The sequence below is a fragment of the Cherax quadricarinatus genome, chromosome 9 (assembly GCF_038502225.1).
Source record: "Cherax quadricarinatus isolate ZL_2023a chromosome 9, ASM3850222v1, whole genome shotgun sequence".
NCBI classification, from domain to species: domain Eukaryota; kingdom Metazoa; phylum Arthropoda; class Malacostraca; order Decapoda; family Parastacidae; genus Cherax; species Cherax quadricarinatus.
Window position 1 is genome coordinate 63,606,858 of NC_091300.1, and position 144,179 is coordinate 63,751,036.

Genomic DNA, 144,179 nt, shown 5'->3' on the forward strand with positions numbered 1-144,179 from the left:
CTCGGAGCGGATATCTGAGGACTTAGGCTTCTGTGGACCTCGGGGACATGTGGGTCTCTGTAGAGGAGGGACGTGGAAAACCAGGGTGTGTAACCCGGTGAGCGTGTGTCATGTGGCACGGACAGAAGTATGAGTCAGGGTATTGTAACCGGTGAGCATTGTATGTCAGGCGACACAGATAGAAGTGCTGTGGAAAGCCAGGGTGTGTGTTGTACCCTGTGAGCGTTGTGTGTCAGGTGACACGGACACAGAAGTATAGTTCAGGGTGTGGTAACCCGGTGAGTGTCAGGTGACACGACACACAAGTAAAGGGTCATGTAAATTGGAGTGTTGAAGTGTCAGATGCCGTGAAGAAAAGGAAATACAAACGGAATGTTATAACAAGGGGATAATGCAGTGTTGTGTGACATGGTAGAGAAGGAGTGTCATGTGACAGAGACAAGGGTGTCAGGTGACAAGGCCGAGGAGCAGCGTCAGTACACAGAGACAAGGGTGTCTTGTGACACAGAAGTAGGCATCATGACACTGGGATTGGTAGTGCCATAAGACATGAAGGTGGCAGTGACATGCGGCACTGAGGCATTAGGGTTATGATGATGTTACTTTTTACTTATTTGATATTTTGACTGTATATAAAATGTACCTGTATCAAAGATAAAGATTCCTTATGTTTTTATACAGAATATATTTATAGTAAAGAGTATAGACTGTAGTGTTATTTATAATCCTGAACTCCCATATTACAACACTATTAACAGGCTGAAGTAAACATACACTCTACTTGTGTAAAGGTTGAGGTATTTGTTTAAATTAGTGTTTTGTAATAAACCCTGAGACCAAGTTTGGGAGCAAGGGTCTTGACCCTCCAAGAGTTAAAGCTACCAAAGGTGATTGTTAAAATTATTATTACCATCAACATACTTTGTTCACTGAGTTTAATCATTTCTTATGGCTGGACAGGCACCTAAAGTCAGTACCTGACCAACCAGGTTGTGGTTCATACATCAGCTTGTGTGTGGCCAGCAGTAACAGCCTGGTTGATCAGACCCTGATCCACCATGAGGCCTGGTCTCGGACCAGGCCGCGGGGGTGTTGACCCCCAAAACCCTCTCCAGGTAAACTCTAGGTAAGCCCTTAGATGCCATCATAAACGAGAGGGAGAGGGACTCCAAGAATGTACTTCCATTCTTTCCTCCTCTTCTTCCAAGTGCTGCTGCACTTCCAGCTCTATCTTGTACTATGGGGTGTGCAGTAAGGTACAAATTTTTAGACCAAATTTGTAGTCTTGATTGCTTGACACTGAGATGCTGCACTGCCATTTCCACAACCAAAGTTCTCATACAGCGTATTATACCAACTGGTCAGAAAGACCTGGTCGTAAGTCTGAGCAGTCATTAAACGGGTAGGTCATTAAGTAAGGAGTGCCTGTAACTGATATTATTAGATGAGCTGGAGAAAGTAACATTGTGAAGAAAAATATAAATGAGTGGTTTGAAGAAAGTGATGGTTGATTCTGGTTGCTAGATGTTGAGTAGTGCAGACATTGCAGATGCAGCTAATGGTACCCCCATAGATGAATAGGATAGTGATAACCATGAAGATGCTGTGAGGGTTGACAACAATGCATTAAGTACAAGGTGCAGCTGATGCTTTTGTCACATACACTGATGTCTCAGATGAAAGAAAAGAGAAAGTTTATTATCAAAACTTCTGCACTCTCAGGGAATTTATTATATGGGAGCAGCATCAACATATACCACAAGTGAAGGTGAATTCAGCTTTAACCTTGTTCTTTGTTCTGTATCTGTCAGACCAGAAAAGCTGAGCCATCTACATCTGCTTAACTGAAATATCAATATAAATTGAAATTTCAGTACCGCCTCATCCCCCATTAGTCCATTTTATGGAGTTACTTGTAAAGGTTTAGCACTTCTTTTTGATATAATAATGTTATTTGTAAACCCTCGATATAACCTACCCCAATATAACTGACTTTTAAAATCATGGACAAAATTCACTGGAATAATTGTGCTTTTAACTTATTTTTTATGTTTATTGCAGTACATCTATAAATTTTGTATTAAGTACTATAATAAGTATACAGTAGAAGACTTCATTGCATTTTATTGTTATTTTTTAATGTTATTCTGATATAATGGACACGCCTGTTAGTCCCTTATGTCGAGTGTTTTAAGTACATGGATTGCATTGTGTAATGCAACCATGAGATTGAAATACAGCAGGGGCCCAAACTTACAATGTTAAAATGATCCAAGTTACAGTCCGAAAGACACAATAGTCTGAGAAAATAATTATTTTACAAGTGTCAATCTGTAGTTACGAACATGCATGAAACGACCATTATTTTTTTTTTTTTACCATCCTTTAGATGATAATAGTGTCATAGTTAAAAACTGTAGCTCATTCATAAGCTCTGGCCCTTCTTACTGAGCATTGTAAGATCAAGGAAGTTGTCTTCCAGAATATAATGAAAGTCTTCCAGATAAACTGTACGAAGAATTATTGCTCACTCTTGTATTTACTCATTCTTTGATATTCTCATTGTATACTAAACCTTCATTAGTACCCTGTTATTATGTAAGTCAAAACTTATTGATGTGTATCTCAATGTTAGTAGTGTGTACACCAGCTTGTACACTCACTAATGTACATTAAGAGTACCCTATAATGTTCCTAATAATCTAATAGAATTAAGTACTAATGGCTTTTGTACAAGAGGTGTTCATCAACTTTCTGATATTTTCTGTTTACATTTTTCTCTGGTAATGAATAACAAGAAGTTGCAAGTTTATAGATAAGAAGAGGGAGTTTCTGGAGGTGTATTGCGTGAGGGGAACAACAGTTGTTGCTATGACAACACAGCTTGAATGAGGGAACAAGTGTCACCATGGCAACACTCACAGCTTAAATGAGGGAGCAACAGTTGTCAACGAGGCTGCATGAGTGGTGATGGAGGTTTAGATGCAAGTAATTGGGGCTACCTTCCTCTTCCTTGAATCAAACCTAATTAAATAATTCTTCAAGCACTTAATGACCCTTATGGTTTTAACGCTTCCCAATAATAATACCATTAACCAGCTTACAACAGACATTTGTCTGCCATCCAAAGACCTTCAACTTTCTGTCTTGGTCAACTGCACAACTTGCAACTTTCTCAGATAACCATCTGTCACATTTCATATACAAGTGTTTTCGAACACTGGCACTTTCTGAACACCACTGATGCCGTATGACCTTAGTGTTTTAGCACTTACTTTTGATTATATTGATAACACCAATGACACTTTTTTGAACACCACAGGCACTTTCTGAGCACCACTGACACTTTCCAAAAACCACTGGCACTTTCTGAACATGCTTTTCTGACCACTGGCACTTTCTAAACACCAACTGGCATTTTATGAACACCACTTTCACTCTTTTGAACACTTTCACTTTTTTGAACACCTCTTGAATGTTACCAAAACTATCCAGTTTTTTTTTTATTATATAAGTTATTTTAAGTGTTGAAATACACGAAGTCTTTGTCACATATTACTAATTTATTTTAATTTTAATCTTAAATCTGCCCAGACTGCATTGTATAACAAAGGGCTTTATCATGTATGATATAAAATTATGTAATGTAAAGCTATATGATGCTATGTAAAATTAACTGTTTCAGTGTGATGGCAAATTAATAAAATTTTTCTTTATCAAATAATGAAGTAAAAATGTGTTTTACTTTAAACTTTATATTCACTCTCAAAGGTAAAATTTTTATATACAATGTTATTGGACAACATAGCTCTCTCTCAAGGGAGGTTCCTCGATGCTGATGAGGGGCTCTTGATCCAAGGAATTTAACCAATCCTCCATTTTTTTTTTTAACCTAATTGCTTCCGATTCCTCCATGTGCCTTGTAACCTTAAGAGGTTTAGCGCTCCTCCCATAAATGTCACTGACAACAGAAAATTTGAAACTCGTGTGTTCAGTGGCTAAGTTCCTGATCTTATTCTCAGTTATTAGGCTATACACAATGCTTATTGCACTGAAAACAAAGACATGTGCAACAGTTGGGCTTCTTGTTGACTGAAATGTTTCACCCACATAGTAGGCTTCTTCAGTCAAATGCAAAGGCAGTAAGTGTAGTAGCAAAGTAAAGATATAGTCAGTCCACCAACCTTGGAGGAATGGTTTTTGAAGTGGTCAGTCCCTCATCTTGGGGAAGTGCATGTGCCTTAATCTTCAACTTACGGGTATTATATACCTATTGTATTGTTTTTGACTTTCCGTAAAGAGAATGTCAATGAAGGGTTACTTCATTTCAGCATACCTACTGTTCTCGATCTTATTTGCCTTTGTGTGGACTAACTCCTTGCTTTCCAGGTATTTTTTTTTTCTCAAACTTTCAGTGTTGCTATGGGCTGTCCTCAGTTCCTTGTTCTTGCTAACATTTATATGGAATACTTAGAAACTGTTCTACTGCCTACTGTTGGTGTGTGCTCTTCCCTCTGGTTCTGCTTTGTAGATATCTTTGCTCTTTGGCCCCGTAACTCCAGTAGGGGAATTGGACCTGCCTTGCATAGGCCTGTTGGTGTTCCTTCTTTCTTATGTTCTTATGTAAAAAGAAAAGCCTGCAGTCATGTGATGGACATATACATCAAGGAAAGGAAGCAAAGAGATATAGGTCCTCTTTGGCATTTCTTCCAAATGAGGCCTGTTTCATCACAATTGAACACTTGTTGGGGGACGAATCCTTCAGTCTCTGTACTCCTTGAATTCTTGCACAAATTTTTCAGCCCCATGTTTATCTGAACTTGCTGCCTTACAACACTGTATGCCACTACACTTCTTGAATTTTTTGAACCAACCTTTGCTGGCCTTCAATTCATTAACACCAGCACTCATTCGAGGCATTTGCTTTACGAGATCAGCATGCAACTGCCATGCCTTTTCGCAAATTATCGACTGCACAACGCTATCTCCTGCTAATTGTTTCTCGTTGATCCACACCAACAGTTTCTCAACATCATCTAGTGTTTGTGATATCTGTTTTGTTATCACTTTTACCCCTTTCGCAACATCAGCTTCCTTGATTTCGTTTTTCTTCTCTGCGATGAAACTGATGGTTGATGCAGGCTTGCCGTACATCCTCGCGATGTCGATCACACTTTAGCCACATTCATATTTTTCAATGGTTTCTTTAATTCTATCATGTGTCTCACCTTTTTTTACCAAAGGACTGGCACTAGCAGCTTTGTTTGGTCTCATGGTAGCTTATTTAGCAGTCACACAGAATAAACAAGTGCAAAAAATGATGCATTATTATGAATAATTGGTATCAGCTCGCAGGGCAATGTTCACTCAACCATAAACAAAGCGATACTGCCTCAGGATGCATGTGTGGGAGGTTGTGTGAGCGGCACACTCACACCTGTACCATACCACCGATGAGAACGGAGGAACACAACAGAAACTGAGCCAATGTTTTAACAGAAAAAAAATCCGCCATGACTGAAATGAGCAAAAACAGAGCCCAACAAAAAGGGAGGTTCCACTGTACAGTGGAAAGCAACTTTTCCCATTAAGAATAACGTAAATAGAATTAATCCATTCCAGACCCAAATGATAATGTACAGCCTCTCCCATCTTAACGACTGAGTTGTGCCTAAGACCACATCAGTAAACGAATTCATCACTAAGTGAAGAGCATACCATAATGGTAGTGGGTTTGTGTCTACCATCTTTGATGCTGTTTTAATGTCACCTTTGTACCATTTATAACATTTCTGGTATATTTTTAAATGTTTATACAGAAGTGTACTGTACAGTGGAACCTTTGGTATGCGACCTTAATTCATTCCAGAAGGCTGTTCGAGTGCCGCTCCATTGGAGTATCGAACAAGTTCTTCCCAACCAGTTTTCTGTTTGGTTGGCTGTTATCGCTAATCTTCGTAGGCCCTATGGTGACTTATACACCTACCATCCAACTTACAACCTGCTCGACTTATGACCACTCGACTTACGACCGTGTTTTTTATGCCAAATTTCTGGGAAATAAACAACTATTTGTGTTGTACACAGTGTTTATCCTAAACCTTACAGTATAAAATACAGTACTAACAACATAAAAAGTAAAGTAAAACATGAAATACGAAAATAAAACAATAAAATAAAGTCATTACAAAAATGTTTTGTTGCTATTCAGTAGTAAAGTTCGACTTACGACCATTTCGACTTACGACCGGTTTCTCGGAACCGAACTCTGTTGTAAGTCAGTTGGTAGGTGTACAATGATACAAAAACACCAAAAAAATGTGGAGAAACACGAAATAGTTTACAGCGAAGCTCAGGCAGGTTGTATTTGTTTGGTCGAGTGCTGAGCTTTGTTCGAATAGGGAGCTGGTCGTATACCGAGGTATATTGTAATAAACAAAATAGAAGAAATCAGCTCTAGTATACATTATTTAGGTATGTATACTGGTCAGAGCCCATCGTAAGCAAGTAGTCGGTAAATGAGGAGAGGCTGTATTAATAATGCACTAACTACTACATCAAACAATGTATAAAATTATACAGCACATGGAAACTGTAAAAATGATTGCTAAATGAAAAACAGATACTGCACAGTATATGAAAATTTAACTGCCCCTTACCTGTCAGAAGAGAGCTAATGTTCCTCTTCTTTGTTTTTTTCACCGTTAACATCTTGTTCTGGCTCACTGGTTGTCTCACTAGAAACCTGTTCAGTCTAAACCGAGACATTACACTGTCATTGTACATATTAGAGACGGGCGGCCATTGCTTTGTCTGGATGATATTTTTCCATAAGCACATGACCTGAGCTGCTTTGTCCCGTTCCATACACATGACAACTTGTCCAACAACCAGATCATTTTTTTCATGAACACCTCATTTGAAAACAGATTTATTCAACAAGTAATGCAATTAACAACCGAAGTCCGACTGTATTATTATTATAATCAAGGGGGAAGCGCTAAACCCGTAGGATTATACAGCGCCCAGGGGAGGGGGGATGTGGAAGGCATTCAGGCTTAATTCAGGGAACTGGAGCACAGATCCAATTCCCTAAATCAAGAGCCCCTCACCAACATCAAGGAACCTTCCTTGAGGAGGGTCTGACTGTAGATGCCTTTCTTTCTCTTCACACTGTCAAATGCTTCAAACTTCAAAACACTCATGACTTAACCTTTTCTTTATTTCCTCCTCTACTTACCTTTTTCCTATATTTTCTTTGCCTTTCCTTTCTTCTGCCTAAGTGTGTTCCATCCTATGAGGTTTTTTTTTCCTGTGTTTTTGATCCCACCCTTGAGGGCCATTAGCTCTCCTGCAGTGTTCCTCTTCTTTTTTCTCTTGTTCTTAGACTACCTCCACTACTACTACTACGCACTATTTCCTTGCCGCACTCCACTCTGTTGTGTCACTACCACTATGCCACTATTGCACTAGTTACTACTACAATTACTACCACTATGCCTTATTATAACCTCTGCCACTATTGCACTAGTTACTACTACATTTACTACCACTATGCCTTATTATAACCTCTGCCACTATTGCACTAGTTACTACTACAATTACTACCACTACTACTACCACCACCTCTTGTTCTCCCAGCCCTGACCCCATCTTGTGTATATAATGGCTCGCTTCCCTCCATACTTCTGTGTCACTAGTTAATGATGCAAGTCGGACCGAAATTTCGTTATGTGCCAGTTATTTGTGTATTGTTTCAGATAAAGCAGCATATTTTGTGTACCCCTCACGGGAGGTTCCTTGATGCTGGTGAGGAGCTCTTGATCTAGGGAATTGGATCTGTGCTTCAGTTCCCTGAATTGAGCCTGAATACCTTCTATTCCCCCCACATGTGCTATATAATCTTACAGGTTTAGTGCTCCCCCATAATATTTGTGCATTTTTTAAATAAAAATGGTATTAATGTTACTTCAGCCCCATATCACCCGTCTTACAATGATTTGGCCGAGAGGACACTGAGAACTTTGCAAGAACGGTTACAGAGGTTTCTAGATAGAATAAAAAGCTGTTTATTCCTCTACAGGCAAGACTCCAGCTGAAATAATGTTTAAAGGGAAGTTTAGAGTTATCATGGCATCAATCAGACTTGAATCTCTGGAAGATAATTTGTTTAGTACAATGAGGACCTTAGAGAGAGGCACCTCTCCACTGCCTCCACCAAAAATGAAAATAGTGATAATGAAACTTGTTAATAAATACAATCTTTATTTCAGTAACAACATCTGATATAACAACAGTTAGATAAGTTGCTAATACTAACTTACCTTGTGTTACCCCATGCCCTCACAAAGAGGCTTCTGGGCACCAAGGAAGCCAGGAAAGCAATAACAAATGTTCTCCAAGGAGGTTGTCTCCATGCTGCTGGAGAACTGCTTATCCAAGACACTGGTACTATCCTCCCCTTCCTCAGATCAAGCTTGACTGTCTCCCATTTTCCAGGCGCTGTAAATAACTCCTATGAATCTAGCACTTCCTTGTGAATACGTATAATAACAAATATGACAAAAACCATCAGACTGAGTGAATCATGAACACTAGGAGGAGGCAACTTCAAAGGAAAATCAACAGACTACTCAGAGGACTTGATAGTGTGGACAGAGACTGTTCGAGAGGTGGGAAACAAGCATACAAGGGAACGGATAGAAGTTCGAGACGAGTCATAAGGTTGTCAGGAATTGTTTCTTTACCCTTAAGGGTGGTCGAGGAGCGGGATGATAGTAGTGAAGGTAGGCTCCATACATAGTTCTAAGAATAGGTATGGCTGGGTCCATGAGGCTAAGAGTAAATCTAGAAAGTAAAGAGGCAGGGTCAGGAGCTGCGACAACCACTGGTAGGACAGTACACACCAGGCAAGACAGGCACAAAAGTCACAATTTCATTTTAACATAACTATTATTAGTAAAACCAGATTGATGAAATGCTCTTGATCCAGGGAATTTGAGCTATTCTCCTCTTCGATCATATCCGATTGAGTCTTATTTCCCCAAGGGATGTATGATCCGTTCATGTTTATTGCTTCCTCGTGAAAAGCAATAAGCCCTTATTTATCTCTATGCCCTGTAACTTCCGTGGTTTATACCCTGAGACATCCATGGTTTATACCCTGCGACTTCCGTGGTTTATACCCTGCGACTTCCGTGGTTTATACCCTGCGACTTCCGTGGTTTATACCCTGCGACTTCCGTGGTTTATACCCTGCGACTTCCGTGGTTTATACCCTGCGACTTCCGTGGTTTCTTGGATGAAGTATACCCAGAGTGCGTAGAAGTTCCAAATGAATGTTTACATTCAAAGTATCGAGTTTCATGGAAGCAGTGTCGACATTTTCAAGAAATTCGGAAGCAGAAAGGAAGTGGGAAGCATCATGAGACCTGAGCAACAAACACTTAGATCTTGCAGTTCCAGAGGAAAGCCAAGACATGGAGAGATTGACAAAACTGGATGCCTACTAGGAAGGGCCTTACTCCAGCAAAAGAGAACCATTCTCCCTTTCTTGAAATCAAACCACATTGTAATAACGCAGCCGAGTCCTTGAAGAATTGTATAATGCCCGACAACTCAAGATTCGACGAGTATGTCGTATTTCACAAGTAGTGGAGAACCCACGGGTTGAGAGGAGCTAGTAAACCACATCACAAGTATAGAATATGTGGGTTGAGAGGAGCTAGTAAATCACATAACAAGTGGAAGATAACTTGTGGATTGAGAGGAGCAAGTAAACCACAAGTATAGAATATGTGGGTTGAGAGGAGCAAGTAAATCATGTCACAAGTGGAAGATAACATGTGGATTGAGAGGAGTAAGTGAGCTTCAGTGATGGACACATCCATGTTGTGGTCTATATACAGCCGCTCCTGGGGACAGCTCTGGGCCAGTTGCAGATCTTTTTGGCCATGTCCCACACAGTACCAGGATTGCACGATAACTCTATAGGCTCTCCACGTACACACCAGTAGTACTGTCAAGACAAAAAAAAAAGTGTTATGGTGCCAAGTGCTGTAGAGTACCCATACACACAAAAATAGTTTAAAACATTTTTAAAATTAATCCGGCTTTACTGTATGTTTTTGTATTGTAAACAGATGTTATTCTTCTGGTAATTACTTAATTAGAAAACATTAAGCCCATCATACATTGCAAATCAGATTTCTTAAAACTTCAAACATTATTGCTACATTTTACCATCTTCACAAAATGAAACTGATGCTACATAAAGTTTAATAAAGTCTGATATAGTGAAATGGGGTTCTTATCCTTATTAATACGTATTAACAAACTATATACAAAAAGTCGAGCTAATGCTCAGTAGAGTCCTTAGTTTACCTGGAGAGGGTTTCGAGAGCCAACGTCCCAGCGGCCCGGTCCGAGACCGGGTCTCGTGGTGGATGAGGGCCTGATCAATCAGACTTTCTGCCGACTGCATGTAAACTGATGTACGAACCACAGCCCGGTTGGTCAGGTACTGACTTTAGGTGCCTGTCCATCGCCTTCTTGAAGACAGTCAGGAGTCTATTGGTAATCCCTCTTATATATGCTGGGAGGCAGGTAAACATTCTTGGGCCCCTGGCACTTATTGTGTTGTCTCTTATAGTGACAGTGGCACCCCTACTTCTCATTGGGGGGATGTTGCATCTCCTGCCGAGTCTTGCTTTCATAGGGGGTGATTTTCGTGTGCAAATTTGGCACTAATCCCTCTAGGAATTTCCAAGTGTATATAATCACTTATCTCTCCCTCTCTTCAGCTCTAAATTTACATCTGCCAACCCAGACACAACATATGATGTTCTCATTTATGTTTTTCATGTCAAGGCCTGACTGAGACCCCGGGGCCCCTGGGCCTGGCTGGCAAAGCTCTCACTTCACATGCTGAGGGTCCAGGTTCGATTCCCGGCGGGGTGAAAACATTGATGCGTTTCCTTACACCTGCTGTTCTGTTCATCTAGCAAGTAGGTACCTGGGTGTTAGTTAACTTGTGTGGGTGGCATCCTGGGGGACAAGATTGAGGACCACAATGGAAATAAGACTGACAGTCCCTCGATGACGCACTGACTTTCTTGGGTTATCCTGGGTGGTTTAACTCTCCGGAGTTAAAGTTCAGGACAAAGTCTTATCTTTTAAGGCTTATGTATTATTGTGTGGTTGACAGCACGGCGGGTTCGAATTTCCGTGACATTGTTACATTCACGGGACTGCGAAATATCCATGCGTAAGAAATAGCTAACGTCAAACTAAAGTTAAAGGAATCTTACAAGAGCCAAGATATGTGGGAAGAACTAAAACCTATAAATGAAACTGATGAAGCTCAAAATATTTCTTTTCTTATGCCAAACCAAAGTCGAGAGCAACATCCAGTATTGGGGTCCTACTTAAACAAGATGGGTCCTACACAGATGACAGCAAGGAAATCAGTGAGCTACTCAAGTCCCGGTATGACTCGGTTTTTTAGTGAGCCGCTAACCAGAGCCGTTGACCTAAATGAATTTAATATGAGCACAGAATTTGGTAGACTAGAACCTATCTGGTTCTAGTCTACCAAAGTCTACCTAGTCGCCTTTTCGGAGTCGCCATGCGACTCCGAAAAGGCGATAAATAGCATGCCCATGCCCAGACTCGTGGAACTCTGTGTTCATCAAAAACTGCAAAAACCCCTATTATGTGCTTTTAACATCCTATGAAGAGGGAGCATGGACACAGGGGTCGTCCCACAGCTGCTATAAACAAAAGACAATAAAGCAATAGCAATGAACTACAGACCAATACTGCTAACGTCCCATGTCAAAAATGTTTGAAAGGGTTCTAAGAAGCAAGATTGCCACCCGTCTAGATACTCATTAGTTACACAGTCCATGGCAACACGGGTTTACAGCAGGTCGCTCCTATCTGTCCCAACTACTGGACCACTATGGCAAGGTCCTTGATGCTCTAGAAGACAAACAAAACACAGATGTAGAATACACAGACTTTGCAAAAGCCTTTGACAAGTGTGACCATGGTGTAATAGTGCACAAAATGCGTGATAATGGAACAACTGGAAAAGTTGGTAAATTGATCTATATTTTAAATAGAACACATAGTAGTAGTAAACCGAGGCGGCTATGGTGAAAAGCTTTGTTTCACAAGGGACAGGACTCTCTCCCATCCTGTTCTTCATCCTCATATTACAGAGATATAAGCCACAGCACCGTGTCTTCCTTTGCTGATGACACCCGAATTTGCATGACAGTGTCCTCCATTGAAGACACCAAGACTCCAGGCGGACATCAACCAAATCTTTAAATGGGCTGCAGAAAACAATGTGAAGCTCAATGATGAGAATTTTCAATTACTCCGATATGGAAAACGTGTGGAAATAAAACTATTGGATTACAAAACAAATTCCAACCATGCAATAGAGCGAAAAACTAATGTAAAACACCTGTGAGTGATAATATCAGAGGATCTCACCTTCAAGGACCATAACATTGTATCAATCGCATCTGCCAGAAAAATGACAGGATGGATAATAAGAACCTTCAAAACTAGGGATGCCAAGCCCATGATGACACTCTTCAGGTCGCTTGTTCTATCTAGGCTGGAATATTGATGCACACTAACAGCACCTTTCAAGGCAGGTGAAATTGCTGACCTAGAAAATGTACAGACAACCTTCATGGCGCATGTAACTGTAATTACACACCTAAATTACTGGGAACACTTGAAGTTCCTCAACCTGTACTCCCTAGAACACAGGCGGGAGAGATGAATGATTATATAACTTTAGAAAATCCTAGAAGGATTAGTACCAAACTAGCACACAAAAATTATTCCTTATGAAAGCAAAAAGACTCGGCAGACGATGCAACATCCCCCCAATGTAAAGCAGGTGTGCCATTAGCACGATAAGAGAACACAGTGTCAGGGGCCCAAGACTTCAACTGCCTTCCAGCATACATAAGGGGGGATTGCCAGTAGACCCCTGGTTGTCTTCAAGAAGGTGCTGGATAGGCACCTAAAGTCAGTACCTGGCCAGCCGGGCTGTGGTTTGAACATTGGGTTGCGTGCAGCAAACAGTTACAGCCTGGTTGATCAGGCCCTGATCCACCGTGAAGCCTGGTCACAGACCAGTGTGATGTAGTCCACTATGCTTGGGAGGTCGCTAAGGGAGTCCTAATTTAACCAATTAAATGGTCACACCTTGCCTTGGCAAATAGCTGTCAGACGCACCTTTCAGCTTAAATCCGAGGTCTTTTGTTCTTGACGGCATCAGATCAAGAGACTTCAGCCGAAAGGTGTATCTGGCAGCTATTTGCCAAGGCAAGATGTGACCATTTAATTGGTTAAATTAGGACTCCCTTAGCGACCTCCTAACCATAGTGTACTACATGACACTGGGCCATGAGGACATTGACCCCCGAAGCCCTCTCCAGGTATACTCCAGTAATTATAGGCAATGATTTTGTGATATAAATATATGTTTGAGCATATATCACAAGCAAATTTTGCCCAGGAGACAAACCTAGTTAATATTAGACATATGTGAACAAACTGGATACTAAACTTTAGTGACTTGACCTACTGTCCGAATGTAGTAAATCAAGTAATACTTTAAATTCATTGTATCCAGGGTTGTAAACCCACAGGTGAATATTACAATGTAATACTGTGTAGAGTGATATACTAAGTAGCACACAATGGTGCTTAACCTAACTTGATGAGAGGTACGCACATCGTCCATAGTAAAACACGATAAGCCTCACCTTATTACAATATTTGTGAGGGAGGTACTCTTGCAGTGCACAGTTGCGGAGCGGAGAGGTACCCGGAGGCTGGGCATCCAGTGGTACATCTGCAGGAGGCTGGGGCACTGGAGGGTCTGTTGGAGGTTGTGGTGGAGCGATCTCGATGGGCTGGGGAGGTGTCCACGACGGCGCAGTTGTCGTTGTGGTCGTCGTCGTTGTGGTCGTCGTCGTTGTGGTCGGTGTGGTGGATGAAGGATCCCAGGGTGCCCACCAGGTGACCTTGGGTGTGGTGGTGGTCGGGGCAGGTGTGGGCACTACGTAGTCCTTCATGTGTTGGTGGAGCACAGTGATGAGTGGGTTCACAGAGCCACATATGCCATGAAAATCGTCCATGTCGATAGCCCAGGTCATGGCGCCTCCGTAGCCGTTAGAGATGATAAACTCCATTTTGATCCTGAGGCTGTCTTCATCCTCGTAGCCCACCCACTGGTCATCTGTTGACACCAGGAGAAAATTATCGACCTGTCAAGTTGCTACTAGGGTTATCATAAACAATCTCCAATACAACATTGCAGAGTCACTTGTTTGCACAGAACTGCTTAATGCCTCAAATGATGTAGTGGAAGTTTTAGCAGTAAAGGTCGAGAACCAAAACCTAGTCATTGTGGTAGTCTACAAGCCTCCGGATGCAACATCCCAGCAATTCCAGGAACAGCTGTTGGACCATTGTCTGGAAAATCTTCCAGCTCCTGCACCCAACATCTTGCTCCTGGGGGATTTCAACTTAAGGCACCTAAAATGGAGGAATATAGCAAATAATATTGTTGCAGTAATAACACCAGGAGGCAGCTCTGATGAAAACTCACACTCACACGAGCTTTTAAATCTCTGCACAAAATTCAATTTAAACCAGCAAATAATAGAGCCTACTAGACTGGAGAATACACTAGACCTCATCTTCACTAACAATGATGATCTGATAAGAAATGTCACCATATCAAAAACAATATACTCGGATCACAACATAATTGAGGTTCAGACATGTATGCGTGGAGCCCCAGACCGACATAATGAGATTAGTCACGAGGGAGCATTCACCAAATTCAACTTCAATAACAAAAACAAAGTGGGACCAAGTAAACCAAGTCCTAACCGATATAAGCTGGGAAGATATACTAAGCAACACAGACCCCAACTTATGCCTAGAACAGATTAACTCGGTGGCACTCGATGTATGCACAAGGCTTATTCCTCTAAGAAAAAGGAGGAGTAGATGTAAAATAGAAAGAGACATGCGCTCCCTTTACAGGCGACGGAAAAGAATAACAGAGCGGCTAAAAGAGGTCAATATATCTGAAATGCGTAGGGAGACACTGGTCAGAGAAATAGCAAGCATCGAACTTAAGCTAAAAGAATCCTTTAGGAGTCAGGAATCGCGGGAAGAACTGAAAGCCATAAATGAAATCTAAAGAAACCCAAAGTATTTCTTCTATGCCAAATCAAAATCGAGAACAACGTCCAGTATTGGGCCCCTACTTAAACAAGATGGGTCCTACACAGATGACAGCAAGGAAATGAGTGAGCTACTCAAGTCCCAATATGACTCGGGTTTTAGCAAGCCGCTAACCAGACTGAGAGTCGAAGATCAAAATGAATTTTTTATGAGAGAGCCACAAAATTTGATTAACACAAGCCTATCCGATGTTATCCTGACGCCAAATGACTTCGAACAGGCGATAAATGACATGCCCATGCACTCTGCCCCAGGGCCAGACTCATGGAACTCTGTGTTCATCAAGAACTGCAAGAAGCCCCTATCACGAGCCTTTTCCATCCTATGGAGAGGGAGCATGGACACGGGGGTCGTCCCACAGTTACTAAAAACAACAGACATAGCCCCACTCCACAAAGGGGGCAGTAAAGCAACAGCAAAGAACTACAGACCAATAGCACTAACATCCCATATCAAAAATCTTTACCTGGAGTTTACCTGGAGAGAGTTCCGGGGGTCAACGCCCCCGCGGCCCGGTCTGTGACCAGGCCTCCTGGTGGATCAGAGCCTGATCAACAAGGCTGTTGCTGCTGGCTGCACGCAAACCAACGTACGAGCCACAGCCCGGCTGATCAGGAACTGACTTTAGGTGCTTGTCCAGTGCTAGCTTGAAGAATGCCAGGGGTCTGTTGGTAATCCCCCTTATGTGTGCTGGGAGGCAGTTGAACAGTCTCGGGCCCCTGCCACTTATTGTATGGTCTCTTAACGTGCTAGTGACAGAGCTTTTCACCGTAGCTGCCTCGGACTTTACTCTGTTGACGGCTACTCTCTGTGTTCTGTTAGTGAGGAAATTATAGATCCATCGACCGACTTTTCCTGTTATTCCTTTAGCACGCATTTTGTGCGCTACTACGCCATGGTCACACTTGTCGAAGGCTTTTGCAAAGTCTGTATATATTACATCTGCATTCTTTTTGTCTTCTAGTGCATTTAGGACCTTGTCGTAGTGATCCAATAGTTGAGACAGACAGAAGCGACCTGTTCTAAACCCATGTAGCCCTGGGTTGTGTAACTGATGGGTTTCTAGAGGGGTGGTGATCTTGCTTCTTAGGACCCTTTCAAAGATTTTTATGATATGGGATGTTAGTGCTATTGGTCTGAAAGGGTCCTAAGAAGCAAGATCACCACCCATCTAGAAACCCATCAGTTACACAACCCAGGGCAACATGGGTTTAGAACAGGTCGCTCCTGTCTGTCTCAACTATTGGATCACTACGACAAGGTCCTAAATGCACTAGAAGACAAAAAGAATGCAGATGTAATATATACAGACTTTGCAAAAGCCTTCGACAAGTGTGACCATGGCTTAATAGCGCACAAAATGCGTGCTAAAGGAATAACAGGAAAAGTCGGTCGATGGATCTATAATTTCCTCACTAACAGAACACAGAGAGTAGCCGTCAACAGAGTAAAGTCCGAGGCAGCTACGGTGAAAAGCTCTGTTCCACAAGGCACAGTACTCGCTCCCATCTTGTTCCTCATCCTCATATCCTGGCCACAAAATAGAACAAAACACCAACGTCAAAGACCTGGGAGTGATCATGTCGGAGAATCTCACCTTCAAGGACCATAACATTGTATCAATCGCATCTGATAGAAAAATGACAGGATGGATAATGAGAACCTTCAAAACTAGGGAGGCCAAGCCCATGATGACACTCTTCAGGTCACTTGTTCTATCTAGGCTGGAATATTGCTGCACACTAACAGCACCTTTCAAGGCAGGTGAAATTGCCGACCTAGAAAATGTACAGAGAACTTTCACGGCACGCATAACGGAGATAAAACACCTCAATTACTGGGAGCACTTGAGGTTCCTAAACCTGTATTCCCTGGAACGCAGGAGGGAGAGATACATGATTATATACACCTGGAAAATCCTAGAGGGACTAGTACCGAACTTGCACACGAAAATCACTCACTACGAAAGCAAAAGACTTGGCAGACGATGCACCATCCCCCCAATGAAAAGCAGGGGTGTCACTAGCACGTTAAGAGACCATACAATAAGTGTCAGGGGCCCGAGACTGTTCAACTGCCTCCCAGCACACATAAGAGGGATTACCAACAGACCCCTGGCAGTCTTCAAGCTGGCACTGGACAAGCACCTAAAGTCAGTTCCTGATCAGCCGGGCTGTGGCTCGTACGTTGGTTTGCGTGCAGCCAGCAGCAACAGCCTTGTTGATCAGGCTCTGATCCACCAGGAGGCCTGGTCACAGACCGGGCCGCGGGGGCGTTGACCCCCGGAACTCTCTCCAAGTAAACTCCAGGTAAACAGCACATTATACAACAAGATAAAAGCTACAGTATATAAAAATGCAGAATCAAACAAGATTCCCCGGTCAACGAAACAATTTCCGGGATCCATCAGTGTGAACGTGTGAACAATCCTCGTTTGATATGAGTTGTCTATATGTGAATTCACTATCATACGATGACCTAATTTTACCAAATAACTCCATATGGATTGTAGTAACAAGCGCTTATACGACCAGAGACCTGTTGGTATAGATTTTTTTTTATAGTTTACTGTGAAAGATCGACACCATGCCTAACCCTTCTAGGGTAGGGTAGGTGCCTGAGCCCGAGCTTACAGCTCACAAGACTGTCATTCCCATTAGTCCCCTTGGGGTGGGGATGGCAGACCAGAGAGGCCTAGCTTGTGGGTAGGCCTGGGGACAGTTGGTCCCAAAGATGAGGAGGTACTTGTGCCTCCTCCCATGGTAGACTTAGGTCTCAGACACTCCCTAAAGAGGGAGCCAAGGCCGGGCCACCACTTGGAAAAGGCCCGGGCCGGGAGAATACCGGCTCTTTAATAATAATAATAATACTGTGAAAGGTATATACGCAGGTGTACATCTCACTGTGTAACAAAGGAATAAGGTATGTAATTCCATTACTAAGGCTTAAAATATGCGTGACTGATGACGTACAGATATGCAGCTGAAATTGCCATAAATAACCAGCCATAACTTGCATTCTTAAAAGAAGAAGGAAATAGAAAAGGATATGGATAAGAAATGATGGAAGGAAAAGGAGATTAAAGAGAGAAGGAAGAAACAGGAGGATAAATGAAGGTAGATACAGAAGTCGGTGTCCCCAGCCTTTAGTGTCTTCGAAATTACAAGGATAAATAGAAGGTATAGGTAGTAGGTTGGTAGACAGCAACCACCCAGGGAAGTACTACCGTCCTGCCAGATGACTGTGAAACAGAAACCTGTAACTGTTTTGCATGATGGTAGGATTGCTGGTTTCTTTTTCTGTCTCATAAACACGCTAGATAACAGGGATATCTTGCTACTCCTACTTACACTTTGGTCACACTTCTCAGACACGCACATGCATGCATATATATATATATATATATATATATATATATATATATATATATATATATATATATATATATATATATATATATATATATATATATATATATATATATATATACATACATCTAGGTTTTTCTCCTTTTTCTAAATAGCTCTTGTTCTTCTTTATTTCTTCTATTGTCCATGGGGAAGTGGAAAAGAATCTTTCCTCCGTAAGCCATGCGTGTCGTATGAGGCGACTAAAATAAGAACATAAGAACATAAGAACGAAGGAACACTGCAGAAGGCCTACTGGCCCATGTGAGGCAGGTCCAAGTCTCCTACCGGCTTAAGCCAATGCACCCAACCTAGTCAGGTCAGGTCACATTGACTTAAGGGAGGAACACGGCAACCGACCTGGTAGCACAAGCTATCAGGTCCAACTCACACCCACCCACATCCACTCATGTATTTATCCAACCTATTTTTAAAGCTACATAACGTTCTGGCCTCTATAACTGTACTCGGGAGTTTGTTCCACTCATCCACAACTCTATTACCAAACCAGTACTTTCCTATATCCTTCCTGAATCTGAATTTTTCCAACTTAAAACCATTGCTGCGAGTCCTATCTAGGCTAGATATTTTCAGCACACTATTTGCATCCCCTTTATTTATTCCTGTCTTCCATTTATACACCTCAATCATATCCCCCCTAATTCTACGTCTTTCTAGAGAGTGCAGATTCAGGGCCCTTAGTCTATCCTCATAGGGAAGGTTTCTGATACATGGGATCAACTTTGTCATCCTCCTTTGTACATTTTCCAGAGAATTTATATCCATTCTGTAATACGGTGACCAAAACTGTGCAGCATAATCTAAATGAGGCCTAACCAAGGATGTATAGAGTTGAAGAACAACCTGAGGACTCCTATTATTTATGCTTCTTGATATGAAGCCAAGGATTCTATTAGCTTTATTGCGAACACTTATGCACTGTTGTCTTGGTTTCAGATTACTGCTAACCAGAACTCCTAAATCTTTTTCGCAATCTGTAATATTAAGATCTACATTATTTAGTTAAATGCCGGGAGCAATGGGCTAGTAACCCCTTCTCCTGTAGACATTTACTAAAAAAGAGAGGAAGAAAAACTTTATAAAACTGGGATGCTTAAATGTGCGTGGATGTAGTGCGGATGACAAGAAACAGATGATTGCTGATGTTATGAATGAAAAGAAGTTGGATGTCCTGGCCCTAAGCGAAACAAAGCTGAAGGGGGTAGGGGAGTTTCAGTGGGGGGAAATAAATGGGATTAAATCTGGAGTATCCGAGAGAGTTAGAGCAAAGGAAGGGGTAGCAGTAATGTCGAATGATCAGTTATGGAAGGAGAAGAGAGAATATGAATGTGTAAATTCAAGAATTATGTGGATTAAAGTAAAGGTTGGATGCGAGAAGTGGGTTATAATAAGCGTGTATGCACCTGGAGAAGAGAGGAATGCAGAGGAGAGAGAGAGATTTTGGGAGATGTTAAGTGAATGTATAGGAGCCTTTGAACCAAGTGAGAGAGTAATTGTGGTAGGGGACATGAATGCTAAAGTAGGAGAAACTTTTAGAGAGGGTGTGGTAGGTAAGTTTGGGGTGCCAGGTGTAAATGATAATGGGAGCCCTTTGATTGAACTTTGTATAGAAAGGGGTTTAGTTATAGGTAATACATATTTTAAGAAAAAGAGGATAAATAAGTATACAAGATATGATGTAGGGCGAAATGACAGTAGTTTGTTGGATTATGTATTGGTAGATAAAAGACTGTTGAGTAGACTTCAGGATGTACATGTTTATAGAGGGGCCACAGATATATCAGATCACTTTCTAGTTGTAGCTACACTGAGAGTAAAAGGTAGATGGGATACAAGGAGAATAGAAGCATCAGGGAAGAGAGAGGTGAAGGTTTATAAACTAAAAGAGGAGGCAGTTAGGGTAAGATATAAACAGCTATTGGAGGATAGATGGGCTAATGAGAGCATAGGCAATGGGGTCGAAGAGGTAAGGGGTAGGTTTAAAAATGTAGTGTTAGTGTGTTCAGCAGAAGTTTGTGGTTACAGGAAAGTGGGTGCGGGAGGGAAGAGGAGCGATTGGTGGAATGATTATGTAAAGAGAGTAGTAAGGGAGAAAAAGTTGGCATATGAGAAGTTTTTACAAAGTAGAAGTGATGCAAGGAGGGAAGAGTATATGGAGAAAAAGAGAGAGGTTAAGAGAGTGGTGAAGCAATGTAAAAAGAGAGCAAATGAGAGAGCGGGTGAGATGTTATCAACAAATTTTGTTGAAAATAAGAAAAAAGTTTTGGAGTGAGATTAACAAGTTAAGAAAGCCTAGAGAACAAATGGATTTGCCAGTTAAAAATAGGAGAGGAGAGTTATTAAATGGAGAGTTAGAGGTATTGGGAAGATGGAGGGAATATTTTGAGGAATTGTTAAATGTTGATGAAGATAGGGAAGCTGTGATTTCGTGCATAGGACAAGGAGGAATGACATCTTGTAGGAGTGAGAAAGAGCCAGTTATGAGATTGGGGGAAGTTCGTGAGGCAGTAGGTAAAATGAAAGGGGGTAAGGCAGCCGGGATTGATGGGATAAAGATAGAAATGTTAAAAGCAGGTGGGGATATAGTTTTGGAGTGGTTGGTGTAATTATTTAATAAATGTATGGAAGAGGGTAAGGTACCTAGGGATTGGCAGAGAGCATGCATAGTTCCTTTGTATAAAGACAAAGGGGATAAAAGAGAGTGCAAAAATTATAGGGGGATAAGTCTGCTGAGTATACCTGGTAAAGTGTATGGTAGAGTTATTATTGAAAGAATTAAGAGTAAGACGGAGAATAGGATAGCAGATGAACAAGGAGGCTTTAGGAAAGGTAGGGGGTGCGTGGACCAGGTGTTTACAGTGAAACATATAAGTGAACAGTATTTAGATAAGGCTAAAGAGGTCTTTGTGGCATTTATGGATTTGGAAAAGGCGTATGACAGGGTGGATAGGGGGGGGGGGCAATGTGGCAGATGTTGCAGGTGTATGGTGTAGGAGGTAGGTTACTGAAAGCAGTGAAGAGTTTTTACGAGGATAGCGAGGCTCAAGTTAGAGTATGTAGGAAAGAGGGAAATTATTTCCCAGTAAAAGTAGGCTTTAGACAAGGATGTGTGATGTCACCGTGGTTGTTTAATATATTTATAGATGGGGTTGTAAGAGAAGTAAATGCGAGGGTCTTGGCAAGAGGCGTGGAGTTAAAAGATAACGAATCACACAAAGTGGGAGTTGTCACAGTTGCTCTTTGCTGATGACACTGTGCTCTTGGGAGATTCTGAAGAGAAGTTGCAGAGATTGGTGGATGAATTTGGTAGGGTGTGCAAAAGAAGAAAATTAAAGGTGAATACAGGAAAGAGTAAGGTTATGAGGATAACAAAAAGATTAGATGATGAAAGATTGAATATCAGATTGGAGGGAGAGAGTATGGAGGAGGTAAATGTATTCAGATATTTGGGAGTGGACGTGTCAACGGATGGGTCTATGAAAGATGAGGTGAATCATAGAATTGATGAGGGGAAAAGAGTGAGTGGTGCACTTAGGAGTCTGTGGAGACAAAGAACTTTGTCCTTGGAGGCAAAGAGGGGAATGTATGAGAGTATAGTTTTACCAACGCATATACACACATGTATGCACATATATATACACATACACATACATATATACATATATATATACACAATTAGGCGAGTACACTTTTTTTATTCTTCTTTTTTTTTTTTAGTATTTTCTACGGAAGGGGATACTAGCCAACTGCGGCCGGCATTCTATTCGCCTCACACAATATGCATGGGGCTTATGGAGGAGATTCTTTTCCACTTCCCCATGGAGAATAGAGGAAATAAAGAACAAGAACTATTAAGAAAAAAGAAAAGCCTAGGTGTGTGTGTGTGTGTGTGCGCCTGTGTAGTGTGACCCAAGTGAAAGTAGAAGTAGCAAGATATACCTGTTAGTTAGTTAGTTAGTTTAATATGTTTATTATGCACCCCATACCCATCCTGTGGGCGGTAGTCAAAAGATTATAGAGGTACATAATTGGTCCAGGGACTGGACTCCAAAGTTTTGATAGCTGAGCAAGTTACAGAGGTAATGAACTCAATTTACAAAGGTAATGAACTCACAATTTACAAAGGTAATGAACTCACAATTTACAAAGGTAATGAACTCCAGGTAAGTCTGGTCACAATCATGACAAGTTACAAAGGTATTTACAGATTACAGAGGTACGTAATGGGTCCAGGGACTGGGCCCCCAAAGTTTTGATAGCTGAACTAGGTACAAAGGTAATGAGCTCACAAGTTACAAAGGTAATGAATTCTGTAGAATGGTACATCCAGCATGTTTATGAGACGAAGAAAACGACATCAGGAATTCTACCATCGTGTAACAGTTACAGGTTTCTGTTTCACACTTGCCTGGCAGGACGGTAGTACCTCCCTGGGTGGTTGCTGTCTATAACCTACTACCACAGGATGGTAGTACCTCCCTGGGTGGTTGCTGTCTACCAACTTACTACCACAGGACGGTAGTACCTCCCTGGGTGGTTGTTGTCTTCCAACCTACTACCACAGAACGGTAGTACCTCCCTGGGTGGTTGTCTACCAACCTACTACCACAGGACGGTAGTACCTCCCTGGGTGGTTGTCCACCAACCTACTGCCACAGGACGGTAGTACCTCCCTGGGTGGTTGCTGTCTACCAACCTACTACCACAGGACGGTAGTACCTCCCTGGGTGGTTGCTGTCTACCAACCTACTACCACAGGACGGTAGTACCTCCCTGGGTGGTTGTCTACCAACCTACTACCACAGGACGGTAGTACCTCCCTGGGTGGTTGTTGTCTACCAACCTACCACCACAGGACGGTAGTACCTCCCTGAGTGGTTGTCTACCAACCTACTACCACAGGACGGTAGTACCTCCCTGGGTGGTTGTTGTCTACCAACCTACTACCACAGGACGGTAGTACCTCCCTGGGTGGTTGTTGTCTACCAACCTACTACCACAGGACGGTAGTACCTCCCTGGGTGGTTGTCTACCAACCTACTACCACAGGACGGTAGTACCTCCCTGGGTGGTTGTCTACCAACCTACTACCACAGGACGGTAGTACCTCCCTGGGTGGTTGTTGTCTACCAACCTACTACCTTGAGATGGTTTGGACATGTAGAGAGGTTGGAACGAAATATAATGACTTCGAGAGTATACAAATCTGTAGTGGAAGGAAGGCGGGGTAGGGATCGGCCTAGGGAAGGTTGGAGGAAGAGGGTAAAGAAGGTTTTGAATGCGAGGGGCTTGGACTTACAGCAAGCATGTGTGAGTATTAGATAGGAGCAAATGAAGTGTGAGCAAGGTAATATTTATGAAGGGATTCAGGGAAACCTGCAGGCTGGACTCTAGTCCTGGAGATGGGAAGTACAGTGTCTGCACTCTGAAGGAGGGGTGTTAATGTTGCAGTTTTATAACTGTAGTGTAAGCATGCCTCTTGCAAGACAGTGATGGAGTGAATGATGAAAGTTTTTCTTTTTTTGGGCCACCCTGCCTTGGTGGGAAACGGCCGATGTGTTTATAAAATATATAATACTATATATATATTATATATATATATATATATATAGGTAGTAGGTTGGTAGACAACAACCACCCAGGGAGGTACTACCGTCCTGCCAAGTGAGTGTAAAATGAAAGCCTGTAATTGTTTTACATGATGGTAGGATTGCTGGTGTTTTTTGTCTGACTCATAAATATGCAAGATTACAGGTATGTCTTGCTACTTCTACTTACACTTAGGTCACACTACATATACATGTACACGTTTATTTATACACATTCATCTGAATTTTCTTTGATTTTTATCTTAATAGTTCTTGGTCTTATTACTTTTCCTTTTATATCCATGGGGAAGTGGAATAAGAATCTTTCCTCCGTAAGCCATGCGTGTTGTAAAAGTCAACTAAAATGCCGGGAACAATGGGCTAGTAACACCTTTTCCTGTAAAGATTACTAAAAAGAATAAGAAGAAGAAAATTGTCAAATTGGGAAGTCTGAATGTGCGTGGATGTTGTGCAAATGATAAGAAAGAGATGATTGTGGATGTTATGAATGAGAAGAAGCTGGATGTCCTGGCTTTAAGTGAAACAAAGCTGAAGGGGGTGGGAGAGTTTCAGTGGAGAGGAATAAATGGGATTAGATCAGGGGTTTCAAATAGAGTTAGAGCTAAAGAAGGAGTAGCAATAATGTTGAAGGATAAGCTATGGCAGGAAAAGAGGGACTACAAATGCATAAATTCAAGGATTATGTGGAGTAAAATAAAGATTGGATGTGAAAAGTGGGTTATAGTAAGCGTGTATGCACCTGGAGAAGAGAGAAGTGTAGAGGAGAGAGAGAGATTCTGGGAAATGTTGAGTGAATGCGTGGGGAGTTTTGAATCAAGTGTGAGAGTAATGGTGGTTGGGGATTTCAATGCTAAAGTGGGTAAAAATGTTATGGAGGGAGTAGTAGGTAAATTTGGGGTGCCAGGGGTAAATGTAAATGGGGAGCCTTTAATTGAGCTATGTGTAGAAAGAAATTTGGTAATAAGTATTACATATTTTATGAAAAAGAGGATAAATAAATATACAAGGTATGATGTAGCACGTAATGAAAGTAGTTTGTTAGATTATGTATTGGTGGATAAAGGGTTGATGGGTAGGCTCCAGGATGTACATGTTTATAGAGGGGCAACTGATATATCAGATCATTATTTAGTTGTAGCTACAGTTAGAGTAAGAGGTAGATGGGAAAAGAGGAAGGTGGCAACAACAAGTAAGAGGGAGGTGAAAGTGTATAAACTAAGGGAGGAGGAAGTTCGGGCGAGATATAAGCGACTATTGGCAGAAAGGTGGGCTAGTGCAAAGATGAGTAGTGGGGGAGGGGGGTGTTGAAGAGGGTTGGAATAGTTTTAAAAATGCAGTATTAGAATGTGGGGCAGAAGTTTGTGGTTATAGGAGGGTGGGGGCAGGAGGAAAGAGGAGTGATTGGTGGAATGAAGTAAAGGGTGTGATAAAAGAGGAAAAGGTAGCTTACGAGAGGTTTTTACAAAGCAGAAGTGTTATAAGAAGAGCAGAGTATATGGAGAGTAAAAGAAAGGTGAAGAGAGTGGTGAGAGAGTGCAAAAGGAGAGCAGATGAAAGAGTGGGAGAGGCACTGTCAAGAAATTTTAATGAAAATAAGAAAAAATTTTGGAGCGAGTTAAACAAGTTAAGAAAGCCTAGGGAAAGTATGGATTTGTCCGTTAAAAACAGAGTAGGGGAGTTAGTAGATGGGGAGAGGGAGGTATTAGGTAGATGGCGAGAATATTTTGAGGAACTTTTAAATGTTGAGGAAGAAAGGGAGGCGGTAATTTCATGCACTGGCCAGGGAGGTATACCATCTTTTAGGAGTGAAGAAGAGCAGAATGTAAGTGTGGTGGAGGTACGTGAGGCATTACGTAGAATGAAAGGGGGTAAAGCAGCTGGAACTGATGGGATCATGACAGAAATGTTAAAAGCAGGGGGGATATAGTGTTGGAGTGGTTGGTACTTTTGTTTAATAAATGTATGAAAGAGGGGAAGGTACCTAGGGATTGGCAGAGAGCATGTATAGTCCCTTTATATAAAGGGAAAGGGGACAAAAGAGATTGTAAAAATTATAGAGGAATAAGTTTACTGAGTATACCAGGAAAAGTATACGGTAGGGTTATAATTGAAAGAATTAGAGGTAAGACAGAATGTAGGATTGCGGATGAGCAAGGAGGCTTCAGAGTGGGTAGGGGATGTGTAGATCAAGTGTTTACATTGAAGCATATATGTGAACAGTATTTAGATAAAGGTAGGGAAGTTTTTATTGCATTTATGGATTTAGAAAAGGCATATGATAGAGTGAATAGAGGAGCAATGTGGCAGATGTTGCAAGTTTATGGAATAGGTGGTAAGTTACTAAATGCTGTAAAGAGCTTTTATGAGGATAGTAAGGCTCAGGTTAGGGTGTGTAGAAGAGAGGGAGAATACTTCCCGGTAAAAGTAGGTCTTAGACAAGGATGTGTAATGTCACCATGGTGGTTTAATATATTTATAGATGGGGTTGTAAAAGAAGTAAATGCTAGGGTGTTCGGGAGAGGGGTGGGATTAAATTATGGGGAATCAAATTCAAAATGGGAATTGACAGAGTTACTTTTTGCTGATGATACTGTGCTTATGGGAGATTCTAAAGAAAAATTGCAAAGGTTAGTGGATGAGTTTGAGAATGTGTGTAAAGGTAGAAAGTTGAAAGTGAACATAGAAAAGAGTAAGGTGATGAGGGTATCAAATGATTTAGATAAAGAAAAATTGGATATCAAATTGGGGAGGAGGAGTATGGAAGAAGTGAATGTTTTCAGATACTTGGGAGTTGACGTGTCGGCGGATGGATTTATGAAGGATGAGGTTAATCATAGAATTGATGAGGGAAAAAAGGTGAGTGGTGCATTGAGGTATATGTGGAGTCAAAAAACGTTATCTATGGAGGCAAAGAAGGGAATGTATGAAAGTATAGTAGTACCAACACTCTTATATGGATGTGAAGCTTGGGTGGTAAATGCAGCAGCGAGGAGACGGTTGGAGATGGTTGGAGGCAGTGGAGATGTCCTGTCTAAGGGCAATGTGTGGTGTAAATATTATGCAGAAAATTCGGAGTGTGGAAATTAGGAGAAGGTGTGGAGTTAATAAAAGCATTAGTCAGAGGGCAGAAGAGGGGTTGTTGAGTTGGTTTGGTCATTTAGAGAGAATGGATCAAAGTAGAATGACATGGAAAGCATATAAATCTATAGGGGAAGGAAAGAGGGGTAGGGGTCGTCCTCGAAAGGGTTGGAAAGAGAAGAAAAGTCCAAGGGTGCTAACTCTCTGGCAGACTTTGAGGAAAGAAATGAGGGGCATAGATGGAGTCCCCGAGAAATACAGACCAAATGATTGCCAATTTCATTGGCAACATCTAGTGGGTTTGCTATATCAACACCGGCAACCTGCAGAACAGGAGCCGGGTCAGGAGAATATTTACCACTCAGTTTTCGTACTTTTTTCCAGACTGCACTCATAGAGGAAGCAGAGATGATGGTGGAGACAATCTCGCCAGCAAGTGCGTTTAGCGTCACGGATGACACAGCGAGCGATCGCACGCTTCTGTTTAAAATCAAGGAGTCTCTCTGTGGTTCTATTGTACCGGTACCTGCTCCATGCAGCGCGTTTCAAACGTACTGCACGAGCACAAGCAGGAGACCACCAAGGCACGCATTTCTGAGAATGCCTGCCCGAAGTTTGGGGTATAGAATGAGAAGCTGTGGTGAAAACGGAGGACGAGAAGAGGTGTAAAAGTTCATCGATGGAGGACGAAGAAGGAACCTCTTTAGAAACAGTTAGGTGTGAGTAAAGGTTCCAATTTGCCCGATTAAATTGCCAGCGTGGGGTGCGAAGAGGTGGCGAATATGAAGGGGAAGTAAGAATGATTGGGAAATGATCACTGTCATGTAAGTCCGGGAGAACAGACCAAGTGAAGTCTAATGCGGTGGAGGAAGAGCAGACTGAGAGATCGATGCAAGAGAGAGTATGAGTCCGAGGATCAAAATGGGTGCGAGTACCTGTATTTAAAACATGGAGGGGGTGGGTGGCAAGAAAAGCCTCTAACTGAATTCCACGGGAATCACAGTGAGATCCCCCCCCAGAGGAAATGGTGGGCATTAAAATCACCAAGTAACAGAATCGGTGGCGGTAATGACGAAACAAGGCAGGCAATATCCGGAATAGATAATGCCCGAGGAGAGAGATATAAAGAACAGAGCGTATACCACCTATGTAAGTGGATACGGGCTGCTGTGTAACGCAGCGAAGTATAAACAAATAGCTGATGGTACGGAATATCAGTGCGTAGAAGAAGGGCACTTTCATTAAAGGTCCCATCAGGAAAAGGATCTGAAGAATACAGTAAATTATAGCCTGAGATGGGAGAAATAACAGCAGAGTGTAATTTTGGTTCCTGTAAGCAAACACCAACAGGGACAAACTGGGAGAGTAACATCTGAAGCTCACCCCGATTACCCCTGAGGCCGCATATATTCCACTGTAAATAGGCCATGATTGGAAATGATAAAGATACTTGAAATCCGCAGGTAAGGGTTCCTACGGACTAGAGGGGTTAGAAAAGTCCACATGCGGAGGCAGTGGAAAACGTTCAAGCAGCGAAGGAACGGTGCGCTGTGAAGAAAGTTGTGCAGATGGAGCAGAGGAGAGAGAAAGAGCGGAAGGTGGATCAGTGTCCATCGATGGTTTGGTCTCTGCAATATATTCAGAGATTGCTTCAAGTGTTTCGGAATTCAGAGAAGTCGTATGGGAGACAATATTGGAAATGGTAGGGGGAGGATGAGTAAAGATTGGAACTGTATTGGACTGTACCAAGGTAGGGGGGGGGCGAAAGGGTGGAGGAAACTGGAGAAGCGTGGCAGGGGACAGAAGAGGCAGGAACCTGGGAGGTGGCAGAAGAGGAAGAAACTTGGGAGGGAACAGGGGAGGAAGGTACAGTACGAGGAGGAGGGTGAACCTCTACACTTGTAACTGAGCCAGTGAGAGGGGGAGAACCAGGGACAGAGACAGGGAGGGTAAAATGAGGTGGAAGATGGGTAGGAGGTGTTAACGGACCTTTTTTTGACTTTTGAGAAGTAGAGGGACGATTGGGAGGAGGTGTCGTATGAGGTCTCGTCGATACTGAGGCTTGTGAGAGAGAACTCGAAGAAGCGAGATCAGACTGAGGCGTTGAAGTAGGGACGTCTGAGCCGAGGACAGCAAAAGGATTAGATACAGGAGTGACTATGGGAGAGGTAACCACAGAGGTGGGTGTAGAAGATGGGATACCAGAAGTGGGGGGACGTTTTGAAACATGGGAATAAGAAACACGTGGAAGTCTCCCTTGGAGGCGGAGATGAGAAACTGCCATGGCATAAGGGAGACCTTCTGTCTCTTTGAGGTAACGGATTTCCCGCTCGTTTAAATAGACTTGACAACGGCGAGAGTACGAAGGGTGAGCCTCATGACAGTTAAGGCAAGAGGGAGATCGATTGCAAGACTTATTAGAATGGTCATCGGCACCACAGACTGGGCATTCAGCGATAGATCTGCAATATTTCGCTGGATGGCCAAATCGCCAGCAATTTCTACACTGTTGTGGTGTAGGGATCACCTTTCGAACTTGTAACCGATGTCCTGCTATATAAACTGAGGATGGGAGTTCTCAGCTGTCAAAAGTTAAACGAGCCACATTGCTAGGGTATCGTCTCTGCCCGCGGGCAGGAAGAACGTAAGTGTCTACCTTGAGGATTGGGAGATCTTGGAGTTCCAGCTGTTCAAGAATGTCAGTGCCACATGTCTGGAAATTTTGTTGAACTATGGTATGGGGCAGAATGACGGTACCACTACAAGAATTGAGGGAATGATGTTTTTTCAAGAGTGACAGCAACAGTATCGATATGGGAAAGACGAGAGAGCTCATGAGCCTGGGTAGCATTCTGTATGGTAATGATGTGCGTACCGCTCTTAAGAGCATGAAAAGAAATATCTTTACCAACATGGCGTAGGAGTGCCTTGCCAATACTGTGGTCAGAAAGATAGGCAGTAGAGGAAGTCGGTCGTAAAGTGAAGAATTTAGTCCATTGTTCAGTCTGAAACTGAGCGTGGAAAGGTAGTGAAGGACGTGTCGATCGTTTCTGAGAAGAACGAGAAGGTGGAGAAGTATCATCAGCAGGTAACTGTTGTTGGCGTTTAGGCGTGGGACCAGAGTTGGTCCGACGTGGAACGGGCCTGCGATTTGAAAATTGCCACACCGTAGAGGGAGAGGCCGGAAGCATAGTCAGAGGAGAGCGAAGGTCCGATAAATCGAAGGAGTCAGTCAAGGCCTCAGTACCTGAAGCGGGTGAGGAAACAGCACCGGCAATAGGTACAGAGGCATGAGGAGTGTCTGAAGAGTGGTCCAAAGATGAGGCAGGGTCAGAATGGGGTGCGGTATCAAGAAGGGGCCCGGGGGTAGTAGGTTCATGGACTAGGGCTGCCATGGTTAGGTTACTTCTTTCTTTTTGTTTTTAAGAAAAAAAAGAAAGAAGAAAAGAAAATAAAAATAAAAAAAGAATAAAAAAAGGGGGGACCGGGGAGGGATAGTTCCTAGGAGTAATGAAAGGGCCAGAAATCTCCCTCCGCGCCCAAGAGGACCTCAGCACCACAAGTAGCGCAGATGCAGCATGGAACCCATGCCATACCCTACCCATCATGCTAGTAAACTAACAATCCGGGATAGCAACCTCACATCTGCCGAGCTACCTCGGTGGACAAAAGAGAGGGCGGCCGGATATCTGCCACAAAGCATACCTCCTTCGGCCACCACCCCCGGAATCCGAAAGGTGGCTTCCAGAGATACACCCATCGCCCGAAAGACACCCAAAGCTACTCCAGGATACCGGAGATGGATCGGGACATCCTCAGGTGATCCAGATTCCACGGCAAACTACGCCACCGCCAAGAACCTCAACGGAATGGGATAGACCCCGGTATCCTTTCCCCTACCTAGGAACTAGCGTGCCTGTGGGAGAAATCCCAAAGGCCAAAAAGAGGAAGGGCAAAAGGGAGGGGTGGGGAGGAGGAGGAGGAAAGGAAAAAGGGGAGGAAGGGGAGGATGGGATAGGGGAGGGGAGATTGGGGGGTAATTAGGTTCAGTCTGAGGAAGATACCGACAGGTCTAATTCCTCAGACCAAGAGCCTCTTCACCATGCCAAGGAGCCCCCCTTGAAGAGGTTGGCTGTTATAGTCTCTGCATATAGCATACCTTCATTGTCTTCAGACCTGTCATTTGATTTTAGTGTGCTCCTTGTCTTTTCCTTGGCCCCACGTGGGTCTGATAGGGCCTTCGCATACAGCATATCTCCTTTGTTTCCTACCGTCCCCTTGTCTGACTTACATAGAAGTTCCTGATGTCATGTCTGTACTGTTATTTGTCTCTAATCTCTTAAGTTTTTATTTTAGTTCCTCTTCTAAGCACTGTCTCCTAGCTTCTGCTGCTAAGACTTGTAGCTCCCACTTCCTGCTCTCTTCAGCTATCCTCTCCTCCATTATCTTGCCAAGCTCTTCTATCTTCCTTCCCCAGAGGGGGAGAGAGAAAGGGTAGAAAGAGGGAGAGAGGAGGGTGTGCGTGCATGCATGTAACTTTCTCACTTTCTCTGACCTTTATATGCGAAGGGACAATATCCAACGTTGTCATAATCCTTGGTCCAGCCTGAGGTGGCTGAAGCATCGACCAACGGACAGATCTGTAGCAGAAATCAGAACAACTTGCTGTTAGTAATGTTCAGGAATGACAGTATCTGCTGGACTAGTTAGTACAAATAGTTCATTGAACTTTAGTGACGATGAAATGTCGAGGATTTTGATTAGATGGTGAATGTGGTGGAGATAGGAAGTTCATGGTGATAACTGTAATGTTAAGAATGGAAGTAATGATAGCATTGAGTGTCATTATAATGATTCCATTCCTTGATCCTGTCTCAGAGCTGATCTGAACTCCCCTTCACCTTGTCCTTCCTCTCCACCTACCTCGTAGTAAGACAGGAATCCCTTGGCGCCAGTGAAAGGTCCAGGGGCGCCGCCTCCCTCCCACTTCTTGACGGGTGCCCTCAGTTCGTGGTTGTCCTTGCTGCCCAGCGTGTAAGTTCTGCCATAGAAGGGCACGCCAACGATGAGCTTATCCTTGGGGCATCCCAGTGACTCCCATAACTTCATTCCATCAGCCTGAGAACAGAGTCACACTTAGCCAAACATGGGACAGGGGAAGAAAAACAAGTAGAAGAAGAATCAGAAGAAAGAGACTTGCCTAGCATGGGTCAGTAGGCCTTCTGCAGTGCTTCTTTCCGAGGTTCTTAGGCAGAAGAAAAAGGAAATGGCGAAAACGAGGACGACTTTCCAGGTTATCTTCGTAGAAGTAATATCCCGGAAAGCCCGACAATGTGGCTAATTTCCATCATGCTGGTATTTACATTTTCGCCCATGATGCGACCCATAACAGTCGATTCATTCCTATATTTATGTACTGATAAATGATACACTTGTGCAACACTTGGATAACGTATCACCAGCTAGTGGCTTCCTCAGTCCAATACAGAGAAGAATGGTGGAGGAGTTGGAAGTAATCAGTCCTTAGGCCTGGAGTCTATGAAACCAATCCATCACTCATTATAAAAGAGTAAAGACTTCAACTCCAAGCTGAGAGATTAATTACATCATCTACCCTTCTCCTGTCTGCAGTATTTAAGCCCCGTCTTGGCGCATATACTGTATTATTATCAAGACTGACGGACTGATTACAGACTCCAGATTGAGGATCTTATTCACAATTTTCTCTGCCATTAATTCGTGGCATTTATTATAAGATCTGGTCACATTACCTTTCTTATTATTTACCGATGCTTTAATAGCCCGAACATTCATGGATTTACCACTTCCAATTATTACATTAACTTTATCTATGGCTCAATAAACAGTGGTTGTAATTACACAAAATTAACATTGACTAACTTCCTCAAACTACTCCTGATCTCCAACCATTCTTCTGTGTGTTGGACTGAGGAAGCCACTGTGGCTTCCTCAGTCTTATTTATCAACTTGTATGTTCAGAACCATTTATCTACAATACTGGTAGCCACTGGTTGGCGAAACGTCTGTTTAATAAAGATACCCAGTTGCTGGGCACGTAAAGATACCCAGTTGTTGGGCACGTAAAGATACCCAGTTGTTGGGCACGTAAAGATACCCAGTTGTTGGGCACGTATCTAATTCTTCTACAGTTCATTTACTGTTGGGTATCAGGAGCAAGAGTTAGACTTGCTCAACCATCGTACATCATCCAGGGGTCGAGGCTGATGTCAGGTTAATGTGATACCTTCACAAGGTGGCAACAGCCCAGACTAAAACCCTGACATTACAGAACACAATAGACAAAGTTAACTTATTTCATCCATTACAATGAGAGCTACTCAAGTCCCAATAGACCCCTGGCTGTCTTCAAGTAGGTACTGGACAGGCACCTAAAGTCGGTACCTGACAAGCCGGGCTGTGGCTCGTACGTTGGATTGCGTGCAGCCAGCAGTAATAGCCTGGTTGATCAGGCTCTGATCCACCATGAGGCCTGGTCACAGACCGGGCCGCGGGGGCGTTGACCCCAGGAACTCTCTCCAGGTTAACTACAGGTATCTCAGGAATATAGATAAGGAAGGGGTGTTGGTAAATAGTCTCTTAAGACATTACAGTAAATTAAATTAAGAAGCAGGTATAATAACGTAAATATTAACGTGTATATCAACTGGTTAAGATCAGAGGTAAAAGAACAGCCTTCAAGAAATTAATAATCTATTTCTAGAAGTAACATACAACTTACACAGACCATAACTGACATACTGTATGGTAAACTTCTGGTTATGTAGAGTATTTCTGCCAACTTTGGCTAATTTTTTCCCCAGGATGCGACCTACACCAGTCGGCTAACACCCAGGTACCTACTTACTGCTAGATAAATAGGGACAGTAGGTGTTTTAAAGAAACATACCAGTGTTGCTACCCGTGCAGGGGATCGAACCATGGACACTCAGTGGGCGAATTGAGTGCGCTACCAACCGAGCTAACGGACATCTAGTGAAGCTAGAGAATGTTCCTAAGTTGACAGTCAGTTGAACCACACAAACTATTAGACAAGAATAAGAGAATTCAACCTAACTTCCCTGGAAGAGAGGTTAGGTTAGGTTCGTCAGGTAACAGGACAAGTGTTTCCTGACGCGGGTCTTAGATGACCCGCCGCTGGAACTTTTAGTTATCTGACTCCTGGAAGAGTTGAACCACGGGACTGTGACCAGAATAATCATGATAATCTATGTTATTATTAAGACGGTTAACAAGAATAAACTGATAAAGTTGCTTAAACTTCTTTATATACGAGCTAAAATCGAAGGTATTGGAGTCAATTATACTTAAATTAATAAGCCGAATAGCAGTTACTGGACAAATTATCTAAGAACAATCGGCAGTAAGATCAAAGAGGCGAGGTCAGGCGCTGGAGTTCAACTCCCAGGAGAACAACTATACACATAGGTAGTTATGTTTATACTCACCACAAGTGCATAGTGACCGCACTGAGGGACTGACCACCAAATCTGTTTTCAAGGATAATGCACTTATTAAATTACCTTTGCATTTCTACCCCTCAAGGAAGGTTCCTTGATGTTGGCGAGGGGCTCTTGATTTAGGGAATTGGATCTGGATAATGCTGAACTTATGTATAATTACGCTTCGCATTTCTACAGCTTCTGCTGCCTCCTCTGTACACAACTGAAGAAGCCTGCTGTGTAGGCGAAATGTTTCGGAATAAAGATACCAAACTGTCAGTATTATTTACTAATATAATACTCACCACATTGAGGGTCTCATAGGCCCACTGATCGAAGGGTCGTTTGTAAAGAGGAGAGTGAACGTCAGCAAAGCCGGCCCAGTTACCTCGCAGGTCGTACGTCATGGCGTGCACTGCGTCCACGTAACTGTAGGAAGTAACGTAAAGTTGTAGTGACTGAAGAATGTGGTAGGGCAGTTTAATGTTTATTATGCACACCATACCCATCCTGTGGGTGGTAGTCAAAATATTACAGAGGTACATAATGGGTCCAGTGACTGGACCCCAAAGTTATGATAGCTGAACTAGTTACAAAGGTAATGAACCACCTACACTCCTATACATGGTTAAAATCATGAACAAATTACAAAGTAATGAGCCACTGACACTTCCACACCCGGTTATAATTGTAATGAGTTATAAATAGAAATTTGAAGTGGGTCATTCACCCACACGAGGGCGCACACGCAGACGGTAGGACAGCAACAAGAGTAGTCACTCAGGGACGTGGTAGAACAAGAATAGTCATTGAGGGACGTGGTAGAACAAGAATAGTCACTGAGGGACGTGGTAGAACAAGAATAGTCACTGAGGGACGTGGTAGAACAAGAATAGTCACTGAGGGACGTGGTAGAACAAGAATAGTCGCTGAGGGACGTGATAGATCAAGAATAGTGACTGAGGGTCGTGGTAGAACAAGAATAGTCACTGAGGGACGTGTTAGAACAAGAATAGTCACTGAGGGACGTGGTAGAACAAGAATATTCACTCAGGGACGTGGTAGAACAAGAATAGTCACTGAGGGACGTGGTAGAACAAGAATAGTCATTGAGGGACGTGGTAGAACACGAATAGTCACCGAGGGACGTGGTAGAAAAAGAATAGTCACTGAGGGACGTGGTAGAACAAGAATAGTCACTGAGGGACGTGGTAGAACAAGAATAGTCACTGAGGGACGTGGTAGAACAAGAAGAGTCACTGAGGGACGGGGTAGAACAAGAATAATCACTGAGGGACGTGGTAGAACAAGAATAATCACTGAGGGACGTGGTAGAACAAGAATAGTCACTCAGGGACGTGGTAGAACAAGAATAGTCACTCAGGGACGTGGTAGAACAAGAATAGTCACTGAGGGACGTGGTAGAACAAGAATAGTCACTGAGGGACGTGGTAGAACAAGAATAGTCACTGAGGGACGTGGTAGAACAAGAATAGTCACTGAGGGACGTGGTAGAACAAGAATAGTCACTCAGGGACGTGGTAGAACAAGAATAGTCACTGAGGGACGTGGTAGAACAAGAATAGTCACTCAGGGACGTGGTAGAACAAGAATAATCACTGAGGGACGTGGTAAAACAAGAATAGTCGCTGAGGGACGTGGTAGAACAAGAATAGTCGCTGAGGGACGTGGTAGAACAAGAATAGTCACTGAGGGACGTGGTAGAACAAGAATAGTCACTGAGGAACGTGGTAGAACAAGAATAGTCACTGAGGGACGTGGTAGAACAAGAAGAGTCACTGAGGGACGTGGTAGAACAAGAATAGTCACTGAGGAACGTGATAGAACAAGAATAGTCACCGAGGTACGTGGTAGAACAAGAATAGTCACTGAGGGACGTGGTAGAACAAGAATAGTCACTGAGGGACGTGGTAGAACAAGAATAGTCACTGAGGGACGTGGTAGAACAAGAATAGTCACTGAGGGACGTGGTAGAACAAGAATAGTCACTGAGGGACGTGGTAGAACAAGAACAGTCACTGAGGGACGTAGTAGAACAAGAATAGTCACTGAGGGACGTGGTAGAACAAGAACAGTCACTGAGGGACGTGGTAGAACAAGAATAGTCGCTGAGGGACGTGGTAGAACAAGAATAGTCACTGAGGGACGTGGTAGAACAAGAACAGTCACTGAGGGACGTGGTAGATGACAGGGAGAGGTAAAAGACAAGGAGTGGTGGGAAGAATGAGCTAGAGTGGGATGAGTATGTGGGAGTCGGATGAGACATGAACACATTAGGGTGAGGAAAAACTCAAGTGAGAACAAATAATGATACAATTGAGACGTAAACAAGAAGTGACAAATCAACAAATATGCTCAAAAAAAAATTCAGGGATGATCAAGTCGGGAGTACTGATGTTTGGATCACTTGTTAGTTATCTGGGAGTACCTGGGAGTACCTGGGACTACATGGGAGTACATAAGGAGTGCATGGAAGTACTTGAAAAGATCAAACAGCAGATGACTAAAATCTACACTGCTGGAATGACTGTCTGCTTCTATTTAATAATTGCAATACATTATCTAGATGTTTGAAAAAGGGGACGGTAAAGCACAAGGCTCTCTCCCCACTTTCCATCCCTCCTCCGGCCACTGCCGACATCAAACGCACCATACCACACCATTGAATAAAATGCATTGAATCTACGAAAGGAAGAAATGGATGGAAGACACAGTCCCTGGACATGATACAGTCATCCGGGGACACTCACTAGCAGAGTTCCTGGACGTGGTAGCCTTCCTGTAGTCTGAACTTGGCTACAGGAACTGCCATAGAGATCTCCCAGCCTTTGCCCTCCTTGTCGAAGGCTTCTCGTAACTCCTTCACGAAGTCTCTATAACACAGAAAAAATTGTTAAAAACTCGTCTCAGTCGTACATGAAATAGCAATTTCAGTATATTTAACGATCACTCAAGATAATACCAGTGTTAGTGCCAGTTCAATGCTAGTTAACTAGACATAATGGCTTCTAAGCACTTACTAACCCAACTTGAATGTGATTAATTCAGAGATAAATTAACAATGGGTTTCTGGAGTTTACCTGGAGGGTAAACTCCAGAACGGAAGCCTGTAATTGTTTACCTGGAGGGTAAACTCCAGAACGGAAGCCTGTTATTGTTTACCTGGAGGGTAAACTCCAGAACGGAAGCCTGTAATTGTTTACCTGGAGGGTAAACTCCAGAACGGAAGCCTGTAATTGTTTACCTGGAGGGTAAACTCCAGACGGAAGCCTGTAATTGTTTACCTGGAGGGTAAACTCCAGAACGGAAGCCTGTAATTGTTTACCTGGAGGGTAAACTCCAGGACCCCATCGGGTCATAATTGCCCATCAAAAACTCTCATCGAGAATTCTTCACTGCATTTTGATGGACACAATAAGAGTTAGTAAGGAACTTTCTTTTTATTTAAGATAGACTAGAAAATCCTACATTATAGAATCTATGTATTTGTCTCCATATATTCACGAAAGACAAATAATCATATTGGTTTAAAACTGAAATGTTTATATGCGCATATATATATATATATATATATATATATATATATATATATATATATATATATATGTCGTGCCGAATAGGCAGAACTTGCGATCTTGGCTTAAATAGCAACGCTCAACTTGCCATATAAGACAAGCGAAAATTTGTGTATGCAATAATTTCGCCAAAATCGTTTTGAACCTAACGAAAAAAATATATTTCACTCTGTTCGTTTCGTATTAAATTATTGTAAACAAATCTAAAATATATTTAGTTGGGTTAGGCTAAAATAAATTGCTCTTGTTATAATAAGGTTAGGTAAGTTTTCTAAGATTCTTTTGGTGCAAATTTAAAAATGTTTACATTAATATTAATGAAAAAAATATATCTTTAAGCGTATAAGAGAAAATTTCAGAAAGGACTTAATTTTAAATGAGTTCTTGCTAACTGACCAGTTTTCCATATTCGGCACGACATATATATATATATATATATATATATATATATATATATATATATATATATATATATATATATATATCTATATATCTATATATATATAGAGATTACATATTCACACATACAACGCTCTTCTTGCCAAATAGGACAAGCGAAAATTTATGTATGCAATAATTTCGCAAAAATCTTTCTGAATTTAACGAAAAAAATATTTCATTGTATTTGTTTATTAAATTACTGTAAATTTATTTAAAAGATATTTAGTTGGATTAAGCTAAATTAAATTGTGCTTGTTATAATAAGGTTAGGTAAGTTTCCTAATGTTCTTTTGGTACAAAGTCATTAATTTTTATATTAACATATGGAAGAAATATATTTTTAAATGTGTAATTTTAGAAAGACATAATTTTAAATAAGGTCTTGCTAACTGACTAGTTTTACTTATTCGGCACGACATATATACATACATATTAAAGTATTATCTTTTTAAGTGCTAAGTTGCTAATTTTCTTAAGCAAGTTTCCTAAGGGATAACTAGAATGTAGTTCTCACGGAGATTTTTAGATTTATAACTGCCTAATTACCATATCTATGGAGGAAATGGGAAATTTATTTCCATGCCATAACTTGAAACTGACTTCAAACTGTCAGTACTGGTGCACCTGAAGTAATGAAAGATTTTCTGTACATTCTCAAGGTCGGTAATTTTGCCAGCCTTGAAGGGGGCAGTTAGTGTACAGTAGTGTTCCAGCCTAGAGAGAAACTATTTGAAGAGTGTCATCAAGGGGCTCTGGTGGCCTGGTGGTTAACGCTCTCGCTTCACACGGTGAGGGCCTGGGTTCGATTCCCAGCCAGAGTAGAAACATTGGACGTGTTTCTTTCCACCTGTTGTCTATGTTCCCCATCAGTAAAATGGGTACCTGGGTGTTAGTCGACTGGTGTGGGTCGCATCCTGGGACACTGACCTAAGGAGGCCTGGTCACAGACCGGGCCGCGGGGGCATTGACCCCCGGAACTCTCTCCAGGTAAACTCCAGGTATGTGGCTCTGGTGGCTCTCGCTTCACACGGTGAGGGCCTGGGTTCGATTCCCAGCCAGAGTAGAAACATTGGACGTGTTTCTTTCCACCTGTTGTCTATGTTCCCCATCAGTAAAATGGGTACCTGGGTGTTAGTCGACTGGTGTGGGTCGCATCCTGGGACACTGACCTAAGGAGGCCTGGTCACAGACCGGGCCGCGGGGGCATTGACACCCGGAACTCTGCTCTCGCTTCACACGGTGAGGGCCTGGGTTCGATTCCCAGCCAGAGTAGAAACATTGGACGTGTTTCTTTCCACCTGTTGTCTATGTTCCCCATCAGTAAAATGGGTACCTGGGTGTTAGTCGACTGGTGTGGGTCGCATCCTGGGACACTGACCTAAGGAGGCCTGGTCACAGACCGGGCCGCGGGGGCGTTGACCCCCGGAACTCACTCCAGATGGGCTTGGCGTCCCTAGTTTTGAAGGTTCTCATTATTCATCCTATCAATTTCCTTGCAGATGTGGTAGAAACACTATCATCATCTTTGAAAGTGAGATTCTCTGACATTGTCACTCCCAGGTCCTTCACATTAGTTTTTTCGCTCTGTTGAATGGTTGAAATTTGTTTTATACTGAGATACATTTTTTTATTTCCTCTTGTTTTACAAAGCAGAGTAACTGAAATTTGTCTTCACTGAACTTCACATTGTTTTCTGTTTTGGCTGATGTCCGCATGGAGATTTGTAGTGTCTTCGACAGATGACACTCGTGCAAATTCGGGTGTCATCATCAACGAAGGCTAACATTACTGTCTGTCAGATATGAGGATGAGGAACAGGATGGGAGAGAGTACTGTGTCTTGTGGAACAGAGCTTTTCACTGTGGCCGCCTCTGACTTTACTCTGTTTACTATTACTCTGTGTTCCGTTTGTTAGAAAGTTGTAGATCCATCAATAAATAAATAACAAAAAGGCACAATACCGTGACTGGAACGATACACAAATAACCCGCACATAAAAGAGAGAAGCTTACGACGACGTTTCTGTATTGTGTCCTGCACACCATCCAAGACCATGTCATAGTGCTCCAGTAGTTGGCACAGGCAGGAGTGACCTGTTCTAAACCCGTGTTGCCCTGGGTTGTGTAACTGATGGGTATGCAAGTGAGTGACGATCTTACTTCCTAGAACCTTTTCTGTATTTCTGTGCAATTACTTTACTGCCACCTTTGTGGAATAGGGTTATGTCTGTTGTTTTAGTGAGTGTGGGATGACCCGTGTCCATGCTCCCTCTCCATAAAATGCTTAAGGAACGTTAAAGGGGTTTATTGTAATTCTTGTAAATATTTACTGTGACGTAATACATATATTAAGAATTTATCTCTGCTGTCTTTTGTTTTGTCCCTGCACTGTCTAGTTCAGTGTCTACTGACTTAGTTACGAACAGGTGACAGTGGCCCACCAGAAAAAAATGTGTTCTTAATAATGATAATCTCTCACCTGAAGGAGTCCTTGTCCTTGAAGGTGCCTCCACGGTCGGCCGCTCCAGGGTACTCCCAGTCCAGGTCAAACCCATCAAAGCCATATCGGTTCATGTACTCTGTAGCGGGAGAGAGGAAGAGTTGAGGGAGAGGATAAAAGTTATCCAAATATAAAGAGAAACAGGTCGGCAGAACGGGAGGATAAGAGGAGAGGAGTCCCAGTCAGAAGAAATCCTTGGTGGAACATCCTGTCAAACCCTCATCAAGATCATATAGATTTCCTCTTTCTTTACAAGTATAATGTTGAAAATTATATAAAATACTGACAAATTGAGTGTGTGTAAAGGTAGAAAGTTGAAAGTGAACATAGAAAAAAGTAAGGTGATGAGGGTATCAAATGATTTATATAAAGAAAAATTGGATATCAAATTGGGGAGGAGGAGTATGGAAGAAGTGAATGTTTTCAGATACTTGGGAGTTGACGTGTCGGCGGATGGATTTATGAAGGATGAGGTTAATCATAGAACTGATGAGGGAAAAAAGGTGAGTGGTGCGTTGATGTATATGTGGAGACAAAAAACGTTGTCTATGGAGGCAAAGAAGGGAATGTATGAAAGTATAGTAGTACCAACACTCTTATATGGGTGTGAAGCTTGGGTGGTAAATGCAGCAGCGAGGAGACGGTTGGAGGCAGTGGAGATGTCCTGTTTAAGGGCAATGTGTGGTGTAAATATTATGCAGAAAATTCGGAATGTGGAAATTAGGAGAAGGTGTGGAGTTAATAAAAGTATTAGTCAGAGGGCTGAAGAGGGGTTGTTGAGGTGGTTTGGTCATTTACAGAGAATGGATCAAAGTAGAATGACATGGAGAGCGTATAAATCTGTAGGGCAAGGAAGGAGGGGTAGGGGTCGTCCTCGAAAAGGTTGGAGGGAGGGGGTAAATGAGGTTGTGGGCGAGGGACTTGGACTTCCAGCAAGCTTGCATGAGCGTGTTAGATAGGAGTTGAGACAAATGGTATTTGGGACCTGACGAGTTGTTGGAGTGTGAGCAGGGTAATATTTAGTGAAGGGATTCTGGGAAACCGGTTATTTTATATAACTGAACTTGAGTCCTGGAAATGGGAAGTACAATGTTGCCTGCACTTTAAAGGAGGGGTTCAGGATATTGGCAGTTTGGAGGGATATGTTGTGTATCTTTATATGTGTATGCTTCTAAACTGTTGTGTTCTGAGCACCTCTGCAAAAACAGTGATTATGTGTGAGTGTGGTGAAAGTGTTGAATGATGATGAAAGTATTTTCTTTTTGGGGATTTTCTTTTTGGGTCACCCTGCCTCGGTGGGAGACGGTCGACTTGTTAAAAAAAAAAAAACTGACAAATTGATGAGTATGACATGTGCAACAGTTGGGTATCTTTATTGTTGAAGAGTTTCGCCTACACAATAGGCTTCTTCAGTCAAATAGAGGAAGCAGATGTAGTGAAATGAAGATGTAATCAGTCCAACCTTGGAGAAATGGTATTTGAGGTGGTCAGTCCCTCAGCCTGGAGAAGAGTTCGGCTCTACGGTCTGGAACGATATATCGTTCCAGACCATGGAGCGGAGGGACTGACCACCTCAAATACAATTTCTCCGAGGTTGATGAATTGATTATATCATCATTTCACTACTACTCCTGCTGCCTCTGTATGTGACTGAAGAAGCCTACTGTGTAGGCGGGACGTTTCATCAATAAAGACACCCGATTGTTGCACATGTGTCTTACTCATTAAGAAACATAACCCAAGAAACCCCTCCACTGCCCCACTACCCCCTGCACCCCCCACAAACCTACCATATCTCACTAAGCACACACCGGTCGGTACATAAATTCTCCCACAGACCCAGTAAAGCAGTCCCAGTAAAGCAGTCCCAGTAACCATCCACATCCAAACCTTCAATTAACAAACGAACAAGGAACAACGACAGGACACTACAGAGAATAACAGAAACGATCAAATTATTGCATCTGAATACAATAAAGATTTTTATACACAAGTTTCTAATTAAAAAAACATACATAAGAGAAACTTAGATATCATAGCTCTCACAGAGACAAACTGTTGATAAGCAATTTATCGAGCAGCATATCAACCAGTGTGAGCCGAGGAGATAAGACAGGGGAACTACACACTTAATAAAACAATGAAGGATACAGAGGAGTCAAAACACAGACAGAATAAGACTTGAGTATGCAAAGTATAATGCGCTACCAGACAACAGGAGACCAAGTCAGGAATACAAAAATAATATCAAACGAGACAAGAACTCGAGCAGTGCAACACCATTATCAGAAATTTCAACCATAAAGAAAATAACTTTTCTCCCTACTTTGAAACTATGAAAAGAATTGGGATCCACAAAAAATTTCGAATATATGGCAGCTTAAGAGAATGAAAGTAACAATTAAAACTTTACTAACATGTAAGAGACACAGAAAAGAAGACGAGCGTATAAGACAGGACATTGGTATTTAGCTACAGTGTATCTGATATAGGTAAAGTAACCCATGTTGGACCTCTGGTACCGAGGTTTGAATACCACGTGAAGGTAAACTTGGAGACAAGAATATTTAGTGCAAAAAAGGGATCTTATATTTGAGAATAGGAAACTGAGCTGTTATGAGAAAGAAAATTAGAAGAAAAATAGCATTAGATTTTGGAGAGAGAGATATATATATATATTTATATATATATATATATATATATATATATATATATATATATATATATATATATATATATATATATATATATTTATATAGGGGCGGGCGGGACGAGGGGTTGCAATTTTTTTTAGACTACAAGAAGGCATTTCAAGCAGTACCCCCCACAAGAGACTGGCGAAAAATGATGTGCAAGCATGGATAATACGGAACTTGTACTAGTGGATCACAGAGGGCCTCAGAGGGAGGCAAAGTGTAAATGTCAAGGAAGAGAAGTCATAATGGGGAAGTGTAACAAGCGGGGTGCCACAAGGGTCGGTATTAGAAGCCAGTTCTTTGTGTGGTTTATGTGAATGATATTCCGGATGGGATTGAGTCAGATGTATCCATCTTTGTTGATGATGCGACACTGATAAGAATAAAGCAGACGAGGAGAGGCAAAAGCCGTAAATATATCTGGACAAGTTGCAATACTGGTCAGATAAGTGGTTGCTTGAATTAAACCCCAGCAAATGCAAGGTCATAAAGATCGAGGAAAGGGACAGAAAACTGGACAGTGTATAGTTTCGGGGAAGAGAGGTTACAGATCTCATTCAAAGAAAGACCTAAGGGTGAGCATAGTGCCTAGCATATCACCAGAGGCTCGCATCAATGCTCGCCTGCCAGTGTTCACACCCAATGTTCGTCTGGCAAATCTGAAAGTGACATTCAGGAATCCCAACAGAGTCTTTCTGGACACCATATTTATGCAACATATGTCAGGTGTGTCTTGGAGTACGCAGCACCAGTGTGGAACCCCCACCTGAGGAAACATGTTAAGAAACTGAGAAAGTGTACATGTATGCAAGATGGCTTGTTCCTGAGTCCAGGAGCTTGAGCTACGAGGAGAGACTAATGGTACTGAATCAAGTGACACTGGAGGATAGAAGAACACACACACACACACACACACACACACACACACACACACACACACACACACACACACACACACACAAATCGGCCTGACGACACTAGAGGACGGTTAGGGGAGACATGATAACGACATACAAAATACTACGTGGAATAGATGAGGTGGACAGAGACAGGATGTTCCAGAGAGGGAACACAGAAATAAGGGATCACAGTTGGAAGCTGAAGACTCAGACGAGTCACAGGGATGTTAGAAAGTATTTCTTCAGAGTTGTCAGGAAGTGGACTAGTCTGAAAAGTGATGTAGTACAGGCAGGAACCATACATAGCTAAGAAGTACGATATGGCTCTTACATAAGGGAGAGAGTGGACCTAGTAGCGACCAGCAAAGAGGCAGAGCCAGGAGCTGTGAATCGACCCCTGCAGCACACACACACATGCGCATGCGAAATAACAGATCGTTTGTGCCCGTGAATCTTCAGTAGTTTCTGGCCCAACAAAACCATTGCCAAGTCCGTCGAAAGTTGACAGTGTTAGTAAACATCCCAAGAAGTGTTTCTCGAACTGTCCCGAACAGAAAAGGGAGGTGAAGGTCAGTTATATAAAAACAGTTTGAATCAGTGCCAGGAGTGAGAGTGGAAGGGCATAGGCCTAGAGTGGGTGTAGGCAGTATCGCCACATTCCAATACCAAACCAGAGTGAGACAAGCAGAGCCAGACACAGTGCAGTACAGCAGAGCCAGACAGTGCAGTACAGCAGAGCCAGACAGTGCAGTACAGCAGAGCCAGACACAGTGCAGTACAGCAGAGCCAGACACAGTGCAGTACAGCAGAGCCAGACACAGTGCAGTACAGCAGAGCCAGACACAGTGCAGTACAGCAGAGCCAGACACAGTGCAGTACAGCAGAGCCAGACACAGTGCAGTACAGCAGAGCCAGACACAGTGCAGTACAGCAGAGCCAGACACAGTGCAGTACAGCAGAGCCAGACACAGTGCAGTACAGCAGAGCCAGACAGAGCAGTACAGCAGAGCCAGACACAGTGTAGTACAGCAGAGCCAGACACAGTGCAGTACAGCAGAGCCAGACACAGTGCAGTACAGCAGAGCCAGACACAGTGCAGTACAGCAGAGCCAGACACAGTGCAGTACAGCAGAGCCAGACACAGTGCAGTACAGCAGAGCCAGACACAGTGCAGTACAGCAGAGCCAGACAGTGCAGTACAGCAGAGCCAGACAGTGCAGTACAGCAGAGCCAGACAGTGCAGTACAGCAGAGCCAGACACAGTGCAGTACAGCAGAGCCAGACACAGTGCAGTACAGCAGAGCCAGACACAGTGCAGTACAGCAGAGCCAGACACAGTGCAGTACAGCAGAGCCAGACACAGTGCAGTACAGCCAGACACAGTGCAGTACAGCCAGACACAGTGCAGTACAGCCAGACACAGTGCAGTACAGCCAGACACAGTGCAGTACAGCAGAGCCAGACAGTGCAGTACAGCAGAGCCAGACACAGTGCAGTACAGCAGAGCCAGACACAGTGCAGTACAGCAGAGCCAGACACAGTGCAGTACAGCAGAGCCAGACACAGTGCAGTACAGCAGAGCCAGACACAGTGCAGTACAGCAGAGCCAGACAGTGCAGTACAGCAGAGCCAGACACAGTGCAGTACAGCAGAGCCAGACAGTGCAGTACAGCAGAGCCAGACAGTGCAGTACAGCAGAGCCAGACAGTGCAGTACAGCAGAGCCAGACACAGTGCAGTACAGCAGAGCCAGACACAGTGCAGTACAGCAGAGCCAGACACAGTGCAGTACAGCAGAGCCAGACAGTGCAGTACAGCAGAGCCAGACACAGTGCAGTACAGCAGAGCCAGACACAGTGCAGTACAGCAGAGCCAGACACAGTGCAGTACAGCAGAGCCAGACACAGTGCAGTACAGCAGAGCCAGACAGTGCAGTACAGCAGAGCCAGACACAGTGCAGCACAGCAGAGCCAGACAGTGCAGTACAGCATAGCCAGACACAGTGTAGTACAGCAGAGCCAGACAGTGCAGTACAGCAGAGCCAGACAGTGCAGTACTGCAGAGCCAGACAGTGCAGTACAGCAGAGCCAGACACAGTGCAGTACAGCAGAGCCAGACAGTGTAGTACAGCAGAGCCAGACAGTGCAGTACAGCAGAGCCAGACACAGTGCAGTACAGCAGAGCCAGACACAGTGCAGTACAGCAGAGCCAGACAGTGTAGTACAGCAGAGCCAGACACAGTGCAGTACAGCAGAGCCAGACACAGTGCAGTACAGCAGAGCCAGGCACAGTGCAGTACAGTAGAGCCAGGCACAGTGCAGTACAGCAGAGCCAGACAGTGCAGTACAGCAGAGCCAGACACAGTGCAGTACAGCAGAGCCAGACAGTGCAGTACAGCAGAGCCAGACAGTGCAGTACAGCAGAGCCAGACACAGTGTAGTACAGCAGAGCCAGACAGTGCAGCACAGCAGAGCCAGACAGTGTAGTACAGCAGAGCCAGACAGTGCAGTACAGCAGAGCCAGACAGTGCAGTACAGCAGAGCCAGACAGTGCAGTACAGCAGAGCCAGACACAGTGCAGTACAGCAGAGCCAGACAGTGCAGTACAGCAGAGCCAGACACAGTGCAGTACAGCAGAGCCAGACACAGTGCAGTACAGCAGAGCCAGACAGTGCAGTACAGCAGAGCCAGACAGTGCAGTACAGCAGAGCCAGACACAGTGCAGTACAGCAGAGCCAGACACAGTGCAGTACAGCAGAGCCAGACACAGTGCAGTACAGCAGAGCCAGACACAGTGCAGTACAGCAGAGCCAGACACAGTGCAATACAGCAGAGCCAGACACAGTGCAGTACAGCAGAGCCAGACACAGTGCAGTACAGCAGAGCCAGACAGTGCAGTACAGCAGAGCCAGACACAGTGCAGTACAGCAGAGCCAGACACAGTGCAGTACAGCAGAGCCAGACAGTGCAGTACAGCAGAGCCAGACACAGTGCAGTACAGCAGAGCCAGACAGTGTAGTACAGCAGAGCCAGACACAGTGCAGTACAGCAGAGCCAGACAGTGCAGTACAGCAGAGCCAGACACAGTGCAGTACAGCAGAGCCAGACACAGTGCAGTACAGCAGAGCCAGACACAGTGCAGTACAGCAGAGCCAGACACAGTGCAGTACAGCAGAGCCAGACACAGTGCAGTACAGCAGAGCCAGACACAGTGCAGTACAGCAGAGCCAGACAGTGCAGTACAGCAGAGCCAGACACAGTGCAGTACAGCAGAGCCAGACACAGTGCAGTACAGCAGAGCCAGACACAGTGCAGTACAGCAGAGCCAGACACAGTGCAGTACAGCAGAGCCAGACACAGTGCAGTACAGCAGAGCCAGACACAGTGCAGTACAGCAGAGCCAGACACAGTGTAGTACAGCAGAGCCAGACAGTGCAGTACAGCAGAGCCAGACACAGTGCAGTACAGCAGAGCCAGACACAGTGTAGTACAGCAGAGCCAGACACAGTGCAGTACAGCAGAGCCAGACACAGTGTAGTACAGCAGAGCCAGACAGTGCAGTACAGCAGAGCCAGACACAGTGCAGTACAGCAGAGCCAGACACAGTGTAGTACAGCAGAGCCAGACAGTGCAGTACAGCAGAGCCAGACACAGTGCAGTACAGCAGAGCCAGACACAGTGTAGTACAGCAGAGCCAGACAGTGCAGTACAGCAGAGCCAGACAGTGCAGTACAGCAGAGCCAGACAGTGTAGTACAGCAGAGCCAGACAGTGCAGTACAGCAGAGCCAGACACAGTGCAGTACAGCAGAGCCAGACACAGTGTAGTACAGCAGAGCCAGACAGTGCAGTACAGCAGAGCCAGACACAGTGCAGTACAGCAGAGCCAGACACAGTGTAGTACAGCAGAGCCAGACAGTGCAGTACAGCAGAGCCAGACACAGTGCAGTACAGCAGAGCCAGACACAGTGTAGTACAGCAGAGCCAGACAGTGCAGTACAGCAGAGCCAGACAGAGCAGTATTACACACAAAGTACACAGCCTTTTTGTAGTTGCAATGATGGTAGACCCTTTATATACTGATAGCTGAGGGTCATTAACCCTGCTCTGGAGGGTTGAATATCATACTAGAGCATTAAATACTTATTAATAGAGAAGATCCAGGGAGGGGACAGTGTGTGACCACATGGCACCGCAGTGCAAGCGCTAGATCAGACAAAATTCATAATATTCGGTGTGTAAAGGTATTCAGGTATACACGAGTAAGTGCATAGGTTACTGTACAAAGCAGCATGTGTGGGGTGAACCTGGGATAACCAAAAAAGTCTGACAGTGTGACTCAGTTTACTTAAATCAAGACAACAAGGTTGGGGCAGCTAGCAAGCGCGCACGCGCACACACACACACACACACACACACACACACACACACACAGAGTCAGAGAGATAGTAGGAAGTATTTCTTCAGTCATAGAGTTGTAAGGCAGTGGAATAGCCTAGAAAATGACGTAGTGGAGGCAGGAACCATACACAGTTTTAAGACGAGGTTTGATAAAGCTCATGGAGCGGGGAGAGAGAGGGCCTAGTAGCAACCGGTGAAGAGGCGGGGCCAGGAGCTAGGACTCGACCCCTGCAACCACAAATAGGTGAGTACAAATAGGTGAGTACACACACACACACACACACACGCACATACACACGCGCGCGCGCGCACACACACACACACACACACACACACACACACACAGGCCAGGAACTCGGACTCGACCCCCGCAACCTCAACTAGGTGAGTACACACACACACAGGAGACAGAAGGAGCTCCAGAAAGACGGAGAGGTGGGGCACACCACCAAGTGCTGGACACAGTGCACACAACCGAGGAAGAAGTGAAGAGGCTTCTGAGTGAGCTAGATACCTCAAAGGTAATGGGGCCAGATAACATCTCCCCATGGGTATTGAGAGAGGGAGCAGAGGCGCTGTGTGTACCCCTAACAACAATATTCAATACATCTATCGAAACAGGGAGATTGCCTGAGGCATGGAAGACAGCAAATGTAGTCCCAATCTTTAAAAAAGGAGACAGACATGAAGCATTAAACTACAGACCAGTGTCACTGACATGTATAGTATGCAAAATCATGGAGAAGATTATCAGGAGAAGAGTGGTGGAACACCTAGAAAGGAACGATCTCATCAACAGCAGCCAACATGGTTTCAGGGACGGGAAATCCTGTGTCACAAACCTACTGGAGTTCTATGACATGGTGACAGCATTAAGACAAGAGAGAGAGGGGTGGGTGGATTGCATTTTCTTGGACTGCAAGAAGGCGTTTGACACAGTTCCACACAAGAGACTGGTGCAAAAACTGGAGGACCAAACAGGGATAACAGGGAAGGCACTACAGTGGATCAGGGAATACTTGTCAGGAAGACAGCAGAGAGTCATGGTACGTGGCGAGGCGTCAGAGTGGGCACCTGTGACCAGCGGGGTCCCACAGGGGTCAGTCCTAGGACCAGTGCTGTTTCTGGTATTTGTGAACGACATGACGGAAGGAATAGACTCTGAGGTGTCCCTGTTTGCAGATAACGTGAAGTTGATGAGAAGAATTCACTCGATCGAAGACCAGGCAGAACTACAAAGGGATCTGGACAGGCTGCAGACCTGGTCCAGCAATTGGCTCCTGGAGTTCAATCCCACCAAGTGCAAAGTCATGAAGATTGGGGAAGGGCAAAGAAGACCGCAGACGGAGTACAGTCTAGGGGGCCAGAGACTACAAACCTCACTCAAGGAAAAAGATCTTGGGGTGAGTATAACACCAGGCACATCTTCTGAAGCGCACATCAACCAAATAACTGCTGCAGCATATGGGCGCCTAGCAAACCTCAGAACAGCATTACGACATCTTAATAAGGAATCATTCAGGACCCTGTACACCGTGTACGTTAGGCCCATATTGGAGTATGCGGCACCAGTTTGGAACCCACACCTAGCCAAGCACGTAAAGAAACTAGAGAAAGTGCAAAGGTTTGCAACAAGACTAGTCCCAGAGCTAAGAGATATGTCCTACGAGGAGAGGTTAAGGGAAATCAACCTGACGACACTGGAGGACAGGAGAGATAGGGGGGACATGATAACGACATACAAAATACTGAGAGGAATTGACAAGGTGAACAAAGACAGGATGTTCCAGAGATTGGACACAGTTACAAGGGGACACAGTTGGAAGCTGAAGACACAGATGAATCACAGGGATGTTAGGAAGTATTTCTTCAGCCACAGAGTAGTCAGTAAGTGGAATAGTTTGGGAAGCGATGTAGTGGAGGCAGGATCCATACATAGCTTTAAGCAGAGGTATGATAAAGCTCACGGCTCAGGGAGAGTGACCTAGTAGCGATCAGTGAAGAGGCGGGGCCAGGAGCTCGGACTCGACCCCCGCAACCTCAACTAGGTGAGTACAACTAGGTGAGTACACACACACGACAAACAGCCAGCAGGCTTGTGAAAACTGACCGGGCATACCCCCCAACCCCGTCCTTCCCTCTCTCCCCACCCCTCTCTACTCTTCTGTCACACTATCACTGTCACTCTCTCTGTCTCTCTTCTCCCATCCCTCTTGTTCTCTCTGTCTCTATATTCTCCCATCCCTCTTGTTCTCTCTGTCTCTCTTTTCTCCCATCCCTCTTGTTCTCTCTGTCACTCTTCTCCCATCCCTCTATCTACCTACCAATCCATCTCCCTCTCTCTTCCTCTCCACCTTCCACCCATCTTCCTCTCCTCCTCCTCCCTCTGGCTTCTCCCTCTTCCATCTCCTCCCTTTCCTCTTCCCTCACCCCCATCCCCCTGCACACACTCTGAAAATACTTAAGCTTGTTTCTGGGATAAAATACATCAACTCCTATCTGTGGTAAAAAAAACGGGTAACCAAAGAGGGCGGAGACCCAGGGGTCTGGGGGATGAACCCGGGAGAGAAGAACCTGGGAGGAAAGATTGGGAGGTAGAGCTCAAAAAATGGAGAAAGAGTGGGGAAGGAAGCTAGCAGAGCTTGGCAAGAAAATGGAGGAGAGGATAGCTGAGGAGAGCAGTAAGTGAGGACTACAAGTCTTAACAGCAGAAGATCAGATAAAGTGCTTAGATGAACTAAAAAACCTGAAACAGAATGCACACACAAATGACAGTACAGACATAACATCGGGAACTTTTATACCAGTCACAGACAAGGGGACTGTAGGGATCCAGGAAAAGATGTGCACAATTGAGAGACCTGTAGACAATGAAGGAGCTATGACATAACAGACTCCAACAGACAATTGCAGTGGCAAGGAACAGGCGAACAGGAAAGACAGTCCACTGAGCATATGGGCTGAAGCATGGGCAGGGATTAAAGGCAGGAACGTTTCGATGAAAGGAACAAACACCTCAGAGGATGCAAAGGGAGACACAGTGGGAGGAGGAGAGGGAGAGGTCAGTGTTTGTCTATGGGCTCCAAGAAGTCGAAGGGGAAACCTATGACAAAAGAAACCAGGAGGAGAAGAAAGCAGTCGAAGGTATGAAAGCAATAGGTGAGGGAGACATCACCCAGGTGACAAATTTTCGGAGAATTGGGTGGTTTGCGAGTGGAAGGAAATGGCCAGTCAAAGTAATTTTCAAGGCGGAATCAGCTTGAACCAGGATCCTGCAGGAGAAAGCACGACTGAGGAACAATCCAGAGTACCAGAGAGTGTACCTCGATCATGACAGAACACAAGAAGAGAGGTTGATACTGAGAGAGGGTGCAAAGACTAAAGGAGGAACGAGATGCATTGATGAAGATGAGCAGAACCCAGACTCAGGTGGAAGGGCAAACACACCATACAGAAACACCCATAGAAGGACTCCAACCACGACAACCCCAACGCAACTGAACAATCTAAGCCAGAACCCACACACTGTTCCCTCTCCCTCCACCCGCCAAATCACAAACCCCACCCCTACAGCGGCTCCCCATGGGCACTGCCCTCACCCACCCCATCACAAACCCCACCCACACTGCAAACCCCCATAGGCCCCCTCCAGGGCTCCCACTCCCACTTCCCCAACTCCATGATAGGTAAGTTGAAGGTGTGGTACATGAATGCAGAGGGATTATCAAATAAATATGAGTGGCATGAAAGAATCGATGAGAAGAACCCAGACATCATAGCAGTCACAGAAACGAAACTCGCTGAGACAATAAAAGATGCAGTCTTCCCACCAGGATATCAGATCCTGAGGAAAGACAGAAGGAGCAGAGGGGTAGGAGGGGTTGCACTACTCATAAAAAGCCAATGGGGTTTTGAGGAAATGGAAGGCGTGGGCGAGATTGGAGAAAGGGACTACATAGTAGCTACAGTTCAGTCTGGGAAACATAAGGTAGTCATTGCGGTGATGTATAACCCACCACAGAACTGCAGGAGATCAAGAGAAATATGAAGAGAACAGAGCGATGGTGGACACGCTGGCTGAGGTGGCATGAAGAGCTGAATCGTGCAGAGTTGTCATTCGTCGCTCAACCTCTGGGACGAGAGGACGTGAGCTGAGCCTGCCCTCTGCTGTCAGCCGGTGACAACTTGGTTTTCTCAAAATGACGCAGTAGGCAAGAAGAAGAGTAAACACTGTCAGCATAGAAGTGGTGCGTGGGGCTGTGCATGCCCACTCAGCTCAAGTTTTATTATCTGCCATCATCAGGGACACATACGGCATTGCCAACGAAGAGCTGTATGGTGTAGCCTTGAACGGGGGTATATAGAATTTTTGTGAAATTTCACAATGCAAGTGTATACAAGGACATAGTCGCCAGGTTCCAAGATCTTTGTGTACCAGTGAATCCTGCAGTGATGGTAAGGCTACATGATGTGTCCCGCCATTATACGTGGGTGAAGGTCAGGAATGTACCCTTTGAGGCTGATGAGGCAGACCTACGTGCCGTCTTCGAGAAGTTTGGGACTGTTCATATGGCGACATTGGGGAAGTGGTAGGAAGGATCGTGTGCTGGGATGCCTGAAGGAAGTTTTTCCTTGAAAATGACATTGAGGCATCCTATTCCTTCCTATATTTTCCTAGAAGACTTCAGGACTCAAGTAATGGTGACTTATGCGGGGCAACGACGTACCTGTCGCTTATGCAGTGCCTATGAACACATTGCTGCACAGTGTGTTAAACAGGGTACACAGGCAAAGGAGCAGCATAGGGAGGCATCAGAGGACCTTGTGACGTTGAATTTGGCACGACCTGAGTTGGTTTCCTTGAACAAGGCTTGGAGTGTGAAAGTCGAGGAGGCCTTGAGGGAGGAAGAGTGTGTAACTCTTCCGAGAGAGTCATGCGCTGCTGGGCAGGCACCAGAGACCAGAGATGTGGTGTTGCTTGATGCGGACAGGGCTGTGGAAGCTACCATTGATTCAGTCCTCCACGACCTGTTAGGGACCCCAGGAGAGGTCACAGTTGAGGGGCTTGTGGGTGCCCTGGATACTGCTGGGGTTCCAGGTGGTGAGAGGGGGGGAGGCATGTTAGAGACCCAGGTTGAGGCTGGGTTGCAAATTGGCACGGTGGTGGCGGAAGTGCACGGGGACGGCTTCCAGGTGGAGGCAGGGAGAAAGGCTCGAGTGTCATGGAAGAGAGTGGCAGTGCCCTCGGACGTGGACGATGTGCTCACTCCGGCACAGCATTTGGGCAAAAAGGTTTGGGCTGATGTGGTTGAGCATGGACTGGGGGGAGTCCAGGGGCAAGGGGCATGTGAAAGCAGATCACAGACTGGTGATTAAAGATCAAGGGCATATAAAGGGGAAGGGGGATAAAGGTGGTGCAGTACGTAAAGGAAAACCTCCATTGACAAATTCAAGAGTCTCTCTATAAATGTTAATAGTCTGAGAAATTATAGGAAGTGTGTATGGTTTCAAGAGATGCTCATTAGGTATGGTGTAGATGTAGTGTTTGTGCAAGAGCACAACCACAAGCTGGGTTGTATGTTGATGATTGAGGGGTATACAGTGGACCCCCGGTTAACGATATTTTTTCAATCCAGAAGTATGTTCAGGTGCCAGTACTGACCGAATTTGTTTCCATAAGGAATATTGTGAAGTAGATTAGTCCATTTCAGACCCCCAAACATACACGTACAAACGCACTTACATAAATACACTTACATAATTGGTCGCATTCGGAGGTGATCGTTATGCAGGGGTCCACTGTACTGTATAAGCGGCACACTCAACGAGATTGAAAGGAGGAGTGGCTATTTTGGTGAGGGAGGCTAGCCCATTTACTGTACATCATTGTGAGGAGGGGGGGAGGGGAGGGTTATAAGAGTGGATGGGACATGGGGAAGAGATAAGATGTCTTTTGTGTGTGTTTATGGTCCGGCGGAGGGGGACAGTCGAGTGAAGAATGAGTTTGTGCATGAAGTGTTGGTGTATCACTTAAGGTCGCTTCCAGCATTAGCTGTGGTGGGAGGGGACGAATTGTGTCATATGCCGAAGGGATGTGGAACCTAGGGGAGCAGGATATTGTTCTGGCATTCTGAGGGACCTGTTAACCGGGGTGGGGTTGGTGGATGTGGAGGGGGGCAGAGTGGGAGGTGCAGCACACCTTTGTGAGGCAGGGGTATGCTGCACAGCTGGACAGGATATACGTGACAAGGAAAGCAGTGGTGCAGAGTATAAGGGTTTTGGATGTCTTTATCTGATCATAGAGGTGTTTTGGTGAATTTGGGATGGGAGGGTTGGCCGAACAGGTATAAGAGTTATTGGAAATTGAATGTTCGGTTGCTTCAAGATGCTGAGGGGAGGGTCCTAGTTGCACAATGGTGGAAAGGCTTATGGGAGGGGATGGAAGTCAATGGGGATGTGTTGGGATGGTGGGATGTGACAGCAAAGATGAGGATTCGAGAGTTCTATGTACGACAGGGATGGCACAAGAATCAGTTGGCTTATGGGTTTATTAGGTATCTTGAGGGGCAGTTAAGGGAGTATTATGAGAGAGGAAAGGGGGGGGGAGATGGGAGCCCCAGTGGCTGACAGAGGGAGTGAAGGAACGCCTAATGGAAGTGCAAAACGAGAGGTTTGATGCGGCAGGGGTTTTAGGGGGGTTGGAGGTGGTCATGTGGGGTGATAGACCATCGGCGTGTGTCCTGCAAGGGCAGGGGCACCGGTGTGTTGCAATGGAAATGGTGGGTTTGAGAGTTCTTGAGGACATCGAGGGGTATAGGGAGGGACAAGATTTGGTGACAACGGAGGGGATGGGAGGGTATGTTGATGCTTGGCTTAGTGCATATATGAGGAGTGTGGGTGTGAGAGAGGGGGCTTTAAGAGAGATGGGGGGATGGGTGCAGTGTGTGCTGGACAGGGACGACAGGGAACAGTTACAGGGGCCTATTGTGGAGGAAGAGGTGTGGACGGCTTTAATGAGTATGAGCAGAGGTAAGGCGCCGGGGATAGATGGGCTGCCTGTGGAGTTTTACATACAGCATTGGGGAGTATTAAAAGATTTTTTGGTGCAATTATTTAATATCATAAAAAAGAGGGGTGCATTGGGACCGTTGCAAGCGACAGCGCTAGTAGTTTTGGTGCCAAAGGGTGAAAGTCAGTGCATGGTGAGAGATTACCGGATGATATCACTCATGTGTGCAGACTACAAACTTTTTGCAAAAATTTTGGGAAATCATATAAAGAAGGTCATTGGAAAGGTAATAGTGAGGGGTCAATATGGGATTCCGGGGAGATCAATGTATGAGGGGCATGGGGTTATTAGAAGGTTTATTGAGGGTCTTCAAGAGGGGGAACAAGGGGTATTGGCTTTGGATTGGAGAACGGCGTATGACAGTGTCGAGAGGGAGGCTCAGTGGAGAATCATGGAGCTGCAGGGGTTCGGGGAGGACACTGTGAATTGGGCACGTACTTTATATCGGGGAGCTGGGATGCGTGTACAGATTAATGGAAGGGTGAGGTTGCACGTGAAAATGGGCAGGGGATTGAGGCAGGGATGCCCGTTGTCACAAATATTATTTGCATGTTTACAGAATCCGTTTTATAGGGCAGTGGAAAGGTGCATACAGGAGGGGGTAAGGGAGAACATATGAGGTGGGAGTCCCGGTATCATAGGTTATGTTGATGACACAACTGTCCTAGTGAGTGGGAGGGAGGGATTGGAGGGTCTGGAGAGAGTTATAGATGTTTTTGGGATGGCAACAGGTATGGCAGTGAATGTGCATAAATCAAAGCTCATGAGATTGGGTGAATGGGATGGGCGGGAGGGCGGAGGTGGGGGGGGTGAGGTAGTGTGTCGTGGACTGGGTGAAAATTTGTGGAGTTGTGTATATGGGTAATGCTCAGATGGCAAGGGAGGTTAATTCAAAGGGTGTGGTAGATAGGGTATTGGGAAGATTGTCAGGATTACGGCCGACACATCTTACACTACACCAGAGGGTCATTGTGGTCAATGTGCTTTTGTACAGCAAAATATGGCATGTGGCAGCTTTGTACCCTTTGGTGTATGGGGATGTCCGGAGATTGTTGAGCAGAGTTTTTCATTTTATCTGGGGTTTGGGATGCAATTGGTTGAAAAGAGAGGTGGTAACACTTCCGGTGGCCTTGGGAGGGCTGGGGTTAATTCATTTGGAAAGAAGGTTGAAGTGTGTATATATGAAACATGGGTTGCTAAGGGCTCGGGGGGAGGGGAGTGGAGGGTTGGGGATGCTGCAGGGAGATCTTCGGGGATGGTGGAAGGGACAAGATTTGAGAGATGGTGAGGAGTTGTTGCGTCTGTTGATGATGGTCAGAGATCCGAGAAACATGCGGGTAGGGTCCATGAAGAGGAAGTTATGGCCTAGGGTGGCAGTGGCAACGGAAGGAGTGTACCCGATGTATGCATGGGAAGACATTTGGGGTCGATTAAAAGGGTTACGCATCCGGCCACGTGTGAGGGAGGTAATGTATAGGTTTCTTCACGGAATATTGCCGTCTGGGGCCGTTTTACGAAATAGGCGAATAAGGGAGGGTGGGGAGTGTCAGGTTTGTGGGGTAGATGAATCAGCTTTTCATGTAGTTTATTTTTGTGAAAGCCTAGGGGTTGTGCGGGAATGGTTAGGGAAAGTAATCCGGTATGTGGGGGGGAAAGGGTTGTCGTTTTGAGAGCGCTCAGTTTAGATGTAGGTGGGGTTGGGGTAAAGGTTCAAAGGGCAGTGGCTTACTTAGTGGTTGATTTCGTGTATATGTCATGGGCAATGAGAGACAAAGGGGCGGAGGAACGTAGGATGGCCATAGCAGCATCCCTTTATAGAACAAAGTGTCGCAACAGGGAAATATATGGTAGGAGGTGGGAGAGGGATTTCTCGGAGGGCTACAGGGAATTTTTTTTTGAGGGATTTATGGTCTTTATAAGTGGTCAGGGGCATGAACGGGCTGGCCTTCCCAGGGGGGAATTGTGCGTGTTGCAAAGGTCGACTGTGTGAGTGTGTGTGGAATTGTGTGAGGAAAGGATGTTGAGGTGATATTCAATGTGATATTCAATGTGATATTCAATGTGATATTCAATGTAATGTGTCTTGGTGTTATTGTGAACACCGATGATTATAATTTATCTAAGGATTCCTTCATGTTTTGTAAGGATGTACATAAGCATGTTAGTATATAAGCATATTTTAACCTGTAATTATACATGTCTACCTATATATGAGCAATGTAACTTGTCATAATAATGAGGCATTCATACCTGTTTTTTTAACTAGTGGAACGTTTTTAGTATTGTATATAATGTAAGATCTTGCCTGGGGTGTTCTTGCTTATATATTGTTACAGATGTTTTTTCACATTTTCATTATATATGTTTAAGTGAACGAGTTTTTGATCTTGTGTATAGCCAGGTGAAACTGGACAGTTTTCACTTGGGGGGGGGGGGTAGGAGTGTAAGCAATCTCTGCAGTAGCAGGTCATGCGAAACACACGTCATTATTTTAGATGTCTAATGTTGTCCATTCTGTGTAGGATGTGATGTATAGATTATCTCCGACAGTGTAAATAATCTGTCTGCAGGAGGGAATAATGTGTAAATTTATTTATTATTGTGGTGTTTTTAGGGTGATATATATTATAAGATGCTAATTACCATCAATGACTGTTTATTGATTATTACCATAGGGTATATGAGGGTTAGTGTGGATTGTGTTCTATGGTGGATGTGAGCCGTTATGTTCAGACATTCCTTGTATTATAGTGTCAGCCGTTTAGCTGGCTGGATTGTGTTTATATATTTTGTCATTGAAGTTTTTAATGCTTTTATAAATGTATAAGTACGAGATTTGTCACTGTGTATACTAAGGTGAAAGTGGCACGTTTTCATGGGGGGGGGAGTGTAAGCATTACTGGGTAGGTTCTATCGTTTTTTATATGACCACCTTTTCATGTGAAGCACAGTACGTACAAGAAGTGTTTGATTTGAGTGCAGCAGCCAGTTCTGTCATTATATATGTGCTTCTTCAGTACTGTGTAGTCACAGTTGATTATTGTTCACTGCCTGTATCTTGTTACATATTGATTATGTACCCATATATTTTTGTACCTGAGTTTTAAATAAAATATAAAAAAAATCGTGCAGAGCAAAGTTACTGGTTATGGGTGATTTCAACCATAGGGAGATCAACTGGAAACCTGGAGCCTCACGGGGGTCCTGACACATGGAGAGCCAAGATGATGGATGTGGTACTGGAAAACCTCATGCATCAACACGCCAGGGACACTACCAGAGAGTGAGGGAAGTATGAACCAGCAAGGCTGGACCTTGTGTTCACCCTGAGCAATTCAGACATTGCGATCACATATGAGAGGCCCCTTTGAGCTAGCGATTACGTGGTTCTGAGTTTTGATTACATAGTAGAGCTGCAAGTGGAGAGGGTAACAGGAGCCGATTGGTAAAAGTCAAACTATAAAAGGGGTCTCTACACAGGTATGAGGAACTTCCTGCGGGAGGTTCAGTGGGCCAGAGAGCTGGTAGGAAAGTCAGTGAACAAAATGATGGAATATGTAACAAAATGCAAGGAGGTAGAGGAAAGTTTTATTCCCAAGGGCAACAGAATTAATGAGAAGACCAAAGCGATTCATAGGTTTTCCCGAAGGTGTAGGGAGGCAAAACCAAAGTGCATTAGAGAATTGAAGAGATACAGAAGGCAAAGAACCCAGGAAAATAAGGAGATCAGTCGATGAGCCAGCAACGAGTATGCACAGATAAGGAGGGAGGCCCAGTGACGGTATGAAAACGACATAGCTTCAAAAGTCAAATCTGACCTGAAAGTGCTATATAGTCACAAAACAAAACGATCAAGAGGTATGCGAGGAGCTCAACAAGAGATTTAAGGAAGTATTTGCAGTGGGAAGACAGGACAGAGGGGGACACCAACAGGGAATACACCAACAGTGCTGGATGACATGCACACAACTGAGGAGGAGGTGAAGAAGCTGCTAAGTGACCTTGATACCTTGATACTGGACATCTCCCCGTGGGTCCTTAGAGAAGGAGCAGAAATGCTGTGTGTCCCATTAACCACAATCTTCAACACATCTCTTGAAACTGGGCAACTACCTGTGGTATGGAAGACGGCAAATGTAGTTCCCATTTTTAAAAAAAGACAGAAAAGAGGCGCTAAACTACAGACAAGTGTCACTGACGTGTATAGTATGCAAAGTCATGGAGAAGATTATCAGGAGGAGAGTGGTGGAGCACCTGGAACGGAACAAAAGTATAAATGCCAACCAGCACGGATTCATGGAAGGCAAATCCTGTGTCACAAACCTTGTGGAGTTTTATGATAAAATAACAGAAGACACGAGAGAGAGGGGTGGGTTGATTGCATCTTCTTGGACTGCAAGAAGGCCTTCGACACAGTTCCTCACAAGAGATTAGTGCAGAAACTAGAGGATCAGGCGCGTATAACGGGAAGGGCACTTCAATGGATCAAAGAATACCTGACAGGGAGACAACAACGAGTCATGGTAAGTGATGAGGTATCACAGTGGGCGCCTGTGACGACCAGGGTCCCACAGAGGTCGGTCCTAGGACCAGTGCTATTTTTGGTATATGTGAATGACACGATGGAAGGGATAGACTCAGAGGTGTCCCTGTTCGCAGATGATGTGAAGTTAATGAGGAGAATTAAATCAGATGAGGATCAGGCAGGACTTCAAAAAGACCTGGATAGGCTGGACATGTGGTCCAGCAACTGGCTTCTCGAATTCAACCCTGCCAAATGCAAAGTCATGAAGATCAGAGAAGGGCAAACAGAGCATAGGCTAGGTGGCCAACGACTGCAAACCCTCGCTCAAGGAGAAAGATCTTGGCGTGAGTATAACACCGAACACGTCTCCGGAAGCACACATCAACCAGATAACTGCTGCAGCATTTGGGCGCCTGGCAAACATGAGATTACCATTCCGATACCTAAGTAAGGAATCTTTCAAGACACTGTGCACCGTGTACGTCAGGCCCATACTGGAGTATGCAGCACCAGTTTGGAACCCGCACCGGGTCAAGCACGTTAAGAAATTAGAGAAAGTGTAAAGGTTTGCGACAAGGTTGGTTCCAGAGCTAAGGGGAATGTCCTATGAAGAAAGGTTGAGGGAAATCTGCCTGCCGACACTGGAGGACAGGAGGGATAGGGGAGACATGATAACATACAAAATAGTGCATGGAATAGACAAGGTGGACAGAGACAAGAGGTTCCAGAGAGGGGACACAGAAACAAGGGGTCACTCTTTGAAGTTGAAGACTCAGATGAGTCACAGGGATGTTAGGAAGCATTTCTTCAGTCATAAAGTGGTCAGGAAGTGGAACAGTCTGGCGAGCGATGTAGTGGAGACAGGAACCATACATAGCTTTAAGACGAGGTATGATAAAGCTTATGGAGCAGGGAGAGAACCTAGTATCGTTCAGTGAAGAGGCGGGGCCAGGAGCTGCGTCTCGACCCCTGCAACTACAATTAGGCGAGTACAGAGTAACTTACCTACGGTACTGCGGATGAGAGAGGCTCTTCTCTCAGGAACGTTAGCCATCTGAGAATACTTCTTGCCTCCCTCACCCCAGCCACCAATCGCCAACATTGACTTCAGGCCGGGTGTAGCTTTGGCCAAGTCTGTGAAATTCTTGTACCCATTCTTGTCCACATCAATCTGAAGTTGAATGACACGTTTTCAGTGTATGCATGTAAAAAAAACAGCACTTCGAGATATGTGGATTTAATGACTAGACGAGTTGTTGGAGTGTGAGCAAAGAAATGAAAGATTCAGGTTGGTAGGCCTCGAGTCCTAGAGGTGCGGGGATGTTGTGGTTCGGATGGTTATCTAAACTGTAATGCCAACACACTTCTGACAAGACAATGATTGAATGATGGTAAATTTATTCATTTATTCTGTGGGTCCAGCCGACCTCTGTGGTAGACTACCAGTGTTAGGAAAATATATAAACAAACATGAAAGTGTCGGTGTTAATGGCTCAGTCTACCTGTTACAGTGTCAGAGGTGATCAGCGTTTGTCTACCTGATTGTGTCTACCTGTTAGTGTGAGAAAAGATCAATGTTTACGTCCGTCGCGGTGTATACCGTCTTCTACAAACATATTTACATAAATGTTATATTATTATTCTGTCTCAGTATTTAACAGTTTAGGGCATATTCAGAATTATGAACATCGATGAAATCACAGATATATCTTCATAAAATTCTATTTCTCCTGTGCCTGGGATAATCTACCGTGAGAGATAATTCCCAAGTGACAGTAACTCCAGCTCTGCTGGAAGAAAACCTTCGAAGCTGCTGTAGCTGATGAACCCTTGCTGGAATACAGACGATATCCTGTCTCCCGGAAGCCTCCCAGTTCCAGCTGACAGATTTTAGTATTTGTAATAGGCCCGTTTTGCGTAATGGAATATGCCAGGGGAAACGTAACCAACTTTTGTTCCCACTGTGTGACTATCTTATAGAAAAAGGGTAATATCACACTGATGTTACATCCAAGATATACGAGACAAATAACTTGATTGTCTAATAAGGCAGCTGGAAATTCTAATGTGTTTGATTACCTTGTCATATTTCCTGCTTGAAGCCATGAATAGAAACTGTCTTTCTAACTCATCCTAAAAGTGCTTTTTGATATTCGTGTAGCTCATTTACGTGTAAACTTTCCATCCATACTCTTATGTTTTAGTTTCAACGTCAAACTCTCCATTCTTTTGATTATTTTGTAAGTAGTGATAAAATTTTTCCCGCGTTCTGTCCTCACAGTTCATTCAGCATATGTACCAGTTAAGATAGTATACTCCTTTTGTTTCTATTGAGGTTCAGCCGAGTCGCCATCTGGAGAAGACCCGAGCCGGCAGTACTGGCGAACCTCGTACACTCTCAAGGTTTAAGATCTTTGGTGGTGGAGGTAAAGTTGAGTCTTGCAGGAGGTTTGGTCGAGGGTTCACAGTCTTATTTTTAATGATAGTATGTTGTGTGTGTGTGTGTGTGTGTGTGTGTGTGTGTGTGTGTGTGTGTGTGTGTGTGTGTGTGTGTGTGTGTGTGTGTGTGTGTGTACTCGCCTAATTGTGGTTGCAGGGGTCGAGACTCAGCTCCTGGCCCCGCCTCTTCACTGATCGCTACTAGGTCCTCTCCCTCTCTGCTTCCTGAGCTTTGTCATACGTCTTCTTAAAACTATGTGTGGTTCCTGCCTCCACTACTTCACTTGCTAGGTTATTCCACTTCCTGACGACTATGACTGAAGAAATACTTCCTAACGTCCCTGTGACTCGTCTGAGTCTTCAGCTTCCAATTGTGACCCCTTGTTTCTATGTCCCCTCTCTGGAACATCCCATCTCTGTCCACCTTGTCTATTCCCCGCAGTATCTTGTATGTCGTTATCATGTCTCCCCTGGCCCTTCTGTCCTCCAGTGTCGTCAGTCCGATTTCCCTCAACCTTTCCTCGTACGACATTCCCCTGAGCTCTGGAACTAGCCTTGTTGCAAACCTTTGTACTTTCTCTAACTTCTTGACGTGCTTGTGCGCGCGCGTGCGTGTGCGTGTGCGTGTGCGTGTGTGTGTGTGAATATCAGAAGAATACACACCTCTGGATCCAGCACCAGGATCTCCCACGTAACATTGGAGACACCGACGAAGGAGTAGACGATGTGGGTGCACTTATTAACGGGGATATCCTTTATAGTGTAGCTGCCTTTCCCCGGCCGGTGGATTGCCCAGTTAGAGAAGTAGCAGACGATACGAGCTTTACGGTCAGCTAGAGTAGCTGTCGACACGGCAGCCAACACGCCCACCACCGCCACGACCAGCAGCCACGCCGCCCGTGCCATCCTGCTACGGAAACAAGCTCTTGATTACATAGAAGGGAAAGATGGCAGAATTTATATAGCGGATACATAATTTTCTCCATGGCAAGACAATATGCAAACAGGTGCGGGTTACAGTGCCCTTATGGGGTGCTATCAGTAGCGGGGTGCCACAAGGATTGGTGCTCGCCCCGACGGTGTCACTAGAAACAACTTGCCAGAAAAAAATATAAAAAATTCGTGGATAATATAAAAAAACCTGAACAGGAAACAAAAAATTATGTATCCTTATCCTGACTGACTAAGGTAGTGGAATGAATGATGGAATTTAATATGGATTAATTTTATATAAAATAGATAAAATTTGAAAATTTCAGTAGGAAAAAATGAGAAAAAAAGCACTTAATAACGGGACTCTGACGAGTCATCATTACTCAGAATATCACCCCAGGATCACATATAAAATAGAGAATAACGTTTATGGGACACTAGACAACTCTGAAATAGTCTTCACATATGTGGCTATAGACAATAATGTGGTACCATGTAGTTAATATACATTTTACTAATATTGAGAGAAATGAGAGTAAATTTTACAGGCAATGTCCCGAATTATTTCACCCCATTATTGTGAAGGAACTTTGGCACATCCAACTTAGTGATATTGATGCACCTCAGAGTCAAGTGGGACTTTATTGTCACCAGGTCACAATAATATCCCACATTCGTGCCCACCTTCTCAGGTCATCACGTTTCATACCTCTGCACCTAAAATTTTTATTAAAACATATAGTTCTCAAAATTATTTGACAAATATATGCCAGTAACACTGACACGTGTGGACTGTTTATTCGGTAACAATTACTTGACCCGAGTAATTTGCTTGGGTAATTTATATAAATAAATTATATTAAAAAATATAAGTTAGATTTCCATATAACTCGCCAGATTAAGATTTGACGTTATATCCTAACGCCCTTTAGATAGGCAATTTATATTGGCCAATACAAATTAAGATACTTGTAATGAGAATTAATACTCTAGAAGGCGTACATAACGTGTGATGCAAGCGTCAATTTCTGAAGATACTGCTTTTATGACACCTTAGTTGACTTCACTGGAAGACTCGGCCGACTTCCCAATTCCTTGAGAGAGTCGACACTCCCTCTCAAGACGGTTACCCGGGTCATAATCCATTCAGTTTTCGATTTTTTTTGACCTCGTCCATTGGGTCAAATAGAGAGCCGACACCAACAGTCAACCTCACACACCTGTGTCACCAACACTGCTTCTTGCCATCCACACAACCTCACACACCCGTGTCACCAACACTGCTCCTCGTCATCCACACAACCTCACACACCCGTGTCATCAACACTGCCTCTTGCCATCCACACAACCTCACACACCCGTGTCACCAACACTGCTCCTCGTCATCCACACAACCTCACACACCCGTGTCACCAACACTGCTCCTCGTCATCCACACAACCTCACACACCCGTGTCACCAACACTGCCTCTTGCTATCAACACAACCTCACACACCCGTGTCACCAACACTGCTCCTCGTCATCCACACAACCTCACACACCCGTGTCACCAACACTGCCTCTTGCTATCAACACAACCTCACACACCCGTGTCACCAACACTGCCTCTTGCCATCAACACAACCCTCCTCCCCCACACAGTTGGAGACTCACTCGCTTCCTCACAAGTAGTTTGGCAGTTCGTCACTACCATTAACACTTCATATTTATATTACATTATGTTAACACTTCACATACACATTACTAATTATAGGAAAATTAAATTTTCCACAAATATATACTTATGTATATATAGGATATGCCATAATTTGCATATTTTATCCAAGTTGTTGTTTTACGTATGGAAGATGACATTCTTCTTTGCAAATATACAGGGTCTAAAGTCAGCAACAAACAACAAAATACCTTTCATCCGTGGACTGCTTGCAGAGGCAAAGGCAATGTTCGCGGCTTTCACTGAGACCCACATAAAGGATCACTTGGACAACGAAATATGGATCCCAGGTTACAACCTATACAGATGTGACAGAGTGAACAGGCAAAAGGGGGGGCGGGGTTGGCCTGTACATTGCAGAGTCACTTGTTTGCACAGAACTTCTTAATGCCTCAAATGATGTAGTGGAAGTTTTAGCAGTAAAGGTCGAGAACCAAAACCTAGTCATTGTGGTAGTCTACAAGCCTCCGGATGCAACATCCCAGCAATTCCAGGAACAGCTGTTAAAAATTGACCACTGTCTGGAAAATCTTCCAGCTCCTGCACCCAACATCTTGCTCCTGGGGGATTTCAACTTAAGGCACCTAAAATGGAGGAATATAGCAAATAATATTGTTGCAGTAATAACACCAGGAGGCAGCTCTGATGAAAACTCACACGAGCTTTTAAATCTCTGCACAAAATTCAATTTAAACCAGCAAATAATAGAGCCTACTAGAAAGGAGAATACACTAGACCTCATCTTCACTAACAATGATGATCTGATAAGAAATGTCACCATATCAAAAACAATATACTCAGATCACAACATAATTGAGGTTCAGACATGTATGCGTGGAGCCCCAGACCGACATAATGAGACTAGTCACGAGGGAGCATTCACCAAATTCAACTTCAATAACAAAAACATAAAGTGGGACCAAGTAAACCAAGTCCTAACCGATATAAGCTGGGAAGATATACTAAGCAACACAGACCCCAACTTATGCCTAGAACAGATTAACTTGGTGGCACTATGTATGCACAAGACATATTCCTCTAAGAAAAAGGAGGAGTAGATGTAAAATAGAAAGAGACAGGCGCTCCCTTTACAGGCGACGGAAAAGAATAACAGAGTGGCTAAAAGAGGTCAATATATCTGAAATGCGTAGGGAGACACTGGTCAGAGAAATAGCAAACATCGAACTTAAGCTAAAGGAATCTTATAGGAGTCAGGAATCGCGGGAAGAACTAAAAGCCATCAATGAAATCTAAAGAAACCCAAAGCATTTCTTCTTCTATGCCAAATCAAAGTCGAGAACAACGTCCAGTATTGGGCCCCTACTTAAACAAGATGGGTCCTACACAGATGACAGCAAGGAAACGAGTGAGCTACTCAAGTCCCAATATGACTCAGTTTTTAGCAAGCCACTAACCAGACTGAGAGTCGAAGATCAAAATGAATTTTTTATGAGAGCCACAGAATTTGGTTAACACAAGCCTATCTGATGTTATCCTTATGCCAAATGACTTCGAACAGGCGATAAATGACATGCCCATGCACTCTGCCCCAGGGCCAGACTCATGGAACTCCGTGTTCATCAAGAACTGCAAGAAGCCCCTATCACAAGCCTTTACCATCCTATGGAGAGGGAGCATGGACACGGGGGTCGTCCCACAGTTACTAAAAACAACAGACATAGCCCAACTCCACAAAGGGGGCGGTAAAGCAACAGCAAAGAACTACAGACCGATAGCACTAACATCCCATATCATAAAATCTTTGAAAGGGTCCTAAGAAGCAAGATAATCACCCATCTAGAAACCCATCAGTTACACAACCCAGGGTAACATGGGTTTAAAACAGGTTGCTCCTGACTGTCTCAACTATTGGATCACCACGACAAGGTCCTAGATGCACTAGAAGACAAAAAGAATGCAGATGTAATATATACAGACTTTGCAAAAGCCTTCGACAAGTGTGACCATGGCGTAATAGCGCACAAAATGCGTGCTAAAGGAATAACAGGAAAAGTCGGTTGATGGATCTATAATTTCCTCACTAACAGAACACAGAGTAGTAGTCAACAGAGTAAAGTCCGAGGCAGCCACGGTGAAAAGCTGTTCCACAAGGCACAGTACTCGCTCCCATCTTGTTCCTCATCCTCATATCTGACAGACAAGGATGTCAGCCACAGCACCGTGTCTTCCTTTGCAGATGACACCCGAATCTGCATGACAGTGTCTTCCATTGCAGACACTGCAAGGCTCCAGGCGGACATCAACCAAATCTTTCAGTGGGCTGCAGAAAATATGAAGTTCAACGATGAGAAATTTTAATTACTCAGATATGGTAAACACGAGGAAATTAAATCATCAGAGAACAAAACAAATTCTGGCCACAAAATAGAGCGAAACACCAACGTCAAAGACCTGGGAGTGATCATGTCGGAGGATCTCACCTTCAAGGACCATAACATTGTATCAATCGCATCTGCTAGAAAAATGACAGGATGGATAATGAGAACCTTCAAAACTAGGGAGGCCAAGCCCATGATGACACTCTTCAGGTCACTTTTTCTATCTAGGCTGGAATATTGCTGCACACTAACAGCACCTTTCAAGGCAGGTGAAATTGCCGACCTAGAAAATGTACAGAGAACCTTCACGGCGCACATAACGGAGATAAAACACCTCAATTACTGGGAGCGCTTGAGGTTCCTAAACCTGTATTCCCTGGAACGCAGGAGGGAGAGATACATGATTATATACACCTGGAAAATCCTAGAGGGACTAGTACCGAACTTGCACACGAAAATCACTCACTACGAAAGCAAAAGACTTGGCATACGATGCAACATCCCCCCAATGAAAAGCAGGGGTGTCACTAGCACGTTAAGAGACCATACAGTAAGTGTCAGGGGCCCGAGACTGTTCAACTGCCTCCCAGCACACATAAGGTGGATTACCAACAGACCCCTGGCAGTCTTCAAGCTGGCACTGGACAAGCACCTAAAGTCAGTTCCTGATCAGCCGGGCTGTGGCTCGTACGTTGGTTTGCGTGCAGCCAGCAGTAACAGCCTGGTTGATCAGGCTCTGATCCACCAGGAGGTCTGGTCACAGACTGGGCCGCGGGGGCGTTGACCCCCGGAACTCTCTCCAGGTAAACTCCAGGTAATGAAATATATATTACTACTGCATTTACTAAAGTGTTTAAGTTGTTTAATATATGTTGTCTGTCAATTTAAGGTGACTAGTCGATGTTAGTGTGACGGAGTTGCTTAGTATTACAACCCAGGATTCCAAATGGCCTGTTACCCCGGGTGTAATGGGAGCAAATAAACACAGTAGAAAAAGTTTAGACTTACATTATCCTTCACCAATTTATAACAGCAATATGTACACTATGTACAGTGATAAGTATAGTACACTCCATGGTAAGCAAAGCAGAAATAGAAGCCACAAGATAGCAGACCGTGCTTCAACCAGCTCTAGAATGGGAATGACAAGGGCAGACAGGAGAGCGGTACCCACATAACCTCTGCGATTGCCAAAACCATCTTCTTATTGGCTAGAACCTGGTCACTAGTTGAACGACGGGGCCCCATCATCAACTCTTAGCAACCTGGTTCGCTGGTTGGGGGAGATAGCCTGTAAATGAGGGTGTGTACGTGCGCCGAATAAAGGTTACGTACTCTTTGCATGCCACACTTAGTAACAGTGTGGCAGGGTGGTTGCTTAGTAACAGTGTGACAGGGAGTTGCTTAGTAACAGTGTGGCAGGGAGTTGCTTAGTAACAGTGTGACAGGGAGTTGCTTAGTAACAGTGTGACAGGGAGTTGCTTAGTAACAGTGTGACAGGGAGTTGCTTAGTAACAGTGTGGCAGGGAGTTGCTTAGTAACAGTGTGACAGGGAGTTGCTTAGTAACAGTGTGACAGGGAGTTGCTTAGTAACAGTGTGACAGGGAGTTGCTTAGTAACAGTGTGACAGGGAGTTGCTTAGTAACAGTGTGACAGGGAGTTGCTTAGTAACAGTGTGACAGGGAGTTGCTTAGTAACAGAGTGGCAGGGAGTTGCTTAGTAACAGTGTGACAGGGAGTTGCTTAGTAACAGTGTGGCAGGGAGTTGCTTAGTAACAGTGTGACAGGGAGTTGCTTAGTAACAGTGTGGCAGGGAGTTGCTTAGTAAAAGTGTGGCAGGGAGTTGCTTAGTAACAGTGTGACAGGGAGTTGCTTAGTAACAGTGTGGCAGGGTGGTTGCTTAGTAACAGTGTGACAGGGAGTTGCTTAGTAACAGTGTGGCAGGGAGTTGCTTAGTAACAGTGTGACAGGGAGTTGCTTAGTAACAGTGTGGCAGGGAGTTGCTTAGTAACAGTGTGGCAGGGAGTTGCTTAGTAACAGTGTGACAGGGAGTTGCTTAGTAACAGTGTGGCAGGGTGGTTGCTTAGTAACAGTGTGACAGGGAGTTGCTTAGTAACAGTGTGGCAGGGTGGTTGCTTAGTAACAGTGCGGCAGGGAGTTGCTTAGTAACAGGGTGGTTGCTTAGTAACAGTGTGGCAGGGTGGTTGCTTAGTAACAGTGTGGCAGGGTGGTTGCTTAGTAACAGTGTGGCAGGGTGGTTGCTTAGTAACAGTGTGACAGGGAGTTGCTTAGTAACAGTGTGGCAGGGTGGTTGCTTAGTAACAGTGTGGCAGGGAGTTGCTTAGTAACAGTGTGGCAGGGTGGTTGCTTAGTAACAGTGTGGCAGGGTGGTTGCTTAGTAACAGTGTGGCAGGGAGTTGCTTAGTAACAGTGTGGCAGGGTGGTTGCTTAGTAACAGTGTGGCAGGTTGCTTGGTTGCTTAGTAACAGTGTGACAGTGGAGTTGCTTAGTAACAGGGTGGTTGCTTAGTAACAGTGGGAGTTGCTTAGTAACAGTGTGTTGCTTAGCAGGGCTTAGTTGCTTAGTAACAGTGTGGCAGGGTGGTTGCTTAGTAACAGTGTGGCAGGGTGGTTGCTTAGTAACAGTGTGACAGGGAGTTGCTTAGTAACAGTGTGGCAGGGTGGTTGCTTAGTAACAGTGTGGCAGGGTGGTTGCTTAGTAACAGTGTGACAGGGAGTTGCTTAGTAACAGTGTGGCAGGGAGTTGCTTAGTAACAGTGTGGCAGGGAGTTGCTTAGTAACAGTGTGGCAGGGAGTTGCTTAGTAACAGTGTGGCAGGGTGGTTGCTTAGTAACAGTGTGACAGGGAGTTGCTTAGTAACAGTGTGGCAGGGAGTTGCTTAGTAACAGTGTGGCAGGGAGTTGCTTAGTAACAGTGTGACAGGGAGTTGCTTAGTAACAGTGTGGCAGGGAGTTGCTTAGTAACAGTGTGGCAGGGAGTTGCTTAGTAACAGTGTGACAGGGAGTTGCTTAGTAACAGTGTGACAGGGAGTTGCTTAGTAACAGTGTGGCAGGGAGTTGCTTAGTAACAGTGTGGCAGGGTGGTTGCTTAGTAACAGTGTGGCAGGGTGGTTGCTTAGTAACAGTGTGGCAGGGTGGTTGCTTAGTAACAGTGTGGCAGGGTGGTTGCTTAGTAACAGTGTGGCAGGGTGGTTGCTTAGTAACAGTGTGGCAGGGTGGTTGCTTAGTAACAGTGTGGCAGGGTGGTTGCTTAGTAACAGTGTGGCATTGAGATTGCTTAGTATCCTGGTGAGCAGCCTCCTGAGTTCTTGGGTGACGGGAGTATCCCTGGAGGTTGCCTCGTGGTTCCAGGAGTCACAGGCCAACCGCCGACCGCCCGTATCTCTTGTCGACATGGGTGTGAAGCATGGATTTTTAATGCTGCAGAGAGGAGAAGGATGGAGGCAGTGGAGATGTCGTTTTTGAGGGCAATGTGTGGTGAGAATATTATGCAGGGAATTTATAGTTTGGAGATTAGGAGGAAGTGTGGAATTACCAAAAGCATTATTTAGAGGTCTGGGAAGGTGTTGATGAGGTGCTTTAGACATTTAGAGAGTGTGGAGACAAGCAGAATGATTATTGGAGCGTTCAATTTTGAGATGAAGGAAAGGCATGGTAGGGGTCGTCCTATTAAAGGTTGGAGGAACGGGGTTATGAGTGTTAGAGGTCTGGACTTCCAGCAAGCATCTGTGAGCGTGTAAGGAGTGAGCGGAGACAAGTGCTTTTTATAAATTGACGTACTATTAAAGTGTAAGGAAATATATACGAAAGGATTCAGGGAAACCAGGTAGCCGGACTAGAGTCCATTTGCTACAGTTAGTCTTTGCTGCCATTAGCCAAAGACTGTGTTTGTGTGTGTGTACTCACCTAGTTGTACTCACCTAGTTGAGGTTGCGGGGGTCGAGTCCGAGCTCCTGGCCCCGCCTCTTCACTGATCGCTACTAGGTCACTCTCCCTGAGCCGTGAGCTTTATCATACCTCTGCTTAAAGCTATGTATGGATCCTGCCTCCACTACATCGCTTCCCAAACTATTCCACTTACTGACTACTCTGTGGCTGTGTGTGTGTGTGTGTGTGTGTGTGTGTGTGTGTGTGTGTGTGTACTCACCTAATTGTACTCACCTAATTGTGGTTGCAGGGGTCGAGATTCAGCTCCTGGCCCCGCCTCTTCACTGATTGCTACTAGGTCCTCTCTCTCTCTGCTTCCTGAGCTTTATCATACCTCTTCTTAAAACTATGTATGGTTCCTGCCTCCACTACTTCACTTGCTAGGCTATTCCACTTCCTGACGACTCTATGACTGAAGAAATACTTCCTAACGTCCCCTGTGACTCGTCTGAGTCTTCAGCTTCCAGTTGTGACCCCTTGTTTCTGTGTCCCCTCTCTGGAACATCCTATCTCTGCCCACCTTATCTATTCCCCGCAGTATCTTGTATGTCGTTATCATGTCTCCCCTGACCCTTCTGTGTGTGTGTGTGTGTGTGTGTGTGTGTGTGTGTGTGTGTGTGTGTGTGTGTGTGTGTGTGTGTGTGTGTGTGTGTGCTTGTGTGAGTGTTTGTGTGTGTATGTATGTGTGTGTGTACTCACCGTGTTGTACTCACCTAGTTGTGATTGCAGGGGTCGTGTCACAACTTCTGGCCCCGCCTCTTCACTGACCGCTACTAGGTCACTCTTCCTGCTCCATGAGCTTTATCATACCTCTTCTTAAAACTATGTATGGATCCTACCTCCACTACATGACCTCTCAGACTATTCCACCTCTTGACAATTCTGTGACTGAAGAAATACTTCCTAACATCCCTGTGATTATCTTAGTTTTCAACTTCCAACTGTGACCCCTTGTTGCTGTGTTTCATCTCTGGAACATCCTGTCTCTGTCCACCTTGTTGATTCCTCTCAGTATTTTATATGTCGTTATCATGTCCCCCCTATCTCTCCTGTCCTCCAGTGTCGTCAGGTTGATTTCCCTTAACCTCTCCTCGTAGGACATACCTCTTAGCTCCAGGACTAGTCTTGTTGCAAACCTTTGCACTTTCTCTAGTTTCTTTACGTGCTTGGCTAGGTGTGGGTTCCAAACTGGTGCCGCATACTCCAATATGGGCCTAACGTACACGGTGTACAGGGTCCTGAACGACTCCTTGTTAAGATGTCGGAATGCTGTTCTGAGGTTTGCCAGGCGCCCATATGCTGCAGCAGTTGTTTGGTTGATGTGCGCTTCACTGTGTATGTGTGTGTGCTTTTTTGCATGTGTTGAAAAAAACATACATTAATGCTGTGTGTATTATATACATTAAGATATACGATCGCAACAACATATGTTACAATCTCTATAGCCATATTTGTTTGTAGATGAATGGTTCAGAGAACCGACATTAGGCACGACCTACTTCCACATTGAACAAATGTGACACCACCTATGACTGCTGCACCTCTCCTGCCATACGGTTTATAAGCTGCTTCTCCGCTCACATGCCGTATTCTACTCAAGATTGATGGACTGAACACATCGACTCAAGGTTGAGGGACTGATTACCTCATTCTCCTCCTGTTCTTCAAGATTCTCCTTTGTATGGACTGATGAAGCCACTGTGTGGCGAAACGTTTCCTCAATAAAGATACCCAAGACTTGCACATGTGTCTAATTTATCAGCTATATTTGTATTGACTAGTAGCGACAGTGACATCGTTGATGATATCACATCAACGATGTGATATCATCAACGGTGTGATATCTTCAACGGTGGGGCACTGTTTAACCAGTTATAACGGGATGCTCATTCGCAGGAGGAGTGGCACTGTAGAACCATGAAATATGTGTGGACGAGGCATCTCGTTTGGCACTCAGAATATTCGTGTCTGGAGTGTGCGTCATTGGTGTGGCCCCCTGGCCCACTAAACAGCGGGTGACAGTGCCAAACCTAGGGTGCCAAGCCTATCTCGTCTCCCACACACACACACGCACATCCGTCCACCACTCTCCCGGTGTGACATAGCAAGGATAGATACTGACACAGTGGCTAGCGTTGCGGAAGACCACCTCAAAGAACACTTAGCTAACAATTGTTGCCTGGCAGCGTGGGCGCTGACCCCCGGAACACCCAGATATACACCATCCAGGTATACAGCCTCCATGTATACACCCTCCAGATATACACCATCCAAGCATACACCCTCCATGTATACACTCTCCATGTATACAACCTCAAGGTATACACCTTCCATGTATACATCCTTCATGTATACATTCTCCATGTATACACCCTCTAGGTATACACTATCCAGGTATACACCCTCCATATATACATCCACCATGTATACACCCTCAAAGTATACACCATCCAGATATACTTCCTCCAAGTATACACCCTCCATGTATACACCCTTCAGGTATACACCCCTCAAAGTATACACCATCCAGGTATACATCCTCCAGGCATACACCCTCCATGTATACATCATAGCGATATTCCTGAAATAATAGATTATGTAGAACAGGATGATAATAAACTATGTTCGATTGCGGTAACTAGTGACATGGTCCTCAGACAAATAGAGAAACTAAAACCTAACAAATCCCCAGGTCCTGATGAACTGTTTGCAAGGGTGTTAAAGGAATGTAAAGAGGAACTTAGCATACCTTTGGCTAATCTTTTCAACATATCACTACAAACTGGCATAGTGCCTGATAAGTGGAAAATGGCAAATGTAATACCTATTTACAAGGCAGGTGACAGGTCCTTGGCTTCGAACTATAGACCAATAAGCCTTACTTCCACAGTGGGAAAATTTATGGAATCAATAATTGCCGAAGCAATTCGTAGCCATCTTGATAGGCACAGATTGATTAATGAATCTCAACATGGTTTTACAAAGGGGCGTTCCTGTCTGACGAATTTACTAACTTTTTTCACTAAGGTGTTTGAGGAGGTAGATCATGGTAATGAATATGATATTGTGTATATGGACTTCAGTAAGGCTTTCGATAGAGTTCCACACCAGAGGCTATTGAGGAAACTTAAGGTACACGGAATAGGAGGAAAATTTTTTTCCTGGGTAGAGGCATGGCTGACAAATAGGCAGCAGAGAGTTTGCATAAATGGGGAGAAATCAGAAAGGGGGCACGTCATAAGCGGTGTTCCTCAGGGGTCAGTGTTGGGCCCCCTGCTGTTCACAATTTACATAAACGACATAGATGTGGGAATAAATAGCGACATGAGCAAATTTGCTGATGACACCAAAATAGGCCGTCCAATTCATTCTAATGAAGACACTAGAGCACTCCAGGATGATTTAAATAGACTGATGCAATGGTCGGAGGAATGGCAGATGCAGTTTAATGTTGACAAATGGAAATTTCTAAATGTTGGACTGGTAAATAACCATGCCACATATAAACTAAATAATGTAGATCTTAATACTACTGATTGCGAAAAGGATTTAGGAGTTCTAGTTAGCAGTAATTTAAAACCAAGACAACAGTGCATTAGTGTTCGCAATAAAGCCTAACAGAATTCTTGGCTTCATATCTAGAAGTATAATTAATAGAAGTCCTCAGGTTGTTCTTCAACTCTATACATCCTTGGTTAGGCCTCATTTAGACTATGCTGCTCAGTTCTGGTCACCGTATTACAGAATGGATATAAATGCTCTGGAAAACGTACAGAGGAGGATGACGAAGATGATCCCATGTATCAGAAATCTTCCCTATGAGGATAGACTGAGGGCCCTGAATCTGCACTCTCTCGAAAGGCGTAGAATTAGGAGGGATGTGATCGAGGTGTATAAATGGAAAACAGGAATAAATAAAGGGGATGTAAATAGTGTGCTGAAAATTTCCAGCCAAGACAGGACTCGCAGCAATGGTTTCAAGTTGGAAAAATTCAGATTCAGGAAGGATATAGGAAAGCACTGGTTTGGTAATAGAGTTGTGGATGAGTGGAACAAACTCCCGAGTACAGTTATTCAGGCTAAAGCGTTGTGTAGTTTTAAAAATAGGTTAGATAAATACATGAGTGGGTGCGGGTGGGTGTGAGTTGGACCTGACTAGCTTGTGCTGCTGGGTCTGGTGCGGTGCTCTATCCTTGAGTGGTGGTGGCCAGACTGGGTGGGTCATTGGGCTAATCCGAGGGGGGGGGATCATTGGGCAAATCCCGGGAGGGGGGGGGGGAATGGACCTGCTCCGCATGGGTCAGTAGCCCTGTTGCAGTGTTCCTTCTTTCTTATGTTCTTATGTATACATCTTCCAGGTATACACCCTCCATGTATACATCCTTCAGGTATACATCCTCCAGGTATACACCCTCCAGGTATATATCCTCCAGGTATACACCCTCCAGGTATACATCCTCCAGGTATACATCCTCCAGGTGTACATCCTGCAGGTATACACCCTCCAAGTATACATCCTACAGGTACACATTCTCCAGGTATGCACCCTCCAGGTATACATCCTCCAGGTATACACCCTCCAGGTATACATCCTACAGGGATACACCCTCCATGTATACATCCTCCAGGTACATATTCTCCAGGTATGAACCCTCCAGGTATACATCCTACAGGTATACACCCTCCATGTATACATCCTCCAGGTACACATTCTCCAGGTATGCACCCTCCAGGTATACATCCTACAGGTATACACCCTCCATGTATACATCCTACAGATACACATTCTCCAGGTATGCACCCTCCAGGTATACATCCTCCAGGTATACACCCTCCAGGTATGCATCCTACAGGTATACACCCTCCATGTATACATCCTTCAGGTACACATTCTCCAGGTATGCACCCTCCATGTATACATCCTACAGGTATACATTCTCCAGGTATGCACCCTCCAGGTATACATCCTCCAGGTATACATTCTCCAGGTATGCACCCTCCAGGTATACATCCTCCAGGTACGCATTCTCCTGGTATGCACCCTCCAGGTATACATCCTCCAGGTACACATTCTCCAGGTATGCACCCTCCAGGTATACATCCTCCAGGTACACATTCTCCAGGTATGCACCCTCCAGGTATACATCCTCCAGGTATACATTCTCCAGGTATGCACCCTCCAGGTATACATCCTCCAGGTACACATTCTCCAGGTATGCACCCTCCAGGTATACATCCTCCAGGTACACATTCTCCAGGTATGCACCCTCCAGGTATACATCCTCCAGGAATACATTCTCCAGGTTTACCTGGAGTTACCTGGAGAGAGTTCCGGGGGTCAACGCCCCCGCGGCCCGGTCTGTGACCAGACCTCCTGGTGGATCAGAGACCCTCCAGGTATACATCCTCTAGGTATACATTCTCCAGATATGCACCCTCCAGGTATTCATCCTCCAGGTACACATTCTTCTTGTATGCCCCCTCCAGGTATACATCCTCCAGGTATACATTCTCCAGGTATGCACCCTCCAGGTATACATCCTCCAGGTATACATTCTCCAGGTATGCACCCTCCAGGTATACATCCTCCAGGTACACATTCTCCAGGTATGTACCCTCCAGGTATACATCCTCCAGGTACACATTCTCTAGATATGCACCCTCCAGGTATACATCCTCCAGGTACATATTCTCCAGGTATGCACCCTCCAGGTATACATCCTCCTGGTACACATTCTCCAGGTATGCACCCTCCAGGTATACATCCTCCAGGTACACATTCTCCAGGTATGCACCCTCCAGGTATACATCCTCCAGGTACACATTCTCCAGGTATGCACCCTCCAGGTATACATCCTCCAGGTACACATTCTCCAGGTATGTACTCTCCAGGTATACATCCTACAGGTATACACCCTCCAGGTATACATCCTCCAGGTACACATTCTCCAGGTATGCACCCTTCAGGTATACATCCTCCAGGTACACATTCTCCAGGTATGCACCCTTCAGGTATACATCCTCCAGGTACACATTCTCCAGGTATGCACCCTCCAGGTATATGACCTTCCGAGGTAATCCTGCAGATAGAGGTTATTATGTCGCTTCTGGTGTAGCCATTAACGTCTTTATATTCCTGAAAGAAGATACGTTTATCGTTCTTATAAAACGTATGATGTAAACTTGATGTGGGAACTGAGAGTAAACTGGCAGAGTCTACGTGATATGAGCTAAATGTTCTTCAAGTCTCCAGCCTTAAGTTAGGAGGAGTTAGTTTCCGCCAGTGTGTGTGTGTGTTTATGTGTGTGTGTGTGTGTGTGTGTGTGTGTGTGTGTGTGTGTGTGTGTGTGTGTGTGTGTGTGTGTGTGTACTCACCTATTTGTGGTTGCAGGGATCGAGTCATAGCTCCTGGCCCCGCCTCTTCGCTGATTGCTACTAGGTCCTCTCTCTCCCTGCTCCATGAGCTTTATCATACCTCGCCTTAAAACTATGTATGGTTCCCGCCTCCACTACGTCACTTTCTAGGCTATTCCACGGTCTGACTACTCTATGACTGAAGAAATACTTCCTAACATCCCTTTGATTCATCTGAATCTTCAACTTCCAATTGTGACCTCTTGTGTCTGTGTCCCTTCTCTGGAACATCCCATCTTTGTCCACGTTGTCTATTCCGCGCAGTATTTTATATGTCATTATCATGTCTCCCCTGATCCTACTGTCCTCCAGTGTCATCAGGCCGATTTCCCTCAACCTTTCTTCATAGGACAATCCCCGTAGCTCTGGGACTAGTCTTGTTGCAAACCTTTGTACTTTCTCTAATTTCTTGACGTGCTTGACCAGGTGTGGATTCCAAACTGGTGCTGCATACTCCAGTATGGGCCTGACGTAAATGGTATACAGAGTCTTGAACGACTCCTTACTGAGGTATCGGAACGCTATCCGTAGGTTTGCCAGGCGCCCGTATGCTGCAGCAGTTCTCTGATTGATGTGCACCTCAGGAGATATGCTCGGTGTTATACTCACCCCCAGATCTTTTTCCTTGAGTGAGGTTTGCAGTCTTAGGCCATCTAAACTATATTGTGTCTGCAGTCTTCTTTGCCCTTCCCCAATCTTCATGACTTTGCATTTGGCAGGGTTAAACTCAAGGAGCCAGTTACTGGACCAGGCTTGTAGCCTGTCCAGGTCTCTTTGTAGTCCTGCCTGATCCTCATCCGATTTGATTCTTCTCATTAACTTCACATCATCTGCAAACAAGGACACTTCTGAGTCTATCCCTTCCGTTATGTCATTCACATATACCAAGAATAGCACAGGTCCTAGGACTGACCCCTCTGGAACCCCGCTTGTCACAAGCGCCCACTCTGACACCTCGTCACGTACCATGACTCGTTGTTGCCTCCCTGTCAGGTATTCTCTGATCCATTGCAGTGCCTTTCCTGTTATGTGTGCCTGATCCTCTAGCTTTTGCAGTAACCTCTTGTGAGGAACTGTGTCGAAGACCTTCTTGCAGTCCAAAAATACGCAGTCGATCCACCCCTCTCTCTCTTGTCTTACTTCTGTCACCTTGTCATAAAACTCTAGTAGGTTTGTGACACAGGATTTTCCTTCCCTGAAACCGTGCTGGTTGTCAATTTTATACTTGTTTCTTTTCAGGTGCTCCACCACTCTCCTCCTGATGATCTTCTCCATGACTTTGCATACTATACACGTTAGTGATACAGGTCTGTAGTTTAGTGCCTCATGTCAGTCTCCCTTTTTAAAAACTGGGACTACATTTGCCATCTTCCATACCTCAGGGAGTTGCCCAGTTTCAGTTGATGTGTTGAAGATCTTTGTTAATGGCACACACAGTATCTCTGCTCCCTCTTTAAGGACCCACGGAGAGATGTTGTCTGGTCCCTCCGCCTTTGAGGTGTCAAGTTTGCATAGCAGCTTCTTCACCTCCTCCTTGGTTATATGTACCTCATCCAGCACTTGCTGGTGTACACCCCTGTTCTGATTTCCTGGAGTCCTACTGGTTTCCACTGTAAATACTTCTTTAAATCTCGTGTTGAGCTCCTGACATACTTCTCGGTCATTTCTTGTGAACTTCCCATCACCCTTCCCCAGTCTGATTACCTTGTCCTTGACTGTTGTTTTCCTCCTGATGTGGTTATACAACAGCTTCGGGTCAGACTGGACTTTCGACGCTATGTCATTTTCATATTGTCGCTGAGCCTCCCTTCTTATCTGTGCATATTCGTTTCTGGCTCTTTGGCTAATCTCTTTATTTTCCTGAGTTCTCTGTCTTCTGTACCTTTACCATTCTCTAGTACACCTAGTTTTTGCCTCCCTACACCTTTGGGTGAACCAAGGACTCGTTCTGTTCTTCCCATTATTTCTGTTTCCCTTGGGAACAAACCTCTCCTCTGCCTCCTTGCATTTTGTTGCCACATAGTCCATCATTTCTTGTACTGGTTTTCCTGTCAGTTCCCTCCCCCACTGAATGTCTTGCCGGAAGTTCCTCATGCCTGAGCAGTTCCCCCTTTTGTAGTTTGGTTTTTCCCAACCTATTCCTGCTGCTCTCTCCACGTGAAGCTCAACTATGTAGTCGAAGCACAGAACCACATGATCACTAGCTCCCAGGGGCCTTTCATACATGATATCCTCGATGTCCGAACTACTCAAGGTGAATACAAGGTCCAGTCTTGCTGGTTCATCCTCTCCTCTCTCTCTGGTAATGTGTCTAACATGTTGATGCATGAGGTTTTCCAGTACCACATCCATCATCTTGGCTCTCCATGTTTTGGGACCCCCATGGGGCTCCAGGCTTTCCCAGTCAATCTCCTTGTGATTGAAATCACCCATAACTAGTAACTTTGCTCCCCCCATGTGTGCTCTCCTGGCCACCTCGGCTAGTGTGTCGACCATTGCTCTGTTGCTCTCATCGTATTCTTCTCTTGGCTTCCTGCAGTTCTGTGGTGGGTTGTACATTGCTGCAATTATCACCTTATGTCCCTCAGACTAGATTGTTCCTACTAAGTAGTCCCTTTCGCTCGTGCCATCCATTCCTTCCATTTTCTTAAAACCCCACTGGTTTTTAATGAGCAGTGCAACTCCTCCTTCCCCTCTCCTCCCTCTGTCTTTCCTGAGGATTTGATATCCGGATGGAAAGATTGAATCTTATTATTCTGGTGAGTTTTGTTTCTGTGAGTGCTTTTATGTCTGGGGATGTCTCTTTGATTCTTTCATGCCACTCCTCATACTTATTTGTTATTCCATCTGCATTTGTATACCACACCTTCAACTTCTTTTCTAAGACTGTGGTCTGGGAGGTATATTGGGGTTGGGGAAGCGGGAGACCTGATAAAGAACTATGGGTGGTTGCTGTAGGGGTGGAGTTTGTAATGTAGTGGGTGGGGCCCAATAAGCCTGACCTCAATTGTAGGCAAATTACTAGAGTCAATTATAGCTGAGATTATAAGAAGCCATCTCGATAAGCATAGCTTGATTAATGATACTCAGCATGGATTCACAAGAGGCCGGTCTTGTCTAACTAATTTATTAACTTTCTTCAGTAAAGCTTTTGAGGCTGTTGACCACAATAAAGAATTTGATATTATTTACTTAGATTTTAGTAAGGCTTTTGATAGAGTTCCGCACCATAGACTGTTAAAGAAAGTGGCAGCTCATGGCATTGGGGGAAAAGTGCTCTCGTGGATCGAGTCATGGCTCACTGACAGGAAGCAGAGAGTGTCCATAAATGGGGTTAAGTCCGAGTGGGGATCTGTAACAAGTGGCGTTCCACAGGGATCAGTCTTGGGCCCGTTGTTGTTTATAATATATATCAATGATCTGGATGAGGGAATTACTAGTGATATGAGCAAATTCGCCGATGACACAAAGATAGGTAGGATAATTGATTCAAACGTAGATGTTATGGAACTTCAGGAGGATTTAAACAAACTCCATTCTTGGTCAGAAAAGTGGCAGATGCAGTTCAATGTAGATAAATGCAAGGTTCTGAAGCTTGGGAGTGCCCATAATCCTAGTACTTATAAGTTAAATGATGTAGAACTTAGCCATACAGATTGCGAAAAGGACTTGGGGGTTATGGTGAGCAGCAACCTTAAACCAAGACAGCAATGCCTAAGCGTACGTAATAAGGCAAATAGATTACTGGGATTTATATCAAGAAGTGTAAGCAACAGAAGTCCAGAGGTCATACTGCAGCTTTATACATCATTAGTAAGGCCTCACCTAGATTATGCAGCTCAGTTCTGGTCTCCGTATTACAAAATGGACATAAATTCGTTAGAAAATATTCAGCGTAGGATGACTAAATTAATACATAGCATTAGAAATCTTCCTTATGAAGAAAGATTGAAGACTCTTAAGTTACATTCACTTGTTAGACGAAGAATGAGGGGAGACCTGATCGAAGTGTATAAGTGGAAGATAGGTATTAATAAAGGGGATATTAATAAGGTCTTGAGGATGTCTCTCCAAGAGAGAACCCGCAGTAATGGATTTAAATTAGATAAGTTTAGATTTAGAAAGGACATAGGAAAGTATTGGTTTGGAAATAGGGTAGTTGATGAGTGGAACAGTCTACCTAGTTGGGTTATTGAGGCTGGGACTTTGGGTAGTTTCAAATCTAGGTTGGATAAGTACATGAGTGGGAGGGGTTGGATTTGAGTGGGACTTTCACATCAGAGCTTATTTCTTGGGTGGCATTGAAAATTGGGCAAATGTTTTGTTAGTGGGATGAATTGTAAAGGACCTGCCTAGTATGGGCCAGCAGGCCTCCTGCAGTGTTCCTCCTTTCTTATGTTCTTATGTTCTTATATGGCATGGGTGTTTTGGTTTAGAGTGTTTGGTTGCACTGGGGTTGGCCTGGTTGGGGGGCTTCTATAGGAAGTTGTGAGGGAGGCTGTATTTGTTCTTCTTCCTGGGTCTGGGATCTCCTGTCTGTCTCCTCCATCCCCTCTCTTTCCTCCTTTCACCTTTGTACCATCTCTCTCAGTTTCTGCCTCACTTCTCGTGTTCCGTCGCGGTCGAGATACACCTTCCTGTTTGCCGTCATGTCTCTTAATCGTGCTTTCTCCTGCAGGATCCTGTTCCAAGTGTGTGTGTGTGTGTACTCACCTAGTTGTACTCACCTAGTTGAGGTTGTGGGGGTCGAGTCCGAGCTCCTGGCCCCGCCTCTTCACTGATCGCTACTAGGTCACTCTCCCTGAGCCGTGAGCTTTATCATACCTCTGCTTAAAGCTATGTATGGATCCTGCCTCCACTACATCGCTTCCCAAACTATTCCACTTACTGACTACTCTGTGGCTGAAGAAATACTTCCTAACATCCCTGTGATTCATCTGTGTCTTCATCTTCCAACTGTGTCCCCTTGTTACTGTGTCCAATCTCTGGAACATCCTGTCTTTGTCCACCTTGTCAATTCCTCTCAGTATTTTGTATGTCGTTATCATGTCCCCCTTATCTCTCCTGTCCTCCAGTGTCGTCAGGTTGATTTCCCTTAACCTCTCCTCGTAGGACATACCTCTTAGCTCTGGGACTAGTCTTGTTGCAAACCTTTGCACTTTCTCTAGTTTCTTTACGTGCTTGGCTAGGTGTGGGTTCCAAACTGGTGCCGCATACTCCAATATGGGCCTAACGTACACTGTGTACAGGGTCCTGAACGATTCCTTATTAAGATGTCGGAATGCTGTTCTGAGATTTGCTAGGCGCCCATATGCTGCAGCAGTTATTTGGTTGATGTGCACCTGGTGTTATACTCACCCCAAGATCTTTTTCCTTGAGTGAGGTTTGTAGTCTCTGGCCCCCTAGACTGTACTCCGTCTGCGGTCTTCTTTGCCCTGTGTGTGTGTGTGTGTGTGTGTGTGTGTGTGTGTGTGTGTGTGTACTCACCTAATTGTAGTTGCAGGGGTCGAGACTCAGCTCCTGGCCCCGCCTCCTCACTGATCGCTACTAGGTCCTCTCCCTCTCTGCTTCCTGAGCTTCGTCATGCCTCTTCTTAAAACTATGTATGGTTCCTGCCTCCACTACTTCACTTGCTAGGCTATTTCACTTCCTGACGACTCTATGACTGAAGAAATACTTCCTAACGTCCCTGTGACTCGTCTGAGTCTTCAGCTTCCAATTGTGACCCCTTGTTTCTATGTCCCCTCTCTGGAACATCCTGTCTCTGTCCACCTTGTCTATTCCCCGCAGTATCTTGTATGTCGTTATCATGTGTCCACTGACCCTTCTGTCCTCCAGTGTCGTCAGTCTGATTTCCCTCAACCTTTCCTCGTACGACATTCCCCTGAGCTCTGGAACTAGCCTTGTTGCAAACCTTTGTACTTTCTCTAACTTCTTGACGTGCTTGACCAGGTGTGGGTTCCAGACTGGTGCTGCATAATCCAGTATGGGCCTAACATACATAGTGTACAGTGTCTTGAACGATTCCTTATTAAGGTATCGGAACGCTATTCTCAGGTTTGCCAGGCGCCCGTATGCTGCAGCAGTTATTTGGTTGATGTGTGCCTCAGGTGACGTGCTCGGTGTTATGGTCACCCCAAGATCTTTCTCCCTGAGTGAGGTCTGTAGTCTTTGTCCACCGAGCCTATACTCTGTCTGCGGTCTTCTTTGCCCTTCCCAATCTTCATGAGTTTGCATTTGACAGGGTTGAATTCGAGAAGCCAGTTTCTGGACCACGTGTCCAGCCTGTCCAGGTCTCTGCAGTCCTACCTCATCCTCATCCGATTTAATTCTTCTCATCAGCTTCACATCATCTGCGAATAGGGACACTTCAGAGTCTATTCCTTCCATCATGTCCTTCACATATATCAAAAATAGCACTGGCTCTAGAACTGACCCCTGTGGGACCCCGCTCGTCACAGGCGCCCACTGTGATACCTTTTCACGTGCCATGACTCGTTGTTGCCTCCCTGTCAGGTATTCCCTGATCCATTGCAGTGCCCTCCCTGTTATATGCGCCTGATCCTCCAGCTTCTGCACTAATCTCTTGTGGGGGGCTGTGTCAAAGGCCTTCCTGCAGTCTAGGAAAACGCAATCTACTCACCCCTCTCTCTCTTGTGTCTTACTTCTGTTACCTTGTCATAAAACTCCAGAAGGTTTGTGACACAGGATTTGCCTTCCATGAACCCATGCTGGTTGTCATTTATGATCTTGTTCCGTTCCAGGTGTTCCACCACTCTCCTCCTGATAATCTGTGTGTGTGTGTGTGTGTGTGTGTGTGTGTGTGTGTGAATGTGTACAAGACATATCTTGCATGACAGAGAGAGAGAGAGAGAGAGAGAGAGAGAGAGAGAGAGAGAGAGAGAATGTGAGAACAGGGGTAACATATCCAGTGGAAAAAAAACCATACCACAGGTGCGATTTGAACCCGCGGTCAGAGAGTCTCAAAACTCCAGACCGTCGCGTTAGCCATATCCAGTGGAACTGGTCACCCGGTGGTTGAAGCACTGATGATCGAGTGGACTAAGCTGTCTCGAAATTTTGGCGGGCCTCTTGGTAGACGTTCTAAATTAACGTAGGTTCTACCTTGACTCCTATATATATATATATATATATATATATATATATATATATATATATATATATATATATATATATATATATATATATATATATATATATATATATATATATATATATATATATATATATATGGAATCGTCAGGATTCGAACCTAAACACTATGCATCAAAGGAAGTAGTACTTTGTCCACGTAACGAGATCCCAAATAAGTACGGGCACCTTGCCGAAACTAGACGGTCACTGCCATACCCCAGGGCACCAGGTGCCAAGCAAGTTATTTCATCAAATCCTGGCACATGCAGGAGCGATGTGGTCGTCGTGGTTGTGCAGTGGTCGTCATGGTTGTGGTGTGCTAGTTATTGGTGAGGTGTGGTTATCATAGGTGGGGTCTAGTCGTTATGGGTGTGGTGTGGTCGTCATGGGATGGGTGGGGTGTGGTCGTCATGGGATGGGTGGGGTGTGGTCGTCATGGTTGTGGTGTGGTCATCGTGGGTGTCGTTCGACTGCGTTCGTGCCTGGTTACTGACCCCGGCCTTGTACAAGCTCCTCCCGCTGGTGGTAGTAGTGGTGGTGGTGGGGCTGGTGATGGTAGTGGTGAGGCTGGTGGTGGGGCTGGTGGTGGTGGGGCTGATGGTTGCTCTGGTGGTGGTGGTGGGGTGGTGGAGCTAGTGGTGGGGCTGGTGGCAGTGGTGGTGGTGGTGGTGGGGCTGGTGGTAGCGGTTTACATTGATAGTAGTAGTTTATATTGGTGGTGATGGTTGTAGTTGTGGTGGTATTAGTAGTGGTGATGGCGATGGTGGTGGTGTTGGTGGTGGTGATCTGGGGGTATCAGTTTGGAGCAGTAAAGATTTTATGGTACTGGTGGCAGGACTTATGGTACTGGTGGCAGGACTAATGGTACTGGTGGCAGGACTTATGGTACTGGTGGCAGGACTAATGGTACTGGTGGCAGGACTTATGGTACTGGTGGCAGGACAAATGGTACTGGTGGCAGGACTTATGGTACTGGTGGCAGGACTAATGGTACTGGTGGCAGGACTAATGGTACTGGTGGCAGGACTTATGGTACTGGTGGCAGGACTAATGGTACTGGTGGCAGGACTAATGGTACTGGTGGCAGGACTTATGGTACTGGTGGCAGGACTAATGGTACTGGTGGCAGAACTAATGGTACTGGTGGCAGGACTAATGGTACTGGTGGCAGGACTTATGGTACCTCTTGGCAGGACTTATGGTACTGGTGGCAGGACTTATGGTACTGGTGGCAGGACTAATGGTACTGGTGGCAGGACTAATGGTACTGGTGGCAGGACTAATGGTACTGGTGGCAGGACTAATGGTACTGGTGGCAGGACTTATGGTACTGGTGGCAGGACTTATGGTACTGGTGGCAGGACTTATGGTACTGGTGGCAGGACTTATGGTACTGGTGGCAGGACTTATGGTACTGGTGGCAGTACTTATGGTACTGGTGGCAGGACTTATGGTACTGGTGGCAGGACTTATGGTACTGGTGGCAGTACTAATGGTACTGGTGGCAGGACTTATGGTACTTGTGGCAGGACTAATGGTACTGGTGGCAGGACTAATGGTACTGGTGGCAGGACTTATGGTACGGGTAGGAGGACTTATGGTACTAGTGGCAGGACTTATGGTACTGGTGGCAGTACTAATGGTACTGGTGGCAGGACTTATGGTACTGGTGGCAGGACTAATTGTACTGGTGGCAGGACTTATGGTACTGGTGGCAGGACTTATGGTACTGGTAGGAGGACTTATGGTACTGGTGGCAGGACTAATGGTACTGCTGGCAGAACTTATGGTACGGGTAGGAGGACTTATGGTACTGGTGGCAGGACTTATGGTACTGGTGGCAGTACTAATGGTACTGGTGGCAGGACTTATGGTACTGGTGGCAGGACTAATGGTACTGGTGGCAGGACTTATGGTACTGGTGGCAGGACTTATGGTACTGGTAGGAGGACTTATGGTACTGGTGGCAGGACTAATGGTACTGGTGGCAGGACTTATGGTACTGGTGGCAGTACTAATGGTACTGGTGGCAGGACTTATGGTACTGGTGGCAGTACTTATGGTACTGGTGGCAGGACTTATGGTACTGGTGGCAAGACTTATGGTACTAGTGGCAGGACTTATGGTATTGGTGGCAGAACTTATGGTACTGGTGGCGAGACTTATGGTACTGGTGGCGAGACTTATGGTACTAGTGGCAGGACTTATGGTACTGGTGGCAGAACTTATGGTACTGGTGGCGAGACTTATGGTACTGGTGGCAGGACTTTGAATACTCAGTGAACGACTCGAGTTAGCAGTAGTAGAACTTACGAGGTTCATGGCCAAGACTTGCGAGGTTCATGGCCAAGACTTGCGAGGTTCATGGCCAAGACTTGCGAGGCTCATGGCCAAGACTTTGCGAGGTTCGCAGCAAACTCTTGGAGGTAACAGAGTGTTCAGGACAGGCTTTATCTCACTCATGGTAAAACTTGCAGGTAGTGAACGGGTCAGGATTCCGAGTGTGTGCAGCAGGATTTACGTAGCGTGAAACATGAATCTAAGGCAAGTCATGTGACCAGGTGTACGTGGTTAGTGTCCCTGAAGACACATGAGTCACTGTAGTAACTACTCTCCTTCACTTCAACCATCACAATCGTTTTTGTTTACAATGATATCCCTTTTTTCAGTGAGCAGTGTAGAAGACGATTGTCTGTCCCTCATGGACTTGCTAGTTAGTTCTTTATGGTATTCTTACCTGCATTGACAAGAAGCTCATTTATACATTGGCTGGTACACCTCTTTCACTTTTCCCGCTTCTTAACAAGTTTGTTAGGTGATCTTCTCTCTTAATGTTGTTAATAATATTACAGGAACCCCAGTGGAAATAAGTCACTTTGACGAACGGTTCTGGGTTATCCTGGTGAGTGATTTACACATATGTTACAAAGTATAATAATTGTAATCATCTAAATTTGCGTAACTGCTCTTATGTGTAACTGTTCCTAATTAAATATATTTAGTATCCTTCTGGAAAGCTAGATATTCACCAGGCTGGTGGGAAGGAGCGCAGCAACGGTAAGCTAGTGGCTCAGTTTCTTACACTGATGCCCAGCACAGACAGGATAGTCTGTGTGGTTCATCATTTGACAGACTTGCTGAAGATCTTTATCTTTCCTGACGAAGAAACCATCAGGAGGACGAGGGGGACTATACTCCATCAAGAGCACTTCATGGGGGACATCGTACTCCATCAAGGGCGCGTCATGAGAGACCGTACTCCATCAAGGGCACGTCATGGTGGATACCGTACTCCATCAAGGGCACGTCATGAGGGACACCGTACTCCATCAAGGGCACGTCATGGGGGACACCGTACTCCATCAAGGGCACTTTATATCATAAGCGTAAGATGGGTGGGGAGACTGGTGAATACAAAGTACATGCTACGAAAATTCTATTTTTGAAAAAGCATCCAACCCATAAGTCTTATTATACACTACCTGGAGAACGGAAAGTAATCGTATTTGAGCTGAGGAAAGTTAACTCTAATATGTTAAAGAGATCTTCATTAACATTGAAACACTTCCCAAACTGGGGAATTAAGTTATCACCGGCGAGAATATATTGTGGAGAGAAGTACAGATACCAGGACACGAGTATCAGCAGCTAGGACAAGCAAGGTCTACTGATGAAGAAGGAGGCATTTGTGTAACAACTGGGACTCTCATTCCACAACCTGTCGCTTTTCTAAACCATCTACATCATAAGATCTACTGCGCTGGTAAGCATTATCCACCCAGAGGCACTGCTCACACTCGTAGCGGGAGAGTAATCAACTAAGTCTGGTGACTGTGAAGGACCAGGCAGCACACAGTTGTAAGGGGCTACACCACTTTCCTCCCAAACGCTGAAGTTTACTTTACCTGATTTCAGTTTTTTCTCTCCTTTTGCTTCTCAAGAAATAGATAAACAATGCGTATAAGATATAACAACAAGTTTAGACTATAACATGGTAGCAGGTGCACAGTTCGGTAGTGCCTCGCCAGACAACTGTTGGTGTGATATTCTGCTAATGTCAGGTACATGTCTCAGTCTTACTTTCTCCCAAACGCTTGGAGTGGGAGGGAAGATATTGCACGCACTCTGTATCTAGACATTGCAACCCCTCACATAATGACACATGACTACCTTCTACATATCAAAACTACTCCAAACAAAATTTAAAAGCACAGTATACAATTCTCAGACCATGAAATCTAATCGGTAATATGTAAACAAATTATGTAAACAGATAATTTCTCACTACAAAACGCAGTTAGATATGGAGGAGGTTCATAATCCAAATGATCAGTATCCAGATTTTAGTCTTTAATATTATGTTCCGTGTTTAAACTCCAAAATGAGTAAGAACACAAAACCGGTATTGGGGCCTTTTTTTCAATGGAATGACAAAGTCCTGTCATGATCTTCGCCATTTCAGTAGAGGAGAGTATATATGGGTGCAAGGTTACGTACTGCAGGTGGGGTCGGAGGCTGTGATGATCCTGTCCAGCTTGAGAAGGATGACCTAACGCTGCCAGGAATTTATGTAATGCTACTTACAAACACACTGGGTGGCAGACACACGCCTCTTACACTGGGTGACAGGCACATGCATTTCACATACTGGGTGGCAGGCACACGCTTCTCGCACACACTGGGTGGCAGACACGCGCTTGTCACACACACTGGGCGGCAGACACACGCCTCACACACACACACACACTCACACACACACACACTGGGTGGCAGACACACGCCTCTCACGCACACTGGGTGGCAGACACACCCCTCACACACACACACACACTCACACACACACACTGGGTGGCAGACACATGCCCCTCTCACACACTGGGTGGCAGACACAGGCCTCTCAAATACACTGAGTGGCAGACACACGCCTCTAGCACACACAGGGTGGCAGACACGCGCCTCTCACACACACTGGGTGACAGACACGCGCATCTCACACACTGGGTGGCAGACACACGCCTCTCACACACACTGGGTGAAAGACACACTCCTCTCTCACACACTGGGTGGCAGACACGCGCCTCTCACACACACTGGGTGGCAGACACGTGCATCTCACACACACTGGGTGGCAGACACACGCCTCTCACACACACTAGGTGGCAGACACACCCCTCACACACACACACACACACACACACACACACACACACACACACACACACACACACACACACACACACACACACATGAGAAGAATTCACTCGGTCGAAGACCAGGCAGAACTACAAAGGGATCTGGACAGGCTGCAGACCTGGTCCAGCAATTGGCTCCTGGAGTTCAATCCCACCAAGTGCAAAGTCATGAAGATTGGGGAAGGGCAAAGAAGACCGCAGACGGAGTACAGTCTAGGGGGCCAGAGACTACAAACCTCACTCAAGGAAAAAGATCTTGGGGTGAGTATAACACCAGGCACATTTTCTGAAGCGCACATCAACCAAATAACTGCTGCAGCATATGGGCGCCTGGCAAACCTCAGAACAGCATTCCGACATCTTAATAAGGAATCATTCAGGACCCTGTACACCGTGTACGTTAGGCCCATATTGGAGTATGCGGCACCAGTTTGGAACCCACACCTAGCCAAGCACGTGAAGAAACTAGAGAAAGTGCAAAGGTTTGCAACAAGACTAGTCCCAGAGCTAAGAGGTATGTCCTACGAGGAGAGGTTAAGGGAAATCAACCTGACGACACTGGAGGACAGGAGAGATAGGGGGGACATGATAACGACATACAAAATACTGAGAGGAATTGACAAGGTGGACAAAGACAGGATGTTCCAGAGATTGGACACAGTAACAAGGGGACACAGTTGGAAGCTGAAGACACAGATGAATCATAGGTATGTTAGGAAGTATTTCTTCAGCCACAGAGTAGTCAGTAAGTGGAATAGTTTGGGAAGCGATGTAGTGGAGGCAGGATCCATACATAGCTTTAAGCAGAGGTATGATAAAGCTCACGGCTCAGGGAGAGTGACCTAGTAGCGATCAGTGAAGAGGCGGGGCCAGGAGCTCGGACTCGACCCCCGCAACCTCAACTAGGTGAGTACAACTAGGTGAGTACACACACATACTGGGCGATAGACACACAGCTCTCACATACTGGGTGGCAGACATACGCCTCTCACACACACTGGGTGGCAGACACTTGCCTCTCTCACACACTGGGTGGCAAACACAGGCCTCTCACATACACTGGGTGGCAGACACAGGCCTCTCACACAAACTGGGTGGAAGACACACTCCTCTCACACACACTGGGTGGCAGACACACGCCTCTCACACACACTGGGTGGCAGACACACGCCTCTCACACACACTGGATGGCAGACACACGCCTTTCACACACACTGGGTGGCAGGCAAACGCACGCCTCTTCTGAATGTCAAATGTGGTTACTTTCAGATGGTCGACGCAAATATTTAACAATGTTAAGAACTTAACGCCACACTCTTCACTAAAATTTCTGCCTGCACTGACGTGCTGGATCTAAGGGATATACAATACAGGGATACTCTTCAGGGATCACGCAGCCAGAGGAATGTTACTGTGGTGACAGATCAAGTTGTGTAAGATAAGATAAGATTTCGTTCGGATTTTTAACCCCGGAGGGTTAGCCACCCAGGATAACCCAAGAAAGTCAGTGCGTCATCGAGGACTGTCTAACTTATTTCCATTGGGGTCCTTAATCTTGTCCCCCAGGATGCGACCCACACCAGTCGACTAACACCCAGGTACCTATTTGCTGCTAGGTGAACAGGACAACAGGTGTAAGGAAACGTGTCGAAATGTTTCCACCCGCCGGGAATCGAACCCGGGCCCTCCGTGTGTGAAGGGGAAGCTTTAGCCACCAGGCTACCGGGCCACCGGGCTGAGATGACAGTAAAGGTCGCTCAGGGACTGCTGATTGGTGTTTGCTCACTGGGTTTACACCAGTGATGTCGCAAAACAACCACAGGGGGAGCTGAATGATAGCTCTAGGCCTGAGAAGGAAGTTCACGTAGATTTGTCCTGGGGCTTCAGCTATTCGTTCCCCCCTGAACGAATCTACTTGCATTTCCTACTCATTTCTGCTACGTTGCAAGCTCCTGAAGATGTGCTGATCGCAACACGAAAGGCCTAGAGCTATCGTTCAACTCCCCGTTTGGTTGTTTTGCATCCTTTATCGCTTTCTCGGGATTACATATCAGCGCTATTACAACACACTCGACCACTGCAACCACAACTACAACTAGGTTATTGCACCATTAGTAGATCATCACCGTGTTAGCAGACTGCGTTGTGGTTGACCACAAGTTATATATATATATATATATATATATATATATATATATATATATATATATATATATATATATATATATGCAAGGATTTCGCAAGAGCAGGCGAAATATACACAAACCCTGATCTCTGGCCGAAGGAGACTCGAACCTACGAACCTTGGAACAAGGTACGCAGTGCATTACCATTCTCACCACACTGGACAATACCTTGGCGCCTAGCACAATGCTAGACGTTGATCCAAGGCAGCCAGCTTTCAGGGAGAAGGCTTACAGCTTTTCATCTTATCCCCTGCATGCATCAGCCTTACTAGAAATTTTAACAATGCAAGGAATTCGCAAGAGCAGGCGAATGGTAAAGCACTGTGTACCTTGTTCCAAGGTTCGTAGGTTCGAGTCTCCTTCGGCCAGAGATCAGTGTATATATATATATATATATATATATATATATATATATATATATATATATATATATATATATATATATATATATATATATATATATATATATATAGAGAGAGAGAGAGAGAGAGAGAGAGAGAGAGATATGAAGATGGGGTCTACCTCTAATGGAAATTGTAGGACCCATAGCCTCGGAGAAGTGCATAACAAGGCTTCAGGGGACGTACTCGGTGCAGTATATGTCCATCGCCCATGCTGTATACCATTATAATAATCGCCCTGAGGTAATTAATAAGTAATGTGTGAAATGTACAGTGTTGTGAGTCTGTTACAGCTCCACTTTCACTGTTCCTCACTTGTAATACCAGACACTAACGCCGCTGAAGTAATATTCTCCCCAAGGAACAGTTCTCGCCATTACCGTTGATGAGGTCGCTTGAGCGGAACTCTGTGGCTGTCGCCACCAAATCTTGAAGAATTGTCAGTGAATATCGTGATTTAACACGAAAACCTTTCTTTTTTTATTGGTTATGGTGAAATGATGATAACGAGTGTACCTCACGACCCCAGAAGATGATAACGAGTGTACCTCACGACCCCAGAAGATGATAACGAGTGTACCTCACGACCCCAGTAGATGATAACGAGTGTACCTCACGACCCCAGTAGATGATAACGAGTGTACCTCACGACCCCAGTAGATGATAACGAGTGTACCTCACGACCCAAGGAGATAACAACGAGTGTACCTCATTACCCAAGGAGATGACAACAAGTACATAACCAGTAGACCGAATCATAAAACTTAACGCATCACGGGATAATAGACGGTGAAACAAAATTAGATGAGACAGACAAAGTTAGACGAGTTAGACAAAAACTGGTAAGACAAAGATAGACGGATTAGATTAACATGGGTTAAACGAAGGTTGTTTCGAGGCTCGGTTGTCAACGCACTCGCCTCACATACTGAGTGTCCTTGGTTCATTCCCCAGCACTGGTGGAAATGTTGGGTATGTTCCTTTCACCTGCTGTCCCTGTTCACCTTGTAGTAAGTAGGTATCTGGGTGTTAGTCACCTTATACCTGTTGTCCCTATTCACCTAGCAGTAGGTAGATACCTGGGTGTTAGTCACCTTTCACCTGCTGTATCTGTTCACCTTGTAGTAAGTAGGTACCTGAGTGTTGGTCAGGGTGTGTGTGGAAGGAGAAGGAACTGATGCTAGCCAGATTCAGGCTCATGATGGAAGACAAGTGGGACACAGATAATTCCAAATTTTCAAAGAGACGGAGGGAAAGATGAAGGAAGGATTGGAGGCAGATAAGACAAAAGAGCTGTTACGGCTGGCCAATGACTTCATAATTAAAAAGAAGTAAAGAAACTGATGATGGATATGGAGATGAGGAAAAGTAGTTGTTTTGAAACTTGGTACCAAATAAAACAGAAGGGGAGACAGAATATAGCTCAGAGGGAGAGAAAATAACTTTTTGCAGAAACGTTCTTAGGCATCCCGGGAGTGAAGATGATAAGAGAAGCAACAAAGGAACTAGTAACAGTAAACGATGAGTTTTAAGACATAAAAGAAGTGTGAAGAAGAGAGGATATCAGATCCTGAGCCTTCAGAAGGATGAAGAGACTAGTGTGCGAGGAGACGAAGTTTTAGAGAATTAGACAGCATGTATGGGACTGATTATGATCAATCAAAATAACCTTCGCAACGAAAATGGAATAGGAATTTATCATGACACGAAAATTTATGTTCCTCATTTGGGATAGAGAAGTAAAAGGGAACAGCCGAGAGTATAAAAAACAGGAGAAGCAGTAATTACAAAGACAGATGTGGAACTCTGTCTCCAGGGCATGATACCTTCTTCAGTCCCCCTGTGTGGAGGATCATCCTCAAGGGGCAATCCAAGTACAGTCCCACTGTGTGGAAGTTCATCCTCAAGGGGCACTCCAAGTACAGTCCCACTGTGTGGAGGTTCATCCTCAAGGGGCACTCCAAGTACAGTCCCACTGTGTGGAGGATCATCCTCAAGGGGCACTCCAAGTACAGCCCCACTGTGTGGAGGATCATCCTCAAGGGGCACTCCAAGTACAGTCCCACTGTGTGGAGGTTCATCCTCAAGGGGCACTCCAAGTACAGTCCCACTGTGTGGAGGATCATCCTCAAGGGGCACTCCAAGTACAGTCCCACTGTGTGGAGGTTCATCCTCAAGGGGCACTCCAAGTACAGTCCCACTGTATGGAGGATCATCCTCAAGGGGCACTCCAAGTACAGTCCCACTGTGTGGAGGATCATCCTCAAGGGGCACTCCAAGTACAGTCCCACTGTGTGGAGGATCATCCTCAAGGGGCACTCCAAGTACAGTCCCACTGTGTGGAGGTTCATCCTCAAGGGGCACTCCAAGTACAGTCCCACTGTATGGAGGTTCATCCTCAAGGGGCACTCCAAGTACAGTCCCACTGTGTGGAGGATCATCCTCAAGGGGCACTCCATGTACAGTCCCACTGTGTGGAGGTTCATCCTCAAGGGGCACTCGAAGTACAGTCCCACTGTGTGGAGGCTCATCCTCAAGGGGCACTCGAAGTACAGTCCCACTGTGTGGAGGATCATCCTCAAGGGGCACTCCAAGTACAGTCTCACTGTGTGGAGGTTCATCCTCAAGGGGCACTCCAAGTACAGCCCCACTGTGTGGAGGATCATCCTCAAGGGGCACTCCAAGTACAGTCCCACTGTGTGGAGGATCATCCTCAAGGGGCACTCCAAGTACAGTCCCACTGTGTGGAGGATCATCCTCAAGGGGCACTCTAAGTACAGTCCCAATGTGTGAAGGTTCATCATCTGTCCCACACAAGCCCACAATCGTCCCTCACCTACACCCACACTTCTAACATTTACCAGTATAAGAACCATCCCTTCAACCACCCCTTCCCCTTATCTCACTCCCTCATCATCACCAAAGCCCCACAACACTACCCTGATATTCGGACGAGGTCCAAGAGGAACCCGAGAATTTAGAACACAGTAACCGAGAGGAAATCAAAGTGTGTATGTGTGTGTGTGTGTGTGCGTGTGTATACTCATCTAGTTGTGGTTGTGTGTGTGTGTGTGTGTGTGCACGTGCACTTGCATTGACTTATTTGTACTCACCTATTTATGGTTACAGAGGTCGAATTCAGCTCCTGGTCCCGCCTCAGTGGTAGCTGATACTGGAATCATCTTTCCGTTCTCACTATGCCTGGACTATACCTGGAGAGGGTCTCGGAGATCAACGCCCCCGCAAACCGGTCTGAGACCAGGCCACGTGGTCGATCAGGGTTTGATCAATCAGGCTGTTACTGCTGGCTGCCCGCAAACTGACGTACGAACCACAGCCCGGTTGGTCAGGTACTGACTTTAGGTGCCTGTCCAGTGACTTCTTGAAGACAGCCAGGGGTCTATTGGTAACCCCCCTTATGTATGCTGGGAGGCAGTTGAACAGTTTTGGACCCCGGACACTTATTGCGTTGTCTCTCAATGTACTCGTGGCGCCCCTGCTTTTCAATGAGGGAATGTTGCATCTCCTGCCGAGTCTTTTGCTTTCATAGGGAGTGATTTTCGTGTGTAAGTTTGGTATTAATCCATTTAGGATTTTCCAAGTGTATATTATCATGTATCTTTCTCGCCTGCATACCAGGGAATATAAATCAAGGGACTTCAACCATTCCCAGTAATTTAGGTGCTTTATCGTACTTACGTGTGCCGTGAAAGTTCTCTATACAATCTCCAGGTCATCAATTTCACCAGCCTAGTGTACAGCAGTATTCCAGCCTAGAGAGAACAAGCGATTTGAAGAGAATCATCATGGGCTGGGCGTCCCTAGTTTTGAAGGTTCTCATTATCCATCCTATCATTTTTCTAGCAGATGAGGTAGATACAATGTTGTGGTTTTGAAGGTGAGATTCTCTGACATTATCACTCCCAGGTCCTTCACATTAGTTTTTCTCTATATTGTATGGTTAGAATTTGTTTTATACCCTGATTAAGTTTTAATTTCCCCAAGTTTTCCTTATCTAAGCATTGGAAATTTGCCTTCCTTGAACTTAATATTGTTTTCTGCGGCTCATTATGAGATCTGGTTGATGTCCGCTTGGTGTGTTGCAGTGTCATCGATGGAGGACACTGCCATGGTGACCCGGGTGTCATCCGCAACTACGCGAGTTATGTCATACCTTATCTTAAAACTATGTATGACTCGTGCCTTTCCCACGTTGCTGTCTAGGTGGCTCCACTTACTATAATTATCTGTGCTTCTAACTTCCAGCTGTGCCCTTGCATACCTGAGACCCGCCTCTCTAACAGACTCTTCCTGTCGACTCTGTCTATTCCTCTCAGTATTTTTTACATCCTAATCGTATCATCTCTGGTTTTTTTGTCCTCTAGTGTCGCCATGTTTAGCTCCTCTAGCCACCCATCATTGTTTATACTCCTCAACTCTGGGATTATTCTAGCTCCTAGATGTGTTTAGTCAGATGTGGGTTCCACATTGGTGCTGCATACTCCAGATGGACCCGACTCGGGTATATAACCAAGGAGTCCATTTGTTATGTCTTCTATTTAATAAGTGCTAAGTACCATGGTAGTTAGGGTACGTGTTGAGTATCATGGTAGATTAGGATATATGTTGGTTATCATGGTAGTTTAGGGTATATGTTGGGCATCATGGTAGTTTAGGGTATATGTTGGGCATCATGGTAGTTTAGGGTATATGTTGGGCATCATGGTAGTTTAGGGTATATGTTGGGCATCATGGTAGTTTAGGGTATATGTTGGGCATCATGGTAGTTTAGGGTATATGTTGGGCATCATGGTAGTTTAGGGTATATGTTGGGCATCATGGTAGTTTAGGGTGTATGTTGGGTATCGTGGTAGTTTGGGTTTATTTTGAGTATCATGGTAGTTTAGGGTATATGTTGGGTATCATGGTAGTTTAGGGTATATGTTGGGCATCATGGTAGTTTAGGGTATATGTTGGGCATCATGGTAGTTTAGGGTGTATGTTGGGTATCGTGGTAGTTTAGGGTGTATGTTGGGTATCGTGGTAGTTTAGGGTATATGTTGGGTATCATGGTAGTTTAGGGTATATGTTGGGTATCGTGGTAGTTTAGGGTATATGTTGGGTATCATGGTAGTTTAGGGTATATGTTGGGTATCGTGGTAGTTTAGGGTGTATGTTGGGCATCATGGTAGTTTGGGTTTATTTTGAGTATCATGGTAGTTTAGGGTATATGTTGGGTATCGTGGTAGTTTAGGGTGTATGTTGGGTATCATGGTAGTTTAGGGTATATGTTGGGTATCATGGTAGTTTGGGTTTATTTTGAGTATCATGGTAGTTTAGGATATATGTTGGGTATCATGGTAGTTTAGGGTATATGTTGGGTATCATGGTAGTTTAGGGTATATGTTGGGTATCATGGTAGTTTAGGGTATATGTTGGGCATCATGGTAGTTTAGGGTATATGTTGGGTATCATGGTAGTTTAGGGTATATGTTGGGTATCATGGTAGTTTAGGGTGTATGTTGGGTATCATGGTAGTTTAGGGTATATGTTGGGTATCATGGTAGTTTAGGGTATCATATGTTGGGTATCATGGTAGTTTAGGGTATATGTTGGGTATCATGGTAGTTTAGGGTATATGTTGGGTATCATGGTAGTTTAGGGTATATGTTGGGTATCATGGTAGTTTAGGGTATATGTTGGGTATCATGGTAGTTTAGGGTATATGTTGGGTATCATGGTAGTTTAGGGTATATGTTGGGCATCATGGTAGTTTAGGGTATATGTTGGGCATCATGGTAGTTTAGGGTATATGTTGGGTATCATGGTAGTTTAGGGTATATGTTGGGCATCATGGTAGTTTAGGGTATATGTTGGGTATCATGGTAGTTGGGTATCAGGTAGTTTATATGTTGGGTATCATGGTAGTTTAGGGTATATGTTGGGCATCATGGTAGTTTAGGGCATATGTTGGGCATCATGGTAGTTTAGGGTATATGTTGGGTATATGGTAGTTTAGGGTATATGTTGGGTATCATGGTAGTTTAGGGTATATGTTGGGTATCATGGTAGTTTAGGGTGTATGTTGGGTATCATGGTAGTTTAGGGTGTATGTTGGGTATCATGGTAGTTTAGGGTGTATGTTGGGTATCATGGTAGTTTGGGTTTATTTTGAGTATCATGGTAGTTTAGGGTATATGTTGGGTATCATGGTAGTTTGGGTTTATTTTGAGTATCATGGTAGTTTAGGGTATGTGTTGAATATCATGTGTTAAATATCATAGTGAATAAAATTATTTTTTGAGTATTGTGATCAGTTAGAGGCAGCAAAAAAGGCACAGCTGCGAAGATAAGGACTTTATTGATAAGTTACGCCCGTGGACAAACTTCTTCAGATCACCGGGGTGCATAACAAGTAAATTTCCACAGTGGTGTTCGAGTGAGGTCACAGTGTGAGGTGAACTGCGAGGTGGAAGCAGTACAAGTGGCCTTCCAGTTCTTCTGACGACCTGTTCATGTACAGTGAGCCGGGCTTCATTTTGGGCTCAACTGGAAGCTCCTTCATTCCTGGATTATAGTTAGTGATCAGATTAGAGCAGCTTCCAGGTACCTGTGTCGTGTTGTGTATATCTGTTTTATCAACCAGTTGGAAATCCTTCCGTGGCATCAGGAGGGCCGTTTGGACGCTATGTATCACGCAGGTGTTATTCATGTTGTGACTCCTGCTGCGTTCCTTCAACCTGATCTCTACACTACGAGGGCTCTCTCCCAATAGCTTTATGGAATGACGTACACACCTGCATTGTCGAAGTCCCAGCGGTTGTCTGTGTATGCCTGATCATATCTTTAAATGGCGGTGGATGTTATACTGGCAACACTGGTGTTGTTTTTAACTCACGAGATCGTCATAACTCGGTTCTAAATAAATTACTAAACGGAGCTTTAAGACTCCGCTGCTGTAAGTTCAAACCCCCTCTGTTCCGTGATTCAGTGTTGCTCTTGGTGGGTGCAATCCACCCTGCAGTGTGACCTGTAGGTTGAGTCTTCTGTGTTGTTCTCTGATGTCAATGATGCACGATTCCTGCAGTCGCAGGTGACGGGTGTATAAAATTTTAGAGCCCGAAAGATGTCTTTAAATACGTTGCATTCTTTCTCGAGATATTCAGGGCAGCAGATACTGTACGAACGTAAAAACATGCCAATGAATGCACCTCGTTCGGTTTTCTGGTTGTAGTGATAGAGCATCACTTCTCTTTGGTTGGTTTTCGGTATTTATTTAATTTGCAAAGGCTGTCTTATTTAATAAAAAGTACATTGAGGAAAGAAACTCTTTTAGGGTGAATTAAATGGATGAGGTTGTTCTTCGGGTTGTTAAGGTTGAGTCTCGTAGTGGCGATGAGCGGAATGTCACTTATATAGCGAAGCTATGGCAGTGACTTGGGAATGATGTTGGTGATTCTTTTTGCCTCCAGTGATTCCACAATCAGATTTGTCAAAACCTGGTGAATCTGAGGTCATTCCGAAATTTTGTCTGTAAAAGAAACGGCCAAAAGAACAGTAACTAAAATTCATAAAGAGTTTAGTTAATTTCACGAAATTTTAACTGGCAATGTAATAATTCAACGGATCGGTGGTTGGGGTCTCTGGTGAGGAGGGAAGTCACGTCTAGGCTGGCTACTTTCTTGCTTTGTAATGCAAATGTTCTTTATCTTGTTGAGTAGATCCCCGGATAGGCGAGGATGTCAGTTGCTGATAGAGCTAAGCAGTATAGCAATGTGTAATGTTTACATCATGCCATAAAGTGACCAGAAATATGTGGCAGAGACCTCACGTAGTCTGCAGATCAGGTTGGAAGATCACCAGTGCAGCCGCAGAAGTCTTTTGCGATAGAGATCAAACTACATACCTGATGTCTTGCAAGGACGCCTAGTTTGTAATATAAGAAAGGAACAAAACATGACTCAGATGCCTAGAAGTTGTGCTAATCACAAAAATACATCCCTGCAGAATTAAGGAGCTTTCAGTTTAGAAAAGTTGTAGCCTAACTCAGCTGACATGGCCGGGTCATTAGAGGGGCCGGTGTTCCTCCTGCAGTGCTACCATCTCACTTCACCCAACACGTTGAAGAATATGACACTAGTGCAACATTTGAGAATTATTATTGTTGAAACGTTTCGCCAGCCAGTGGCTTCATCAATCCAATACAGAGAAGAATGGTGGACGATCAGAAGGAGTTTGAGGTAATCAGTCCCTCAGCCTGGAGTCGATGTGTTCAGTCCATCAGTCTTAATATAAAGTACAGTATATGCGCGGAGAAGTGGCTTATATACTGCAGCCAGTGAGGTGAAGCAGCCGGAGGCGGAGTCACCAGTGGAAGAAGCTACGGGTGGAAGTAGGTCATGACTATAGGTTAGCCAAGCGAGAAATTCCCTGTATCAGTATCCCAATATGCTGTTGTGTCTGACACAGCTTATGCCAGATCGTATCTGCAATTCTAAGATAAATTCCAAATTCGAACGTTTCAAGGATTTAAGAGGCATATTTTATCAGGCAGTAAAATACTATTGTTATGTCGAAAAGCCTTATAACTTTCCATAATTTCACTGTCTGAAATATATCACGGTCTAAATTTTCCATGCTGTTTACTCACGTTTTGAAAAAATCTATTTCAGTGACTTAACGATAATTACCGTATTGTGTGTGGGGTTACACCGTTTTAATTATATATAATGTGCTTTAAATATACGTAAAACAAAATTACAAGACTCTTAGATAAAGAAAGAGAAGCTGAGGTATAGAGAATATAACAGAAGATTAGAAGAAGTATCCCAGAACAATGATCAGTCAATCCATCGCTGACCATTGTCAAGTCACAACTTGCCAGTGGTCCAGGACTACTGCCAAGTCACAACCTGTCTGAAGTCCAGGATCATTGGTCATAAGTGCAGGTGAACTGTTCCATTTGTTATATTCATCTTTTTTATTCTCCGGGGCCTGTATGGTCAGCATAAACAAACATAAAAACCCAACATGTCTATCAGTATCTCCCACGAGGAAGTCTGACCCATGCATGCTTAAACAACGACTCGAGGTGGAAAAATAAACACAAATCCAGAATACTGCGATCTTCTGTTGACTACGTTTTGCCCATAGTAACACTTCACGTTTCTCTGCTCCCTATATATAGGGGGTCGCCGGGTCACCATCTGGAAAAGACCCGGGCCGGGACTGGACTGGCGAATCTACTACAGTATATTACCCTGTATATACTCATATACTCTTTGACTTGATAACCTCACCGTGTGGGCGATAAGTAGTCGACAGAGGTTCGCATTTGTGCCTTCTTTCCCACCGTGTCAGTATTGTATACCGTTTATCTCCAATGAATCCAGGTTCGGGACGAGAGCACGATGTAGTGTTGTTATCCTACACGAGACGTAACAGGAAATCTAAACATTCCTGTGCATCATGCAACTGAGTTCTCTCCTCCACTCCAGGTTGTATAATAGATCGTGTATAATAGATCATGTGTTGAACTGACGGTCAGCAGGAGGCGGTGATTACAGCTCTCAGTGAACCACACCTGGTTCTCATGAGGCTCAGTAAGGCTCCAATTGTGGTAGTGGTTCAGGTCAAGGGAGGGGTTGGGACACCCTCAGGAGGAAATACTGGTGGAGCACACCTCTCCCCCAAGAGGACCTGGTGTAACAAAAAGGCTCCAGCAGGAGGAACTGATGTAGGAACAGACTCCAGCAGGAGGAGCTGGTGTAGCAACAGACTCCAGCAGGAGGAGCTGGTGTAACAACAGGCTCCAGCAGGAGGAGCTGGTGTAGCAACAGACTCCAGCAGGAGGAGCTGGTGTAGCAACAGACTCCAGCAGGAGGAGCTGGTGTATCAACAGGCTTCAGCAGGAGAAGCTGGTGTAGCAACAGACTCCGGTAGGAGGAGCTGGTGTAGCAACAGACTCCAGCAGGAGGAGTTGGTGTAACAACAGGCTCCAGCAGGAGGAGTTGGTGTAGCAACAGACTCCAGCAGGAGGAACTGGCGTATCAACAGGCTTCAGCAGGAGAAGCTGGTGTAGCAACAGACTCCTGTAGGAGGAGCTGGTGTAGCAACAGACTCCAGCAGGAGAAGCTGGTGTAGCAACAGACTCCAGCAGGAGGAGCTGATGTAGCAACAGACTCCAGCAGGAGCTGGTGATGTCGCCGGAGAAAGACCTGGGGGAACCAGTACATTCCTTACTCTTGATCCCAGACTCACTCTGTTTACCTGTGGCAGGTAAACAGATGGGAAGGGGGGGGGTAGAGAGAGAGGGAGGAGATAGAAGAAAGGGGAAGGAGGGTAGTTGACGGGATGGAGGGAGGGGCGGTTGTCGCATTCCATTAAGTGTACATGCTGTACATACATTATTTTCTTATGTTGCAAAGCCGTACACATCTCTTGTGCATGTGTTGCAATGTACTGTTGTGATGTACATGTAGTAATGCTGTACACTTTTGATGTTGCATATATTCATCTATTCTCAAGATTTGTCCTTCCATAGTTATCACCTTGTACTCTTGTTCTTTCTTATCATGTGTTATTTCAGTCCTGATCCAAATATATGTGTGCAGCAAAATATGTATCAACATTCTTCCACTTTGTGTATCCTGTATCACCTTAGCTGTGTTCTGACACACGAGGGGGAGTGTCAGTATCTCACAGGTCAGACATATAGGCAGTGGTGGTCCGTGAATCAAGATAAGATTTCGTTCGGATTTTTAACTCCTGAGGGTTAGCCACCCAGGATAATCCAAGAAAGTCAGTGCGTCATCGAGGACTGTCTAACTTATTACCATTGTGGTGCTCAATCTTGTCCCTCAGGATGCGACCCACACCAGTCGACTAACACCCAGGTACCTATTTGCTGCTAGATGAATAGGGCAACAGGTGTAAGGAAACGAGTTGAAATGTTTCCACTCCGCCGGGAATCGAACCCGGGCCCTCTGCGTGTGAAGCGGGAGCTTTGCCAGACAGGCCACGGGGTCACCAACGGTGTTTTAATACACGTGAGGTGAATCAGTGGTGTTTTGATACACGTGTTGTGAATCTCTGCGACTTTATAGTTGAATTCCATTGCATCACAGTGATCACTTTCGCTGAGAACGGCAACTGAACACCAGTCACAACACAGTTAGTACTCAACTTAACACTTCAGCTGCCGCACCCTCCCTTACATTCACAATACACTTGTAACAGCAATTCAAATGTCCTGAATCAGCCTTACGGTGGTAAATATCGTGCCCTGGGCGATGCAAACGAGAGCAGAATCAGTTTTACGAACTTGGTGGTGGACTGTAAACATCTCGTTTAGATGATGACAAAGATCGAGAAATTCCTCAATGTTGTTTGTGTTTCTGCACATCACGAATGTGAACAATGTGCTGACTTACCTAGAAACCTCCGTAGGTGAGGAAGCAGTAGTCCAGGGTGTCCCACGGAGGTGCTAGAAGGAGAAGGAGCTCTGGGTGTCCTTGAAAGGTGCTAGAGGAGGAGGAGGAGGAGGAGGAGGAACCCTGGGTGTCCCACAGAGGTGCTAGAGAAGGAGGAGCCCAGCGTGTCCCACGGAGGTGCTGGAGGAGACACACACAGAAGCGTCCGTCAGCAGCGGTGTTGGAGTGTGGTGTGGAGGGCAGGACTCTAGTGCTGCCGCTGGGGACCAACTCGGTCATGAACCCCGCACCTCACTGCTGGACCAGGGGTGTCACCCACCTAACATGCTGGACCAGGGGTGTGTGGGCCAGCTAGCTGCAGGGATGGCATGACAGCTATACGACTTTACAAAGGGACGTTCCTGCCTTACGAATTTATTAACTTTTTTCACTAAGGTATTTGAGGAGGTAGATCATGGTAATGAACATGATATTGTGTATATGGACTTCAGTAAAGCTTTTGATAGAGTCCCACATCAGAGACTATTGAGGAAACTTAAGGCACACGGAATAGGGTTAGAATTTTTTTCCTGGATAGAGGCATGGTTGACAGATAGGCAGCAGAGGGTTCGCATAAATGGGGAGAAATCAGAGTGGGGAAGCGTCACGAGCGGTGTTCCACAGGGGTTAGTGTTGGGTCCCTTGTTGTTCACATAAACAACATAGATGAGGGAATAAAAAGTGAAAGCAAGTTTGCCGATGACACCTAAATAGGCCGACGAATTCATTCTGACGAGGACATTAGAGCACTCCAGGAAGATTTGAATAAACTGATGCAGTGGTCGGAGAGGTGGCAGATGCAGTTTAATATAGACAAATGCAAATTTCTAAACACTGGACAGGAAAATAACCATGCCATATATAAACTAAATAATGTAAATCTTAATATTACCAATTGCAAAAAGGATTTGGGGGTTCTGATCTGCAGTAATCTAAAACCAAGACAACAGTGCATAAGTGTTGGAAATAAAGCTAATAGAATCCTTGGCTTCATATCAAGAAGCATAAATAATAGAAGTCCTCAGGTTGATCTTCTTGGTTAGGCCTCATTTAGATTATGCTGCACAGTTCTGGTCACCGTATTACAGAATGAATATAAATGCACTAAAAAACGTACAAAGGAGGATGACAAAGTTGATCCCATGTATCAGAAATCTTCCCTATGAGGACAGACTGAGGGCCCTGAATCTGCACTCTCTCGAAAGGCGTACAATTGGGGGGAAATATGATTGAGGTGTGTAAATGGAAAACAGGAATAAATAAAGGGGATGTAAATAGTGTGCTAAAAATATCTAGCATAGACAGGACTCGCAGCAATGGTTTTCAGCTGGAAAAAATCAGATTCAGGAAGGATATAGGAAAGCACTGGTTTGGTAATAGAGTTGTGAATGAGTGGAACAAACTCCCGAGTACCGTCATAGAAGCTAAGACGTTGTGTAGTTTTAAAAATAGGTTAGATAAATCCATGATTCGGTGTGGGTAGACGTGAGTTGGACCTGACTACCTTGTGCTAATAGGTCTGATGCCTTGCTCCTTCCTAAGTGAATGTAACTGATGTGACTAGGCTGGGTCATTGGCTTAAGCAGGTAGAGACTTGGTTCTGCCTCACATGGGCCAGCAGGCCTGGTGCAATGTTGTTTCTTTCTTATGTTCTTATGTATTGTGTGGAGGTAGGTAGGTAGGTAGGTACTGTGTGGAGGAGAATGTACAGAGAACCCGGAGAACCTTCACTGCACATATAAGCTTACTCAAGCACCTTAATTATTGAGAACGTTCGGAGTCCCTTGACCTGCACTTCCTGGAATGCAGGCGAGAGAGATACATTATAATATACACCTGCAAACTCCTAGAGGGACTGGTCCCAAATATGCAGACAGAAATCACTCCCTACGAAAACATAAGACTACACAGACGGTGCAACATTTCCCCAGTGAAAAGTATGTGCGTCATGAGTACACTAAGAGACAACACAATAAGTGTCAGGGGCCCAAGACTGTTCAACAGCCTCCCACAATGCATGAAAGGAAATACCAATAGACACCTGGCCCCCTTCAAGGGGGAGCTGGACAGATACCTAAAGTCACTACCTGACCAGCCGGGCTGTGGTTCGTACGTTGGACTATGTGCGACCAGCAGTAACAGCCTGGTTGATCAGGCCCTGATCCACCACGAGGCCTGGTCAAGGACTGGGCCGAAGGGGCGTTGACCACCACAACACCCTCCAGGTAGGTGGGTAGGTACTGTGTGGAGGTAGTTAAGTACTGTAAGAGTGTAAATAGGTGCTCCGTAAAGTTAGGCAGGGGCTTTGTGAAGGTAGGTAGGTACAAAGAAGAGTCCATGTTTCACAATGGACAGTAGGTACTCTATGAAGGTGGATAGGTGTGTAGAATAGGTGTGGAGGGTAGGTGTGTAGGGCAGATGTGTAGGGTAGGTGTGTAGCATAGGTGTGGAGGACAGGTGTGTAGGACAGGTGTGGAGGATAGGTGTGCAGGTAGGTTTGGGGGTAGGTGTGTAGGACAGGTGTATAGAGAAAGTGTGCAGGGTAGGTGTGTATGGCAGATGTGTAGGGTAGGTGTGTAGCATAGGTGTGGAGGACAGGTGTGTAGGACAGGTGTGGAGGATAGGTGTGCAGGTAGGTTTGGGGGTAGGTGTGTAGGACAGGTGTATAGAGAAAGTGTGCAGGGTAGGTGTGTATGGCAGGTGTGCATGGCAATTGTAGATGGTAGGTGTGGAGTGTTGATGTGTAGGGCAGGTGTGGAGGGTAAGTTTGTAGGGTAGGAGAGTAGGATAGGTGTGGAGGGTTGGTGTGTACGGCAGGTGTAGAGGGTAGGTGTGGAGGGTTGATGTGTAGGGTAGGTGTGGAAGATTGGTGTGTAGGGCAGGTGTGGAGGGTAAGTTTGTAGGGTAGGAGAGTAGGGTAGGTGTGGAGGGTTGGTGTGTAGGGCAGGTGTAGAGGGTAGGTGTGGAGGGTAGGTGTGAAGGGCACGTGTGGAAGTTTGGTGTGTAGGACAGGTGTGTACGGCAGGTGTGAAGGGTAGGTGTGTAAAGTAGGTGTGCAGGGCACTTGTGGAGGATTGGTGTGTAGAACAGGTGTGTAAGGCAGGTGTGGAGGGCAGGTGTGGCGGCCAGGTGTGTTGGGAAGGTGTGGAGGGCAGGTGTGTAGGACAGGTGTAGAGGGCACGTGTGGAAGGCAAGTGTGTTGGGCACTTGTGGAGGGCAGGTGTGAAGGGCAGGTGTGTAGAGTAGGTGTGTAGGGCACGTGTGGAGGATTGGTGTGTAGAACAGGTGTGTAGGGCACGTGTGAAGGGCAGGTGTGGGGAGCAGGTGTGGAGGTTAGGTGTATAGGGCACGTGTGGAGGACTGGTGAGTAGGACAGGTGTGGAAGGTAGGTGTGTAGGGAATGTGTGGATAGTAGATGTGTAAGAAAGTTGTGGAGGGCAGGTTTGCATGGTAATTGAAGAGGGCAGATGTGTAGGGCAGGTGTGCTGAGCAGGTGTGTAGGGCAGGTGTGGAGGGTAGGTGTGTAGGGCACTTGTGGAGGATTGGTATGTAGGGCAGGTGTGTATGGAAGGTGTGGAGGGCAGGTTTGTAGGGCAGGTGTTGAGGGAAAGTGTGGAGGGCAGGTGTGGAGGGTAGGTGTGGAGGGCAGGTGAGGAGGGTAGGTGTGTGGAACAGGTGTGGACGGAAGGTGTGTAAGGCAGTTGTGTAGGGCAGGTGTGAAGGGTAGGTGTATAGGCCAGGTTTCTTAAGCAGGTGCGGAGGATAGGTGTGACGAGAAGGTGTGGAAGGAAGGTGTGGAGAGCAGGAGTGTTTGGCAGGTGTGTAGGGCAGATGTGGAGGCAGGTGTGTAGGGCAGATGTGTGAGGTAGGTGTTTAGACCAGGTGTGTAAGGCAGGTGTGTATACGGCAGATGTGAAGCGTAGGTGTGTAGGGCACGTGTGAAAGATTAGTGTGTAGGACAGGTGTGTAGGGCAGGTGTGGAGAGCAGGTTTGTAGGGCAGGTGTGGAGAGCAGGTTCGTAGGGCAGGTGTGGAGAGCAGGTTTGTGGGGCATGCGTGGAGGGCAGATGTGGAGGGTAAGTGTGTAGGGCAGGTGTGGAGGGCAGGTGTGTTGGACAGGTGTGGAGGGCATGTGTGTAGGGCATGTGTGGAAGGCAGGTGTGTAGAGCAGGTGTGGAGGGCAGGTGTGTTGGGCAGGTGTGTTGGGCAGGTGTGTAGGGCAGGTGTGGAAGGCAGGTGTGGAGGGCAGGTGTGGAGGGCAGGTGTGTAAGGGAGGTGTGCAGAGAAGGTGCGGAGGGTGAGTGGTAGGTGAGTGTGGTGGATGACTGTGGTGGGTGAGTGGTGGGCGAGTGTGGTGGGTGAGTGTGGTGGGTGAGTGTGTGACCCAGCTTCCCCAGCAGTGTGTGACCCACCTTTCCCAGCAGTGTGTAACCCAGTTTTATTAGCAGTGTATGACCCAGCTTTACAAGCAGTGTGTGACCCAGCTTCATTAGCAGTGTGTGACCCAGATTCACCAGCAGTGTGTGACCCAGCTTCACCAGCAGCGTGTGACCCAGCTTCACCAGCAGTGTGTGACCCAGCTTCACCAGCAGTGTGTGACTCAGCTTCCCCAGCAGCGTGTGACCCAGTTTTATCAGCAGTGTGTGACCCAGCTTTACAAGCAGTGTGTGACCCAGATTCACCAGCAGTGTGTGACCCAGCTTCACCAGCAGTGTGTGGCCCAGCTTCACCAGCAGCGTGTGACCCAGCTTCACCAGCAGTGTGTGACCCTGTCACACAGTGTGTGACCCATCCACACTTTGTGTGACCCAGCCACACAGTATGTGACCCAGCCATACAGTGTATCACTCAATCACATAGTATTTGACCAAGCAATACAGTGTGTGACTCAGCCACTCAGTGTGACCAGGATACACAATGCGACCCTGTCACAAAGTGTGTGACCCAGCCACACAGTGTGTGACCCAACCACACACACACACAGTCACCCAGCCACACACACTGTGAACCAGGCCGGGTCACCATCTGGAAAGGACCCAGACCGGGAAAGTACTGGCGAATCAAAGAGGAGGAGGCATACGGTGTGTGACCCAACCTCACAGTGTGCCCCAAACACACTGTGACCCAGCCAGAGTGTGACCCAGCCACAGAAGCAGTTTACAGTTGCGAGAAGAAGAACTAAGAGACTCCAACTCTGGTATTAGTGGAATCTTGACCAGTCACTGACTCCCACACATCACACCTGCCCTCCACACCTGCCCTTAACATCTGCCTTCTACACCTGCCCTCCACACCTGTCCTCCATAGCTGCCCTTCACACCTGCCCTCCACATTTGCCCTTCACACCTGCCCTCCACATTTGCCCTTCACACTTGCCCTCCATACCTGCCCTCCACACCTGCCTTCCATACTTGCTTTCCACACCTGTCCTCCACACCTGCCCTACACATCTGCCCTTCACACCTGCCCTCCACACCTGCCCTTCACACCTGCCCTCCACACCCGCCCTTCACGCCTGCCCTCCACATCTGCCCTTCACACCTGCCCTCCACACCTGCCCTGCACTCCTGCCCTTCACACCTGACCTGCCATCCACACCTGCCCTTCACACCTGGCCTTCACACCTGCCCTCCACACCTGCCCTCAACACCTGTCCTTCACACCTGTCCTCCATACCTGCCCTCCACACCTGCCCTGCACTCCTGCCCTTCACACCTGACCTGCCCTCAACACCTGCCCTTCACACCTGGCCTTCACACCTGCCCTTCACATCTTCCCTCCACACATGCCTCCACACATGCCCTCCACACATGCCCTCTACACCTGTTCTCCATACCTTGTACACCTGCCCTCCACACCTGTTCTTCACACCTGCCCTCCACACATGCCCTCCACACCTGTCCTCCACACCTGTTCTCCACACCTCTCATCTGCCCTCCACACATACATTCCACACCTGCCCTTCACCCCTGCTCTTCACCCCTGCCCTCCACACCTTCCCTCCATTCCTGCTTTTCACATCTACCCTCCACACCTGCCCTCCACATCTGGGCTCCACACCTGCCCTTCACACCTGTCTTTCACACCTTCCCTCCGTACCTACCATCCACACCTGCCCTCCACACCTGCCCTCCATACCTGCTCTTCACAACTACACTTCACACCTGCCCTTTACACCTGTCCTCTACACCTGCCCTTCAAACCCCACTCTCTACACCTGCCCATCACGCCGGTCCTCCACACCTGCCCTCCACACCTGCCTTTCACCCTGTCCTCCACACCTGTCCTCCACACCTGTCCTCCACGCCTGCCCTTCAGACCTGCCCTTTACACTTGCTCTTCACACCTACCCTCTACACCTGCCCTTCTCACCTGTCCTCCACACCTGCTCTTCACACCTGTCCTCCACACCTGCCCTTCATGCCTTCCCTCTACACCTGTCCTCCACACCTGCCGTTCGTGCCTTCCCTCTACACCTGCCTACTCCACCTATTTTCAAAACCATCCCTTTACACCTGCCATCAATACCTGCCTAGCACATTTGTCACCCATACCTGCTGTCCATACCTGGCCTTCCCTCCTGTTCTTCACATCCTGTTTCCACATCTGTCCTCCACATATGTCCTCCAAACTTGCTCTCCACATATACCATCTTGTCTGATCTCCTCAGCACATTCAGTCAAGTAAGCTTGGGTAGCAGGAGATCATTGGTATCTGGAGTTGGAGAGCTGAGAAGAAGCAGACTTCGGGATCACCTTCTCTGCCAGGCAATCACGTAGGAAGTTATGTCTATTACATGACTGCCTGGCAGAGAAGGTAATCCTGAATTATACTCCTTCACAGTTCTCTAACTCCAGGCATCCAGTGTCTCCTGCTACCCAAGCTTACCTGACTGAATGTGCCGTAGAACTCTCCAACATTGGCAAAGAAACCGACAGGAATATGAATGTCAACTCTCAGACTGGTCATCGCACGTTTTCATCAGTATCCACGGCCAGCCTAAAACAGAAGATCAAACTCAACCGCAAAATTCAGTTCCTCTGCAGCCGTTGGAAGGAGATGAGTCGTGAATCCTTGATTAACAACGTACCATAGAGCATCTTAACTGACTACCAGAAACAAGCTCTGAGTCTTGGACTCAGTTTACCACAAACCTACGTAAACAAAACCATCAACTGGACTTAGTCACCAGAATCCCACACACACACAACGACAGTAACTTCCAGAATGGCTACATGCACAGCAGCACTGTGTGAGCCTTCTGCCATACGGTATATCACTGCCCTTCAGAACTTCGCCAAGGACCCAGCATAATCATCACCACAGGTGACAAAGAACGTGAAGTCGTCATTCTCAACACCAGCGACTACAGCTCCAAAATGATGGACCTCTTGAATGACCAGTCTTCGTACGAGACCATCAACACAACAGTGGGAGACACTCACCAAGGACTTCCTAATCAAAACAGACAAATACTCAGACGCACTAATGAAGGACCAAAACTTCTACACTTAATACCCAGCAGCCCCTTTTAAACAACACACGTATGGCCCACCTAAGACCCATAAACACAATATACTCCACACATCATCCACCAAATATCAGATTTTTCTTGAGAATCAGTATAATATGTTTATTATGCACCCCCTAACCATCCTGTGGGTGGAAGTCAAAAGATAACAGAGGTACATAATGGGTCCAGGTAGATCTGGTCACAATTATGGCAGATTACAAAGGTAATGAACCATCTGCACTCCTATACATATTAAGTTCTTAAGAGCACACCGAATTTACAGCCCAGAGTGTCTTGATGACAGGTGTGCATACATACACCAAACCTTCACTGAACTACAGTTTCCTTCCTTTCTCATCAGTAACTGTAAGACTTTAAAGAACTCTCCAAATCATCAATCCACCACGCACTAGCGCCACTTTAAACAAAATCATAGCCTTTCCGAACAGCCAAGTTACCTCGAATATCTCCAAAGTTCTTGCACAAGCCAACACCAGAATCGCCATCACCACCAGTACATCCATCAAACACCTGACCAGGACCACAGCGAAGAACCTTAAACCAATCAATGCAGGTGTTTACACAATACCTTGCTTTAAGCTGTGATAAGGTATACGTCTCAGTGAATATATGAAAAAACGACAACTTGAGCAACACATGTGTACAGCACACAACCTCCTGCAGCCATCTTGTGAGACTCAAGTAACGCCGCCTGGGTCACACACTGCTGGTAAAGCTGGGTCACACACTGCTGGTAAAGCTGGGTCACACACTGCTGGTAAAGCTGGGTCACACACTGCTGGTAAAGCTGGGTCACACACTGCTGGTGAAGCTGGGTCACACACTGCTGGTGAAGCTGGGTCACACACTGCTGGGGAAGCTGGGTCACACACTGCTGGTAAAGCTGGGTCACACACTGCTGGTAAAGCTGGGTCACACACTGCTGGTAAAGCTGGGTCACACACTGCTGGAAAAGCTGGGTCACACACTGCTGGTAAAGCTGGGTCACACACTGCTGGTAAAGCTGGGTCACACACTGCTGGTAAAGCTGGGTCACACACTGCTGGTAAAGCTGGGTCACACACTGCTGGTAAAGCTGGGTCACACACTGCTGGTAAAGCTGGGTCACACACTGCTGGTGAAGCTGGGCCACACACTGCTGGTGAAGCTGGGTCACACACTGCTGGTGAAGCTGGGTCACACACTGCTGGTGAAGCTGGGCCACACACTGCTGGTGAAGCTGGGCCACACACTGCTGGTAAAGCTGGGTCACACACTGCTGGTAAAGCTGGGTCACACACTGCTGGTAAAGCTGGGTCACACACTGCTGGTAAAGCTGGGTCACACACTGCTGGTGAAGCTGGGCCACACACTGCTGGTGAAGCTGGGCCACACACTGCTGGTAAAGCTGGGTCACACACTGCTGGTAAAGCTGGGTCACACACTGCTGGTGAAGCTGGGCCACACACTGCTGGTGAAGCTGGGCCACAAACTGCTGGTAAAGCTGGGTCACACACTGCTGGTAAAGCTGGGTCACACACTGCTGGTAAAGCTGGGTCACACACTGTTGATAAAGCTGGGTCACACACTGCTGGTAAAGCTGGGTCACACACTACTGGTAAAGCTGGGTCACACACTGCTGGTAAAGCTGGGTCACACACTGCTGGGGAAGCTGGGTCACACACTGCTGGTAAAGCTGGGTCACACACTGCTGGTAAAGCTGGGCCACACACTGCTGGTAAAGCTGGGTCACACACTGCTGGTAAAGCTGGGTCACACACTGCTGGTAAAGCTGGGTCACACACTGTTGGTAAAGCTGGGTCACACACTGCTGGTAAAGCTGGGTCACACACTGCTGGTAAAGCTGGGTCACACACTGCTGGTGAAGCTGGGTCACACACTGCTGCTTTACGAGTGATGTTGGTATGTGATGTGTTGAATGATGTGCTGTGTGTTTAGTGATGTGCTATGTGTTGAGTGATGTGCTGTGTTGAGTGATGTGCTATGTGTTGAGTGATGTGCTATGTGTTGAGTGATGTGCTATGTGTTGAGGGATGTGCTGTGTTGAGGGATGTGCTATGTGTTGAGGGATGTGCTGTGTTGAGTGATGTGCTATGTGTTGAGTGATGTGCTATGTGTTGAGTGATGTGCTATGTGTTGAGTTATGTGCTATGTGTTGAGTGATGTACTATGTGTTGAGTGATGTGCTATGTGTTGAGTGATGTGCTATGTGTTGAGGGATGTGCTATGTGTTGAGGGATGTGCTATGTGTTGAGGGATGTGCTGTGTTGAGGGATGTGCTATGTGTTGAGGGATGTGCTATGTGTTGAGGGATGTGCTGTGTTGAGTGATGTGCTATGTGTTGAGTGATGTGCTATGTGTTGAGTGATGTGCTATGTATTGAGTGATGTGCTATGTGTTGAGTGATGTGCTATGTGTTGAGTGATGTGCTATGTGTTGAGTGATGTGCTATGTGTTGAGTGATGTGCTATGTGTTGAGGGATGTGCTATGTGTTGAGTGATGTGCTATGTGTTGAGGGATGTGCTATGTGTTGAGTGATGTGCTATGTGTTGAGGGATGTGCTATGTGTTGAGTGATGTGCTATGTGTTGAGGGATGTGCTATGTGTTGAGTGATGTGCTATGTGTTGAGTGATGTGCTATGTGTTGAGGGATGTGCTATGTGTTGAGGGATGTGCTATGTGTTGAGTGATGTGCTATGTGTTGAGTTATGTGCTATGTGTTGAGTGATGTACTATGTGTTGAGTGATGTGCTATGTGTTGAGGGATGTGCTGTGTTGAGTTATGTACTATGTGTTGAGTGATGTGCTATGTGTTGAGTGATGTGCTATGTGTTGAGTGATGTGCTATGTGTTGAGGGATGTGCTATGTGTTGAGGGATGTGCTATGTGTTGAGGGATGTGCTGTGTTGAGTGATGTGCTATGTGTTGAGTGATGTGCTATGTGTTGAGTGATGTGCTATGTGTTGAGTGATGTGCTGTGTTGAGGGATGTGCTATGTGTTGAGGGATGTGCTATGTGTTGAGTGATGTGCTGTGTTGAGGGATGTGCTTTGTTGTGTGTTTTGATATGTGTTGAGGGATGTGCTATGTGTTGAGGGATGTGCTATGTGTTGAGTGATGTGCTGTGTTGTGTTGAGGGATGTACTATGTGTTGTGTTGATGTATTGAGTGGTGTGCTATGTGTTGAGTCATGTGCTATGTGTTGAGTGATGTGCTATGTGTTGACTGATGTGCTATGTGTTGACTGATGTGCTATGTGTTGAGTGATGTGCTGTGTTGAGTGATGTGCTATGTGTTGACTGATGTGATATGTGTTGAGTGATGTGCTATGTGTTGAGTGATGTGCTATGTGTTGAGTGATGTGCTATGTGTTGAGTGATGTGCTATGTGTTGAGTGATGTGCTGTGTTGAGGGATGTGCTATGTGTTGAGGGATGTGCTATGTGTTGAGGGATGTGCTGTGTTGAGTGATGTGCTATGTGTTGAGTGATGTGCTATGTGTTGAGTGATGTGCTATGTGTTGAGTGATGTGCTGTGTTGAGGGATGTGCTATGTGTTGAGGGATGTGCTATGTGTTGAGGGATGTGCTGTGTTGAGTGATGTGCTATGTGTTGAGTGATGTACTATGTGTTGAGTGATGTGCTATGTGTTGAGGGATGTGTTATGTGTTGAGGGATGTGCTATGTGTTGAGGGATGTGCTGTGTTGAGTGATGTGTTATGTGTTGACTAATGTGCTATGTGTTGAGTGATGTGCTATGTGTTGAGTGATGTGCTGTGTTGAGTGATGTGCTATGTGTTGAGGGATGTGCTATTTGTTGAGTGATGTGCTATGTGTTGAGTGATGTGCTGTGTTGAGTGATGTGCTATGTGTTGAGGGATGTGCTATGTATTGAGGGATGTGCTATATGTTGAGGGATGTGCTATGTGTTGAGGGATGTGCTATGTGTTGAGAGATGTGCTATGTGTTGAGTGATGTGCTATGTGTTGAGAGATGTGCTATGTGTTGAGTGATGTGCTATGTGTTGAGTGATGTGCTATGTGTTGAGTGATGTGCTATGTGTTGAGTGATGTGCTGTGTGTTGATTGATGTGCTATGTGTTGAGTGGTGTGCTATGTGTTGAGTCATGTGCTATGTGTTGAGTGATGTGCTATGTGTTGAGTGATGTGTTATGTGTTGAGTGATGTGCTATGTGTTGAGTGATGTACTATGTGTTGAGTGATGTGCTATGTGTTGAGTGATGTGCTATGTGTTGAGAGATGTGCTATGTGTTGAGTGATGTGCTATGTGTTGAGTGATGTGCTATGTGTTGAGGGATGTGCTCTGTGTTGAGGGATGTGCTATGTGTTGAGTGATGTGTTATGTGTTGAGTGAAGTCTATGTGTTGAGTGATGTACTGTGTGTTGAGTGATGTGCTATGTGTTGAGTGATGTGCTATTTGTTGAGGGATGTGCTATGTGTTGAGTGATGTGCTATGTGTTGAGAGATGTGCTATGTGTTGAGAGATGTGCTATGTGTTGAGAGATGTGCTATGTGTTGGGAGATGTGCTATGTGTTGAGAGATGTGCTATGTGTTGAAAGATGTGCTATGTTTTGAGTGATGTGCTATGTGTAGAGAGATGTGCTATGTGTTGAGTGATATGCTATGTTGAGAAATGGCAAGGAAGCAAGGTACTAGATCAGCTTTTTTTTGTGCTAGGGAGCAACGACGTGGGGCGCTGTGGCGTCTGGCAGATTACTTTTGACTCTACTGAGAGTGACACTGATGCCAGGATAACCAACAAAGAACACTGATCTGTGCATTAGTGTGGACAAAGTGTCTCACAAAACATGATAAACACTTACAGAGAAGTGTGATCAACTTCTTAGTGATATTGTGTGAACAATTATTGATGAACAGTGTAACAACGAGTGTTGCGATCCAACAGAGTGTAGTGCGACATTCTTCAAAGAACACTATTCTTCAATCAACTCAACGGATATCCAGGCATAATTATGGGTCAGATACATATACCCAGGTAAGTGTTCTAACTCGTGATGTACTACTATTGACTGCGCAGTTGAGTATAAAGTCGTGAGTTAGTCACTTATCATAAACCCCGGTGATATGCGGACCATTGAGTCCACACAAGTAAGTCGTCAGCCATCATTGAATGAAATATGCTGACATAATACCCCCTAGGGGTAATTTATAATCTTACAAATTATATTTCTCGACAGCCCATGTTGAGATGGTTTCGACAGCTTCTAGACCTCGTCTGCAGGGGCGGCTGTGTAGACGATTTTCTGTCTTTTATCAGCTAAGTGTTCACTATATTTATATTTATAAATATCTTAGCTGGTAAAGCCATTTCTCAACAAAACTGGTCCTTCGAACTGGATCAATTTTGTTGAGAAATGGCTTTACCAGCTAAGATATTTATAAATATAAATATAGTGAACACTTAGCTGATAAAAGACAGCAAATCGTCTACACAGCCGCCCCTGCAGACGAGGTCTAGAAGCTGTCGAAACCATCTCAACATGGGCTGTCAAGAAATATAATTTGTAAGATTATAAATTACCCCTAGGGGGTGTTATGTCAGCATATTTCATTCATTGATGGCTGACGACTTACTTGTGTGGACTCAATGGTCCACATATCACCGGGGTTTATGATAAGTGACTAACTCACGACTTTATACTCAACTGCGCAGTCAATAGTAGTACATCACGAGTTAGAACACTTACCTGGGTATGTGTATCTGACCCGTAATTACGCCCGGATATCCGTTGAGTTGATTGAAGAATAGTGTTCTTTGAAGAATGTCGCACTACACTCTGGTGGATCGCAACACTCGTTGTTACACTGTTCATCAATAATTGTTCACACAATATCACTAAGAAGTTGATCACACTTCTCTGTAAGTGTTTATCGTGTTTTGTGAGACACTTTGTCCACACTAACGCACAGATCAGTGTTCTTTGTTGGTTATCCTGGCATCAGTGTCACTCTCAGTAGAGTCAAAAGTAATCTGCCAGACGCCACAGCGCCCCACGTCGTTGCTCCCCTAGCACAAAAAAAAAAAGCTTACCTAGTACCTTGCTTCCTTGCCACTTCCTCGATGAAGCAAAGCAGAATGTTTGATTCTTGCTGTCTTAAGCATAGACAACAATGTCCACTATTTTTACCATGGTAATAAAGTGGGAGGAGGATTTTCCTTAATTGTCCTGCTAAAATAAGAAATATACTGTCTCTTATTAGAATACACTCTGCAACACTGGACTGCAAGGAGCAGAGGTCATTTGACCACGTCGCAGTACGGCATCTGTGATCAATTACTCACTGTAGCAGTAAACAAGACGCTCGCCCCTTCTGAGAGGGCTTGGCCCCTCAGGGCTGAAAGGGCTGAGGGGGCTGAAGGGGACTGAAGGGGGCTGATACCCCTCTCCTGGAGAAAATTTCTCCACATGCTATGTGTTGAGAGATGTGCTATGTGTTGAGAGATGTGCTATGTGTTGAGTGATGTGCTATGTGTTGAGTGATGTGCTATGTGTTGCTTAGAGTAGGAACTCTTACCTGCTCTATTAGCAGACACATTCTAGCATGGGCTGGTAACCTTACTGTAGCTGCAACATGTCTTACTGAGTTGCTAATAAAAATGCGTATGTGAGGTGTGTAAATGTGTGTGCGTGTGTGTGTGTGTGTGTGTACTCACCTCGTTGTACTCACCTAGTTGTACTCACCTAGTTGAGGTTGCGGGGGTCGAGTCCGAGCTCCTGGCCCCGCCTCTTCACTGATCGCTACTAGGTCACTCTCCCTGAACCGTGAGCTTTATCATACCTCTGCTTAAAGCTATGTATGGATCCTGCCTCCACTACATCGCTTCCCAAACTATTCCACTTTCTGACTACTCTGTGGCTGAAGAAATGCTTCCTAACATCCCTGTGATTCATCTGTGTCTTCAACTTCCAACTGTGTCCCCTTGTTACTGTGTCCAATCTCTGGAACATCCTGTTTTTGTCCACCTTGTCAATTCCTCTCAGTATTTTGTATGTCGTTATCATGTCCCCCCTATCTCTCCTGTCCTCCAGTATCGTCAGGATGATTTCCCTTAATCTCTCCTCGTAGGACATACCTCTTAGCTCTGGGACTAGTCTTGTTGCAAACCTTTGCACTTTCTCTAGTTTCTTTACGTGCTTGGCTAGGTGTGGGTTCCAAACTGGTGCCGCACACTCCAATATGGGCCTAACATACACGGTGTACAGGGTCCTGAACGATTCCTTATTAAGATGTCGGAATGCTGTTCTGAGGTTTGCTAGGCGCCCATATGCTGCAGCAGTTATTTGGTTGATGTGCGCTTCAGGAGATGTGCCTGGTGTTATACTCACCCCAAGATCTTTTTCCTTGAGTGAGGTTCATAGTCTCTGGCCCCCTAGACTGTACTCCGTCTGCGGTCTTCTTTGCCCTTCCCCAATCTTCATGACTTTGCACTTGGTGGGATTGAACTCCAGGAGCCAGTTGCTGGACTAGGTCTGCAGCCTGTCCAGATCCCTTTGTAGTTCTGCCTGGTCTTTGATCGAGTGAATTCTTCTCATCAACTTCACATCATCTGCAAATAGGGACACCTCAGAGTCTATTCCTTCCGTCATGTCGTTCACAAATACCTGTGTGTGTGTGTGTGTGTGTGTGTGTGTGTGTGTGTGTGTGTGTGTGTGTGTGTGTGTGTGTGTGTGTGTGTGTGTGTGTGTGTGTGTGTGTGTGTAAGAGTACGACATGGATGGCTAATACTCTACAACGTCACTCAGAACAGGTACTATAGGAGTTTCTACAGTTGGATAACTTAAGTCAGTACCACCACACTACACAAGCACTGCACAATATATTTCACCTTCATTAATCTCCACTGCAGGAGAGTATCATGTCGAGTCACTCCGTTATATCAACCTGCCTCAAACTTTCTTGCCAAGTTCCTGTGCATTAGAATCAGGTAAACTCGACTGGTCTTTTACACACACACACACACACACACACACGCACACACACACACACACACACACACACACACACACACACACACACACACACACACACACACACACACACACACACACACACACACACACACACACACACACACACACACACACACACACACACACACACACACACAGCGGGGTCCCACAGGGGTCAGTTCTAGGACCAGTGCTATTTTTGATATGTGCGAACGACATGATGAAATGAATAGATTCTGAAGTGTCCCTATTCGTAGATGATGTGAAGCTGATGAGAAGAATTAAATCGGATGAGGATGAGGCAGGACTGCAAGGAGACCTGGACAGGCTGGACATGTGGTCCAGAAACTGGCTTTTCGAATTCAACCCTGCCAAATGCAAAGTCATGAAGACTGGGGAGGGGCAAAGAAGACCGCAGACAGAGTATAGGCTAGGTGGACAAAGACTATGGGGTGACCATAACACCGAGCACGTCACCGGAGGCACACATCAACCAAATAACTGCAGCAGCATACGGGCGCCTGGCAAACCTGAGAATAGCGTTCCGATACCTTAATAAGGAATCGTTCAAGACACTACACTGTGTATGTTAGGCCCATACTGGAGTATACACCTGGTCAAGCACGTCAAGAAGTTAGAGAAAGTACAAAGGTTTGCAACAAGGCTAGTTCCAGAGCTCAGGGGAATGTCGTACGAGGAAAGGTTGAGGGAAATCGGACTGACGACACTGGAGGACAGAAGGGTCAGGGGAGACATGATAACGGCATATAAGATACTGCGGGGAATAGACAAGGTGGACAGAGATAGGATGTTCCAGAGAGGGGACACAGGAGCAAGGGGTCACAACTGGAAGCTGAAGACTCAGACGAGTCACAGGGACGTTAGGAAGTATTTCTTCAGTCTTAGAGTCGTCAGGAAGTGGAATAGCCTAGCAAGTGAAGTAGTGGAGGCAGGAACCATACATAGTTTTAAGAAGAGGTATGACAAAGCTCATGAAGCAGAGAGGGAGAGGACCTAGTAGCGATCAGTGAAGAGGCGGGGCCAGGAGCTGAGTCTCGACCCCTACAACCACAATTAGTTGAGTACAATTAGGTGAGGGCACACACACACACGCACACATGCACACACACACACACACACACACACACACACACACACACACACACACACACACACACACACACACACACACACACACACACACACACACACACACACACACACACACACACACACACACACACACACACACACACACACATATATATATATATATATATATATATATATATATATATATATATATATATATATAAATGCACCACACAGAAACAAGCAGTATATACAGAGAAAGATCGCAGTCAGCAGGACTCGATACTGCTACTGGGGATGGACAAGATTCCCAGGCAGTGCTCTTATCCTCTCGGCCACACAACTGCCACATAGACTGAGCAGCCTGGTTCACAGTCCATGTTTCTTCCCCAGCCTGGACACGTCAGTCAGCCTCAAGAATGGAATCAAGCTATTTCAGTCTCCTCCTGTATGTTTTGACCTTTTTTTTAATCAAATATACTGATTTCTTAACTGCCCATCCCCTCTTTTCTTACCCCCTATATATGTCCAGTGAGATGTTTTCATCTATTCTTTATCCATTTGGAATCATTTTTGTTTGATTTAATTTCCCTACTTGAAACGTAAGTTGTCTGGGCAGCTAGAACTATGCTCTGAAAAACGTCATATTGGCAACCACCACCACCTACCTGACCCATACTCACGTGGTTCCAATTTAGCTCACCCAGTATATTTCTCAGTCCCATGAAATTGGTCAAAAGGAAGTCTGGGACAGAGACTTGATTGCAGTTATTTGGGTAATTCCATGATATATTTAAAGTAATTTGTGATCATTTTCCCCAAGCTCATCATTAACCTCAAGATTATTAATTAGTGATTCCTTGTTGGAAAGAAAGAAGTCAAGCAGATTATTTCCTTTAGTTGGTTCTGTCACAAACTGTTTTAAAAAGCAATCCTGAATTGCATCAAGAAAGTCACTAGACTTAAGATTTTCTTTCATATTGTTCCAGTCAATTTGTCTATAGTTAAAATCTCCCAATAACACAACATTTTCATGTCTAGACGCGTTAGAAATTTCGTCAGATGGCAGCTTATTGCGCTTCCAAACAAGTGTTTTGGGCCTATAAATCACACCCAAAATTAATTTGTTACGGCCCTCGAGAAACTGTTGCCAAATAGATTCTGTGTCCGATGCTTCTAATCTTATATCATGTCTAAGACAACAATTTAAATTTTCTCTGACATACATCGCCACTCCACCACCCTTCCTGTTGACCCTGTCAGTGTGGAATAGTTTATAACCATGTATGTTGCATTCAGAAGGCATTTCTCTATCTTTCAGGTTGAACCAGGTCTCTGTTACACCAATAATATCTATATTACCTGCACTTGCAAGTAATCTTAGCTCATCTATCATATTTCTTAGACTCCTACTATTTGTATAGTAAACCTTAAAGGGAACTTGTCACTCGTTGCCTTCTACTATCTCTCTTTGTTTGTCGATCAAATGTTTTGCCTTTACTAGGAAATTTATTTTGAATATTGTCTTTTAAACACATCCCTGAGGTATACTGTCTATCTGTATATATATATATATATATATATATATATATATATATATATATATATATATATATATATATATATATATATATATATATATATATTTCTTTCAACACACCGGCCGTATCCCACCGAGGCAGGGTGGCCCAAAAGGAAAAACGAAAGATTCTCCTTTTACATTTAGTAATATATACAGAAAGGGTTACTAGCCTCTTGCTCCCGGCATTTTAGTCGCCTCTTACAACACGCATGGCTTACGGAGGAAGAATTCTGTTCCACTTCCCCATGGAGGTAAGAGGAAATAAACAAGAACAAAAACTAGAAAGAAAATAGAAGAAAACCCAGAGGAGTGTGTATATATATGCTTGTACATGTATGTGTAGTGTGACCTAAGTGTAAGTAGAAGTAGCAAGACGTACCTGAAATCTTGCATGTTTATGAGACAGACAAAAGACACCAGCAATCCTACCATCAAGTAAAACAATTACAGGCTTTCGTTTTACACTAACTTGGCAGGACGGTAGTACCTCCCTAGGTGGTTGCTGTCTACCAACCTACTACCACAGGACGGTAGTACCTCCCTGGGTGGTTGCTGTCTACCAACCTACTACCTAGGATATATATATATATATATATATATATATATATATATATATATATATATATATATATATATATATATATATTATTGTTATTATCATACTGGCCGATTCCCACCAAGGCAGGGTGGCCCGAAAAAGAAAAACTTTCACCATCATTCACTCCATCACTGTCTTGCCAGAAGGGTGCTTTACACTACAGTTTTTAAACTGCAACATTAACACCCCTCCTTCAGAGTGCAGGCACTGTACTTCCCATCTCCAGGACTCAAGTCCGGCCTGCCGGTTTCCCTGAACCCCTTCATAAATGTTACTTTGCTCACACTCCAACAGCACGTCAAGTATTAAAAACCATTTGTCTCCATTCACTCCTATCAAACACGCTCACGCATGCCTGCTGGAAGTCCAAGCCCCTTGCACACAAAACCTCCTTTACCCCCTCTCTCCAACCTTTCCTAGGCCGATCTCTACCCCGCCTTCCTTCCACTACAGACTGATACACTCTTGAAGTCATTCTGTTTTGCTCCATTCTCTCTACATGTCCGAACCACCTCAACAACCCTTCCTCAGCCCTCTGGACAACAGTTTTGGTAATCCCGCACCTCATCCTAACTTCAAAACTACGAATTCTCTGCATTATATTCACACCACACATTGCCCTCAGACATGACATCTCCACTGCCTCCAGCCTTCTCCTCGCTGCAACATTCATCACCCATGCTTCACACCCATATAAGAGCGTTGGTAAAACTATACTCTCATACATTCCCCTCTTTGCCTCCAAGGACAAAGTTCTTTGTCTCCACAGACTCCTAAGTGCACCACTCACTCCTATCCCCTCATCAATTCTATGATTCACCTCATCTTTCATAGACCCATCCGCTGACACGTCCACTCCCAAATATCTGAATACATTCACCTCCTCCATACTCTCTCCCTCCAATCTGATATTCAATCTTTCATCACCTAATCTTTTTGTTATCCTCATAACCTTACTCTTTCTTGTATTCACCTTTAATTTTCTTCTTTTGCACACCCTACCAAATTCATCCACCAATCTCTGCAACTTCTCTTCAGAATCTCCCAAGAGCACAGTGTCATCAGCAAAGAGCAGCTGTGACAACTCCCACTTTGTGTGTGATTCTTTATCTTTTAACTCCACGCCTCTTGCCAAGACCCTCGCATTTACTTCTCTTACAACCCCGTCTATAAATATATTAAACAACCACGGTGACATCACACATCCTTGTCTAAGGCCTACTTTTACTGGGAAATAATTTCCCTCTTTCCTACATACTCTAACTTGAGCCTCACTATCCTCGTAAAAAACTCTTCACTGCTTTCAGTAACCTACCTCCTACACCATACACTTGCAACATCTGCCACATTGCCCCCCTATCCACCCTGTCATACGCCTTTTCCAAATCCATAAATGCCACAAAGACCTCTTTAGCCTTATGTAAATACTGTTCACTTATATGTTTCACTGTAAACACCTGGTCCACACACCCCCTACCTTTCCTAAAGCCTCCTTGTTCATCTGCTATCCTATTCTCCGTCTTACTCTTAATTCTTTCAATAATAACTCTACCATACACTTTACCAGGTATACTCAGCAGACTTATCCCCCTATAATTTTTGCACTCTCTTTTATCCCCTTTGCCTTTATACAAAGGAACTATGCATGCTCTCTGCCAATCCCTAGGTACCTTACCTTCTTCCATACATTTATTAAATATTTGCACCAACCACTCCAAAACTATATCCCCACCTGCTTTTAACATTTCTATCTTTATCCCATCAATCCCGGCTGCCTTACCCCCTTTCATTTTACCTACTGCCTCACGAACTTCCCCCACACTCACAACTGGCTCTTCCTCACTCCTACAAGATGTTATTCCTCCTTGTCCTATACACGAAATCACAGCTTCCCTATCTTCATCAACATTTAACAATTCCTCAAAATATTCCCTCCATCTTCCCAATACCTCTAACTCTCCATTTAATAACTCTCCTCTCCTATTTTTAACTGACAAATCCATTTGTTCTCTAGGCTTTCTTAACTTGTTAATCTCACTTCAAAACTTTTTCTTATTTTCAACAAAATTTGTTGATAACATCTCACCCACTCTCTCATTTGCTCTCTTTTTACATTGCTTCACCACTCTCTTAACCTCTCTCTTTTTCTCCATATACTCTTCCCTCCTTGCATCACTTCTACTTTGTAAAAACTTCTCATATGCTAACTTTTTCTCCCTTACTACTCTCTTTACATCATCATTCCACCAATCGCTCCTCTTCCCTCCCGCACCCACTTTCCTGTAACCACAAACTTCTGGTGAACACTCTAACACTACATTTTTAAACCTACCCCATACCTCTTCAACCCCATTGCCTATACTCTCATTAGCCAATCTATCCTCCAATAGCTGTTTATATCTTACCCTAACTGCCTCCTCTTTTAGTTTATAAACCTTCACCTCTCTCTTCCCTGATGCTTCTATTCTCCTTGTATCCCATCTACCTTTTACTCTCAGTGTAGCTAAAACTAGAAAGTGATCTGATATATCTGTGGCCCCTCTATAAACATGTACATCCTGAAGTCTACTCAACAGTCTTTTATCTACCAATACATAATCCAACAAACTACTGTCATTTCGCCCTACATCATATCTTGTATACTTATTTATCCTCTTTTTCTTAAAATATGTATTACCTATGACTAAACCCCTTTCTATACAAAGTTCAATCAAAGGGCTCCCATTATCATTTACACCTGGCACCCCAAACTTACCTACCACACCCTCTCTAAAAGTTTCTCCTACTTTAGCATTCAGGTCCCCTACCACAATTACTCTCTCATTTGGTTCAAAGGCTCCTATATATTCACTTAACAACTCCCAAAATCTCTCTCTCCATATATATATATATATATATATATATATATATATATATATATATATATATATATATATATATATATATATATATATATATATATATATATATATATATATATATATATATATATATATATATATATATATATATATATATATATGTATGTATATATATATATATATATATATATATATATATATATCAAGGTAGTAGGTTGGTAGACAGCAACCGCCCAGGGAGGTACTACCGTCCTGCCAAGTGAGTGTAAAACGAAAGCCTGTAATTGTTTTACATGATGGTAGGATTGCTGGTGTCCTTTTTTTCTGTCTCATGAACATGCAAGATTTCAGGTACGTCTTGCTACTTCTACTTACACTTAGGTCACACTACACATACATGTACAAGCACATATATACACACCCCTCTGGGTTTTCTTCTATTTTCTTTCTAGTTCTTATTCTTGTTTATTTCCTCTTATCTCCATGGGGAAGTGGAACAGAATTCTTCCTCCGTAAGCCATGCGTGTTGTAAGAGGCAACTAAAATGCCGGGAGCAAGGGGCTAGTAACCTCTTCTCCTGTATATATTACTAAATGTAAAAGGAGAAACTTTCGTTTTTCCTTTTGGGCCACCCCGCCTCGGTGGGATACGGCCGGTGTGTTGAAAGAAAGAATATATATATGTATATATATATATGTATATATATATATATATATATATATATATATATATATACATACATATATGAACAACCACTGTGAAAAAATGGTAGGATTGTAAACGAACCACGGCACGGATGGGGCTTAAACGTACGGCAAGTGAGTGGTTAAATTCCATGCCAGCTGGCCCAATGGCTTACGCCCTGGCCTGGAGTTTCACGACTCTTGCCGTGGTTTATTATACTTCCACTATTCAAATCATATTTGCTGTATCCCTTGTACCTAAATGTTTAGCTGTAACTTAAGTTGACATCTTAGATGTAAGTGAATCACATCATTCATTCTTACTAATAATCCAATTAGTATTAGGTGTTCCAAGTTTTTATTTCAGAAGTCAGACGCACGAAGAGAAAAATTATACAGTCGAGTCTGGGTTCACCTTTCATGGATTGTCTCTCACCTTGACCTTCAAATGCGTGCTGGAACTGATGATATGAGAAATGCGTATATCATCAAGGAAAGAGTAGATTACAAGTTAGGGATGCTCATGTGTGGTTTGAGTACAATGTTACGCAAAAAAACACATGAGAGGGTTCATCTACCCTCCTTTAGTCATTCAGAATAAGCCACAATCGATTCTTGTTAAATCACCACCACCAGATGTAGACCAAACGAAATGTAAACTTTGCCAGATGAACAATTGTTATACCTTTGTTATACCTTGCGTTATTATATACTGGAATACGATAAAATTAATGAATTCAAACACAACTCAGAAATTTTCCGATATATATAATGGAAAAGTTTTTATCCACAGTGATATATTTCAAACAACTCAGGAAAAATACCCTGACTTTGCTCACTGTAAATAACACATTACTACTAATTATTTTGGCCTGTGTGTGACCTAATTCACTTCTCCATAAATATCTCATTACGATTGTGAACACATATACACATGTTAATAGTTCACTGCCGCTCTAACTTGTTCTGCTATCAGAACTTTGCGGTCCAGGCGCTAGACCTATTATGTACCTCTGTAATGTTGAGGTACAGTCTCTGGACCCATTATGTACCTCTGTAATGTTGAGGTACAGTCTCTGGACCCATTATGTACCTCTGTAATGTTGAGGTACAGTCTCTGAACCCATTATGTACCTCTGTAATGTTGAGGTACAGTCTCTGGACCCATTATGTACCTCTGTAATGTTGAGGCACAGTCTCTGAACCCATTATGTACCTCTGTAATATTGAGGAACAGTCTCTGGACCCATTATGTACCTCTGCAATGTTGAAGAACAGTCTCTGGACCAATTATGTACCTCTGTAATGTTGAGGTACAGTCCCTGGACCCATTATGTACCTCTGTAATGTTGAGGTACAGTCTCTGGACCCATTATGTACCTCTGTAATGTTGAGGTACAGTCTCTGGACCCATTATGTACCTCTGTAATGTTGAGGTACAGTCTCTGGATTCATTATGTACCTCTGTAATGTTGAGGTACAGTCTCTGGACCCATTATGTACCTCTGTAATGTTGAGGTACAGTCTCTGGACCCATTATGTACCTCTGTAATGTTGAGGTCCAGTCTCTGGACCCATTAAGTACCTCTGTAATGTTGAGGTACAGTCTCTGGACCCATTATGTACCTCTGTAATGTTGAGGTACAGTCTCTGGACCCATTATGTACCTCTGTAATGTTGAGGTACAGTCTCTGGACCCATTATGTACCTCTGTAATGTTGAGGTACAGTCTCTGGACCCATTATGTACCTCTGTAATGTTGAGGTACAGTCTCTGGACCCATTATGTACCTCTGTAATGTTGAGGTACAGTCTCTGGACCCATTATGTACCTCTGTAATGTTGAGGTACAGTCTCTGGACCCATTATGTACCTCTGTAATGTTGAGGTACAGTCTCTGGACCCATTATGTACCTCTGTAATGTTGAGGTACAGTCTCTGGACCCATTATGTACCTCTGTAATGTTGAGGTACAGTCTCTGGACCCATTATGTACCTCTGTAATGTTGAGGTACAGTCTTTGGACCCATTATGTACCTCTGTAATGTTGAGGTACAGTCTCTGGACCCATTATGTACCTCTGTAATGTTGAGGTACAGTCTCTGGACCCATTATGTACCTCTGTAATGTTGAGGTACAGTCTCTGGACCCATTATGTACCTCTGTAATGTTGAGGTACAGTCCCTGGACCCATTATGTACCTCTGTAATGTTGAGGTACAGTCCCTGGACCCATTATGTACCTCTGTAATGTTGAGGTACAGTCCCTGGACCCATTATGTACCTCTGTAATGTTGAGGTACAGTCTCTGGACCCACTATGTACCTATGTAATGTTGAGGTACAGTCTCTGGACCCATTATGTACCTCTGTAATGTTGAGGTACAGTCTCTGGACCCATTATGTACCTCTGTAATGTTGAGGTACAGTCTCTGGACCCATTATGTACCTCTGTAATGTTGAGGTACAGTCTCTGGACCCATTATGTACCTCTGTAATGTTGAGGTACAGTCTCTGGATTCATTATGTACCTCTGTAATGTTGAGGTACAGTCTCTGGACCCATTATGTACCTCTGTAATGTTGAGGTACAGTCTCTGGACCCATTATGTACCTCTGTAATGTTGAGGTACAGTCTCTGGATTCATTATGTACCTCTGTAATGTTGAGGTACAGTCTCTAGACCCATTATGTACCTCTGTAATGTTGAGGTACAGTCCCTGGACCCATTATGTACCTCTGTAATGTTGAGGTACAGTCTGGGTTTATTATGTACCTCTGTTATCTTTCGACTATCGTCCACAGGATGGGTATGAGGTGATAATAATGATATTAAATTATACTCTTAAGATAAGATATTCTTCGGATTTTTAACTCTGGAGGGTTAGCCACCCAGGATAACCCAAGACAGTCAGTGCGTCATCGAGGCCTGTCTGTCTTATTTCCATTGTGGTCCTCAGTCTTGTCCCCCAGGATGCCACCCACACCAGTCGACTAACACCCAGGTACCTATTTGCTGCTAGGTGAATGGACAACAGGTGTAAGGAAACACGTCGAAATGTTTCCATCCCACCGGGAATCGAAGACGGGACCTCCGTGTGTGAAGCGAGAGCTTCAGCTACCAGGCACCTTGGCACCAGGGCACCACGGGTAGACAGCAAGCCGAAACGTAGCAAGTCAAAGACATTGACAGAGACATTAGTAAAAAAACTTTTTGCCCAGTGTGATCTTCATCGAGTCGATCAACTTGATTAAACCACACTGAGCGTAATGCAGCTTTAATGAAGGATTTCTCCTTATGTGTGTGCGCTATATCACAGACTCTTGGATGTAATTACAGCCCAGCGTGGGCAGGACGATACGTGTCCGTACCTCTGGAAGTTTGCACCGTCTCCTGACGTAAACGTAAACGTAAAATTATAGCAAACCAAAATGTTAGGGCTTATAAGAACATAAGAAAGAAGGAACATTGCACCAGGCCTACTGACCCATGCGGAGCAGGTCCATGTCCCCCCCGGATTAGCCCAATGACCCATCCAGTCTGGTCACCTCCACTCAAGGATGGAGCACGGCACCAGACCCAGCAGCACAAGCTAGCCAGGTCCAACTCACACCCACCCACACCCACTCATGTAATTAACCTATTTTTAAAACTACACAACGTTCTGGCCTCTATAACTGTACTTGGGAGTTTGTTCCACTCATCCACAACTCTATTACCAAACCAGTGCTTTCCTATATCCTTCCTGAATCTGAATTTTTCCAACTTGAAACCATTGCTGCGAGTCCTATCTTGGCTGGAAATTTTCAGCACGCTATTTACATCCCCTTCATTTATTCCTGTTTTCCATTTATACACCTCAATCATATCCCCCCTAATTCTACGCCTTTCGAGAGAGTGCAGATTCAGGGCCCTTAGTCTATCCTCATAGGGAAGATTTCTGATACATGGGACCATCTTTGTCATCTTCCTTTGTATGTTTTCCAGAGCATTTATATCCATTCTGTAATACGGTGACCAGAACCGAGCAGCATAGTCTAAATGAGGCCTAACCAAGGATATATAGAGTTGAAGAACAACCTGAGGACTTCTATTATTTATACTTCTAGATATGAAGCCAAGAATTCTATTAGCTTTATTGCGAACACTAATGCACTGTTGTCTTGGTTTTAGATTACTGCTAACCAGAACTCCTAAATCCTTTTCGCAATCAGTAGTATTAAGATCTACATTATTTAGTTTATATGTGGCATGGTTATTTACCTGTCCAACATTTAGAACTTTGCATTTGTCAATATTAAACTGCATCTGCCACTTCTCCGACCATTGTATCAGTCTATTCAAATCATCCTGGAGTGCTCTAGTGTCCTCATTAGCAAATTTGCTTAATTGCCATTAAGGACCCATGTTACAACATACCCACAGGATAGGTATGTTGTGACTGCCCTCCACAGGATGGGTATGTTGTTACTACCCCCACCCACAGGATGGGTATGAGGAGTCTACCACCCACAGGATGGGTATGGGGAGTCTACCACCCACAAGATGGGTATGGGGAGTCTACCACCCACAGAATGGGTATAGTGAACTTTATACATCTATCAAACAAGTAATTATAGCATAGGTGAAGTTGGTCGTTGTGTCCAAACTGTGAGCGTCCTTCTGGTGTTATCTGGCGTTGGGCTTAACACAGTCACCTCTGGATGGACAAGAGCTCCTGGTTTTTTTTTTCTAGCATATCGTAAATTTATTAGTTATAAAAAACTCATTCTAGCTACCTATGTGTTGAGAAGTGTCTTTATCACATTAGACTAGAGCATATTGAGACGCTGTACTGGTAGCTGCTGAGACAGCAGAAAGCAGTAAGACAGCTGCTGCTGGGCGGGGAAGCTGCTACGGTAATCTAGGAGAATCTCTGAGTGTAAGCGAAGAGGGAGATGGAGGAATGAGGGAGGGAGGACGAGAGGGAAGGAGAGAGGGAGGGAGGGAGAGCTGGCTTGGTGTCCTCAGCTCTACCTGACTCTTCCTGGTCATGTCTCCTGCGACTGTTTCTCACGCTTGTGATCGCTGTGTCTTCTCTTGATCTTGCGCACAACATGCGAGTTATTACTCGCGCAACTCAGAGGACATCTCTTGACCTTGTCTGACTCTGCTTGTGCCCTTCGCAGTATTGTGAGGTAAATCATGCCACGCCTCCAAACCTGTAGAACCGGTTCCTTGACTACCTCTCACCGGTGCACAGAATATTTCGACTTCTGCAGACTGTTGCATACTTCTTTAAACTTACGTATTTTCCAGTTCTCGCCAATAGGTAACTTGAACCTTGTAAAGGCAGGAAGCAAGCCATGACCATTAAAAAAAAAAAGAGAGGTTAACCTCGGTCAAAGGCAGGTGAGGACGGCTGAAGGTGGGCAGCTACCTCAAACAGGTTCACTCACTTGAGCACAGGTGAGTGACCTCCCAGTCCTCCTCCACAGCCCTCCATCAGTGCTCCCCATCTCTCCGTACACGCTTCGCTATTGAAGTTCTATGCTACAAGAGGAGCATGTCCTAAACGTCGCATGTCCCTTCCTCCTCGCTCACCCCACTGGAGTCCTAACAGAAGAGCCTGAATTTCTCTTCTCAATATCTGTCCCACGATCGCCTTCGCTGCTGGGTTAAGCCCTGGCTCATTTTCTACGACTAAGAACACTCCTCTCCAGCACTATTCTTCGTCTGTCCCGTCTTCCCCGCTCATCCCATTTGGGATCTTACCTGAACTTTCGTTCGTTCGTTCGGAGCTTGGATGAAGAGGCGAAGCTGGGAGAATGTAGCTTCAGTGGTGATGTAGACTCAAGGCTTGGGTGAACGACCTTCCAACGTTACTACCTGGTACACACCTCTCCTACCACCACTCCCTGACACATACTTACCTTGGAAATAAATGGTATAAAATACCGACACAATGGCAATATAAACACAAATGCAGTATAATGTGATCCTTTATTGACTACGTTTCGCCCACACAGTGGGCTTTTTCAAGTCACAGGTAGTTCTGTTTGTGACTTGAAAAAGCCCACTGTGTGGGCGAAACGTAGTCAATAAAGGATCACATTATACTGCATTTGTGTTTATATTGCCACATACTTACCTTACCTGATTCTACCAGCCTCTCCTTCCTCTCTACCCCTTTCCCATCCTCTCCTGTCTGTCTTTCCTGCTTTCCCGTTCTCTGAATCTCCCTATTCTCCTCCCTCTTCATAGCTATCTTTACCTGCTGTACTGTTCCTCAACGTCTTTGTTATGTCTATCCAACCTCGATGCCCCGTGTCTGTTATTTCACCTTTTGCCTGCTATTTCTTACCTCTCCTGGTATAATATATATATATATATATATATATATATATATATATATATATATATATTTACCAAACTCACCATAGCTGGGGTTTGGGGTAAGATAAGATAAGATTTCGTTCGGATTTTTAACCCCGGAGGGTTAGCCACCCAGGATAACCCAAGAAAGTCAGTGCGTCATCGAGGACTGTCTAACTTATTTCCATTGGGGTCCTTAATCTTGTCCCCCAGGATGCGACCCACACCAGTCGACTAACACCCAGGTACCTATTTGCTGCTAGGTGAACAGGACAACAGGTGTAAGGAAACGTGTCGAAATGTTTCCACCCGCCGGGAATCGAACCCGGGCCCTCCGTGTGTGAAGCGGGAACTTTAGCCACCAGGCCACCGGGCCACCTCCAGGCCACCGGGACACCGGGCTAACTGTTCTCTGATATTAATCAGAATTGCTAACGCAAGGGATTTCAATGCAGGACATTGGATAGAGTATTCGGAGCACGAGATATACTACACTTGTGCACGACCTTGATTCAGCCAGGAGCAATGACTCGACCCCTGAAACCACAATTAGCTGAGTTCATTGCCATATAAATGGTTAAAAAACGACAGATTAATAAATGAGACACTGTGCAACACTTGGAAACGTTTCGCCAGCCAGTGACTTCCTCAGTCCAGTACAGACATGAATATGAACTTAAGAACATAAGAACGAAGGAACACTGCAGAAAGCCTACTGACCCATGTGAGGCAGGTTCAAGTCTCCTACCGGCTTAAGCCAATGCACCCAGCCTAGTCAGGTCAGGTCACATTCACTTAAGGAAGGAACACGACAACTGACCTAGTAGCACAAGCTAGTCAGGTCCAACTCACACCCTCCCACACCCACTCATGTATTTATCTAACCTATTTTTAAAACTACACAACGTTCTGGCCTCTATAACTGTACTCGGGAGTTTGTTCCACTCATCCACAACTCTATTACCAAACCAGTGCTTTCCTATATCCTTCCTGAATCTGAATTTTTCCAACTTAAAACCATTGCTACTAGTCCTGTCTAGGATAGATATTTTTAGCACGTTATTTACATCCCCTTTATTTATTTCTGTCTTCCAATTATACACCTCAATCATATCCCCCCAATTCTACGCCTTTCTAGACAATGCAGATTCAGGGCCCTCAGTCTGTCCTCATAGGGAAGATTTCTGATACATGGGATCAACTTTGTCATCCTCCTATGTACGTTTTCCAGAGCATTTTTTATCCATTCTGTAATACGGTGACCAAAACTCTGCAGCATAGTCTAAATGAGGCCTAACCAAGGATATAAGAACATAAGAACATAAGAACGAAGGAACACTACTGAAGGCCTACTGGCCCATGTGAGGCAGGTCCAAGTCTCCTACCGGCTTAAGCCAATGCACCCAACCTAGTCAGGTCAGGTCACATTGACTTAAGGGAGGAACACGGCAACCGACCTGGTAGCACAAGCTATCAGGTCCAACTCACACCCACCCACATCCACTCATGTATTTATCCAACCTATTTTTAAAGCTACACAACATTCTGGCCTCTATAACTGTACTCGGGAGTTTGTTCCACTCATCCACAACTCTATTACCAAACCAGTACTTTCCTATATCCTTCCTGAATCTGAATTTTTCCAACTTAAAACCATTGCTGCGAGTCCTATCTAGGCTAGAAATTTTCAGCACACTATTTACATCCCCTTTATTTATTCCTGTCTTCCATTTATACACCTCAATCATATCCCCCCTAATTCTACGTCTTTCTAGAGAGTGCAGATTCAGGGCCCTTAGTCTATCCTCATAGGGAAGGTTTCTGATACATGGGATCAACTTTGTCATCCTCCTTTGTACATTTTCCAGAGAATTTATATCCATTCTGTAATACGGTGACCAAAACTGTGCAGCATAATCTAAACGAGGCCTAACCAAGGATGTATAGAGTTGAAGAACAACCCGAGGACTCCTATTATTTATGCTTCTTGATATGAAGCCAAGGATTCTATTAGCTTTATTGCGAACACTTATGCACTGTTGTCTTGGTTTCATATTACTGCTAACCAGAACTCCTAAATCTTTTTCGCAATCCGTAATATTAAGATCTACATTATTTAGTTTATATGTGGCATGGTTATTGTCCTGTCCAACTTTTAGAACTTTGCATTTGTCTATATTAAACTGCATCTGCCACTTCTCCGACCACTGCATCAGTATATTCAAATCTTCCTGGAGTGCTCGAATGTCCTCGTCAGAATGAATTCGACGGCCTATTTTGGTGTCATCGGCAAACTTGCCGATGTCGCTCTTTATGCCCTCATCTATGTCGTTTATGTATATTGTGAACAGCAGGGGGCCCAACACTGACCCCTGTGGAACACCGCTCGTGACGCTTCCCCACTCTGATTTCTCCCCATTTATGCAAACTCTCTGCTGCCTATTTGTCAACCATGCCTCTATCCAGGAAAAAAATTCTCCTCCTATTCCCTGTGCTTTAATTTTCCTCAAGAGTCTCTGATGTGGGACCCTGTCAAACGCCTTACTGAAGTCCATATACACAATATCATATTCATTACCTTGATCTACCTCCTCAAATACCTTAGTGAAAAAAGTTAATAAATTCGTAAGGCAGGAACGCCCCTTTGTAAAACCATGCTGAGATTCGTTGATTAATTTATGCTTTTCAAGGTGGCTACGAACTGCCTCGGCAATTATTGATTCCATAAATTTTCCCACTATGGAGGTTAGGCTTATTGGTCTATAGTTCGAAGCTAAGGACCTGTCACCTGTTTTGAAAATTGGTATCACATTTGCCATTTTCAACTTATCTGGCACCATGCCAGTTTGTAGTGATATGTTGAAAAGATTAGCCAAAGGTGTGCTAAGCTCCTCTTTACATTCCTTTAGAACCCTTGCATACAGTTCATCAGGGCCTGGGGTTTTGTTAGGTTTTAATTTATCTATTTGCCTAAGAACCATGTCACTTGTGACTCTAATCGTGCACAGTTTATTATCGTCCTGTTCTACATAATTTATCATTACTGGAATATCGCTGGTATCCTCCTGTGTAAAAACTGAGAGGAAGTATGTGTTAAAAATTCTACACATTTCCTTATCACTGTTAGTGAGCTGACCCGAGGAACTTTTGAGTGGGCCTATCTTGTCCCTGATCTTACTTCTGTATACCTGAAAGAATTCTTTTGGGTTAGTCTTCGATTCTCTTGCAACTTTAACCTCATAATCTCTTTTTGCTTTTCTAATTCCCTTTTTTATTTCTCTCTTTAACTGAATATATCGAATTCTTAATTGCCCCTCTCCTCTTTTGATTTGCCTATATATGCCTCTCTTTTGACCAATCAGATATTTTAATCTATTGTTCATCCATTTAGGATCATTTTTGTTTGATCTGATTTCCCTATTTGGAACATAATTTGACTGAGCAGCTAGAACTATGCCCTGGAAAGCATCATATCGGCAACCATCACCACCTACCTGACCCTTAGTCAGGTCATTCCAGTTCACCCATCCTAAGTAATTTTTCAGTCCTATGAAATCAGCCAAGCGAAAGTCAGGAACGGAGACTTGATTGCCATTATTAGGGGAATTCCAATATATATTCAAACTGAGTGATTTGTGATCACTTTCCCCAAGCTCATCATTAACCTCAAGATTATTAATTAGTGTTTCCCTACTGGCAAGAACCAAGTCAAGGAGGTTATTTCCCCTAGTTGGCTCTGTCACAAACTGTTTTAAAAAACAATCCTGGATCGTATCAAGAAAGTCACCTGACTCTAAATTTCCTGTCAAATTGCTCCAGTCAATCTGTCTATAGTTGAAATCTCCCATTAGCACAACATTTTCGTATGTAGATGCCTTACGAATTTCGTCCCATAGAAGTTTACTGCACTCCCTATCAAGATTTGGGGCCCTGTAAATCACACCCAAAATTAGTTTTTCTCGGCCCTCGAGAAGCTGTAACCAAACAGATTCAGTGGCTGACGCTTCTAATTTAATATCTTGTCTAACACAACAATTTAAATTGTCTCTGACATACATCGCTACTCCACCACCTTTCCTGTTGACCCTGTCAGTGTGGAATAATTTATAGCCTTGTATGTGACATTCAGAGGGCATCTCTCTGTCTTCCAGATTGAGCCAGGTCTCTGTTATAGCAATAATATCTATGTTTCCTGCACTTGCAATTAATCTTAGCTCATCTATCTTATTTCTTACACTCCTGCTATTAGTATAGTAAACCTTAAGGGAGTTAGTCCCTTGCTGCCCTCTGCTGTCTCCCTTTGTTTGCTGACCTGATCTATTGTCTTTATTTATAACTTCATGCTGAATGCCTTTTATACAATTTCTGTTTCCAACCCTAGTGTTGCAACCTGCTTGTTTCCCACACACACCCATACCTCTATCTTCCATCAGTTTAAAATCATAGGCATTTCACCAATGACCTTCTCAATCGAGTCTGCAAGTGCTACCACCCCTGCCCCAGAGAGATGTACCCCATCCCTTGCATACATATCATGTTTGCCATAAAAGTTTTTCCAGTTGTCAATGAATGGGATTGCAAGTTCCTTGCAGTATCTGTCTAGCCAGCAATTTACACCAATTGCCCTAGACAACCATTCATTTCCTACTCCCCTTCTAGGCAAGATGCTACATATGATTGGGATCCCTCCCTTAGACTTAATGAAATCTATAGCTGACCTGTACTTATCTAGCAGCTCTTCTCTCCTACCCTTCCCAATATCATTTCCACCAGCACTGAGACAGATAATGGGCTTGTTCCCATTACCTGACATGATATTATCCAGCCTGTTGACAATGTCCCCAACACCAGCTCCAGGGAAGCACACTCTATCTCTCATCTTCTTATTCCTATTACAAAAAGCACGGTCAATATATCTTACCTGAGAGTCACCAACCACAAGAATGCGCTTACCTCCATTAGCAGGGGCAGTAGTACCCTTACCTTCACTGGCCACTGAAGTACATTCATCCTGAAGAACAGAGAAGCGATTTCCTACCTTCAGATCTTCACTCTTAACTTTCCTTACTCTGATGCGCCTCCCATTACTGTGAACCACTCGCCACTTGTAGCAGGTGCTGGGCTGCACCTCACTGCTGGTAGCCGTTGCTACCTCCCCAACTACAGCCTCCTCACAGCGAGAGACAGACTGCACCTCACTGCTAGAAGCCTCATTCCCCACAACTCCAGCCACCTCACACTCTCTCCCAGACCCATTGAGGTGGACCTTCAGCCTCCTAATCTCCTCCTGGAGAGGCAAGACCTCCTCCTTCAACTCTCCAACCTCAATTTTTAAAACACTGCAGAAGCAAGCCATGCTTTGTAACCGTCCACGCTAATCCCCAAAGCAGCTCAGGGTCTGTGACCTCACGTGACGACTGACCACTGACCACTCCAATATATAGAGTTGAAGAACAACCTGAGGACTCCTATTATTTATGCTTCTTGATATGAAGCCAAGGATTCTGTTAGCATTATTGGCAACACTTATGCACTGTTGTCTTGGTTTCAGATTACTGCTAACCAGAACTCCTAAATCTTTTTCGCAATCAGTAATATTAAGATCTACATTATTTAGTTTATATGTGGCATGGTTATTTTCCTGTCCAACAGTTAGAACTTTGCATTTGTCTATATTAAACTGCATCTGCCACGTTTCCGACCACTGCATCAGTCTATTCAAATCTTCCTGGAGTGCTCTAATGTCCTCGTTAGAATGAATTCGACGGCCTATTTTGGTGTTATCGGGCCCAACACTGACCCCTGTGGAACACCGCTTGTGACGCTTCCCCACTCTGATTTCTCTCCATTTATGCAAACTCTCTGCTGCCTAGTCAACTATGCCTCTATCCAGGAAACAATTTCTCCTTCTATTCCATGTGCCTTAATTTTCCTCAATAGTCTCTGATGTGGGACCCTGTCAAAAGCCTTACTGAAGTCCATATACATGGTGTAAGATGAGAAAGAGTTTGAGGGAATCAGTCCATCAGCCTGGAGCCCATGTGTTCAGTCCACCAGTCTTGATAAAAGTACAGCATATGCTCGGAGAAGTAGCTTATATACCGCAGAGACGAGATGAAACAGTTGGAGGCGGCATCACCAGTGGAAAAATCCCACAATAAAAATACCCAAGTGGATACAACTTAAGTGACTGAAATTTTGAAAATACATAGAACACTATAGTCTGTACATAAATCGTGCAAAAACAATTCACAGAGTCCTTCTCGTCTTCCATGAATTGTATTTCAGTGAGTCCAGAGAGACAGTATAAGGAGAGCAACACGTTATTTGCGTTATTAATAATGAAAAAAAAAATTAGAGTAGCGCAATTTATTGTAACCTTCATGTCATTTCTAGTTAACCACAGAATATTTTGGGAGTTATAGTTATTGAAGTATTAAACGTAGAAATCAGCGGTAGCAATATACTGATCCACTGGGAAGCCTGGTCATGTACCGGGCCAAGGGGGCGTTGATCCCAGGAATACCCTCCATGTTTACTCCAGGTAAGTAACAAACAGTGGGTAGTAAATGTGGTCATTGATGTTGTTAACATTGTGTTCAATATCTTCCGTTCATAATGTTTCTTTGTTCAATATGAAAATAGGTTTTTATTCACCCACGGTTTTTGTGTGTGAACGGAGGGTGAGGTGCTCGTGGCTTGGTTGGTAGTGTCCTCAGCTCACATACTGAAGATCCAGGGATCGATCCTCGGCATGGGTGCTACATTGGCAATGTTTCCATACACCTGCTGCTGTCCCTGTTTACCTAGCAGTAAGTAGGTACCTGGGTGTTAGTCAACTTGCACCTGCTGCTGTCCCTGTTCACATAGCAGTAAGTAGGTACTTGGGTGTTAGTCAGCTTACACCTGGTGCTGCCTCTGTTCACCTAGCAAGAAGTAGGTACCTTGGTGTTAGTCAGCTTATACCTGTTACTATCCCTGTTCACCTAGCAGTAAGTAGGTACCTAGGTGTGTGTGGGAAACAAGCAGGTTGCAACACTAGGGTTGAAAACAGTAAATGTATAAAAGGCATTCAGCATGAAGTTATAAATAAAGACAATAGATCAGGTCAGCAAACAAAGGGAGACAGCAGAGGACAGCAAGGGACTAGCTCCCTTAAGGTTTACTATACTAATAACAGGAGTGTAAGAAATAAGATAGATGAGCTAAGATTAATTACAAGTGCAGGAAACATAGATATTATTGCTATAACAGAGACCTGGCTCAATCTGAAAGATAGAGAGATGCCCTCTGAATGTCACATACAAGGCTATAAATTATTCCACACTGACAGGGTCAACAGGAAAGGTGGTGGAGTAGCGATGTATGTCAGAGACAATTTAAATTGTTGTGTTAGACAAGATATAAATTAGAAGCGTCAGCCACTGAATCTGTTTGGTTACAGCTTCTCGAGGGCCGTGAAAAACTAATTTTGGGTGTGATTTACAGGGCCCCAAATCTTGATAGGGAGTGCGGTAAACTTCTATGGAATGAAATTCGTAAGGCATCTACATACGAAAATGTTGTGATAATGGAAGATTTCAACTATAGACAGATTGAACTGGAGCAATTTGACAGGAAATTTAGAGTCAAGTGACTTTCTTGATACGATTCAGGATTGTTTTTTTAAACAGTTTGTGACAGAGCCAACTAGAGGAAATAACCTCCTTGACTTGGTTCTTGCCAGCAGGGAAACACTAATTAATAATCTTGAGGTTAATGATGAGCTTTGGGAAAGTGATCACAAAATCACTTAGTTTTAATATATCATGGAATTCCCCTAATAATGGCAATCAAGTCTCCGTCCCTGACTTCCGCTTGGCTGATTTCGTAGGACTGAAAAATTACTTGGGTGGGCTGAACTGGAATGACCTGACTATGGGTCAGGTAGGTGGTGATGATTGCCGATATGACGTTTTCCAGGGCATAGTTCTAGCTGCTCAGACGACTTATGTTCCAAATAGGGAAATCAGATCAAGCAAAAATGATCCTAAATGGATGAACAATAGATTAAAACATATCAGTGGTCAAAAGAGAGGCATATATAGACAAATCAAAAGAGGAGAGGGGCAGTTAAGAAATCAATATATTCAGTTAAAGAGAGAAATAAAAAAAGGGAATAAGAAAAGCAAAAAGAGATTATGAGATTAAAGTTGCAAGAGAATCGAAGACTAACCTAAAAGGATTCTTTCAGGTATACAGAAGTAAGATCAGGGACAAGATAGGCCCACTCAAAAGTTACTTGGGTCAGCTTACGGACAGTGATAAGGAAATGTGTAGAATTTTTAACACATACTTCCTCTCAGTTTTTACACAGAAAGATACTAGCGATATTCCAGTAATGATAAATTATGTAGAACAGGATGATAATAAACTATGCACGATTAGGGTCACAAGTGACATGGTCCTTAGGCAAATAGATAAATTTAAACCTAACAAATCCCCAGGCCCTGATGAACTGTATGCAAGGGTTCTAAAGGAATGTAAAGAGGAGCTTAGCAAACCTTTGGCTAATCTTTTCAACATATCACTACAAACTGGCATGGTGCCAGATAAGTGGAAAATGGCAAATGTGATACCTATTTTCAAAGCAGGTGACAGGTCCTTAGCTTCGAACTATAGACCAATAAGCCTAACCTCCATAGTGGGAAAATTTATGGAATCAATAATTGCCGAGGCAGTTCGTAGCCACCTTGAAAAGCATAAATTAATCAACGAATCTCAGCATGGTTTTACAAAGGGGCGTTCCTGCCTTACGAATTTATTAGCTTTTTTCACTAAGGTATTTGAGGAGGTAGATCATGGTAATGAATATGATATTGTGTATATGGACTTCAGTAAGGCTTTTGACAGGGTCCCACATCAGAGACTATTGAGGAAAATTAAGGCACATGGAAGAGGAGAAATTTTTTCCTGGATAGAGGCATGGTTGACAAATAGGCAGCAGAGAGTTTGCATAAATGGGGAGAAATCAGAGTGACGAAGCGTCACGAGCGAGCGGTGTTCCACAGGGGTCAGTGTTGGGCCCCCTGCTGTTCACAATCTACATAAACGACATTGATGAGGGCATAAAGAGCGACATAAGCAAGTTTGCCGATGACACATTAGAGCACTCCAGGAAGATTTAAACAGACTGATGTAGTGGTTGGAGAAGTGGCAGATGCAGTTTAATATAGACAAATGCAAAGTTTTAAATGTTGGACAGGAAAATAACCATGCCACATATAAACTAAATAATGTCGATCTAAATATTACGGATTGCGAAAAAGATTTAGGAGTTCTGATTAGCAGTAATCTGAAACCAAGACATCATTGCATAAGTGTTCACAATAAAGCTAACAGAATCCTTGGCTTCATATCAAGAAGCATAAATAATAGGAGTCCTCAGGTTGTTCTTCAACTCTATACATCCTTGGTTAGACCTCATTTAGATTATGCTGCAGAGTTTTGGTCACCGTATTACAGAATGGATATAAATGCTATGGAAAACATACAAAGGAGGATGACAAAGTTGATCCCATGTATCAGAAATCTTCCCTATGAGGATAGACTGAGGACCCTGAATCTGCACTCTCTAGAAAGACGTAGAATTAGGGGGGATATGATTGAGGTGTATAAATGGAAGACAGAATAAATAAAGGGGATGTAAATAACGTGCTGAAAATATCTAGCCTAGACAGGACTCGCAGCAATGGTTTTAAGTTGGAAAAATTCAGATTCAGGAAGGATATAGGATATAGGATATAGGTTTGGTAATAGAGTTGTGGATGAGTGGAACAAACTCCCGAGTACAGTTATAGAGGCTAATACGTTGTGTAGTTTTAAAAATAGGTTAGATAAATACATGAGTGGATGTGGGTGGGTGTGAGTTGGACCTGATTAGCTTGTGCTACTAGGTCAGTTGCCGTGTTCCTTCCTTAAGTGAATGTGACCTGACCTGACTAGGTTGGGGCATAGGCTTAAGCCGTTGGAGACTTTGACCTGCCTCGCATGGGCCAGTAGGCCTGCCGCAGTGTTCCTTCTTTCTTATGTTCTTATATTCTTATGTTACACCTGCTGCTGTCCCTGTTCACATAGCAGTTAGTAGGTTCCTGGGTGCTAGTCAACTTACACCTGCTGCTGTCACTGTTCACCTAGCAGTAAGTAGGCACCCTGGTGTTAGTCAGCTTACACCTGCTGCTGCCCCTGTTAACCTAGCAGTAAGTAGGTACCTGGGTGTTAGTCGACTGTTGTGGATGGTATCCTGGG

At 44.7% G+C, this 144,179-nt stretch overlaps 1 protein-coding gene across 2 annotated transcripts; it reads right to left on the reverse strand.

Annotated features, from left to right (window-relative positions):
- Positions 1-9,860: 9,860 nt before the first annotated feature.
- LOC128686055 (endochitinase) lies at positions 9,861-105,298 on the reverse strand. Of its 2 annotated transcripts, none has more exons than XM_053772697.2 (10): positions 105,161-105,298; positions 64,112-64,355; positions 62,015-62,180; positions 41,403-41,502; positions 37,659-37,781; positions 35,193-35,316; positions 32,330-32,524; positions 31,962-32,046; positions 13,797-14,272; positions 9,861-10,018 (listed from the first exon to the last, which is right to left on the reverse strand). In XM_053772697.2, exons 2-10 carry the CDS (start codon positions 64,352-64,354, stop codon positions 9,899-9,901), a joined length of 1,632 nt encoding a protein of 543 aa, XP_053628672.2. In that variant the 5' UTR covers position 64,355; positions 105,161-105,298; the 3' UTR covers positions 9,861-9,898. The 2 variants fall into 2 exon arrangements, with proteins under 2 accessions (XP_053628672.2, XP_053628671.2); XM_053772696.2 differs by lacking the exon at positions 105,161-105,298 and adding an exon at positions 65,384-65,522.
- Between the last annotated feature and the right edge of the window lie 38,881 nt (positions 105,299-144,179).

Excerpts from the sequence above, each read along its gene's own strand:
- LOC128686055 (XM_053772696.2), bottom strand. Across the intron at positions 32,525-35,192 it reads CCTATGAGACCCTCAATGTG|GCTGATGGAATGAAGTTATG; the intron begins GTGAGTATTATA and ends CTCTGTTCTCAG. Across the intron at positions 32,047-32,329 it reads GATTCCTGTCTTACTACGAG|ATCTGTCCGTTGGTCGATGC; the intron begins GTAGGTGGAGAG and ends TTTCTGCTACAG.